The sequence below is a fragment of the Danio aesculapii genome, chromosome 3 (genome assembly GCF_903798145.1).
Source record: "Danio aesculapii chromosome 3, fDanAes4.1, whole genome shotgun sequence".
Classification (NCBI taxonomy): Eukaryota; Metazoa; Chordata; class Actinopteri; order Cypriniformes; family Danionidae; genus Danio; species Danio aesculapii.
The window spans coordinates 35,051,368-35,195,546 of NC_079437.1; the positions used below are offsets into that span (position 1 = coordinate 35,051,368).

At 35.4% G+C, this 144,179-nt stretch overlaps 4 protein-coding genes and 1 non-coding gene across 13 annotated transcripts in view; 2 read left to right on the top strand and 3 right to left on the bottom strand.

Moving 5' to 3' along the window:
- The window catches only part of caskin1 (CASK interacting protein 1), a 160,919-nt gene extending 150,261 nt beyond the window's left edge, over positions 1–10,658 (bottom strand). For all 7 annotated transcript variants that reach the window (XM_056453845.1, XM_056453840.1, XM_056453844.1 and 4 more), the window contains exon 1: positions 9,974–10,658. In XM_056453845.1, the coding sequence (XP_056309820.1) occupies positions 9,974–10,067 (94 nt within the window). In that variant the 5' untranslated portion in view covers positions 10,068–10,658. The remainder of the gene's footprint in view (positions 1–9,973) is intronic.
- A 10,153-nt stretch (positions 10,659–20,811) lies between these two features.
- Positions 20,812–60,954, top strand: crlf3 (cytokine receptor-like factor 3). The gene is made up of 9 exons (XM_056453848.1): positions 20,812–20,895; positions 26,433–26,561; positions 42,992–43,199; positions 44,811–44,898; positions 50,445–50,622; positions 50,703–50,925; positions 54,424–54,565; positions 54,789–54,901; positions 59,567–60,954. The coding sequence occupies exons 2-9, from the start codon at positions 26,445–26,447 to the stop codon at positions 59,830–59,832; spliced, it is 1,335 nt and encodes a 444-aa protein (XP_056309823.1). The 5' UTR covers positions 20,812–20,895; positions 26,433–26,444; the 3' UTR covers positions 59,833–60,954.
- Positions 60,955–62,568: 1,614 nt separating this feature from the next.
- Positions 62,569–77,214, bottom strand: suz12a (SUZ12 polycomb repressive complex 2 subunit a). Of its 2 annotated transcripts, none has more exons than XM_056453850.1 (16): positions 76,532–77,214; positions 75,882–75,928; positions 75,100–75,164; positions 74,823–74,891; positions 74,686–74,735; positions 74,517–74,602; positions 71,749–71,968; positions 71,534–71,636; positions 70,224–70,329; positions 69,954–70,134; positions 69,773–69,858; positions 69,403–69,546; positions 69,117–69,274; positions 67,622–67,820; positions 66,352–66,431; positions 62,569–64,150 (listed from the first exon to the last, which is right to left on the bottom strand). In XM_056453850.1, exons 1-16 carry the CDS (start codon positions 76,701–76,703, stop codon positions 63,946–63,948), a joined length of 1,971 nt encoding a protein of 656 aa, XP_056309825.1. In that variant the 5' UTR covers positions 76,704–77,214; the 3' UTR covers positions 62,569–63,945. The 2 variants fall into 2 exon arrangements, with proteins under 2 accessions (XP_056309825.1, XP_056309824.1); XM_056453849.1 differs by having other exon boundaries at positions 69,773–69,861; positions 76,532–77,213.
- Positions 77,215–79,900: 2,686 nt separating this feature from the next.
- Positions 79,901–79,972, top strand: trnat-cgu (transfer RNA threonine (anticodon CGU)). Its single transcript has one exon. It is a non-coding gene; the product is annotated as a tRNA-Thr (tRNA).
- Positions 79,973–142,041: 62,069 nt separating this feature from the next.
- Positions 142,042–144,179, bottom strand: part of rab11fip4a (RAB11 family interacting protein 4 (class II) a) — a 65,679-nt gene continuing 63,541 nt past the window's right edge. For both annotated transcript variants that reach the window (XM_056453851.1, XM_056453852.1), the window contains one exon: positions 142,042–142,310. In XM_056453851.1, the coding sequence (XP_056309826.1) occupies positions 142,194–142,310 (117 nt within the window). In that variant the 3' untranslated portion in view covers positions 142,042–142,193. The remainder of the gene's footprint in view (positions 142,311–144,179) is intronic.

Here is a 144,179-nt window from a genome sequence, read left to right on the forward strand (position 1 = left end):
CAGTACTGGAAAACATTCCCACACACACACACACACACAGACACACATACACTATGGCCAATTTTGTTTACCCACCTTACTTATAGCGCATATCTTTGGACTGTGGGGGAAACCGGAGCAACCAGAGGAAACCCACGCCAACACAGGGAAAATAGGCAAACTCCATACAGAAATGCCAACTGGCCAAGCTGGGACTGAAACCAGCAACCTTCTTGCTGTGAGGTGACAGTGCTAACCACTGAGCCACTGTGCTACCCCTAAAAATGTATTAAAAACTAAAAATGAATGTCGGTTCCATTCTGAGTTGTACCCAGCTGTCTGAGCTCATAAACTCCTCCAGAAACTGGATGATGGAAGATTTCAGCGGTGCTTCTGACTGAGCCAAGCCTAGTTGATTAACTGTTGTTTGGAGTAGGCAGGAGGATTTCCCTGGTTAACGCTGTGCGAATGTCCGCTGAAGTTCAAATTTTCCAACTCGAGCGATACGCGCGTTAAGCGCGTCAATCGAGCAAAGCGCTCAACTCAGGCCATTTCATTCAGGCGAAGCGTCATCACGCTGCTTTATTTGCGCGTATCGCGCCGCAGGATGTCTATTCGTGTCTTTGACTTAACATGCAAATCACTCGCCGTTGTCTGGTGTGAACGCAGCATAAGAAGTAAGTCACTTAAAAGTAAAATTCCACAAGCTTAAATAATTTAAGTAAATTGACACAAGAAACAAACTAAAAATTAAACTGATTGATCTTACAAGCATGACAGAAAACATCTTATTTCAATAAATAAATGTTTAGAAAAAAAAATTAAATAAAGATTGCACACAATTTCAAAGTGTCCATATACACTGTAAAAAAAACTTCTGCCTTAAATCCTTAGTTGTAACTTTTCTAGTCATCTCAACTTACGTCATCAATAAAACATTTATCTGATTAAGGTAAAAAACTAAAATATTTGTTGTCGTGACCTTTTTTACAGTGTACAGAGTTTATTGACTTTTTTTATTCTTATTAAAAAAAATCCAGTTTCAGTGATAAAAATTGAGATTTTTTAATCAATTAAATATTATAAAACTAATACAAATTCCACAAATTCTAATTATTCACTATAAAAAAAAGAACATTTATTGAATTTATCCATACTGAAAAAATAAGTATGAGTATGTGTTAGTTTTCCTACAATGATCTTTAGCACTGCAGCATATAAGAAATGACAAAACCCACAGTCCACTTTCCAGCCTCTCTTTCCCTCTCTCTGTCCACCCACAACCACCATTGTGTTGAGTTACATAACAGCTGTCAGCCTCGTCCTCTGTTTCTCTTCACACCTCTCATAATGATGGTCACAACAGCAAAAGGTTTTACAGACTTTTAAAACTGTACAAGGCCATTTTCAGCCCTTCAAACTATCAGCTTGCAGAGATTTGCTGTATGAATACTACAGGATTATCATCAAAATGGCAATTACGCACTTAGGCTATTATAATGAAACGTAAACAGATTTAATGTGCACCAAGCAGGAGAGTCTGATCAGAGTGATAGTGATAAGCACATTTATTGGTACCAGAGCCGTTGAGGATCTTGCTGAGAGAAATCAGCAGCATTTAATGTTCTTAAGGGTCCTGCGACCCCCCTCTACCTTCAGGATTATGTGGGTCAGGACTCCAGATTAAGGTCATGTGCTCTGAATGTAAATGCTCAGGGGGACAAAGACAAAAACACCAGAATGGCTGGTTGACATTTTAGTGAACATTTAAGTGATACCTGATTTATTTATGAATACTATCCTCAAATTCAAAATAATATTTTGTTTGTAAAAATAAAACAATGACACATTACAATAAATGTATATCGATGAAAATTGATATTGATAAATTTAATAGTTGATGCAACATTCATTACTTCATTTATTTTCCTTTGGCTTAATTAGTTATTTATCAGGGGTCGCTGCAGTGGAATGAACCACCAACTATTCCAGCATATGTTTTACACAGCGAATGCTCTTCTAGCTGCAACCCAGTACTAGTAAACACCCATACACTATCACATTCAAACACACACTCATATACTACGGCCAATTTAGTTTATCCAATTCACCTTTACACTGAAAAAAATTATTCAAAGATGATTCCTTGGATTTACCAAATTTTTTTACATTAAGTGGTTGTAAACAATTTATTTAGGTTGAATTTAAACAAACAAATTAAGTTGAATTTTCTTAAATTAAATTTGTTTATTTAAATTCAGCACAAATAAATTGTTTGCAACAGTTTTGCAGACAACATTTTTTTCAGTGTAGTGCATGTGTTTGGACTGTGGGAGAAACTGGAGCACCCAGAGGAAAGCCATGCGAACACGGGAAGCACATGCAAACTCAGAAATGCCAACTGGCCCGGCCGGGACTGGAACCAGCAACCTTTTTGTTGTAAAGCGACAGTGTTAACCAATGAGCCACTGCGCCACCCAGTTGATGCAACATGACACAATTAACAATACTTTTAAAGCTTTTATTAATCAGGATTGAGATCAATGTGAAGTCAAAAATTGTCATAAATCCTCCAGACATAATATTTTTGACCACACCCACCTCTCCGTTAGTTTGCTATGAAAATCATCTTTTGTAAGCTGTTTGGACAGAAGTGTGTGTGTAGGTAAAGTGTGTTTATATTGGGGTTATAAGTGTGTCATATTGGGGTGATATAAAGACAATAAGTCTTTTTAAAAATTTCCTGATGTTAAAATAGGATCCATATGCCTTCCATTTTGAGACCCACCACATCGTGACATAGGAGTGTGTTTTTCCCACCCACCGAATTGATTGACAAACGCGTATTAACATGTCTCTGTAGTAACGCGTATAATCATATCAACAAGACAGGATGTATCCAAAGCAACTGGGATCCGTTCAGCTCTCTATGATCATCCCCAATGCAATCAAGAATGAGTGTTACAAGTTTAAAATGTTTTTAAAACAGCGCACGTTTATTATAAATTACAGCGATTTTACCGTCTTTACTGACTCATCATTGCAGAAAGGCTTGAATTAACTCCACAACAAATACATCAATTGATCATTGGTAAAGTTCTTACGGTAGTATTTCTCACAAATGTTATGTGATATCTGCTTCCTTCATGTCTGTCACTGTGCTGTTTATCTGACGTAGCAGAGGGGGAGATTAAGGCACACTCTGACAGGCACGTGGGAACGGTGGGCGGGGAGAACTAGCATTAAAGGCACAGGCAACAAAAACAACTGCATTGCGTCCAGAGCAGAAAATCCCAATATTCTGAAAGGTATAATAAATAATATGACGGGTGTTTTGAGCTGAAACTTTACAGACACATTCTGGAGACACAAAAAACGTATAAAATAGGTGCTTTTTAAATTCAAAGCTTTTTACATTTCTATGTCCTTGAGATGACTTCAGAAAATTCCTTTATATCAGCTCAACATTCAGGACGCATAAACCACTTTCAGGACAACAATTTAGGAGTACTTTAACACATTTAGTTAAAATTTAGTATGGCAAATGTCTTTTTGTTTTCTGTTTTTAGTAAAATGCAAAAAAGCATCTAAACTATTCTACATACATACAGGAAACAATGTTTAGAGAATTAGAAAAAAAATAAACCTAAACACTTGTTCCAAAAGTCTTGCATTTACTCTAATGTTTTAATTTATTATATAAAAACCTCCTAGATGACGTTTGTTGAGCTTTTGACCACCAAACTAGATTATGTTACATAATCTATGGACTTTTTATAGATCATGTGATTTCAACATTCCTGTCCTGGATGGTCAAGCAGATACTGTAAACCTCCATTGAGACCTGCTGAAGAGGATTTCCAACCCTTCAACTAACCCATTTAACTCTGAGCTTATGATTACACAGATTTTGGATTTTTTAAATCCTGCAACCACATCCTATCAATTTCATCAGTGTCATTACTTTGGTGAGCTGAGAGTCATCCATCAATCTAGCACTTCGCCCCTACAGCGTTCATTCTCTCCCCAGATTTATTTCACTCCAAACCTCCGGAATCAAGCCAGCAGAGGAAAGCAGAATGAGTGAGGCCTACAACGATCTGAGTTTTTCCCCCCTTAGGGACCCCATATGTTTCGACTGCGAAAATAGCTCCTCTCTAATTGCTGCTGGGATATGTGAACAGGTTGTAGAGGTGGAGAATGGATAACCCGTCCCGTCATGTCTTCATCAGTATTTCGAGTCACGCTCTGCAATGTTCCACTCGCTTCGTGCTAATGAAACCAATCAGCAATTTACTGCAATAAGATATACTGTATTCCAGATGTTGCTTTCTGTAGGCTTCTGCTCGCGGAAAAGGTAGAGAATGTGCTGAATTCGTGGAAAAATGCTGAGCAGATATCGTCTGGAAACACTCTTTTCAATCCATCTCCCTCTGGACCCATATACACACTTACACCTCAAAACGCAGAGCTCACTTCTGCAGATAAATGAGCAGAAAAACAGGTTCACCTCATTGAGAAACAAAACCCTTCAATGTGAGACATCTGCACGAGCGTCGTGTTCATTACTAAAACCCCCCAAAGATGGCCAACTATACAGTGATTTGTGAACGTTTTACTGTGTCGGAGTAACTGATGTCTTTCCGCTATGTCTTATTGCGGCTTCTCTTCCCCTCACAGCTCTCTTACCTCTTCTCTTTCCCTCTTTCTTTCTGTGCGACCCACTCAAAGCCATCTGCACTGTAATTCAATCATCACACTAAGCAGTGGAAGTAATGATTACTTGGATTAGCTACAGGGCTCCAAGCCACTGTCTTAATATTGACTGGCAGTGAGAGCAAAATATGAGCTGGGCCCAGCAGCTTCGTTTCACTTTTTGGAGGATGTTTTATGATGTTTTCTAAACTCACTTTCTTATACTGCCCATAATTCTCAAAGATACATGTATGGTGTTTAAAACTCATAAATTGAGTGGCATAATGATGGCTAGCATTAGGGCTGCACAATATATCGTTTCAGCATCAATATTGCAATGTGCATATCTGCAATAGTCACATCGCAAGATATGCATTGTTAATAGGCAGGCCCGGATTAAGAATTCAGAGGGTCCTGGGCACAATGTCTTGTAGGCCCCCTACCTAGCATTTAAAGCACACTTTGAAAAAAATACTAATACAACTAGTGAAAATTTATGTATTTTAAAGTACTTGTTTAAGTTCACTGAATGTGTAATGTATATGATTTGGATATAACGCCTCTCCAATCCAGTTCTATGAATAAGAGTCTTCCATAATACACACACTCATTAATGATTCCTACTTGACTTTAATCCGGTTAATCCGGCCTTGTTAAGACTTAATTTTAGTTGACCAGTAGCTACAAAATTGTATTTAAGTACTGTATTTATACAGTATTTTTACGATTTATGAAAAAAAAATCTTATTTCGAAATTTTGTCTTGTTTCTAGAGCAAATATCTACACTTCAAAGCAAAAATAAGATTATTTTATTCCACTAGAGGATAATATGCATCTTTTAAGGAAAAACTCTTAATTTTGACTCATTTCTTCTGAAGGTGAAAACAAAACAATATTTTTTACTTGGTCTAATAACTTTTTGATATTTGGACTATAACCAAGACAAAGCAAAGAAGGAAAATATATTTTTTATTGTGATTATTCAATTTCTGTACCTGAATACTGTTAGAACGTCAAATAGAGCTATTCAAACAATCTTGTGAAATTGTTTTCATATCGCAACATAAATTGTTAAAAACAATAAAAAATATTATCGCTGAAAAATAAAACATCGCAATATCAGATTTTTCCAATATCGTGCAGCCAGATAGAATGATGGACAGAACAACAGAATAAGGAGGACAACAGATGAAATGATTTGTAGAACAACAGACAGACAGACAGACAGACAGATAGATAGACAGACAGACAGATCATGATAAGATAATAAACTCAATGGCTGATACTGAAGATCAGTCAATAAATGAAAAGATACATAGACGATTCAATAGATAGCAATACATAGAACAACAGAACACAACTGCAACTGAATGATGAATTAATCCCACAATGCATGCTTGGAAGATAAACATCAGCACAGGACATTACACTATAACAATTAATCTTTAAATTTGTCATAGAGAAATGTGAGATTACTGTAATGCAGACACAGATAATCACTGTAGGACTGTAATCCTACAACACAATGTTGCTGCGGCTATATCATATTCTACTTCTGTTCACTGTCAAGCCATTTAATTGTAAAGATATTAAGTGCTGCGCTAATAGTAAAGTACTAAAGTATCGCGAAACATTCTCTAAATCCATGTCTACAAAAGGAACAACTTTGCTGTCTTTGATCAAACAGAACAATTCTAAGAATTATTACAATCTCCATGCCAAAATATTCTCAAAGTGTTAAACCAAAAGGTCTTGCTTTTAGCCACTCAGCTGTTTAAATCTGTACTCAATAGTATCGTGAACTAATGAGGTATGATTTTATCATAATAGGACTTTTGCAGCACAAAACAAATGCATGTACTATATTTTAGTCAATTGACTAAAACTTTGTTACAGAAGCCAGACAGCATCCAGCCCAACCAATCACTGTCAAGCAGGAGTCTGCAGTTGCTGTGACTGGAACTAATTGGCTTCTGGGTAGCTTTGTGTTTCCAATACAGAGGTGGAGCTTTACATAAAAGCTAACCAACACATTCACAAAGGCGTATCACTCTCTGTTTGAAGACCCAGATTCATTGTTTGTGTGTGAAAGACTAACTTGTCTGCAAAGTGCGACTAGGTTACATGAACACGTGAACTCAACACACCTAATATGGGTCAACAAAATCAACCATGACCTGAAATAACCACCAACAAAAGACAAAATACTCTAAAATCAGAGCCAGTGTTTTTCCCGCACACATTTTTTTTTAGTGCCAAACGCTGTCATCGTTTACAACATACATCTACATGTTGCTTCTGTGGCACGAAGCCAAGTGATGAAGCTCACTGGCAGCTCGCTCTCCCTCTCCTATTGTGAAGGTGCAGTGATGTGGATGCACCTCATGCTCGTTCACCCCATCATTACAGAGGGCAGTATTTAGCCGGGCAGGAGAGTGTGTGTGTGTGTGTGTGTCACACAGGAGAACAGGCAGAGGGGAAAAGCAGACGAGTGCCGAGACATAGCCTGGTGCTCAGAAGAGCATTGTGACGGCTGTGGCTCTCTGCCTCCAACCCTCAGGGTTATTCTAATCCAAACACGCTCGGCGCAGACAGGCATGTAAGACAAAGAAATCTCAGTCGAGCTGTTGTGTGAGACGCTGCTGATAATGTCACAGATGTGGCGGAGGAGATTGAAAGCAGACTAGCACAATTCAGCCACCTCAGTTTGAGGTGTTCAAAGCGAAGCATCAACGAGAAGTTCAATTCAGGTGGGCATTTTAATGTTCACACTCGCTTTTCAGTCGATGATGTGAACCTGCTAAGCAAAGCTGGTTCTCAGCGGGCCGTCTGAAGTGGTGATTTTGTTTCCATTTCTCAGTTATATAAAGCATTTCATGGTCACCAAACAGCTCAGTCTTGATGTTTCTGCCTCTTGATAGACATTTTTTTCCAAAACAACCCAAATGAGATTTACATAACTCTTATTTTGTAAACAAATAACATTCGTTGAAGGAACAGTTCGGCCAAAAATCTGTGGTTCTTAATTTATAAATGCAAGAAAACTGTACCTGCTAAAAACCCATATGTTAAAAGGATAGTTCACACAAAACTGAAAATTCTGTCATCATTTACTCATCCGTCACAAACTGGTTCAAGCTTCTTTTTCTGTTCAACAAAGCTATTTTGAAAAAGGCTGGAAAATGTAACCATTAACTTGCATAAGATTTGTTTTACTACTATGAAAGTCAATGGTTGCAGGTCTCTTTTCTAAATATCTTCCGTGGTCAACAGAAAAAGGAAACTCATGAAGCTCATGAACCACCTGAGTGAGTAAAAAATGAGCAAATTTTGGGTGAACTGTCTCATTTCGGAGCATCTGATAAATTACGAAGAGACAGTCTGTGCAAGAAAGAAAAACAATTTACAGTAGGGCTGAACATTACTGTATATCGTTTGAGCATCAATATCGCAATGTGTCTATCTGCAATAGTCACATGACAGAATTAGATTATTTAATAAAGATTAAAAAAAATAAAGATATTGTTAAAATATATTTAAAAAAAATTATATATATATATATATATATATATATATATATATATATGCACTGTTTATTTATATATATATATATATATATATATATATATAGCACTGTTTATTTAAATGTCATATTTTTTATATCTTTTATGCAGATGCACTGCATTAAAAAAGACTTGATCATCCCAGTGGATCTAAATAAATGAAATCTTTTCAAACAGAGTTGTTCAAATCATCTGGTGAAATTAAATTCATATCGCAATATATATCGCAGCAAACAAAATATCGCAATTTCAGATTTTTCCAATATTGTGCAGCTCTAATTTACAGCAATATTACTTTTAATACACAAACTCTGCAAATGGTTCCAAGCTTGTTGATCACAGTCTGGAGTGCAAGCTTCTTGTTGCATATTGACATATATCATCGAATATCAATCAATCCTTCCAAAAGTTATTGAGATTATGCATGGAAAGTCATACAAGCACAACTACCATTTTAGTAAATATTACAACACACATCCTCCTTCACATCTGTAAACAAATAGCATCAGCTCATGTATGAGTTTGCATCCACACTAGGCATGGGATGATAACCGTTTTCAAAGTATACCGTGGTCTGGAAAAGTCAAGGTTTTAAAACCGTTAAAATTTTCTGCTATACTTTTTTTTTTGTTTTGTTTTGATAACAGTCTCTCCAGCAGAAAAGATCTCAAAAGATGCTGTTTTAAATCATCAAGAAATTAGTGTTTTTGAAACAAATGAAGACAGCAGAAGTTAGTGATTCATTTGAAGTATTTTGCCTGGCATGTTACCTGCTCCAAAATATTTTAAATGTTTCTCAAAATAAAATATATAGTCTTCAAAAGGGAAAAAGGTTTTTTTTTTTACCCAGACATTTAAAAAGAATATATTTTACAGCAGTGATCACAATACCGTAAAACCTTGGTTATCATACCGTCAGAATCTTATACCAGCCCATGCCTAATCCACACACACACGTCATTACCTGAAAGGAAGCACCAGACAGCCATGGAAAGACATGTTGAGGACCGTTAGTCTGTCAATTAATGTTAATAATGTAATATTATCTGCTTCTTGCACAGACCAATCATTTCATTTCCTATAGACCTCAATTGCAATGTCAAGAGCCACAGGTATAAATTTTTGTTTCCCTATACATGTCAAAGTGACAGTTTACTCGCATTTTATGAATCAACGAAAATCATGGTTTCAGCTTAAAAAATCTTGTTAAATGTCAAACTAAAAAGAATTTCACCTACATCTTGGATGGCACCAGGGTGGGTAGAATAACAGCACAGGATAACATGCAGATTGCAAATCAGTGCTTTCAATACCCACTGATAACTGACAAACAATCTTGTATTAAAGCTGATGTGTTGTTCATCAGTACCAGTAGATCTTGATTATCACATGACAGTCTGTAACATCAGTATGAGAACCATCTTGCCGGGGGAAAACAACAGCTCAGACCAGTAAAGCATTTCCTGACTGGTTTATGGTGGTCGAAGCTGGTGGACCACCAAAAACCAAAATGTTTACCAAGATGACTAGTAAAGCCAGATAAGAAGCTTAATTGGTGAGGAGGACGTCCAATATAACACACATGCTTGACTGAAAACATCTCTACCCACAATTAAAGGGTAGTGCGAGTGTTCTCAGCATAGAGTATGCAACTCCTCACGATCTCTCCTCCCTCTACTATCAGTCATGATAACATTGCAAGCAATAATCATTTTTCAAATCAAGCAAGACCTACTTGCTTTCCCGGGTTTGGGCCTCTGCAGGAGCTTCTGCACCGTCATCAGGTCCTCAGTCTTCACCGCTTGAAGTAATTCCTGATCTTTCCCCATGGTTAGTAATTTTTACATCCAAAGCATCCTCTGAATGCGTGAGCAGTGTTGCCCGGAGAGCTCCTCTGCGGATCCTCCCTCTTGCGATGGAGCTGCAGGGTGCGATGATGATGATGATGATGATGGTGGTGGTGGTGGTGATGATGCACACTCGCGGAAGGATGCTCGAATACTATAGAGCTGGTGCAGCTGCTTCTATCAACCACAGATGTTTTTATTCCGACGTCGAGAAGATAATATAGGCAAGAACAGCGACGGACGTTCAATTAACGCATCTGTGATGGATCAGATCTGATCTTCAGTCTGCGTAGTGATTGAACAGTCTGTTCTAGAAAGCCATCACAAGATAAATCGGCACTAATCACGTTTTCGTGGCGTGAGCGGAGTTGATGCGATGCATTCAAATGCAGCCAAGAAATCAATGTTGCTTTAAATTTCCTGGAGCGGCTTTTCCTGGGATCCGTGAGGCTGAGGACGCATCGGTCGGCGGTGCCATCGCTCCGTGGTTCGCGCACCGTTATTTTTCTGCGCTGCGACGGCTCTACACTAGGAGCGTGCGATGTGCGTATCCCCAGCCGTGGATTGGGCTGACATTGCTGTGGTAAATGGCTCCGCTTCATCCAGAGGGCGGACCCGAAGTGTAGGAACACCCCCCTATTCCAGTGCTGACAGCCACATGCTACCAGACTACATTCATGCACTGCTGTAAGACATGCTGTTCAAAACAAGCCTTGCCCTGTAGCTGGCACTGGAAACTGATTCTGCCAAAAAAGGTGAATTGCAGGAGGACGGATATATCTCACCTGTGCACTGTAGATGAAAACCAATTGTATTTTGTTTTATAAAACATTTCTTTATGCTGCTATAGTTATTTATAATTAGTAAATAATCATGCAGCCGTACAGATAGATTGATCTACACTGAAAAAAACATATTAATTGGATTTACTAAATGTTTGTAAGGTGGTTGCAAACAGTTTATATGGGCTGAATTTAAACAAACAAATAAAATTGATTATAATTATAAATTGTTTGCAACCACTTAAAAAAATTGCGAATCCAATTAATCATTTTTTTTCAGTGTAGAACTTAAAAGGACTCTTTACCCCTAAATAAAAATGTTCAGGTTTTACTTACTTCCACGCCTTTTTAAGTTTTCCTTTTTCTTCTGTTGATTGGAAAGCTGCAACCACTGATATTCATAGTAGGAAAAGCAAATACTATTGTAGTCAATGGCTACTTGTTTCCAACATTTTTCAAAGTAACTTATTTTGTGTTCAACTGAAAAATAAATCTCAAACAAGTGTCAGACAAGTTAATGGTGAGTAAATGATGATGACAGATTTTTGGGGGGTGAATTATCCCTTTAATACTTGATTTGCAGTTCCTTCCAACTAAAAACAAAACCCAAGTAATTAGCTAATAGGTAAATATGACATCAACATTGAGTAATTTTTCATTTTAAGGTTACTTTGCAATATTTCATTTTTAAATGTTTCACTCAAATTGTGCAGCGATAAGTTAAGTCATGCTTTAAAAGTCCATATACCTTACAAACATTAAAATAAAGTAAGAAACAGAATAGATTTCTTGCTAAAGGATTAAATAATTCCAATGCAGAGGTGCCTAACCAAACACATTGACTATACTTTGTATATAAAATAAACAATGACATTAATGATCATTGTTATTTCAACAGAAATGGGTCATTTTGAGTAGAAAAGGAACTCCATATGTCATAACAAAATCAATGTGCACGATGAAAAATTACTGATGGGTAGACCAGTGTCAGAAATTAAGTAGGTTTTATTAAAACAATTTATTTATGTATTCAAAGAATCACAGAATGAAAAAAAGTCTAAGAGGTACTAAACAATTACAAAAAGCTTAAAAATATACTTATAAGTTTAATTCAATACCTTGTAGATTATATATTTTAATGAGTAGCTAAAGATGAAAATATTCACACTAAAACTGATCTTAGTAACTGGATAAGTTGAAACATTTAATAATATGGTTAATGTTTTAAAATATAAACAAATATTATGAAAACACTTTTACATCTTTTACAATTTTTTTACTTTTACATTTTTAATGAAGCAGTTTTTAATTTTAGTTAATTTTCTATGTATTACTATTAATAAATGTAACATTGTATGTTCAAAATGCATGAGCATAGCAAATGAACAGCTCCGTTTTATGAAATAATGAAATAAAATACAATGCCTATAATTACTGTAGTTAATATTAAAGGCATAAACTAAGGCTAACTAATGGAACCTTATTTTAAAGTGTTTCCAAGTACTTGTAAACGAATAGATACTAGTTTAAAGGAATGCTGTCATTCTGCACTTATATTTGATGAAAATGAAAACACATACACATAAGGCATAAAATAACACTTGCAGTTTTGTTTTGCTTACCTCTCAGACCCAGCAAAGGCTGTCAGTTATTCAGTTTGAAGGAGCCTGAAGATTACAAAGTAGGGTACAAAAAGAGTTTGGCTGCATGAAGCCTGCAAAACAAAACTGTCCCCTGAATGCCCAGCCAGCTTTATTGTCTTTACTAGATGGGGAGCCTTAAGTCAAAGCACAATGACTCTCTTTCAGAGCAGGATCCAGTCATGATTGTCATGTTCTCTTCACAGATACTTAACACTTGATTTACCACCTTTAAAATTCTATGCGTGTTTTAAGTAGTTTGTTGGAAATTTCAAACATTTGAAATGAACTGTTCAGCATATGAGAAACATTTTACCCAAATAGTTTCGTCATTATATACTAAATAATAATAAAAATATACTAATTAATAATAAAAAAAAGAAATCAGCTATTAGTACCAAAGGAGGGGGTGGTAGATGGTGGGTGGCTGAGGCGGTGTTGGATTGGAATGACATGAGAGTAAATACTTACACAATTTTAATTGTTAACATTAAATTACTATTCTATAACTAAATAACTCTATAATTAAAATGCTTAGTAGTTCTGAAAATTTGATTTAATCATATCATATCAACCGTGTTCGATTGATTTAGCAGTAAACACTTTGCCTAAACATTAAAATGTTTATATATATATATATATATATATATATATATATATATATATATATATATATATATATATATATATATATATATATATATATATATATATATATATATATATATATAAATGCAAATGTAGGAATTGTGTCCAGGGGCAGATTTAACTAATAAATGAGGTATGCGGTCGCTTAGGGCCCCAGGAAATTTGGGGACCCCAAATAAATATCTAGAAGTATAAATTATCCCTATAAACTATATACTCTAAAACCAAACAGTGAACTTTATCAAATGAAATGAGTGTAGTGAACTTAAAATTTACTGAAAGTTTATTCTGCTCATTTGAAAAGAGTTTTGAACTCAGTGTTGAAGGTATTGTGTTAATTAAATACCTCATTCCTTCAACTTAAATTGAGTAAGTGCACAGTACTCATATAAATTAGTTTTTTTTTTAACTCAAATGGTTTATAGCAATCGGTTTCCTCAAACGGTTTGAGTTGCTTCAACTTATTGGGTTTTACAGTACTCAGTTAGTTTGAGTTCTCTTCATTTACTAGGTTTTACAGTACTCAGTTGGTTTGAGTTCTCTTCATTTATTGGGTTTTACAGTACTCAGTTGGTTTGAGTTCTCTTCATTTATTGGTTATACTGTGCTCATATGTTTACTCAAATGGATTAAGTTCACAGTACTTATTTGGATTAGTTTTTGAACTCCAATGGTTTGTTGCAATCCGTTTCCACAAAAAGTTTGAGTTACCTTAACTTTTTGGGTTTTACAATGTATATAATATAATATAACTATTAAAAATGTTATGTAATTAATTATTATTTAACAAATGAAAATATATAATTTTATAATAATTTAATGTTATGTAATAATAATAATATCATAAAATAAATTATTTTATTATTATTTAACTATTATTGTTATATTATATTTATTATTATTATTATTTATTTATTTATTTATTATTTTAAGTTGTAAATAAATTTTAAGAAAACTAATTATTTAAATAGTAGAGCATAGAAAAGATGTTTTATGTGATATAAAAACACATCTAAATGAATAAAAAATAATATAAAAGTAGAAAGGGTGCATTTTAGGACTGTTGGGCCCCAAATTGTCCCAAAACACCATTAAAATGGGCTGGGTTTTTTGTAAACTTTAAGACGTCTGTGATAGCCTAGATTATTTTGTTTTGTTTCAGCAAAGACATAAAATAGAATTAAGACATGTCTGTGAGATTATGCTTTGTTTTGTAGGGAAAATAACATTTATAATTAATTACATTAATTACATTGAGTTGCGTTGATTCATTTCGTAGCTCTAGTGGATTCTAGTTTCCTTCATATCGACTGACCTGTAAATAAAATTAAATAAAAGTGGAAAGGGTGCATTTTAGCACTGTTGGGCCCCATAGCTGGAATTGCTTAAGACCCCCAAAAAACACTAAATCCGCCCCTGCTAGTGTCTTTTTTCCGAGATGAAGTTTCACCTCAAACATATGATACTTCAGACACGTAGGCCAACTCCAGACATTTCAGTATTGGCTGACTGTGATTCAGCGCCATCCAGTGTAACAAAACAGAAAAATCAGCTCTACAATGCCATAATGACGCATCTCGCAGACCTCTCGTGTTCACTGCGCGCATTACAATGTCAAATATTAGTCCATAGAATTCAGTGAATACAGCGGCGCGTGACAGGCTGTATTCATCTCCTCCGAAACCAAAAATATTATATTTCAATTCATCTCACTTGTGCTAAACCTGTTTGAGGTTTTTATCTTCATTTAAACACAAAAGAAGATATTTTGTAGAAAGCTGAAACCTGTAACCATTGAGTTCTATAGCAGAAAAAACAAATATATGGAACTCAATAGTAACAGGTTTCCAGCTTTCTGTAAAATATCTTTTGTGGCTGTAATGGCATATTCTTCCTGTTCACAAGGAATATTTAAATGTGAAGACTGAAATTGAATAAAGTCAGACAAAGTTTGTCTTTTTATTTTCTGGAGAATGATCAGACACAGACAGCCTCTGTGAGCAAAAGGATCCCAAGTATGGGTTCACATGCATTTGTTTCAGATAAGAATTCTCTACAGCTTCTTAACTCCAAAACAAACTGTAGATTACACATAGTTGTAATATCACATTGATTATAATGTATTTGACCTTTACTTTAGCAAAACCTTAATCAATCAATCAGTCCATAATACCAAATATATAACTGTCAATCATCAAATATCATCAATATAAAACATTTCCATCACATGTTCAACAGAAAAAAAGAAAAAACTGAAACAGGTTTGGATGCAGTGAAGGGTAAGCAAACGAATACAGAATTTTACAGAACTATCTCTTTAAGAATAAGCATGATTTTGTTGTTACAGCACTTCAGAACTGATACGGTGATATTTGATTCCCTATAGGTAAAAAGGACTGATGAGAACTCAAGCTGTTCCCCTCTTATAAGACCAACAGATGAAGACAGCTCCTGTATATAGGGCAGAATATCTTCAACCAGTGAAAATGGAGCCAGCGAGGAGAAGACTGTTGCTGATGGACTTATTATACTGAAGACTGACGAATGGACAGCTTATATATGTACTAAAACTGAAGTGCTGTAGTTTGACATTGTTACATACCCAGAATTGAACGGTGACAAAATAACACTGCAGACCATTTTCATTGTCCACTAAAAGCGGCTACTGAAATCCATCAATGGTGAATGTCCCTAAGTGAGTCCAAAGCATGCATAATTATGAGGCCACTAGATATTCTGATATTTTTAAACATGTTTCCAAGTAAAGTAACCCTTAATTATTAAAGTAATAATTTTTAGGTAATGTGTAATTGATAACTGCAGTTGCTAAAGAAAGTGGCAAACTCTTTATTCAATTACAGAAATATTAGGCACATTTCTACTACAAATGGGCAAAAAAAATGGCTTAACTGACAGAAAACTCAGTTTCGCAGAGAATTTCCTAAAAAAAAAAGCTTTAACATGACTCAATAATAATCACAAAAATGTAGTATCAAGATTGGCCGGAAATAAGAAGATTTTCTTTACACATGATCTGGGAATGTTGCTTAGTTTACCCATTCTGGTGTAAGTATAATGGAGGAGTGGCTAGGCTGTGAGTTACCTGTAGAGCCACAGCTATCCCTTCTGGGTGACAAACTAGTGACACCTAATATAGGTAAAAATTCCTTTATTCTTCTTGGATGCATTACAGCTGCTAGGATGATCCTGCGTAACTGGAAGTGTCCCAGAATGCCAGAAATGAAAGAGTGGATTAATGGGATGATTGAAATTGCATCAAACGAGTGTATGCTGGGAAGATTAAATAATGAGTGAGAAGTATATAGAAAACGGGATAATCTCTGGCATTTAAAATTAGGATAAACGAGTATGTATTACAAAGGTACCACAACCTTAATTTCCATGCATGATTATATATGTTGTTTTTCTTAGTTGAATTATCTTGGTGTAACAGGTGGCTGAATATTTAACATATATCATATGTATGTATAGTGTGAAGTGTGTTCTTTGTTCTTGGCTGTTGAACAATAATAAAGAAAAAAGTTGCGTTGTAAAAAACAAAAAAGTTTGGGTGGACATATACACAAAATGCTGATTCTTCAAGAGTATTTGGACAGATGAGATATGAGTTAACTCTTGATGGCATGGCCCATGGTTGTCTCACTAATGGACACACAGAGAATTAGTTCAAGTTAGGTGAGAGCAAGGTGGGGGTGGCGTAATGGTATGGGCTGCAATTATTAATGATGATTTTTTCTAGGTAGCAGATGGACTGAAAATTAACTTCCTAACTACTAGTTTCTAGGAATCACATAGCAAACAGTGCATGCACATTTATACATGCAGCCAGATACGTCACTGTTTGACTTGCAAAAAAGGCTCAAAAGATACCATAAGAATTTAAAACAGAGATGCCTAAACTAGGCCCTGCGGGCCAAAGTTGGCCCATGGTAACCTTTGATTTGGCCCACTACCCCATCTGAGAAGAGAGGGAGAACAATGGGAATGGCTTAGGTATAGTCATTTCAAATTTAATGTAACCTTTTAATTGTTTGTGTTATTGTTAAGCTTCAAAAAAGCGAACTAAAATTAATTATTTCATTTTAAATGCTGTAGTTTAGTTTAAAATGCGCATACGGTCACCCGACGGATAGAGAACAATGCAAAGATTTTGGTGAGCAAATCAAGGCAAAGGCAGATTCTGCTTGACTAGTGTATTCAGCATTAAATTTCACTATGTTATAAATGTGATTGTTTATGTTTTTATTGCAATAAGTTATAACTAAAAAGTTATACTGCATTATTTAACACAATTCAATGCAATGCAATGTTTTCTACTTATTTTTAAATATGACAAAATAAATTAGGAAATTAACCATGGCAACTTTAATGTAAAATAGTTTGGTTTATTTACCTTCGGCCCATTGCTCTCAATGATATTTGGTTTTTGGCCCTTCATACAAAAAAGTTTGAGTATCCCTGATCTAAAAGAAGCCTTTACCTGAAGACACAAATGAAGGATAGAAGCAATCCATCATAAAGAAGAAAATACTCACAAGAAGTGGTAATAATACAATGCTTTTAGATATTGCTAGAAAGATACAACCTAGGGAGGTATTAAAATCAGTTTGCAGTTCAGTACAGAAGAGAGATTTCAGCTGTCTCTTGAATATTGTCAGAGGTCTGGCAGCAAGCAACAGTAAATAAAAAGGTTCTGAAGCAGGGGTCACCCTTAACCCTGTTCCTAGAGGGCTACCTTCCTGCAGAATTCAGCTTCAACCCTGATCAAACACACCTGAACCAATTAATTAGGACCTGAAGCAGCACTTGATAATTACAGACAGGTGTGTTTGGTCAGGGTTGCATAATCTACATAAATGGATGATCTAGTCAACATGGAATGTACTACATCTTGCAAAATGTGAACACCCTCCCTCTCCCCTTTTTGAGAATCCAGTTTGGCCTTCCACACCACCTCCTCCTGTCTTAATGAAACCTCCTCTGTCAGTGGATTGCCAACTTCATGACAGACAGTCAGCAGCTTTAGGGGACTGGAAAAATTCACATCCATCTCCCACATAATCAGCACTGGCGTACCAAGAGGATTTGTGCTCACCACCACTGCTTTTCTCCCTCTTCACAGCAAAAAGGCCCTCTGTCAATCTCCTGAAGTTTGCAGATGACACCACAGTCATCATCCTCATCCAGTATGATGATGAAACTGCATACAGTAAGGAAGCAGAGCAGAAGTTTGTCTGTTGCGGTCATAACAACCTGGAGCTGAGCAGGCTCAAAACAGTAAAGATGACTGTGGACAACATTGCCTGCCCTACTCACCCTCAGCAACAGCACCGGTGAAACAGTGGAGTCATTGATGGTTCTCTCAGGACCTGAAGCTGGAGTTCCACTTTGACCTATGAAAAAGGCACCTGTGTTTGACTGTAAAAAAGTCACTAAAAAAGAATTTCTTCACCGGATAGAGAAGTTTAACAAGAGCTGCTGACACAATTCTAATTGGACATTGTTAAGTCTACACGTCAATAACTGACTAGTACATCTCACTAATCAGACATCAGAAAATTACAATGGACAGTACAGACAGCTGAGAGGATTGTTTTTGTTTCGCTTCTCACTCTTCAGGACAAAAAGGTCAAATAAAATCATCAAAAACTCCACTCACCCTGGCCAAAAAATGGATGAACTGCTGCCATCTGGCTGGCGAATCAGAACACTGGGCAATAGAACATCTAGGCACAGGAACAGTCTCTTCTCCCAAGTATTGTCTCTAATGAACTGTGAACCGAGTCCAAATCTCCTCTTTGTGAAATACTCCACTGTGTACTACAGTGCTCACTTCTGTTTATTCCTTTTAATACACACAACACTGTAAATTGTATGCAGAGAATCTTCAAATAGATTTTAAACATTTACATTCCTCTATTTCTATTCATTCCTCACAGCAAGAAGGTTACTGCTTGAAGTCCCAGCTGAACCAGGAGGCCTTTCTGTGTGGAGTTTGCATGTTCTCTCAGTGTTTATGTGGGTTTTCTCCGGGTGCTCGGGCTTCAAGAGGGGTCTGGATGCAGACTTGGTGCAGTTGCAAGGTGAGCTGCATGCAATGATTTTTAATGCTCACACTTAACCAACAATAGAGAGAGAGAATTTTGAGTTTATTGCTATATTAGCCTCTATGGCCATGTCATGGCAAAAAAAAAGGATCAAGTTTACCACATTTTATAAATATCACTTTTCTATAGACCATTTCAATGTGGTCATGTCATTGGCCCATTCTCCTTCTCCTGAGTAAATCTTTATGTGCGAGTCTTGTGTGTCCCATCTTCTGTAAATAATCTCCTCATGTCTTGAGTTAAAAATTATTTTTTTCCTATTTTTCCTTATTTTTTGAGCACTGATTTCATTCTGCTTACCATTTGTTAAAAATGTAGCCTTACAATAGAAAGACATGTGGTATAGGTAAATTGGACAAGCTAATTTGGCTGTAGAGTGGAAATTTGAGTGTGGTTGAAGCAGGAAGGGCAACCTCTGTGTAAAACAATTGCCAGAGAAGTTGGTGTTCATTCAGCTGTGGTAACCTCTGATAAAGCAGGGAATAAGCTGAAGGTGAGTGAGTGAGTGAGTGAGTGAGTGAGTGAGTGAGTGAGTGAGTGAGTGAGTTGTATTTACATGTGTTCACCAAAAGCATCATCATTGCTATGAAAAATCCCTTGTGTGTGCAAGGACACTTGGCATTAAAATTAATTACACACAAAATACCCCACATCCCCACCCATTGTCTTCTCAGGTTGGCAACCTAATTTATCACAGGCTTCCGAATCTTATTTACTATTTACGTAAAACATTCCTACATGGTTATATATACACACCATTAATTAGGGATACGTTAGTACATTAGGCTACCAACTGATTGTACTATAATTATGGGTTTGTTTGTTTTTTATATAAAAATCTGAAGAAAAACAGAAAAAATAATAATAGGGAATATATATATATATATATATATATATATATATATATATATATATATATATATATATATATATATATATATATATATATATATATATATATATATATATAATTTTAAAAAGCTATTTAAGGTCAGCATTATTTATTACAAATTAACAGTTATTTTGCCACACTAGATATATGGTTTTGTAGTAAAACTGGTTAAATAAATGGTCATCAATCTGCTAAAAAGCATGGTACTACATTATTACCATTTAAAAAATAAACATGGTTTATTTTCGTAGTCAAAAAAAAATTAGCCAACTAAACAATTCTGCTTTCATACTTTCTAATTTCACAGAAGTTTTGTATTCCGCATATAGATAAAGTTGTCTGTAAATATCTCTGTTGAAGTGTTGGACTTTGGTACTTCTCCATAACTTTTAAATATGCACAAAGCAATCGCTCTTATTTTGTGATTTACACAAAGTTACCTTTACTTGCTTTTGACGCCAGGGAGCTCTGCATTTTATTGACGCCTTCGTGTGCTTTGGGTTTTTAACAAAAGATGAGGCGGGGTCAGAAAAAATTAAATCATCTGATTGGCTAAAACTGACAGTAGACATGAGGAAAACACAGCGATGCGGCCTCTGATTGGATGAGGGGTTTGTATCAAAGTGAAAATATGCGCCTCGAGCCCTTTACTGTTGCCAGGGCGTCAATGGCGGAACTCCGCGGCAGAAGTTAATATGACACAAGACAGGATCGCTTAAGGTACTGTTGAAAATAACCGCTTATGTTTTTGCTACACTTTATTATTCATTGCTTAAATATTCGGTCTCTACATAATCATGTGTATGGGTGGAGTTTAAAGAGCTTACTGTAAAACTCTGAAGAGCAAATGTGATGAGTGTTAGTGTGGCGATCCTCGCTGAAGAGCCTCATGAACTGCTGCTGCTGCTTTAGGAGTTTCAAAATAACTATTTATCTATTTATTTTGTGAGTTTTTAAAAGCTTATTTTTATATTTAATTTAAGATATATTTAGTAATCTCATCTCCCTCTTTATTTTCGTTAGTTTTGGACTTGTTTATTCCTCCTGAGTGTTCACGATGCATCAATATGGTCCATAGAGAATTACTGCACGTTTACATAACTGTCCTCTAATACTCTAATGTTTTTATGTAAGAGCATAACTGTAAAGCTGATGGATGAGCAATAGTTCTGGGAGTTTATAAATATTTGTTTCTTTCTTTAAATGTGTGTTATTATCTTAATCTCTTTAAGAAGAGGGCCCTTTAAACAGTGGCCCTTATCAGTGAACTGTCACAGATTGTGAAGTAGGACACATGATCAAAGACATCTCAATCTGGAATTCACAACATTGTCTTTTGGCAGCAGTTTTTTTTCTATTGAATCTAGGTCATCCACGTCCCTCTGAAAGTTAGCCAGTCCTTTGCCGTTCTCCCTGATGGATTCACTTGTGGGAAACCATTCTGGAGGAGCAATATGTAATCGCTCGTCTTAATGCGCTTTGCCTCGATTGCTAACCTCAGTCTGGATGAGAGCCCTGCTGCTAAATCGGAGGATTAGACTATGATTTTGAAGACACCCCTCCCTTTCCCTTGATCATCAAATGGCGAAATCTCCCAAATATACTGCAGTTGCAGCTCATGACATTTTTATGCATCTATCATGAGTGTTGAAATTCACAGGCTTGTTGGTGCAGGTCACAGATTTGTTTTTAGGTATGTCATTCACACGTGTATAAATGAAAGGGTGTTTTTGAGAGCTTCATTCTCTGCTCGGTGCATTGAGGTCATCATCTTTGTGTTAAATGAGGTTAAACTGAATGGCTTGCAGGACAGAGCTGCGGATCCACCTGTCTTGTTTTTGTGTTCGCATACATGAATAAACACATAGACAACTGTTCTTTCCCTGCACAGTGACACTAGTGTTACACAGGCTCTATTGTGCTGAAGTTAAAGGGATAGTTCACACAATAATTAAATTTTACTCACTCTTTATTTGTAACAAACCTGTTTGACTTTCTTCTGTTGAACACAAAAGGAAATATTGTAAAGAAAGCTGAAAGGCTGTATACATTCACTTTTATAGTAGGAGAAAGAAATGTTATGGAAGTCAATTTCCTCAAAATATCTAATTTCGTGTTCAACAGAAGAAAGAAAGTCAAACATGTTTGGAACATGTGAAGAGAGAGTAAATGCTGATGACTTAGAACTTTCAGTTTTGCCTGAACTACCCCTTTAAGGTGTAGCTTTAGTTCGCGGGTAGTGTGTACGTTTCTTCTGAATTCAAACCAAAGAAACTACAGTTACTTTCACTTCATCTTTTACGGAAGTGGATTCAGCGTAGCATGCTAGTCTTAGAACAGAACAGTTGTACAATGAAAGCGTTTCACTGGCATATTTGCATCTATTTCTTTATCTTATTTTCTTAAACCAGTAACTCTACTGGTTTTGCTTTAAGTTATGGCCCAACAAAGCAAACATTTTTATTATTATTAATGGGTCAGGGAAAATGTTTTTAAAGCATAAAGTAGGATAATGAAATTATTACTTTTATTATTAAGTATTTTCGTTTCACCCATATTCAGACATTAATATTTACTTTGATGCTGACACAAAAATAGGTGTTGTCTTTGATGATAAAATTACTATCTGAATCATTCATTCATTTTCCTTCGACTCTTAGTCTCTTTATTCATCAGGGGTGGCCATACCCGAATTAACCCCCTAACTTATCCTGCATATGTTTTACACAGAGGATGCCCCTCCAGCTGCAACCCAGTACTGGGAAACAGCCACACACACTCAATGGCCAATTTAGTTTATTCAATTCACCTATACTGCATGTCTTTGATTGAGGTAAAGTTGGTTTTATATTCGCACATTCACTCACTCAACAGTGACATTGACATGCTCTCTACACTCAAAAAAATGGTATTTGCTCAAACTACTTATTTTTAAGCACAATTTTTAGGACAACTTTATTGTTTTGTGTTCAATCAACTTCAATTTGTACAAACTAATAAGTTAACTTAATTTCTTCATGTTGTACAGTGTGTATTGTTTACCATGGTACTATGAATATTCACTCTGAAATCACATGCAAGTTTAACTCCAAATCTGCATTAGCACTATTTATTTGACTGTGAACAATGTTGTACTTTGATAGTCATTGGCTGCTAATTTGATTTCACTATTTAACATTAGCAAGGAATACTTTTCTGAAATTATATTAAGGACAAATGCCAAATTTTTGAATATAAATCCAATTTTGCCTCAACATGTCTTTGGACTGTGGGAGAAACCGGAGCACCCAGAGGAAACCCACTCAAAGATGGGGAGAGCATGCAAACTCCACACAGAAATGCCAACTGACCCAGCCGAGGCTCAAACCAGCGACCTTCTTGCTGTGAAGTGACAGTGCTAACCACTGAGCCGCCATGCTGCCCCTATTATCTGAATTATAAACATTAAATATGAAATATTTATCATTTATCAGAGCTCATTTATCAGCTTAAAACTGATATTATTGTTATAACTCTAGCCCTCTGGGTAAAACACACCAAAAAAAAAAAAAAAGTTTATTGGCTTCACTAAAACCAATCATATCCTATTGTATTAAACAAAGCTAATCAACTCAACATGTAACAGATTGCAAAAAAAAAAAAAAAAAAGTTATATATACATACATACATACATACATATACATATATATATACATACATATATATATATATATATATATATATATATATATATATATATATATATATATATATATATATATAAACACACACACACACACACACACACACACACACACATTAACAACCACAAAAAGAAATCCACACTACAAACACAAAAGCAGTAGAAATATAAGGAAAAGCAGCAGTCTTATCTGTTGATGATGAAAGATGCTATTCAATGTCCAGTCTCCAGAGCAGATGCAGGGTAAATGCCTCTGAAATACTAGATTTGTGCTCTAAATCCCAAAGTCCTTTCTCCTTAGGGCAAAAAAACAAGAAATAAAATAATCCAAAACAAACAAACAACCAGTTCATTGATAAGTGTTTGCAGTGAAGTCTATTCATCTTTGGAGGTTGAAGCAATAGTTTATTCTCTTAGTTGAGAACAAACATTATACATTATATAAACATTATATGTAAAGTTTTTTGTGACAACATACCAAAAAAATGTAATGAGAAGCCATGCCCCTTCCTCCATTACAGAACTTCTTCTTCTTCTTCTTATAGGGATTACAGAATTTCTACCACCCTCACCTGTTTATATCAGTGGGAGTAGCTCATCGGTGCCCCTTCAGGCAGGGGGTGGAAACGAAAAAATGAACTTGACAGGTTTAAAATCACTTTATCGTCCTTGTTGTGATTGCCATTAATGGAAAAGTTCACTCAGAAATGGGAATACTTTATCATTTACTCACCCTCCACTTGCAACACTAGGAGTTTCTCTCCTAAAGTTATTATGAAGAATAAACAATTCCATAGTATTATTTCCCGCCTTGCTTTGGAAGTCTGTGACTATGTTTCATGGGCATTAATAATCAAATTATGTCAGCGTCAATAGCCTAGTGGTTAAGTGCGCTAACATATAGCAGCATGATGCTTATGGTGACCTGCGTTCGATTCCTGGCTTGAGGTCCTTTGCCGACCCTTCCCCTCTCTCTGCTCCCAGTGCTTTTCTGCCTGTAACCTTCACTGTCCTATCCAAATTAAAGGTGAAAAACCTGAAAAAAAAATAAATATAAAAAAAAAATCGAATTATTTGCCCTAATTTGAATAAGCCAATAGTATGATTAAGGCGTTTACATGAGCTATTTAAATGTTCCTTTCATGATCCCATTTTACATGTAATTCCGGGTGATTCATTTTTAATTTGTCGACTTAATCTGCAGTTTGGCACTTTCACTTTCATTTAGGAACATTTCATGCATGCCCCCCGTGACAAACAAAACAGTGGATGTGAGTATGAACTGCTGGAAGACTGTTGTTTTAATGGAATATGATACTGCATGCCGTATGGGCAAAAAACCCTCCACATTTCATGATGCAGGTGTCTGTTGTCCTTCACTGACTCAGTACATGCAGAGAATAGTGTCAAACAGTCGTGTGTGTGTGTGTAGACTATCCTGTCGCAAAATGTAGCGAAAATCCTACACAACGGTAATAGTTTGATTAAGTGTTACATGTACTGCACTCCAATAATGCGACTAAAATCGGCATACTTCACATGTCATAATTCGGTTTCTGATTAGTTCGATTATGACTTCAGTCAAATTAAGATAATCAACAAATCGCTGTTTACATGGTAGACTCTTAATCAGAGTATTGTCCTCATCGTATTACGATTGGATTACAGGTATCCATGTAAACATACTCAGTTATTAACGTTAATTACTTGGTGACCAACATTCTTCAGAATTTCTTCTTCTGTGTTGTAGAGAATTTATGGGGAACGATTTCTCCCTTTTAAAATTTGCGAGTATATAGTTAGTTAGTTAGCTATTGTTTTTAAAGTGTGCATTTGGCACTGGTTGTGTACTCTGCAGATTCATCTGTGAATCATTTTTGGGTCGAGAAGTGTTGAGTTTTTATACCTAATCCTGAAGTATAGCACAGACAGAGCAATGTGCTGAGTGTCACACAGATTAATGTCATCCTATCAAAAACTGTGGCTCGCACTGTTGTGCTGCTGTTTGAGTCACTGCCTCTATTTATCAGCATGAGTTTACAGCACACACACACTTTTCATGAGGTGTTTTTTGGATGCATGTAGCCTTCAGGCCAGTGATTCATTTTCATGACTATGGTGATATTTGCACTGATATAACATTTGACATGGATGTGGTTTGTCAAGGTTATAGCGTCTCAGGCTTTTAGTCATAACTAGACTCCACTGGTTCATCTGTTTTAGCAGAACTTCAACAGATAAGGCTGCGAACGTTGTTATGATTCAAAGCACGCTTCCTTTACGTTGCATGGTCTATCATGATGTAGAAATGATGGCCGGATTTTTGTTTTATAATGTCATTGTTAATTTTTTATGAGCACTGACCATTAGAAACAGGCTTGTGTGGAATTTCATACTCCTGTTTTTTATTATTTTAGCTTTGTTACTGTGACATTTTCCGAAATGGGTGTGTTTTGACTTCAGCCTTTTTGTCTAATGTTTTCCATAGTGAAACATCCAGTCACACAAAAACATTCTCTCTATCAGTGGAAATGTTTTCTTGCACTTTACCTTGGTATTTGTGATACTTTTTCAGAGGTCAACAAGGATGTCAATAGAGGCAGAGGCGTTGCTGCAGGAGGCAAAGGAGAGCATAGAAGCGGCCCAAAACTACAGAAGTGAACTACAGCAGAGACTGCATGGACTCAGTCAGGCGCGCAAACAGGTACGAGTCTCTGCACTGCCACTGAAAGAATCAATCAGTGTCAGCAAAAGCAGTTGGTGTTAGGCTGGATATAAGTGTTTTGGCGAGATTTGCTGATTGCATTTGTGTAAGAGTTGAAAATGGAGACGTGAAGTCGGCCTGCTCATGTAATGTTTGCATACCTTTGTCACAGATGATGTTGATTAGATGCAGTATTTGTCAAATGCACAGAGTTTCAGATATTTTCATGCAGCTACAATAACACTTTGCATTCAGTACTTTATGCATGCCTTTAAGGGACTTGTGTAGAAGTCAAAAACACGTGGTGGCTTTTAAGTGAACTGTATACAGCAACTTATTGCTCATGCTTGCACTCGTGCACTTGTACTGTATAGAGTCTGATTTATACTTCTGCATCGAGTGATCACCGTACCCCATGGCTCATACCTTGCACATGGTAGTAGGCAGTAGGGTTTCCATGTTCCACTGTGTCGAGTTTGTTTGCTAGTGTTTGGGTTTTATGCTGCAAATGTCTGAGATGCCATTTTAGAAGTAGTTCAAACTCTCGGTGCATTTCAAATGGCACTTCGGAGTGCATACAAACATGGCCGCCATATTGAAGTATTACTCCAATCTAAAGTGCTCAAAAAAAAGTGGAAATTTTTCAGGGCCATTTGAGATGAAAGATTATGAAGGATACAACTTGTAATATTTCCTTTTGCTTACTTTATTTATACTGTCGTTTTAGTCATTAAAAAGTCAAAAAACCTTACAAAGACCTATTATTAAACCACTGTTCACAGACACTCAAGTTGTCTTCACTCAAAATATACACCATAAATCATGTTTAAGAAATCGAATCATGAATCAAACATATATTCATACACATATCATTTCTTAAATTTGGTCAATTTGAATCGACAAAAACAAACCAGTTAAGCAACAAACTTTCCATTAATTTTTGTCATCACACACAAAAAATAGGCCATGATCCTATAAGCAGGGAAGATGTTGGTGTCACACACTGTGTTTAATTCAGAAGGGCTCATCCCTACGCTCTTATCCCTTTAGAGGGACCTCCGAGGGATTAGGCCGTAGGGATGAGCCCTTAGAATGGATCCCACACTCACACTCATTCAGGGAAAAAAGAGGCGGGAAATGGTGAATGTTCAACAAGTTTGATCATAAAATAAACTCAAAACAAAAGTGTCAATCTTGAGTTCCTCTGTGGCACTTGACACTTGTACAGCCCACCGAGCCTACCTAATCACAGATCTTGTTCTACACGTCGTCTGGACATGTAGTTGCATTTTTTTGGAGAGATGCTTGTCAGGGTGCTGTGAAGGCTACTCATCTGTGTGGTGGCTACACTGGACCTACCATGTGGAATAGACACAGATTTAGAAATTGGAAATCGAAAGTTAACATTTATTTTGAAAACGCACATCACTCTGTGCAAGTTAATCCACAGGAAAAAAACAATGTTTGTTTTGGTAATCTTCAATCAAAGCCTGACCATTTGTTTCCACGTGTACAGTGGCAGTCTCTGCTGATGTCAAAGTATTCTTAATCACTCGTACCATCTTACCGTTAGTTTGCTACGAGGAGACGATGCGCAAAAAGAAAGCCCTGCCCCTACTCAATATTCCATTTGGAGTGTACATCAGCATACTGAAATATAAGTCTCAGCAATTTTCATTTCACTCACACTTTAATAACTGAGTGTTATTCAATGTACCGTGGAGTGTTTTTCATTCTTTGATTATAAATTAAATTAAGTTTGGAATACCTTTGCGGTGCCATATTGATATCAAACATTCAGATCTCGTCTACACTACTGAGAGCGACGTTTTAATGAATATGTAAATATGTGCTGCACTCCTTCCTCTCAATAACATTGTAAACACACAAATAAAAGGAAAACCGTAAGAAAACAGCAGCAAATAAATCATTTAATCAAAGCATTATGGATAAGTTCACACAGGCTCTGAAATTCACCGGCATCATCTGAGGTGATTAAAAGTCTACATTATATCTGAGACTAGATCCTGCTATGTAAGACTATAGTATGAGAATTGATCCATTTGCTTTGCATGATGCACTCACGTTACAGTACAGAGTAGCCCATTCAGCATTATACATTAAAAGCATATTTTATATGTGTCATAGTGTGGAAAAGAGTTTTATCCTTTTGATCTTTCCAGCAAAAAAAAAAAAAAACTAATTCTTCACATAATTATAAAAAAAAAATCAGTCAGCAGACTTTCATGGATAACCTAGGAAGACAAGGAACATTTTGTTTTGTTGCATGCTGTACATAAATTGGCAGACAACAAAAATTATTTCTCTTTTAAAACAGCGCCTGTATTTAAAAGAATTTGTGAGATTTGTGAGCATCAGCTGAGCCAAAAGGGACAGAATAAACACAAAGCACACGTCATCATTGCAGATCTATTGTGAAACGGCTGTGTCATCACCAGAGCTTGTGCAGCTGCTCTGGAGAATCTGCGCAGAATGGGCCAACTGCTATCGAATCCCACTTTGGTAGCATCCTTCAGTGAGAATATTTCTAACTAGCATGCTCTGCTTTAAATTAGGTGTGATTGGTCTGCACAGTGGGCCTCACGGTGGCGCAGTGGGTAGCACAATCACCTCACAGCAAGAAGGTCGCTGGTTCTAGCCTCGGCTGGGTCAGTTGGCATTTCTGTGTGGAGTTTGCATGTTCTCCCTGTGTAGGCTTGGGTTTCCGCCGGGTGCTCCGGTTTCCACCACAAGTCCAAAAACGTGCGGTATATAGGTGAATTGCGTACGCCAAAATTGTGCGTAGTGTATGTGTGTAAATGGATGTTTCCCAGTGATAGATTGCAGCTGGAAGGGCATCCGCTGGGTAAAACATATGCTGGATAAGTTGGGGGTTCATTCCACTGTGGCGACCCTAGATTAATAAAGGGACTAAGCTGAAAAGAAAATGAATGAATGAATAGAAGAAATAATTTAACTAAAATTACGAAGTGTGGTCAAAAAACAGCTGAGTTTAGTCCAAACACATGTCCTATTCTTATGCTTCAAAAAGGATACATACATCTCTAAAACCCAACAGGTGGACAAATTTAAACATAATATGCATAGAATATGCTTGATTATGATAAAAAATGCTTATAATAAATAATACGGCATTATACAAATGCAAATTGTGATGAATAAACTGAAAATAGCCCCCTGACATGAAGAAAACATGGAGGTAGTGGTTTTTTTATATGTAGAAAGTAACTTTTTTTGTAACTTTTTAATCCTTTATTTTTTTTTTGATGTAAAGATATTTGTATATATTATGTACATTTTGTGTGTGTTAAGCAATGTGAATGCTTTTGGACCTGCATGGACTTATTACTAGCTCGCTTTACGCTAGACATTAGACCAGCTTTCAGTTGATCAGTGGGGCAGTCTATTTCAGTTTCTCAAAATAGCAACGCACCAGCAATGCGCATAACACACCTCCTTTTTAGACCGGAACACCCATGAGTCAACAAAGTGGTGCAAATGGAGTTACTATTTAAACAACGCGGCGCAAAATGTGAAAATTAGGGTTGTGCTGGTCTGAAAATAGCAACAAATCGCACCAAACATGTCTTGCACTTTATTGCAACGGGTGTATGATAGGGCCCTTAGTGCTATTTTAAGTTCTTTTTTTATTGTATTTTATCAATACATTTTAGTATTTATTAATATTTGATTGATTGGATTTATATATTCAAATATGTTCGTTTGATAGTAGTCATTTTTTAAATTTCCAGCTTTAATTTAAAAAAAATTCTGTTATCTGTTGAGATGAAAACAGATTTACTCACCATGTCTGCTTAGAACGCAGAGCTACAGTCATGCCAAACCCATAGAGCCAATAATGAAATTACTATTGATTTCTCCCAGCGTGCACTATTGCCTAAAATAACACAACTACCTCATCAAACACCCTGTTAAAAATGCCAGAAGCCATTCCGCCTCACAAAAGGTAGTGGTTCCCTACACGGTTACCAAATAATGTACCATATGTGGGTGTTTTTGAGAGAGCCGAGGGTAAGCGATACTCCCGCTGTCTTTGACCCTCTGCGCCAGGAAGCCTGTTGGTCAGCAGCACAGAAGGGCTGATTCATGCTGCGCGTCTCTCAGGGTGGCTGTAGGAGGTAAAGCCGGCCTGCTGCTCGCTGTTATCTACAGACTTTTGCTTCTGGCATCTTACCCAACTTCCTCCTTTCCCCCACCTCCCAGAATGCCTCATTCAGAGCATAAACAAAGCTGTAATTTCCTGCGCTTCATACAAGACAGTAAACTCAGAGAATGTTCAACCTCATGTATCCTCAGCAAGAGAAAGCTTTAAAGATAATTTTGAGGACTGGCGAGTGCATGACGGTCCATTGGGCTGTGATTTAACCTCACAGCAAGTGCAGCTGTCTGAGCGAAATCCCATATGCGCATCCCATCTGATATGACCGTATCGCATACTCCATTATTCACAGGATGTAATTAGTAAATTACAGTAAGAGATACTTGTTTTGTTAAATTTTTATTTCCATATGCTCTGATGTTAAGATGTAGAAAATGTTTGTAATTGATAGTAAATTTGGCAGCTAATTACACTGTAAAAATGCATAATTCATTCATGTTGACCCAACACAAATCAATTGAGTTAACTTAACACTTTTAACAAATTTATGTGGATTGAACATAAAAAAATTAAGTTGTCCCAATGAAATATCAAGAATTGTGTTGTTTTAGCTCATTTTAGCTCAAAGAGTTTGAACAAGCAAAACATTTTTTTTTTGAGTGTACAAAGACGGCAGCAAACTGATTTTCTAGAAACTGAATTGTAAATAATGACATTTAATATATGGGTTTTATTTAACTAAATAGTTTTATATAAATGTATTCACTTAAAATTAAATGTTTTAGGTTTGCTTTCTTCGGTGATAAAATTTAGCTTTTCAGTAATCAAAGAACAGCATTATATTGGGCATTGATATGTAGCTGAAATTTGCTTTCTCACATTTAAGGGATAGTTCACCCAAAATGAAAATGTTCACGTGTTTCTAAACCTTCTTCCTTCTGTTGGGCACAAAATAAGATATTTTGAAGAATGTTGGTTACTGGTAGCCATTGACTTGCATGTGTGAAAAACCCAACACAATTTTACGGCAATTCGTAACTTTTTAATTTAGATTTGCTTCTCACAGGTTTGAAATATACTTGCGGTTCTAACCGGATTGAAACGCACCTTTTACCCACAGCACATATTTAGTTAACTATATGCCATAAACAAAACATAATTAGATTTTTAACACTGTTTTTATTATTATCTGTTTTAAACTTTTTGTTTTTAATGGGTTAACGAAAAAAAGACTGTTGAAATAGATAAAAAGATGCATTATTTCTCTTTTATGCTATTTCTCTTATAAATGCTATTAAAGCATTTTAGATGTATAAAATATGTATATTGACATCATCAAATTAATAAAATATACAGCAAATGAGAAATAAATGACTTAAAGGAATAAAACTGACAATATCTCAAAAAATTATAATAATTACAACAATAAAACGTGTAGATTATTTAAATAAGACAAATGAGTTGATTTGCCATTTCTAATGGTGTATAAATATTCTGCAACCAATTTAGATGTAATTTAATCTTCGCCGAGTTTAGATTAAAGAATTAATTATTTAATATCTCTCCCACAGCTGTGTGCATAAATATAACGACAGCTTAGAAAATGAAAGCAAAACTAAATCTTGGACATTTTAGTAGATTTAGAAACCCCAGCTGGACACAAAAAGGTGAGGGTCTCTGTGGGTCTGCAGAGCAGTATAAAACGGAGGAGAGATTTTCCACTACTTAATAGCTCGTGGATGTTTGTTTATATTGTGCGCATACAAAAAAGTGTAAAGGGTTTATGATAATAGTAAAAAATAAAAGTGTCACTAAATATAATTTGGCGGCCGTTAATATACCTGGGCAGCCCACCCAAGTAGTCTATGTGTGGGAAGCATTGTGGTTAATTCGTATGAATTCATACAATCTCATTTGTACAGTTTAGTACGATTTGCTTATCCCCCAATGAGGGTTGGGTTTAGGGGTGGGGTTGGGTACCACACCTCCTTTTTAAAATCATAAATTTTTCATACGACTGAATTCGTACACTCAAAAAAAAATAACTCATTGGATGAACTCAATTTAATTGAGGGCAGGACTTTAATCCAAAAGAATTGTTTAGCACCAACAAGAAAACAATATTTACACAATTAAATGCAATTGAGTTGGTCCAACATGATTTTATCAAATAAAAGTTTACATACATTTGTATTGTTATTTAACTTTAACTTATGTGTCGTACATTTTGAAGTCTCTTAGTTTTATTTACAGTTATCCTAAATGATCTAAAAGAGCCATTTTTAAACATATTTCATGAGTTACTTATACATTTGATTGAGACTCAGATTGATCTCAGAACTAATTTTAGGACATTATTGCTTACTGAGCGAAGTAACAAACTGCATTTTTGCTAATTAAGCTGCCAACACTCAAAGCATAGGTGCTTCTACAAGGTGGTAACCTTGGAACCTTTTAAAATCTTCAAATTAAAGTGAAGATTAAACTCTAACAAGTCTTTCTATTTACTTTAAAAGTAATATTATTTGTTTAATGTCATCATTTCCCTCTCTTAAATCAATCCCACGCAATTCAATCCCACGCAAAGCATGCTGGGAACTACAAATCCCCTAACCAGGTAGTTGGACCAACACAATTCCTTCATGTTGTCCCAAAACAAAACGCTTAAGTTAACTTAATGGTTTACGAATTTCAGTGGACTGAACATAAAACAAATAAATTGGCCAAAAAAATTACAAGAATTGTTTTATTTCAGCTCCTTTTAAACAGGTAGTTTGAACAAGCAGCAATATTCTTTTTTTTTTTTTTGAGTGTACGAATTAGCCACTAATCTGACAAAACGTAAAATAGTTTCCTCGTGAGATCAGGCTTAAAAAAACGCTAAGTCAATTTCCAACATTCCTCAGAATATCTTCTTTTGTGTTCAACAGAAGAAATGAGTAAATAAATGACAGAACGTTCCGTTTTGGGTGAACTGTGCCTTTAATGTCTTTGAATTTGGCCAATATCCACACTCAGAACAAGCCAATCTGAATTTACAAATTTGCAGACATGCACAAAAAAAGAATTCCAAGCATTTTCTAGTATGTGCAGCTGTCTGAGTGCCATCTTGTATGTGCATCCCATCTGACCATATCACACGCTCTGCTATTCACAGCGGTGGCACAACATTTATCTTGCTTGAGCAGATCTACATTCAGGCTCAAAACTCGTGGTATATTAAAATAAGCTTCCCGGTCAGTGTCTGAACTTTATGTTGCATCTTTAACATGAGCTGTTTTGAATCTACTTCCCCTTTAATTTGTTACACTTGGTCTCAGCCACTGTGGCTTCCTTAAAAACCTAAAAGTGGCCTCTGTTTCCCACAGCCGGTCATCTATGAGCCAGACTGCAGACAGCAGGAGACTAATATAAGGTTATAGGAAACACGTAATCAAATGCTGTGTTTGATGCACAATAGTGATGAATTTGAGATTTTACTTCATAGTGCTCAAATTTAGTGACTCAAAATGATAGAGCTGTGCATAAACTTGCTTGTCTGTATTATTTTTCTGAGAAACCTTGCAGCTCGAAGAACATTTTTAGTTACGCTTGTTTATGCTTTGGTGTATCACATATATTATATTATATTATATTATATTATATTATATTATATTATATTATATTATATTATATTATATTATATTATATTATATCATATTATACTATTATATTATATTATATCAGATTATATTATATTATACTATTATATTATACTATACAATACTATTATATTATATACTATTATATTATATTATATCATATTATATTATATTATTATATTATATTATTATATTATATTATATTATACTATTATTATATTATACTATACTATTATATTATATTATATTATATTATACTATTATTATATTATACTATTATTATATTATACTATACTATTATATTATATTATATTATATTATATTATATTATATTATATTATATTATATTATATTATATTATATTATATTATTATTATATTATACTATACTATTATATTATATTATATTATATTATACTATTATATTATATTATATTATATTATATTATATTATATTATATTATATTATATCAGATTATATTATATTATACTATTATATTATACTATACTATTATATTATATTATATTATATTATATTATATTATATTATATCATATTATATTATATTATATTATATTATATTATATTATATTATATTATATTATATTATATTATATTATATTATATCATATTATATTATATTATACTATTATATTATATTATATTATATTATATTATATTATACTATTATATTATACTATACTATACTATTATATTATATACTATTATATTATATTATATTATATCATATTATATTATTATATTATATTATACTAGACTATTATATTATATTATATTATATTATATTATATTATATTATATTATATTATATTATATTATATTATTATATTATATTATATTATATTTTATTATATTATATTATAATATACTATTATTATATTATACTATACTATACTATACTATTATATTATATTATATTATATTATATTATATTATATTATATTATATTATATTATATTATATTATATTATATTATATCATATCATATTATATTATTCTATTATATTATATTATATTATATTATATTATATTATATTATACTATTATATTATATTATATTATATTATATTATACTATACTATACTATTATATTATATTATATCATATTATATTATACTATTATATTATACTATACTATTATATTATATTATACTATACTATTATATTATATTATATTATATTATATTATATTATATTATATTATATTATATTATACTATACTATACTATACTATACTATTATATTATATTATATTATATTATATTTTATTATATTATATTATAATATACTATTATTATATTATACTATACTATACTATTATATTATATTATATTATATTATATTATATTATATTATATTATATTATATTATATTATATTATATTATATTATATCATATCATATTATATTATTCTATTCTATTATATTATATTATATTATATTATACTATTATATTATATTATATTATATTATATTATACTATACTATACTATTATATTATATTATATCATATTATATTATACTATTATATTATACTATACTATTATATTATATTATACTATACTATTATATTATATTATATTATATTATATTATATTATATTATATTATATTATATTATATTATATTATACTATACTATACTATACTATACTATTATATTATATTATATTATATTATATTTTATTATATTATATTATAATATACTATTATTATATTATACTATACTATACTATTATATTATATTATATTATATTATATTATATTATATTATATTATATTATATTATATTATATTATATTATATTATATTATATCATATCATATCATATCATATCATATTATATTATTCTATTCTATTCTATTCTATTCTATTCTATTATATTATATTATATTATATTATATTATATTATATTATATTATACTATTATATTATATTATATTATATTATATTATATTATACTATACTATACTATTATATTATATTATATCATATTATATTATACTATTATATTATACTATACTATTATATTATATTATACTATACTATTATATTATATTATATTATATTATATTATATTATATTATATTATATTATATTATATTATACTATACTATACTATACTATTATATTATATTATATTATATCATATCATATTATATTATACTATTATGTTATATTATATTATATTATATTATACTATTATATTATATTATATTATATTATATTATATTATATTATATTATATTATATTATATTATATTATATTATATTATATTATATTATATCATATTATATTATATTATACTATTATATTATATTATATTATACTATTATATTATATTATAGTATATTATATCATATTATATTATATTATATCATATTATATTATATTATACTATTATATTATATTATATTATATCATATCATATTATTATATTATATTATATTATATTATATTATATTATATTATATTATATTATATTATATTATATTATATTATACTATTATATTATATTATATTATATTATACTATTATATTATATTATAGTATATTATATCATATTATATTATATTATATCATATTATATTATATTATACTATTATATTATATTATATTATATCATATTATATTATTATATTATATTATATTATATTATATTATATTATATTATATTATATTATATTATATTATATTATATTATATTATATTATATTATATTATATTATATACAAATGATTGAAATTAACATTTGTCTGTTTGTCTCATGACATGTTAAGTGTAAAGGTTTTTACACACTTAAGTCCAAAAATTTCGTATGCGTTTTTTCATAATCATATCTGAAAGATTCGTCAAGTACACAAACGTTGCACACTGACTCCAATGAGTATTAATTAATCCATTCAGAAATAAAACGCAAAACATTTCGGAGTCAATTCAAGCAGTGTTGCTTTGTTCTCCTCTCTCTTCTCCCAACTCAAAAAATAAAGAGGAATATGCTACACATTGTATTCATCCAATACTGCATAGAGAGAATGAGAGTTCTCCTCCTTATCAAAGTGCTGGGATGGATTATCGCGAAATGCAAAGTTTATTTCAGGAAATCAGTTGGACTTTTGATCCATTGCTTGTAATACTTCGCATATTACGTATGTTAACAAATCCTGAATAGCGACTGGCAGTACCATAGACATTATAGACAGCCGCGTTGACATATCAGTGCAACGAAACGAAATGCCTTTCAAAGCAAAAAATAAAATGGAAAAAAATATATTTGAACTTTTTCATGACGGGCGAAAGTTTCGGAGGCAGTGTGTCAATACGACTGACAACAACGTAAGGTCGAATTTATTTTTTAACATGTGAAAATTACAGACGAAAATTTCTGATTCAGTGTGCAATGACCTTAAGCCTAATATTTTAACATGAAAACAAAATTCAATTGGCCCATATGTTGTTCTTTAATGATTAGACTAATAATAATAATAATAATAATAATAATAATAATAATAATAATAGTAATAATAATGAAGTATGTGTGTGTGAATAAGTGTGTGTGTTTCCCAGTGATGGGTTGCAGCTGAAAGGGCATCCGCTGCATAAAACAAATGCTGGATAAGTTGGTGGTTCATTCTGCTGTGGCGACCCCAGATTAATAAAGGGACTAAGAATAAAAAGAAAAATGAATGAATGAATGAATGAATGTATTGTTGGAGATTGACTATATGTTGGCCCCATTTGAGTACCTTTACTTGGACAAAACAAAATTAAGACCTGGTGAAAATTATTTAATACCTACAACACACGATTTCAGTGAATTTAAGACATTTTAAGGCCTAAAATACAGTTTTTCAAATGTAAAACATTTTAAGACTTTAAAACCCAGCGGACACCCTGGAAATACATATAATTAAATAATTGCCTAGAAACAATTTTCACTTGAAAATTGCTAGAAAGAAACAATAATACACTGAATTTAGAGACTTTGAAATGCTATTGTTTTTCCCAATTATAAAAAACAAATCCAGTTATTTGCATTTGAAAATATATTTTAAACCACATCAATATATTATTTTACTTTTTTTTTCTTTTGAGAATTTTTGCAATGCGTTAAACAAAGAACAACAATTTTGCACAATTGCTGATTCACAATCATTTATTTGAATTTGGCCAATATCCAAACTCAGAATGAGCTATAACTATAATTGTACATTTTTACACTTAACAAAGGATTTTCTACTCTTAATAGTCTTGTGTATAGTATCCATGTGTGTCAGTGAGCATCTGATGTGAAATATTTGATCATATTAAGCACAAAACTACATTTCTGTAAAAAGTTGCTGAGTCTAAACCTCCTGTGATGCAGAGTCTGTGCTCCATCAACCCAAAACAACAACAGAGCCCCTAGACCCTTCCTCCACTGCCAAACAAACCTCAAAGTGCATTGTCACGAATGACAATATTTAGGCAGAGGATTCTGTCCTGGCTAAAAATGTTGAGATCCATCCTGATAAGACTCGACCACATGAGGAATAATGCACGTCTCTGAACAAAAGCATTTCCTGCATCGACCGCAAACAAAGCCAAGCCTGGAATTTTCCACTAACGTTGATTAATAACGTCGCTTTTTTGGGTTTCATCCATTTATCCTGCACCACTTTATCTGTGTTATTTTAGACTCTCTTCCCACATCCTGGACGGCTGGGTGTTATCTGTACCTCCACACACTGTGACGGCAGTCTGTCGAGTTACACAGAGCAAGTCCTCAACACGTTTACACTGTGGTCTGCTGTGCGTGATTCTGTTTTAGCCCAGGGCTGCGTTGCATCACTTTTCCTCGTTCCACGCATATGACTCAAGGAATTCTTAAAATTGTATAGTGTGCTCGGCTTTAATATCTACTTTTATGTCAGTGTGAGGAATGCTGGTTTTGTGAAAGGTTAGTAGAGTTTAAGCTATAGGCCTAGTTTCACAAACAGGGTTTAGTTTAATCTAGGACAGGCAAGTTTATTTATATAGCACATTTAATACACAGTGGCAATTCAAAGTGCTTTACATAAACGGGAATAAAAGAGACAAGTATAAATAAAATAAAAACAAATTAAATATTTTTAAAAAGATGAAAACAGAACAAAGACAGTTTTTCCATATTCCAAAACCGGTGTATCATATTTTCTCATTTTACTCTGGAACATTCCCATTCTGGTGATCATCCCCTCTCTTTGGACTTTTTTGGTACCTATTAATCTATTAGACAGATTTGATTTTTCACCTAACTGAAAAAGTCATTTGAACTACGTCTTGAACAGCACTGTGGCTGCAGTAGGGTCATTCAGGTTCCTGGGCACCACCATCTCTCGGGATCTGAAGTGGGACATTCACATAGACTGTATTGTGAAGAAAGCCCAGCAGAGACTGTACTTCCTTCGTCAGCTGAGGAAGTTCAACCTGGCACAGGAGCTGCTCGTACAGTTCTACTCAGCTGTCATCCAATCCATCCTCTGCACTTCAATCACCGTCTGGTTCGGCTCAGCTGCCAAAACCGACCTCCGTAGACTACAGCGAATAGTCCGGACCGCTGAACGAATCACTGGCACAACCCTTCCTACACTTCAAGAACTGTACTCTTCCAGAGTGAGTAAAAGGGCTCACAAAATCACTCTGGACGCCTCACACCCAGCACACTACCTGTTCGAACTGTTACCGTCTGGTCGGCGCTTCAGAGCACCAAGCACAAAAAGAGCCAGACACAGGAAAAGTTTCTTTCCTCAGGCTGTCTACCTCATGAACAGTTAAATATTCCCCTACTGTGCAATAAATATGTGCAATACTTTCTAATACGCACTTGTACACAGCACCTTATATCAATATACAATGCAATACCTTCTACATTCGCACTTGTACACAGCACCTTATAACCTGTATATTTATAACAATCTGTACATACAACTCAACATCCAGGTTTCTTGACTAACCGCATCTGTTTAATGTTATCATTTTTATTTTTTCTCATATTTATTTTGTGTTGTCACTTGTCACTTTATGTACACTGGAAGCTTCTGTAGCCAAAACAAATTCCTTGTGTGTGTGAAGCACACTTGGCAATAAAACTGATTCTGATTCTGATTCTGATTCTGAGTCTTGACGGAAGTAATTTATTATATAAAAAAAGGCTCATGGTCACTTTTCCTAACGCAGCAAATTCAGTTTTCTTTTTGATATTTGTTGGCAGTTTATCAGCAAGTGACAATTTTGTTCTCTTTGACTTGTTGGATGGAAATTGTGCTTTATTTGCTAATGTTTTATGCGATATTACAGTTTTGGATATATATTAAATTTGCATCTTTGGATGGAAACATACTGTAGCTAATGACTTTGATGTATTTTAAGATATGTTACTGCATTTGTTTTCAGTGAATACAGCTCAAATGTGCAGTTTAATGTAGGACTAGCCTTAAGCTAACTGAAACTGCAGGATAAAGCGCTGTCACTGTTGTATCTGTGCTAGTCAGATATTCATTGATACATGGCATTCAAGAGCCCTGGCTGACCCTCTTTTGCAAGTGTGAGTTTCATGCTTGTAAGACAAGAGGAACTGTTTTTTTTTAAACATTGAAAACCACCAGGCTTCCTGTCACTCTGGGCTCCATTTTGCTGAAGGTGAAGCAGTTCGTTTGAAAGATGCATCAAGAAAATGGAAATGTGCCATTCATTGCTCACCACTTCCGCTTTCAGACCTACACTTAGTGTAGAAAACAAGACTCTGGTACATTTAAGTGACTTACACTGATGGTACCAGCAGTTCCTGATCTCTGATTTGTTACAATTCTCACTACAAATATGAGTGAATGCACACTTTTACAATTCCTGAAATAATTGGGTCATATAGTGTTTCAATTTCAATAATTTTTTTATATAAAAATATTATATATTAAATGATATAAACAAATTAAATATATGTTATTAAATAAATAGATAAATAATTTCCTTGCTCTGTTAAACATTATTTGGGAATTTTTTTTACAAAAAAAAAAAAAAATTCAAAGGGGGGCTAATAATTCTGACTTCAACTGTGTGTGTATATATATATATATAATGTTCCACCTATGCACATTTGACGGACTGGGCCCTGAGCTACGATTCACGCACACGCACGAAAATTGGCACACACGTCAAACATGCCAATTCCTAAAAAAAGTCTCCTGGAGCGAAATCTCAAACCCAACAGGAAGTCGGATATTTTTAACTTCCTGCCCTGAAAAACGTTTTTGCAATTGACAGGTGTTGTATTTTAACGAATTTGTCCTAGGGATTTTATCCGATCAACACCGAAATTGGGTTTTGTCATCTAAAGGCCTTGGCGATGTTAAATTGCAAAGATCTACAGTTTACATCGAAGGGTGTGTCTGTGGCGGCCTCACAAACTTTGATGTTTTGTCACAAAACAGGAAGTTGTTATAACTCAGGCATGCATTGACCGATCTGCCTTAAAATCCACATGTTTGATAAGAGTCCTAACCTGAATACATCTACATGCCAATATTACAGTTATAGCGCCACCTGCTGGCAACAGGAAATTATTTATAACTTAGTCAAACAATGTCCGATCTGCCTGAAAATGCACAGGTTCAATGAGATTCCTCTCCTGAAGACATCTACATACCAATATTGAGTCACAGTCATAGCGCCACCTGCTGACAGGAGGAAGTTTGTCGTAAATCTGTGATTTTTATTATTTTTTTTCCAAGTTTATATTTATCAGCTTAAATTATTATTGTCCACTGTTTTCTGTCATCCAGAGGCCACCGGGCGACGGTGAGCCCGGGTGCGAGGTCCCTTTCATCGCTGCTTGAAGCTTAAATTTTGTTTTATGATTGTTGCGCAGCGGTGTGTTTTTCACAATCTTTCATTCATTCATTTTCTTTTCAGCTTACTCCCTTCATTAATCTGGGGTCGCCACAACAGAATGAACCGCCAACTTATCCAGCATATGTTTTACGCAGTGGGTGCCCTTTCAGCTGCAACCCATCACTGGAAAAGAATTATACACACTCATTCACACTATAGACAATTGAGCTTTCCCAATCCACCTATACCTATACTTTTTTTATTTTGGACTTGTGGGGGAAACCGGAGTACCCGGATGAAACCCACGTGAACACGGAGAGAACATGCAAACTCCACACTCACTGACCCAGCTGCAAACTGACCCAGCTGGATTTTTCACAATCTTTCTTCTAATTTACCAGAGCTAAACAAAATCCACCTTCATGGATTTCATCAACATCTGGACAAAAATAGCAGTTATGAAATGAATTGTCAATAATTATAATTCATCCCTGTCAGAGTAGTGAATACTGCACTAGACTCTACTTTAAAATATGTCAAAACACCTTTTCAGACATAAGCAATTTCCAGAACATCATTGTAGTTTTGGTTGTCAAGTATTTCGACATGCCTATAGACTGAACATGTAATACACATGTGCATAAAACATTAAACATTCAAATTAAATGTCAGCATTTTCAGGCCTCCAAAACGTGTGTATATATAAACAACCAAGCTGCATAAAAAGTTGTCAGTCTTTAGTGAAATTCATGTAGCTGACTTTTGTCTGTGTGTGTTTCCAGGTGCGTGGCAGTGCCAGCCAGACGCGCGAGGCTCTGCAGAGACACTTTCAGGAGCTGCAGACGGCAGTGAGTCGACTGCTGATCGACAGGCTGAACGGTCTGCTGCAGGAGGTGGACAACATTGAGCTGGACAGTGTCAGTCCTTTAGATGACTGTCAGAAGCTCATTGAGCATGGAGTCAGCACTGCGGATGAGCTGCTCCGAGAGGGTGAGCAGTTCTCCAACTACACTACTACTATTCTGATTTCATGCCATTTAAAGTAGGATTTAGTCATGTTCCAGACAAGGATACCTCATTTGAGCAGGCAGTTTCTTAGAGATGTCTTATGCCAGTCTTTTATCTCATAGTTTTGACTTTTTTCTGTTCAATTCTTAGTTGATATCTCACAATTATTATCTGTTCTCATTCTCAGTTTGTTCAAATTCTCTAATTAAAAATAGTCACATTAAGCTTTCACTGGAAGTTTATCATTGGCTTTAAAACTCTAGCTGTGCTGAGCCCATTACAAGAAATAAACTTGAGATATTACAAGAAATAAACATGATATATTTTATGTGTTTGAGTAAAGTCATTTTGTTTTGTTCTGTAAACGTATGACTTTTCTTCTAGATTTGAAATAAAATAAAAATGCTGTTAATTAGCGCATAAAATAACAATTGGTCAAATTAATAAAAAACTTTGCTGTTTCTATCACTTTTAGACAACACAATATTAATATTTTCCTACAGAATAGTTAAGAAAGCAGTGTTTGGTGACCAATTGTCACTTTCAGACAAAATAAACTCAAAGACCTTTTTTTTGTTTTATTTTTATAGATTAAAATATATAGTAAAATTATATTATATTACTGTATATTATATTACTGTATATATACTGTATATACAAAATCTTGGCTTCCAGGTCCAAGTGCTCTATCAAATTGTATGGGGTAACTGAACAAATGGTAATAATAAATGTTTACAAAGCAATGTAATACTTTCGAAAGTCACAATCGCATTACATATATATATATATATATATATATATATATATATATATCCATGCCTAATATCCGATTACCAGAAAGTGATTAATTTTTTATAAGTTGTTAAAAGATTGGTGCTGGTGATGCAGAAAATCCAGAAACTGTTTTCTATAAACTTCACTTTAATGTGTGATATGACTAAAAAGTAGTCAAACCAATATTTTCTCAATTTAAATGAGTAGCGGCTTGGACCCGGAAACAGTATTCCATACGACACCACTTAACAAACGGATAGCTTACTTAAAAGTATACCGTAATAAAGTCAAATATTAATCTAAACCTACTGGCTCATATGGACCAGGTGTTTTTTTCAACATCTCTCATCGTTGAGCCCTGCCATTTTGATAATTTCCTGGCATTAACTTATTAGCTGATTATTCATTTAAAAGTTTACAATTTTAAAACAAACGACTTAACAATTTTTGTAAATGACACAGTATTTAACTGTAATTTGAACTGTATTTTACTGTAGGGCAGTCATGCGGTATTTTATTGTATTTTAAAGTTTCATTGTGAAAATTTCTATAAATTTTACAGTAAAGATATATAATACTGTAAATGTATATAGAGTAAGATAAATGGTGCAGCAAATGTAAATACAGTATTTTTCCTGTGAGTTAAAGTAAGTCACTGGCGAACTACTGCCAGTAAGTTATTGTAGATTCTACAGTAGATTGTTAACAGTGTGCTAACACCAATCAACATCCTGACTGCTGTAATTTCTTCAAAGCTCAATTGATTTTTATTTTGCAGTCTGATTTTACCGCTCCTTAATAATGCGACTGTTGTTTCAGGGGAGGCTGCAATTCGCTGCAGTTTAAACGAGACGGAGGACAAGCTAGGCAGCTTCACGAAAAAAGCCCTGCAGATCCAGTTGGACAGGTGAGAAACACACACATTTATTCACTTAACAAACCTCAACTTTTCCAGTGAATGGCTTCAGCATCACACACTCTCTGAACTGTAGAGAGGAATTGTGTGGGGCAGACGGCTCTTAAGGCGGTTTTTCTACAGTGGTTGTAGGGTTGCCAAATGGCTAATTAAAGATGGTGTAAACCTGTACCTTTCTAGTCTAACAGTCAGAATAGCATAAAATATGGGAGAGCTTTGCTATTGTGCAAGCAGTTCAATGTTAATGGCGAATCAAAAGTTGTTCACAGATAATAAGTCATTGAAATGTGTTTTTGTTGTGGTTACACTTAAATCGGTTACTAAATAGATATATGAAATGATTAAAAATATAATTGTGTGCAGCTTAAAGTTAGATAAAACAGAAGTTTTTCCTTTGAGTTGTGAATACATAAAACTTTTTAAAGGGCACCTGAGGAAAATCAACTTTTGTAAGCTGTTTGGACAGAACTGTGTATATATAGTGTGTCCACTGTCATATTGGAGTGTTGTAAACCCAACATGTCTCTTTTTTCAATTTCCTGATGTTAAAATATGACCAAAATCCCAGTGATTTTGTGGCCCACCGCAACATGACTTGAAAGTATGGTATTCCTCGGCCACCAAATTGATTCAGCACCATGTTTCTATAATAACATGTACACACATTTTTTTGCAAATAAACTGGGATAAAAATATTTGTTACAACTCTCTATCTTGATTTTTAGAAGTTTAATAAGTTAAAATGTTTTTAAAACAGAGCATGTTTATAATAAGGACAGTATACCGCTATAATCACCACGGCCGCATGGAGTCAGTAAATGCTAATGTGTGTGTGTGTGTGTGTGTGTGGTGCAAACGACATTTGTGTGAGACTCATCATTTCAGAAAGGCTTGAAATATCTCCACCACAAATACATCAAATAAACTTACTTGGTATTTTTGACTAATGAACTGTATTTTAGCTTCATCTGAGTCTGTCTCTGTCACTGACGGCTGTTAATCTGACGTAACGCATCAGAAGCAGACACACACGTAGGAACGGTGGGCAGGGAGAAGCAGCTCATTTGGATTTAAAGCCACAGGCTACAAAAACAGCTACAATGTATTCAGACAACAAACTGGGTAAAACAGGTGCCCTTTAAAACATTTTTTAAAAATCCATGTTACACACATCTATTAAAATGGGCAAAAAACGCTGTGTTAGAAATGCTAGGCCGGTATTTTGTGCACAGTCACTTTTTTAGTAAACAGTACCTATAGGGAAGTGGTGATGTGCCATTGACAGCTCGCCACTGGTGTGTATTTAGAATTTGTCATGTATATAAAATTGGTGAAGTAAATTCACACTTTACTGAAGAAGCATTCGCAAACTCTTAGCATGTACTCCACTATTGTTGTCCATGTTTGATCACACTTGCCTTATGTACTGCATATATCTACATACTACGTATGCACATGATGCATACGTATGCTCATGATGTCACTGTTTTCCGATTTTGGGGGTTACAACCACGTTGCTGGAGGACCACCAGCTCTGCACCAGCTCTCCACCAGCTCTGCACATATTCCATGTCTCCTTAACCAAACACACCTGATTAAGACCTGCCAACATTTGTTTCTGAAAATCCGGGAGACTGGGGGGAGGGGGTGTTCGGGGGTGAGGTCTCTGAACAGCACTGTTGAGAAGCGGGATAGGATGCAGCGGGTTTTGGGCGGCCGCTGCGATCGGGTACTGTACCAAAGTTGGTGACCTGAAGGTGTTTACATACTGTACCAAAAAGGGGGAGGAGGGGTGAAATTACGGGAGTTTTCCGGGAGAAATAACAAAACGGGATGGTTGTGGGACATTGGTCTGAAATACGGGAGACTCCCAGGAAAAACGGGAGTGTTGGCAGGTATGGATTAAGATCTAGCAGAGACTGAAACACCTGTAATGTGTGTGACAGACAAGCAGACATCCAAAACATGCAGTGCTGGTGGTTCTCCAGGAACGTGGTTGAGAAACACTGGGTAAGAGCATTCCCAAGGTATGAAAACTTGCGGATCCACGATGTACTCACATCTCGGCCTGCAGACCTGATCTTTATCAACACTTCAGGAATTTGAATTGGCCTTTTTGATGAGAAAAGACATACGGTAGTTCGAAATAATAAAAAAGCCTTACAAGAGAACCTAAGACAATATTCCTATGATTACATTACCGCAGCACTTTATTAAGAATAAATTATGGCTAAATGACTACGGCCTTGTTTTATGACTCATCTTTTTTTGTTACGCTTCTGCTGAAAGTTTAATGGAGGTGTGCTGAATCACCCTGCTTGACTGCATAAAACCATGTTAGCTTATCTATGATTCATTTAAAATGACAAAATCAACCCCAGAATTTATCCGGTTTCAACAAGCCTAGAGTCGATTAAAGTAATAATCATCACGGATGACATTTAACATGACAGCACGTATTCCTGTGTTTTTAGGCTAAATACTTTTGAATGCCTTTAATCTGAAAGCGTTTAGACTTTAAAAGATCCTGCCAATCTATACTAATTATTGTGCCATTTAAGCTTCATTATATTCCAACAAATACCACAGGAAATGATGTTGACTCATCTCTTGGTTTGTGAATAAGATTGGGATGTAATGTGAAAAGGCAATATACAAAATACATGAAAGGACTGCCTCTTTGCTAAACCTCACCTTAAAATGTTACTCACCAGACTAGTTAGTGGTTTTATACCATCCACCCTTTGTTGGAACACATTTTTATTGTGTAGAAGTATGATAAAACATTGTTGCTTTGACATTGTAAAATGTTGTTTGTAAAAACAAAATATTCAATATTAAAATACCCATTTATTCACCATAAAATGAAAACGTCTTCATTGTGATGTGACTTATCACTTTAGAGAACGGGTTTATTAAATGAGAAAAAAAGATTGGTATTTTATTTTGTATGGCTTTCAAATAAACAGATGAGTGTGTACACATTAAATAAATAAATACATAATAAATGACATGCACATAGCAATCATTTATAATAAACACTTCCTTGTAAATATTTCATTAAAAAATTGTTTTATTTTCAAATATTTTTATTATGTATTAACCAACTTTGTCTATGAAATCTAATTCATTTTCTTTTCGGCTTAGTCCCTTAATGAACCTCCAACTATGAATTTCCAACTAAAAATCTAATTAAATGTAATAATTTTAACCATTATGCTGTAAACTTGTTAATTAACTGCACTAAATTCCATGTTTATCCACCGTACGTGAATTAAAGTCAGCTCATCTTTAAAAATGTATTATTATAATTACAAAATTATTATTATTTTTTTTTTTTTACAGAACGTGCAAATATATCAGACCTATTTGTTACAATTCTGCAATATTATTACCCCAAATAGCTAAATCCCAATTTTTTTACATATAATCAGGGTTCCCACGCTTCTTGAAAGTACTTGAATTTTAGACATATAGATTCAAGGCCTGGAAACTACCTAAAAACTAATATAGGTCCTTAAAAGTGCTTGAATTCAATTTGAAATAAATTAGTTTATGGTGTTATTTCAACAATTTTACTGTCAAAAACAGTACCAAAACGGAGAAATTCTTAATTAAAAAATCTTACATTTAAATCGATTTAATAAATTTAGTTGAATTCAATACTTGAAATGCGGTTTCTGAATTCGTAAGTGTTATTGTACAATACTTAAATTTAAGATTTGTACCGTATAAACTTGTCAAATTTTGAAAATAACAAAAATATTAAGTGTAAGTCAAATGTTAAGTACAGTAAGGACATTTATGGTGCAAAATATGCCGTCGGTGTGAATTATAAAGGTGCTTGATTTAAAAATAATGGTACATTTAAATAGTCCTTGAATCTGCTATTCATGAAACTGTGGGAACCCTATATAATATGAATAATCTTTTTATTGAGATGTAATAAAATATGACAATATAACCTCACAATCATATTTACATCTTTGTTTTCGATTCAGAGAAAAAACAATTAAAAAAAAAAAACGGGGTATATGACTTTTAAATTCAGTCAGCCAGCCCCAGGGTTTCCGGTTAATTGTTATCCCATACAAAATCGACGCGTTTAAGATCTGATTTCTTTAAAAAACAGTGATCTTCACTGCCTGGCTGAGATACGATATAAAGTGGGTATCAGACCAAACAAGTAGCACTGCATTCAATTATATTTTTCCATGCCATGTCTTTAAAATATGGAAATTAATTTTACCCCAGAATTTTCAATAGAATTTTTGTTCTCGCCTATGACTAATGACGGCACATGCGTTTAAATGGTCTTTCGTCTCATTTTACGCTTTAACAACCAAATGGATGCTTATATCTATTTAACTGAATGTATTGTAATTAAATTACAACATCGATGCTGTAGAAGGAACCTTATAAAAGTGAAAATAGTCACATAAAGCTTTCACCAGAAGTTCATCATTGGTTGAAAAACACTAGCTGTGCATACAGCCCATTGTTGACAAATACAAATCATCTACAGAAGGCATGCACCAGTTCATCAATATGACAATGGTTTGTTTAAATAAATCTTTGGAAATAAGGGCAATATGCAGATGGGTCAAGTCAATGTCTGTTTATTTCATCTTTTCCGGTTTCATTTAATAAATTGCTGACACAAAGCATGTGTAACGTTTCGAGCCTTCATCACACACAGCTCTTCATCAGACAGTGTTCATCACACTCAGGTGCTCCTTTTTGTACACTTCCGGATCACATAATATGCTCTCGCATATACACATACATACATACACACTCATTCATAGATTCTACAACTTAGATATTTCAAGTGAAAATACATTATTATAATATGAATACATATTTTCACTTGAAATATCTAAGTTGTAATATCTATGAATGAGTGTGTATGTATGTATGCATGTATGTATGTATGTATGTATGTGGATATGCGAGAGGATAACATGTGATCCAGAAGTGTACAAAAAGGAGCACCTGAATGTGATAAACACTGTCTGATGAAGAGCTGTGTGGCTCAAAACATTACACACGCTTTGTGTCAGCCTTTTTAATTTAATAAATTTGTATTTTTGAAGCTTTGGTGTTGACGCCTTTGATGAATATTTAATTTGCACCTTTGCGTTTTTTGGCTGAGCACCCAATTAAGAGGGATGTGCGTGCTTTTGTACAATTTTTCATTTAATAAATTGCTAAAATTTGAATTTGAAATAACAAAAAACAGCAAGTTTGCTGCAGTAAGTATAAAATCATTTCCATAGCTAAACAGAAGGACATATTATTTATCCACGGTGCAATAGATGGCCGAACCCTACATAACAACCCCAAAAATAAAATGGTTTTAGACCAAAATAATGTATATTATGATTGAATTTACGATAACAATTATTGAAAAACATTTGCTCCGCTTAGTAAAAAGACAAACTCTACAGCTTCATATCAAATCATAAATAAATCCTATCAAACACACAACACCCTGATCGATTGCTTTCTTAACTGGCTGTTTTGTGTGTCCTCAGTCTGCCCGAGGTACCTTCACTGGTGGACGTGCCATGTCTGTCTGCGCAGCTGGATGATTCTCTGCTGCATATGTTTCGTGCCCATGTGGCTCGGCACGGCAACGTAGCATCTCATCCACCCGTCCAGATTGAGGAGCTGGTGGAGAGACCAGGTGGTGTGCTGGTGCGCTGGTGTAAGGTGAGTCTGGAGACCCATTCATGTCCATCAGACATTTTCTTCCCCGTGTGACTCTTTTAGAAACCTGAGCTTTCCAATAGGTGGACGATGACTTCAGCCCTCAGGATTACCGGTTGCAGTTCCGTCGCAGTAACTCTTCTCAGTATGAGGATGCATATATTGGGAAGGAAACGGAGTTCCTGGTGCTCCACCTCGACCCACACGTTGACCACCTGTTCCGCGTGTGTGCCAGAGGAGAAGGGCGGACGGAATGGAGCCCGTGGAGCATCCCGCAGACCGGCTACACCACACTTGCACCCCACGGTACAAACTCAACAAAACCTACCACTGCAAACCTTTACCAACATTATATTAAGTGTCTTATGAGTTTGCTAAATGTTCCAGAAGATTATTTCCATTCATTTATACCATAGAGATTTTGATAAGTTAATAATTTTTGCCAAAATATTACGTTAGATATAAGTTTTAAAGTCTTTGTAAAAGATTATAGGCATTTGTCTTAACAACAAATGCTAAACAACCACTTTATGGTCCTCTAGTGCATTAAACATTAGCCTTTATCAATAGTGTTTCCATACAGACAAACATGAAGGATGCACAATAGCAACTATTTAAGTAAATGTCGTTGAAACTAGGGCGCAGTGGCTCACTGGGTAGCGCTGTCGCCTCACAGCTAGGTCACTGGTTCGAGTCCCGGCTGTGTCAGTTGGCATTTCTGTGTGGAGTTTACATGTTCTCCCCATGTTCGCGTAGGTTTCCTATGGGTGCCCCAAAGACATGCACTGTAGGTGAATTGAGTAAACTAAATTGGCCGTAGTGTATGAGTGTGATTGTGAGAGTGTATTAAGAGTTGTTTACTAGGTTGCAGCTGGAAGGGCATCCGATGCATTAAAACTATGCTGTAATTGTTGGCAGTTCATTCCACTGTGGCGACCACTGAAATAGAGACTAAACCCAAGAAGAATATATGAATGAACGATGCTGAAATTGAGACAAAATGTCAATGTAATTGAATAAATAATGCTTGACAGCGATGATGATGACCAGGTTTCCTATGGGTCATGGCATTTTTGAAATGTCTTGGAAATTTAAAATGTTTATTCCAGACACTGGAAACACACAATTTTTATTTTTTTTAAAGAATAATTTTTTAGGGGTTTTCACCTTTATTGATAGGAGAGTGAAGATGTACAGACAGGAATGTGTGGGGAGCAGAGATAGGGGAAGGATCGGCAAAGGACCTCAAGCCAGGAATCGAACTCGGATCGCCGCAAGCACCTCGGTGCTATGTGTCAACGTACTAAGCTATTGGTGCTGACAAGACACACATTTTTTGTCCCAGCCATGGATTATCAGATATTGATTAACTTGATATTTGGCTTAGAGTGGGAACCCTGTATACCATCGATAAACAACCTTTAAACACATAATTGGTCTTTCTTTAAATGATACGACAACTCTAAACTGAGTGTGCCTCACACATGTTAGTGGGCTTACTAAACCACCTGTAGAAAACATACACTTTCATCTCTCTGACACTGTAACTGACACTTGCACCAGTTTTTGCACCAGACACATTCTTACAAAAAAAGAATTTGCATTTATAAAGTGTGCTTCACACAGGTCAGTGGGCATGGCAAATCACCTTTAAAAAAACACTCTTTTTCTCTCTAAAAAAAAAGCTCCCTATTAAGGCTGATGGTAACACTTTATTTTGATGGTCCATTTTAGTATTACTAGACTGTCTGCTTAATATCTGTTGATACTGCTCCTTCAACAGACATATAAGAAACTGTGCAAGGACATGTCAACTTATACTAACTGTAACCCTAACCTAACAGTCTACTTATAATCTAATGAAAATAAGTTGGCATGTAGATGCAATGTAACTTAAATTCAACAAACGGACCATCAAATTAAAGTGTGACCAGGCTGATTTATACTTCTCCGTCGAGTGGACGCGTATGGTCTGGCGCAGCCTTCGTGCGGTTGCATAGCCCTCGCGGTGAATGATGTTACTTCGCACCTCTCTAAAGATGTAACTACACGTCACAACGACGCATAGCGCATGCTCTGTGATTGGTCAGCTTGGTAGTTGTGACGAGTGTTGGCGGTGCTGAGAGCCACAAGCCCGATGAAGCGATTGTTTACAAGTGTCGATTCCTGTGAAGGAGCTCCAGATGGAAACTTTTGTGTTTACCTTATGATTAGAGTTGTTGGATGTCTGCCAGTACCTGCCTCTGAATGAGCGAGTTTGAGCTACTTGTTCATTAAAGGTGCAGTAGGTGATCTGCCACAATACTAGCCTGTTAGCATAAATCTCTGAAACACAGTCCCTCCCCTGCCGTCCAAAGCCAAACCTCCTGAAAACACGATCATGCACGCCTTAAAGATGACAGCAGAACCCTCTTTCATGTGTTGAGCTAAAGCTTGGCCGGCGGTGTGTAGGAATTACACTCATTACTAAGCCATACTTGCATGCTATTTCTGACCGAGTATTCAGAGTAGCATGGTAAACAATATAGGGAGCGCATCACAGGTCATCATTGTTTGAAAATGGCCTAATGTGAATATAAAACCAACTTTAGCTCAGTAAAGCAGGCTAGGTGGAATAGCGCTATTTACTGAAGTTTTATTGTTAAACTAAATAAAAATTTACATTACCAATGCTGTAAATGGTCCCTTATGAAGCTGAAAATAGTCACATCAATCTTTCGCAGGAAAATTTCAGTGGCTGAACAACACTTCTGTGCATATAACCCATTCATAACAACTCAATCTACATAAGCTTTGCGTGACTAAAATAGTTTTAAAACAAAACATTAGCTGTCTTACAGAAATACTTCAGCCATGGTGTCGTCCTTCCTCCAGCATGCAAAAGTAACTCCAGTATTGATTCAGGATTTTAAAAAAGTTTTGATTTAGCATGTTTTTACCGCTTGCTTTCGCACTCTCTCTCTCTCATGAAGGCGCAGCACGTGTATGCACAAACGGCGGAGCTGTATACAAACAGGTGCACGCTAGTTCAAATCTGCATTTGCTGACAGACAGTTTGAGCTACTTATCGGAATTAAGGGATATGTCAGCCCGACAATATTTAATTGGATAAACTTTTTTTTTGGTTTATGCCTTACCCAGAATATAAAAATACATTTAGATCATTTACGTTAATCAGTACTATTGGAATGTGAAGAGATTTTGAACCAGCACAACAAAAAAAAGTTTCTGAAGACAATCGCCTACTGCACTTTTAAAGTAGTGTTCAGAAAAAACAAAACAACCGTGAAGAAACTCGACACAGAGGAACATAAAAACCTACTGCCAGCTTGTGTTATTGCAGAGCAACACAAACAGAACGCAGAAGTATAAAAGCACGGCTACGTGCAAGGCATGTGCCGTGGGTCACAGCGCTCACTCGACACAGAAGTATAAATCAGCCTTTACTCTAGCACCTAACTCTTTAAGCACTAACAGCTCCTTTGTATAATTAGCATGTCCTGTGTTTACTGCCTCTTCTTGCTGAATGTTTCCTCAATTGTAAGTCTCTTTGGACAAAAGCATCTGCTTAGCGACTAAATGTAAATGTTTACAATTATCATTAAAGCTCAGTGTCCTAAGAAGAAAATAAATTTTTTAAAGTTCTAACTTCTGGAACCCATCTGAGTACCTTCCAGTGGAGCATCTTATTTGGCTATTTTCAAATCGCGCAAATCAAGCCGACTGAATTTCTCTCTAAATTGTTCATCATACCATTAAGTTAAAATACACAGATATTAACATTGGCTTATTGTGCTTTTACAGAATGGTGTCCAGGCGTGGATGGCTACATATTGAGCAGTAGGAAGAACATCGCCATGCGCAGTGACTCCTCAACGCCTGGCCATGGTGGAGTCCTGTACTCCAACTCCCCCACCTACTTCTGTGGCCAAACCCTCACCTTCAAGTACATCAGCAGTTCATTACTCGTACTCTCACTGCTAATAAACTGTGGGCTGCATGACTTTATAAATAGCTGAATATCATATCATGTTACTTGAATAGCAATGAATTATTCAAAATGATGAAAGATGCAGAATCATTGTAAATAGGATTTTTACTGAAACATAGCAGAATATGGAGTGTCTTGCTCACAGTGCATTTGCTTTTGGATGTGTGTTTGTTTGCAGAATCACTGCTGCTGGACAGACAGATAAGCGTGACAGTTTGGGTGTGTGTGCCGACAGCAGAACTGACACAGACTCACTGCAGAGAGATCAGGCTGTCTGCATCTCCACTAATGGTATGAGCTGAAGAATACTATTCTGTTATCAGCTAAATCCACCTTTTGGAGATTATTAGTACGGTACATGAATTTGTACTGAAAACGTTGGCACAGTGAAGTATTTTGGTGCCATATGTATGTGTTCAGAAAAAAATAGTCTTGTTTTAACCAGTAATGTGCTGAACTTAATTGTTTTTTTAATGAATAAGTGTCATTTTACAGAATCCATATTGATTCTTAAATCCAAGATCCATCTTTTAGCCTATGCTGTTTTAGCTGAGGCATGAACTATTATATTATATACCGCACATGGCAGCCAGTAATCATAAGGAGCTTTGTGATATTATTCTTGATTAGAAACTAAGTCTCATCATTCAAAAATCTGTCAGTTCTACCAGGTAATTCAAATTATTAATACTGTTTTGATGCTCTTTGATGTGATTCCTTCCATTTCCTCTTTACTACTAGTTACAGCACCAATTAAAACTTAATGAACATCTTGTGTCCCATGCAATAGCTCAGACTTCTACTGCGGCAAGTCGTTTAATGTACAGCTAACTCAAGAAAGAAATTGATTCAACAGCATTTCTCTAAATATTTGCTCTATATTAACATATTCTAAACCTATCAGCGATATCTTGTTTAATGTATGTTTGAATATATCACAAGTACAGGTTATGAACTCCACTTTAAAATCCCCACAAACCGGAAGCTGCAACTGCAAGCTGATTGGATGTAGTAAAGTAGATATTTCATTCAGAAATATCAGTAAATATGTTTTAGAAGAGTTTTTACAACCTAACACACTCCTCCTTCTCACCATTTCTGTTTGTTGTCAAGGCTGACATTTAGAGCAGCTTGATTAAATATGTTAGCCACGTCCAATACCTAACACATAGGCAATCTGACCATGAATTTTCAGATTTCAGTTAAAGATTAGAAGGGCAAAACATTTTTTTTTCTTATTGACATGAACAGATGAATTGTTCACCACAAAACTAGCAATGTGAGCTAACAAAATCATATAGTTAGTTTTGATTTCATGGGGACTGTAAAACACATATGCTGTGTAAAATTGCATTTTGTTTTAGGATTCTTTGATGAATTGAAAGCTTTAAAATAATACATGTAAACAATGCATTCATATATGTCTTTGCCATCGCATTTGAGCAGTTTAATGCATTGTTGCTGAATAAATGTATCCAGAAAATTACCAGAATGACTTTACTGATAAAGTCAAAAAAGCACTGTTCACACAGGCAAGAATGTTCCGGAATTTTTCCAGAAATGACCATTCACACATCCATTCCAAAATACCGGTAAATTCTGACATCATTAACCAGAAATGAGCTCAAAACAGCTGCGCTTGTATTTGTAAACGTAATACGGATTCGGCTTGATGGTTTCACTTTTATTTAAAGAGCCCCTATTTTGCATTAAAAAAGTTTATAGTTTGGTTTTAGGGGTTTCTAACAACTGATATGCATGCAAGGTCAAAAAACACTTTCATTGTCTTATAATGTGCATGTATTTTTACCTATTTATCCCAGCGACTCTCATATGAATCGTTCAGCGATTCATTTGTTCCCAAACCCTGCCCTAGCGCGAAGCTAATCTGCGCTGATTGGACCGATGGCCCAGTCTGTTGCGATTGGTCAACTGGGTTCAGTACGAGACGGACAGAACTGCCCATTACGGCTACAGTATGAAGTAGCACAAAGTATGTGAGAGCCCAATGCAGGAATGCAATAAAGCAATGCAGTTAAACACCAGCATATACTCTACTCTTAAACCAATCCCCAAGTAATAACAATGACACGTATTCAGTATTAATCCACGCAGTGGCAAAAGCTGAACTATTTTGAATATTGACTGCGTCAATATTCGTGTGTAGGAACAGCTGATGGTGGCCATAGCAAAGACAAACAGCAGAAGATCACCAGTTCAGAATCGCATTTAAATCGGTAAAGGAAGAAGCACACGCGACGTTTTTAAAGTAATTTTGGATGCGATATGTGAACAGCCCCATACAGATTTAACCTGAGAGATACAGTACAAGCACTGATCTATAATCAATACGTGATTACAAGCCGCGCGGGGTGATTACAATTTATAACACACATTTTGCAAACTACACAAAACGTTTAAATGACACTTACATGTTATGATCCGGAGGAAGAAGAAACTGGTCCATATGAACTGTAAAGGTTACTGACAAAGTCCCATAGTCTCTGATGCTCCTTCAATAGCAAACAGCTGGTGAATCCCATGTTGCAGTGTAGGTTATTGTATCAAAAATCAGGGAAATGATAGGAAGAAAAACAGCACTAGGTTGGCTATACTGTGGTATTGTTGTGAAAATGAACTTTAACACTTTATTCCCCGTGCCTCTGCTAGTGGTTGAAGTGAAAGCGTGTGCACATTTTACTGGAACTGGAAGTACATATTTGTTCATGTACCGTATGGACGTCGATACGATCAAACAAAAGATCCAAACCCAACACGATTCATTTATCTGACTCTGAGTCAACTATTTCGCTGAAGAATCAATAGCTTCAACAAGGTGCACTTTTAGATTTAAACCTCAGCTGGATATTTTCATTCACTTAGAGCTGTGTTACACACTGCATTGAAGGTCATTTTCAAAAACCCATAATAGGGGCTCTTTAAAGCTTTAGCATTCATGCAGCTTATCCCAGAGACATCCAAAGGCAGAAGCACTAACTAAATGCTAAATGTTTACACATTTGACTACATTACAAATTCTGGGGATGGATAAGTATTGTGAACAATTTCCATAAAAAAACATATGGAGGAACACTTTTGCATGTCAAGATGTACATAATATGTGTGTGTGTGTGGCGCTCACTGGCTGCTTCACGTGCACACGGGTCAAGCAACTGAAGAAAGCAGAGCTTGAAGGTAAAAAAACAGCGGTTTATCATAAGCATTGTATCTATAATTTTTTCCACAGTTGGCATTAAGAAGAACATAGAAACGTTATTTGATTAACATCTAGCAGCTAAATGTGTCTGGGAAATTATCCAAAGGCTTTTATTTTCATAAACAGTTTGGATGTGAATGCGTCTGAATGTTCTGATTGGCTGGACGTCTCACGTCAGTGCATTTTAAGCATGAACGAGCTCTTTCTGCCAATCTTCCTTCTGCATTCACACAGCGTAGCATTCCGGCAAATTACCGGTGATGTTACAACTTCTCTTTCCGGAAAATTGCCGGAACTAAGTTACTGGTATTTTCAAAAAAGGGTCTGTTCACACATACAGGCCTTTCCAGAAAATTGCCGGTTATTTTCCAGAAAGGTCTGTATGTGTGAAAGGGGCTGGCCCATAAATTTCTGTCCCTCAAAAATATAAATGTTTCTAACTTTTTAGCGAAATTTGTCTCTTTTTTTTTTTTTGTAACCAAAGAATTAAATATTGTAACATAATAATCAAGATAAAGTTTTTAGTAATGCTATGCTTGCATGACACTTTCCTTCGTGTTTTTAAAACGTTTCACATATACAGACATGACAAAAGATGTCTGAACTATTAACAAATGTGAATCACTAACTGCACTAAATTCCATGTGCATCCATCGTAATTCTATAGCACATCATTAAAAATGTATTCGTTTATGTTTTTACAGAAAACATGTATAACACCAAGGTAAAGTTAGATTGACCATTGACATTCATTAGACATTCGGTTTCAAACCAATTAAATTCTTTGCTCCTGTTATAGTTGGAGCTAAAAATATGTCAGATAGACATAATAATGTACCCTTTATGTTGCACAAGGCTTAATTTCTCGATTAAAAAACTGAAAAACCATACAAATGAACTAAAAAAATTCAACCACATGAAATCACAATAAGACCAGTACCAGAATGTTCCGAAAAATATGCTGTTTATTGCACAAGACTCTGTTTTTGGAATTAGCACTTTATTTATTTTATAATATTGATTTTATAATAAAATTAATTTTAATGGAAAAAGTCAATTAAACTATGACATCATTTGATATAAAATATTCAAATCAACGCTAAAATTGTCTGAATTCTCTATGATGCACAAGCTTTGCTTTTTACAGTTGTGTCTTTGTTAATTTTATATACAGTAATGAATCCGTATTTTTAAGTATATCAGATACACTGTAAATCAGGGGTGTCCAAACTCGGTCCTGGAGGGCCGGTGTCCAGCATATTTTAGCTCCAACTTGCCTCAACACACCTGCAATGATGTTTCTAGAAAACATAGAAGTACTTGATCAGCTAGCCCAGGTGTGTCTGAATGGGGTTGGAACTAAACTTTGCGCTACACCGGCCCTCTAGGACCAAGTTTGGACACCCCTGCTGTAAACACTAATATGGATTAAAATCTAACACCATTAGAGATAAAATATTCAAATCAACTCTAAGATTCAATATACAGACCTATCTGCCACACTTCTGCCATATTATTACCCCAAATAGCTAAAACGCAATTTTTCGCATACAATAAACCCCAAAATAAAATGGTATTGTCCACAATATGAATAACATTTCTGGCATTATAGCTGACAGTGTCATTTCGCACGCCTGCAGAAAACAATAACAAAAACGTTACCTCAGGACAGTGTTCACTCGCTAATGCTGGCTTCCTGGGGAGTTCCGCGTTGTTACCGTGTGCTTTCCCTCTTCCAGGTGCAGTGTTTGTGAATGGCAAAGAAATGACCAACCAGCTGCCAGCCATCACCGTTGGCTCGTCCGTGACCTTCGACATGGAGGTGGTGAGCCTGTTTCCCGTAAACAACAACAACCCCAACGACGGGGGAAACTTCAAGCTGAGGGTGACGATCGGCTCTGGGAACAGAGAGGTGGTGTTTGATTGGCTGCTGGATCAGGTGCTCGACAGCCTTTTCTTCGGCTGCTCCTTCACACACCCTGGATGGAAAGTGCTGGTGTTCTGATTGGTTACAGTCTGCTGGAATTCAAGACCTCAAATCTTTTTAATATTATCAAACTCTCCAAGTGCTTACAGTGTTCTGAATACCCCTCCCCCTTATTCCTAATATCAGTTACGCAGGATAACATTAACGTTTCTGAGGTGCGCCTCTGACCAAAACCACTACTCTTTGACCTCAGTACATACAGGTGAACGATTTTTTTTTCCATTATCGTGCATATTTGCAAAAAAAGAGAGACTGTTACATGTCAGAGGAGTTTAATAAAGTCTTTACCTGCAGGTGTTACATTGCAAAGCATGCTGGGTTTGGTTAACCACAGAAACTATATGTACTGTGTAGCATTCAGAGATCAAAGGCACTCAACTTGTTTTTTTTTTTAACAAACTGCTTCCCAACGAACGACGAAGACGATTCTAGTTTGAGTTAAGACGTGGAGAATGTATCGTCTGTAGTTTGTTTGAAATGGCTGGATGTTATTTTATTATGAGCGATAATGTTAAGCGATGGCGTGCCTAACAACTAGTATTGTACTCTTGATCGCCTGGTACTCGTGTTTTTGTCTAGAAAGTACTGTTTTCGTTTCTTTTTCTATCACATTGTGAAGAAAGCCTTAACCAGTGTCAATCACCGCTCAACTATGATCAGTAGACATCCATGTGTTCACAGAAATGTGAGAATTCGCACTAAGCTTAAGTGTTGTGCCAATTTATGTTCACCTTTTAATATTTACCTGTTCCGTTTCGTTAGATGGCTCGTAGTACGGTTTATATTGTATTTGATGAGGATTTTCACATTTCACAACACAATATGAGAGGCCACGCATTCAGTTTTTACATGTTCCTGAGATCACTGAATATAAATTATGAGGTACTAAGTTGAGACCGTGCTTTAAAACCAGCAAACACATACCCACAAGATATCGGAAAACCATATTTATAAAACTGTGACCGTTTCATGTATACTTACCTCATTTTTGTTTGTGCCTTCTCAGTAAAGATGCGGAAATACAATTGAACATTTGCCACTTAAATTGTTTGGAAAATTTCTTGATTTTTGCAAATGTATATGGGTCAAACATGAATGTTTTTAGGTATTCAAGCAATAAAAGAGTACTTCACATTTAAATGTTTTCACCCATATTTTAATGTGTTCTGTTTAACTTTTAAAAGAGTGGTCCAGGGTGTATTTTTAAGGCTTGGTTGTGTTTATAAGATGTAAAGCAATGTGTGCTCATGCTTCACTTGTAGAAAATCACATTATTTTTTTCATATTTCTTACTTGATTATATACAGCTACTCAGCTAACATGAAAACAACCATCATATTTCCTAGTTCCTCCGAAAAGGCCCACCCTCAAGAGGCTCTGATTGGTCAGCTAACATAATGTGCTGTGATTCATGGATCGGCATTGTCAGGAAGAGTGTCACGCCTCTACAAGCACACGCTTTTGCACTGTCAGTCAGAGTAGCTGTTAGCCTATCAGTTTGTGCCTGAATCAGACAAAACGAAAAGCACACAGCTGAACCTCACGCCTGCTCTCTAAAATAATCTGACAAGTGTCTTTCACATATATTCGAGTTATAAGCATGTGTAAGTAATATGAAACATTAACATATATTTTGTGAGTTCATTATCTGAGATGTCGTTTGACTGATAAATATGAATTTGTAGCTAAATTGTTAACGCTGCCAAACAGCATTTCCCATTGTTTACATTTCCCATACCGTTACCGCTAGACACTATGCATGTAATAGATCAATTTTAACAAATAAAAATACTTACAGGTTGTGGCTCACAATTCACAGCTACGTCTATTATGGTTAGAGGAGTTTTTAGCCGAATACAGCACTGAACTGGGAGAGATTCTAAAAGAGATGCTGTCCTTTGTCAAATGCTAGAGCTATATTTATTTTTATAGTTCTCTGGAACATAATTAAAATTAAACTGTAAGCACTTCTCTCTTTGTGGCGTGTCCTTTGGAAGCCCAAACACAGAAACAGAAGAAGCTCTGTGGAAATTGCAGCGTTTAGACGCCATTTTAGCTTTCTCTGCTATAACACTACAGCAACTCTGGCCACGACCCTTTCCTGTGCGGGGTGTATGTGTGTGGTGAATGCGCATAACCTGAAAAGCGTTTGTGATCTCACTAGCCCAGTGTATTTTTTTGTAGTCCCCAACTGTTAGCTGTAGGCTTTGCTAAGCTAACGTTGTAAAAGCCTATGTCTCCCTTTGCATTGAACTTTGAGTGCATTACATATAGATGTTGTTTATTTTCACACAGCTACATTACACATCAACTAAAGTTTCAAATTCGATACCGTAATGGTCCACCCCTTTCAAATAATGGTCATCATAGATTTTTACAATGACCTACACAAAATGGTTTAGTGGCTGTGTTTTTGTAAGTATATATACTAAAAAACCTGTCCGGTATACCGAGGACAAGAATCTTCTGATGACGTGTTACAACATCCTCCAATTGTCAAAGTATTTTTAAAAACCTTTTTAGAGACAACGTCATATGCCCTCTTCTGTTTTCATACATACATGACAATAAGTATGCAGTTTAATTCTCCCTTTAATATGTTACACTGAATGACAATGTAAAGTCATTTCAAATATACTTGCATGTATTCCTCATCCAAACAAAACCTGTTTTGTAAATGTACTTTGACTCCAACATGACAAAGGGACCTCTTAGCACCACAGAAGGTCTAAACAAACGTTCGAACATGAGGTATCAATGGCAAAACAAAACGACAATATCTTTATTTTAAATAAAGAGCAACCTCAAGCACTTGCTGCAGCATAATTCCGAAACACAAGCATGTTTCATAATGTTCCTATCATATTGATGATATAAATATCTTTTGACATTCATTCTTAATCAGCAATCCACATCTTGTGTAACAGATGCTGTATTAGGAGAGTTACACAACTGCAGTTACACAACTGCTTCAGCCAGTTAAGTAATTGATCTCCAATAATGAGCAGAAACATTATTTTAAAACCAGTGCACAAAATAAAGCAGATCCCTTTGTTTTAAAACCGACGCAAACAACAAAAACAAGTATGCAAACTTTGAAGAAACTAGACAAATGTCACTTTGGTCTAAAATAATCTTCCTTCTGGAATGCAGATCGCCATCAAACTTTTATATACACACACATTATACAACAGCTTTCCTCAGAAACACCTGGGCACCATGAAAACCAGTAGAGCACTGTGATCAAACTAAAAGATTTACCTCCACAATGTGTTGTGTGCAGTAAATCGTCATTGAAATTATTCAAACAAGCAAATGAAACCGCTTCACAATGATTTACACCAAAGTTCAAACCCTGCTTAAAGTCCATGTTTCCATGGGTAAGGCAAGTGTAAACAATTCCGCAAGGCTTTAGTACCCTGTACGTCTCTGTGTTACAAAATCAGTGGAATTAAGGCTCTGAAGAACTTGATAAGCACTGCAGTGTAGATGTAGACGGCTTCAATCTGAGAATCCAATGAAAAACGTTTCATTTGAAGTATGGATTTACTTCAAGCACCAGATCAGAGCAAACTATTTTGGGTCCAGAGAAGTTCCGAGAAAAAAAAAAAAAAAAAAAAATGTAGTTTAACATTGACAAACCACCTACACACAAAGAAAAACAACCCTATACACTGGCAAAACTAAAATGTTCAAGTTTTCCGAAAGAGTTTGTGAGCCCCTGTGAAAAAAAAAGCAATAAAACCAAGCGTGTAGGAGCTATTTGAGTCCATCGGTATTCAAAATATATTAAAAAACAATCTTCTTAGTTCTTTTAAAAATGGGCACCTAAAACAAGTGCTAAAAACCTGCAAGAGCTGCAGGGCTGTGTGAATGTGGAGAAAAAAAATATATACAAATCAGACCTGCTTGTACAGTCCACCATAAAGACGAACGGCATCTTCAAGTAAATTGACATCGAAACTGAGTCTTCTGATGACTTCATGACCATGTATAACCACACAACTGCTGCCAACTCAACATCTTTAACTGGGAGAGAGCGCAGAGCGTGTTCATATCCAGGGAGGCGTCTGACAGAGTGTTTCAGTGACTCTGGGTCTTCAGTAAATTCGGAATGCTGATTCACCACTGTCAGTCTTGCGCTATGGATTGCTGTGTGAGATCTCTCAGGTGAGTCATGGCCTTGTCGATGGTTGCTGTGGTTATCAAGCCGAAGTCGTGCATATTGATTAGATGGAGCAGGGCGTTTCGGCACAGATTCTTCTCCACCATGATGGTGCCATGCTGCTCCACGAACAACATACAGGCCTGATTCATTTGGTTGTCAGCTATGAATCTGCATGAAATAAAACAAGCAAATTACTGGCAGAAACGTGATCAACCTCTCAGAGATGATGAGCTCATATAACACGCAAGCTGATACAGGCAATGTATTTTCGATTTTACGAAAAACATGTCACGCCTGATTATAGGTCATGCCGGGTCAAAGTTGCATTGTTGCATGAATATTGAAGTTGAAAACAAGTCACACTTTAACTAAAATTCAGAAATGCTGTAAAATAAGTTACCAGCAGATCTAAATAATGTGCAGTTATAAAAATATGAATTTTAGTTCCCTTTTAAAGCATTTACATTTAAAAAAACTATTCTCGTAGCCGCAAAAACTTAGTGGTTAGCGTGCAGACATATGGTGCAGTAGAACGTCAAGGCGTCCTGAGTTTGAATCTCGACTCAAGGACATTTCCCAACCATACCCCCCTCTCTCTCTCCCACTTTGCTTCCTGTCTTATTACTGTCCTAATAAAGGTTAAAAGGGCAAAAATAAATCTTTAAAAATAAATAAATAAAATCAAATTCTTCCGAAAATAAATTGTGTTTTGATCTGCTTACGGCCCACTTGTTCTAAACCGTTTGAGAGTGGTTTTGTTTTTAGCACAAATTTTGAAGAATGTCAGAAACCAGCACTGACTTTCACAGTATTTTTTCTACCGACTATAGAAGTCAATGGCTACCGCTTTCAAACATTCTTCAAAAAGTAAGAAAGGAGTGATGGAAATTACAAAGTTCTGATAAAAATCCCTTAATTTGCAAAAGTTTTTATGCTTAAAAGAAAGTTAATCTGAATAATGGGAGATGGAAACAAATAAGTAGCCATGGGCTGGTGTTCTGTTGATTTATCCTACCTTGTCAGACTGTCCTACCTCCAATTCAAAAAGTAGGTAGCATATATTGATGACAGAATATGCCCCCCATTAGATTTAGCTAGCAGTGTAAATTTTAATGTGGAGTAGTGTGATATGAAGCTGTATTATCGCCATAACCTACCTAATCCATAACCCCAACCTCAGAACCATTCAAATACAGTGTTGGGAGCATAATCTGATGGGTAGGATAAAAAGTCAGGACAAGGGTATAAGACTCTGATGGCATGACAACCTTCAAAAAAAAAATATCTCTGTTTCACAGTTTTAGTAATCACTGCTCTAAATATATATTTTATTTTTTAATGTCTGGGTAAAAACAACAACTTTTTTCCCCATTGAACAATATATTTTATATTATGAAACATTTAAAATATTTTGGAGCAGTAGCTTTTGATGTGGAGAGTCCTTTTCTACTGGAGATACTGTTGCCCTAAAAAACTAAATAAAATGGCTGTAAAAAAAAACACAGTAAAATAAAGTTACATATGCCATAGGAACGGTATAACAGAATATTTTGGCGGTTTTGACTTTTCCAAACCGCAGTACACCTTGATAACGGTTATCCTCCCATGCCTAAAACAGTGAACAGCAGTGAACATTACACCCAATGACGAATCAGCAGTTTCCATTATGTTTGCCTTATTTACCGTTGGTTGCCAATACTACAGTCAGTCACTTTCAACTTGATAGAAGTGCACCTAATGTACATTTGTGATTAGTGCAACACATACAGTACACCGCATTTTGAAGATGAATATTTTTCTCCATTTCTCAGTGAATATAGGCAATGTATTTGTGTATTTAAACAAAACAGATTTATTAAACAAATAGATTTATTAAAATAATATTTTAGTCACCAAAATATTTTGAAATAGAAAGATAATACATTCAAAATCATGCAAAATATTGGAAAATAGCAAAATAGCATTGGAAAATTTGTAAATTTTGTCTTTAATATTTTTCTATAATATATAAATTTGGGTGTACTAGTTTTGGACTGTTACAATAAGTTATTTTGTTAGATAAGCTCCAGATTTGGCGTCAGTAATCTAATGTGCATGCATGAATACATTATTGTAAAGCTTCCTTTAGAAAATATTAATTTAAATGAGATTTGTGAGGGTGTACTCATATATGCGGAGCACTGTATATATGATGTTTTGCAAACTGAAAAGATTTTAATGTTAGGATGGAATCCCAGCTTCTGAGATGATTATAAAATTAAAGTATAAAGTAGAATTATTGATGAAAAAAATGGACACAAATGGCTGTAACATCTCTTGTGATTAAAAAAAACAAAAAAACAATGTGGACAATAAATAAAAATACATACCCATGTTTCATCACGAGCAGGTTCCACAGTTTCATGACCTCTTTCTCTCCCTCGTTGACGTCTGTGAACTCCTCAATTTGCTGATGGGCAGGAAAAAAAAAATCAATTAAGTGAAGGGACAAAAAAACTGAAGTATATATTTCATATTTAGGATGCGCTACAAATTAGCGTTGTCATGAGAATGAAATCTTCAATATGATAACCTGAAGTGCATCAATATTCATTACCATGAAGGAAAATGCCACTATTAGGAGCCAAAAATGTTTTGTATATTTAAAAAAAAGGTTAACTACATATCAATCTAGGGCACTTTTTGCAGTGTGTTTGTTTACATGAAGTTCACATTGATTTTGGCAGTCAAAACAAGAGTGACAAGTGAACTATGGGTAATGAAAGTTACAAGTAACAGAACAAATGAATCCAATAAAGCTGAAGAAATATGAAAAGTATCAGGAGGTACAGTATATTACATTGCTGTTACTTTAAAAACCAATGCACAGCTCCAGTATACTGATGCACGTCATCTTGGACATGTGTGATGAGATGATGTGTAGGAAGTCAATTGAGTGTTTACATAACGGTTGAGACATTTTTGCATGCTCTTTCACTTTATTTGACAATTTTAGCTCAGATTGACAACTATTCGCAGAAAGGGAATAGTAAGCTAATTTCCATATGCTACATTCTCAAGCTGACATTATACCGATCATTATCGCTACTGTAAAAAACAAATCAAACAGTTTAAAATATTTCAGTATCAGTATGCGTCATAAAACCAATATTTTACGCCCTCCTCAGAAGTGATATGCTTTCAGTGACGCCAAGGCCCAATCCCAATTCTATTTTTGTACCTCTACCCCTTCCCCTTGAAATAGAGTGTGAAGTGGAAAAGCTTCAAAACATACCCTTAAGAAATGGGACAGCCCTACAACCACTAGCACACGTCATTGCGATCTTGTACTACATACGAGATCGATAATCGTGACTTGCAGTTATTCCAGTTTTTTTTTTTTTTTTCAATATTTATCTTCAGGAAATAAAAGACGACAACGATATATTGTCATAACGATATAATGTGACAATAAGATCGGTACTGTACTGTGTATTTACACCGTGGCCATGTAAACACACAAAAACAACATTAACGTTATACCAGACACTGCTAAGGGGTAGAATCAGGATTGGGCCCAAGTCTCCCACACACACACAAACAGTCTCAGCACACCATCTGCCATCTAAAGTGGTAAGGATCTTAGGACTGCTTCCTCACCATAGCAGTCTTCTCCCTGAGCCAATCTGGGTCCCTCTCGTCCTCACTGTCCACTTCCATTTCCTGTGGTCGAAGTGGCGTGCAGCTGTCACTGTGGAAGTACAGGCGGTTGTGGCCACTGATGTACGTCCGCTGCTGCTCCTGCTCTCCATCCTCTGGCTCCAGGAACTCCGAGAGGCTGGGCTTTGAGCGCTTAGGCCTGAGGAAACCACAATACTCCATTTAATCACACTCATTATTAATAAAATAACAACAACATTTGGAGTAAACAAAATTAACATTTATAAAATGTAACAAAAGACTTTGACTTTTATTTATAGAACCCACAATACAAAATTATGAGAGAGAACAACTGTATTACAATTATTTATGAAGGATCAGACTACAGCAACAGTTGCTCAAACTTCAGCCTGAGCAGGAATAAAATAACAACTGAAAAATAAATAGACATTTTTAAAAACCAACAACAGAAAGAGAACTTATGTTCCTTTTTACAGGATGCGATATAAGTCACAAAGGAATTTGTTTGCAAAGTTTTTGGCTCAAAATATCATTTATGATGTACAAGATCAGTGCTGATGTGGCGTACAGAGTGTGCATACCACAGCTATGTTTCCATCCAAAAAGGCAAATTTACTATGTGCAAAACTGGAATAATCGCATAAAAGATGTGCGAATAAAGCAGTGTTCCATTCAAGGACTCAATAGGAACAAAATTGTCACTTCCTGATTAACTGGCGTCTAATATCAAAAGTAAAAGCAGAATTTGCTGCAGTAGGAGAAGCTGCGTGAATCTTTTCCTTACTTAATAAATGACTAGCGCCTCAAAAGACTGACACATATGCTGACATGCAATGAATGCGTAGCGGCGTTTGAAGGCATGAGACATGGAGCACAGACAGTTCTGGAGGTAATAAATAATATAATAACACTAATACTGAAATGGTTATGGCGTTTTAGGATGACTAAAACAACAATTCAGATGTTTTACAATGTTCTCGGCCTGCTGGTTTGTTCATTCACAGACATATTTATCATCACATGATCTCTTAACGCGCATACTGAAATTTGTTTGGTAAAAATGTTTCCATCGTAGTTCATGCGCATCTTTTCTTATCGAATAAAACATGGATAAAAAAACAAGACAGAATTATCGTAGAATGCAGCTCATCCTGTCATTTTCATAATGCATTCTTATATTGTAATCATAATTATTATATAATATAAAGCAGCAGTTTAGCACTGATGCAGTATTCATTTTCTATGAACTCTTTGAGTTGCATACATATAAAACAACTAACTAGGTAATGTGGAGATGATTTAATTCTGTGAACGACCTTTTCTGATCAACTATGATGTGAAATAAATAAAAATAAACATGCACGCCATAAACAACAGAAATGAACATGCAACATCTAACAATGAAAACCATGCAGCAGTTTTTTCTCTTAACTTCTACATACTTTCAGTCTTTCCATTTTCAAACCATACACACCTGCAGACAAGAATCTGTGTAACTGGAGTCCTCTTCACTGGACCATTACGGCTGAAGGCAAAGCCAGGCTGGCAGAGGATGTCCTGAGGGTTGCCCACGTAAGACCCGTCATAGCATTCATTGATTGACACATCTATCCTGGCTCCTTTAGAATGAGGCTGGGTGAGATGACAAATACTAGGCATGTCATTCAACCCAGACCAAATACAAACTGTTCATAGAATGATTTCTAAACAAGGTGTAGACACTGCAATGATTAGGACTGATCTGGTGACACTTCTCTCACCGAATAGCTGAAGATGAAGCGGCTGTGCGAGAGCTTGAGGTGCTTGAGGAGGCTGTAGAGCTTACGGCAGTTCAGCGTGCACCAGGGACAGTGCAGGTCATCTCTGGCCTCTGTCTGCTGCCGTGTGTTATTGTTATACAGGAACTGATACGCAAAAAAGAAAAAGACACAACAGACAGTAAACACTCAGCAGACGCCAATATAAAACCAACGACAGATCAGGAGTTATGGACTGCTGCAGAAAAACAACAAGAATCTCCACAGCCTTTCGTTAGTCAATTTAAAGACCTGGGTGTCAGATAAGATATGTATTGTGTACACGGTCTCGATTAAAATGGTAATGGTAAATTTATAGATGCTCACTACTCACCTGATAATAAACACGTAGTTTCTGACAAGGTTCAATGTGAGTTTGTTCTCTTCTTACTGGTAGATCAGTGCCAACAGAGTCATTAACTGCTGCAACAAATTGTCAGAAATTCTCTTCAGTCAAGTATTGCACATAAATATCCTCAAATGTTTTATATCTGAATGCTTTAAAATGATCTTACCTACAGCCTGTGGTGGCTTTACATTACTAGTTTTACTGCTGTCTACTGTGCTGGCCTCAGAATTGCGTGTGGCCAGCGGTTTAGCCACCGGTGCTGTCGCTTTGTCCGCTGTGTCATTAGTCCATCGCAAAGTGAACTGCAGTGTTGGTCCCTGAGAAAAGGTCTCAAAGGGGGGAACCCACTGAAACACAAAAAAAATACAAGCATTTTCTCATGACGTCTCTCCAACACCCACGCATATATTACTGAATCACTCTGCCTGCACCTCACCTTCTCATCTAATATTGTTTCCCAAGTTGCCCTTTTCTTGCCTACAGGGCTCTCCTCTATCTCCTGCATGGAGACTTCATATTCACCATCCAAAAGCTGGAGGCGTCTGGAATGCAAAACAAAGGCTTTAAGGGATGAAAATGCTGTTATTTACTCATCCTCTACTTGTTCCAAACCTGTTTGATCCTCGTTCTTCTGTTAAACACAAATGAAGACATTTTGAAGAAAGCTGAAATGCTGTAGTATTTGTTTTTCCTACTATGGAAGTCAGGATTTCAGCTTCCTCAAAAACATCTTCGGTGTTCAACAGAAGTCACTCAAGAGGTTGTCGGACAATTTGATATCGGTTTAGTAATAGATCATTACCAGCTATTACGTACTGACGTCATTTATCTCCTATGCATGATGTTGCAGGCTAGAGAGAGTAAATAAAACCCTCCTACTACTTAAAAGGTAGATAATTATGCACAGTTAAACTGCTTGTGAGTTTGGAAAGTATTTCATTGACACTGAAGAAGGTACAGCACAAGCGGCTGTTTCACTACAAGGGAGAAATGCTGTAAAAATCCATCTCTGCCTCTCTCTCTCACTTTGGACATTTGTCCAGCTGGTGTGTTCTCCTCTCCTCTTGGCTGTTTAAGCGATCCTTGTGGATCCTGACACGAGCATGCCTGAGGTGCGTGTTTTCTCCACTGTGTCTATTATGGAATACCTGTGATAACCGCGTATTATGCGCATATAGACTGTAACCACGGATGTTCTTCCACCGTCACTCATTGATAAACAGCGCTTTCATTTCTAAAGCCAAGCGCAGCCCTTTCTGTTGAGCGGATGAACACAATGATCAATCATAGGGGTGCAAGACCTCGCTTGACAGCGCTCAAAAAGCAAGCGGGATAGTATTTACATTCGTTTATTTGCTATAAATGCTCATGCTGTTTTCTGTACATGTATTAGAGTTTTGTTTGATACATTCAAAAGAGTGTTTTCTTTGAGCAGGTCAAATTAAAGGTACAGTTCATATTTATTACTGCTTGTATTAAAGGACACAATTGTTTTACAAATATTAATATATTTATATATTTTAATAAAAAAATTATTGTGTTGTGAAGAAAAAATCTAACTATGTATGAAAAGCATCATCAATGCACCGAGATATCGAACTGAACCGAATCAATGGCATAATAATCGTAACCGAACTGTGAGACCAGTGTAGGTTCACACCCCTAAAACTTTCCCATTATAACAAACACGGACAGCAAATAAGCAAAACAAAGCAATGTTTTTTTGGTTGTTGTAAGAATGATTACCTATTTTTATCAAAAACAGTCATTTGTGCCACAAATGTAGTTTCTCCATCATCCTGATGAGAGCAGTATCTCTTCTTCCTGTTAGACAGCTCTTCGATAACATCTGAGAGAAAAACAGTTGTTGTTTTTGTAAAAAGGCTTTAGTAAAACGTGAATCTCATTTTGAGGTAGAAGATTATCAGAAGCTTGAAAGTCAGAAAAGCTGAAGCTCATACTGGTATCTCTGGTGGTCATGCCATTGTGCTCTCTTCCCCATGGACGAGACGCTCTGAACAGAAGGGAGTAGGACTTCACCGTGTTGCTGTTAACAGGCTCAAACTCGTGGCTAGGCACTATCAGAGTGGGAAAACCTCCCAGCTTGGTTGGACTGATGTCTGGGTTCAGAGGAACCTGCTTTTTACCCGTTGGCACTTGCTTCACTGGACAAGTAACATCCTATAACAGAATGAAAAAACAGCACATTTTTAGTGGCTTTTAGAATACGAGATTGTAGTTACAAAAAGCTAATTCAATGTTTACATAATTCAAATGTTTCTGTCTTTGTGACCTTATTTAAACCTGATATTAAGAGATTTAGATACAATTGAATGAGTGTTTGAGAAAACAGGCTTTTGTTCCAATTTGACATCAAGCGCCCTGTGAAAGGGACTTGGGCAAAAGTATACGTTTCAATCAAACCGCATTTGTGTGCAATATGTGAATTGAAATTATATTTATTTACAGATGTATAGTATTTCACAGTTCTCCAGCGAGCTATCATGAACGTTCTGAGACTTCCTGTGCAACGTGAGCAACAAACAGGGCCCTGTCAATCGAGCTTGTTATCATAGTTGGATATTAAATAATAAAAATATGCAAAATTTCAATTAACTTACTTCTGCCCATTTTAATGACATTTCATTGCGTGGCTAGCAGAATAAAGGACCTAATGCAGAGATTCTCAACCGGTGGGCTGTGACCCACTAGCGATCGTGCAGGTGGTTCGCAAAATAGCTCAAAATTACTTTCATTTTATTCTATAATGGTTTGATTTCATTATTCATATATTATATTAGAATTATCAAAGTATGGGTTTTCGTTTTCTGTGAATGATTACTTGCAAAAGTAAAAAACTTGAAGGTGGCTTAAAACTCCTGTCCGCTGCACGCCAACTAGGGCTGCATTCTCAATTGTATAAAGCAAACAGTCACGCTAATGTAAAGGTTAAGATGATTAGAGAGGGTAATAATAATCAGCTTGTGCATTCCTCACGTCTGTGACTTGTACAGTACCACACAGGTAAGTCTGTTGATTCACAAACTAGGCGTGCCCTCTGTGTATTTTTGTGTGAACACTTTAACATATCACCATAGTTGTCTAAATTATCATCCTATGGGTGTTTTATAATGGATGCGCACCCATACAGGAGAATCTAGTGAGGCTCAGTGGCATTTCTGTGGTATACAGCTGTTCATGGTTCCTGTCAGCGTACTCCAATAACACCCAGCTGCAAACCTAACCTACTTCAGATCAATGTTGTTCAATAGATTTAGAGCAGGGGTTTGAAGGGCCAAAAACCAAACTAGACTGAGGATAGTGGGCCGAAGGTAAATATAGCTGCCATGGGTACTTTCTAATTTATTTAACAATATTTTTAAATAACTAGAAAACATTGCTTTGAATTGACTAATAAACTAATTATTTTTATGATGAACTTGTTACAGTAAAAACATTTATAACTATATAAATATAAAATCTCATTTATAACAAAATTTAGTTACGCTAGTCAAGCTGCACCTGATTTTGCCTCGATTTGCTCGCAGATGTCTTCTGCAGTGTCCTCTATCTGTCGAGTGGCAGTATTTACATTTTTACACAGTATTTATTTACGCATTTACACTTAACATTTAAATGAAACACTTAATTTGTCTTTTTTGTAGCTCAGCAATAAAACAAACAAAAAAAGATTATTTTAAACTAGAAACCCTGCCCATCATTTGTACACCTTTCTCAGATGGGATGGTGGGCCAAATCGAAGGTTACAACGGGACAAGTCTGATTTAGAGTGTTTTAACATTTCTTAATGGATATGAATAGTAGATATTCAATCAGTCCAGATTCTGCCTGTAGTACTGTCAGGTTCACTTATTTAAGAACAAGCAATGAAATTGTAAAGAATGACTTCAGGAATCAGGAATTCAGGACGTTTAAATCTGTGCATGTTAAAAAATATATAGAGATTATAATAATAGAATTTTTTGTTTTTGTAATGGAGCTTATAGACTAGAGAATATTAGTAGAAGGTAAAACAAATGTTTTTATGCTAACAAAGAAAGGTCAAAAATAAGCATTTTCTCCAGACAAACAGTGACAGATGGGCCTTCAAAAGTTGATTGGAGAAGAAGCTGGGCCCCCGAATTGAAAATGTCTGAGAACCCCTGACCTTATAAACATGTGGATATACAGTATTTTCTTTCAGATCAAGAAAACGCTTACTCTATTTGTTTATTTTTACATTTTTCTTCTTTTTTGACTCTTTCAATTTGACATTTTTGTCAAAGGCTTGTTTACATTTGTACTTTTGTCATGGTGCACTACTAAATGTGAAAACTGATAGTTAAAATGAAATACAGTAACATAATTTTTATACTGAAAATCAGTTAAGTATTAATCAATATAAATATAGGTCATAAGTGACAACCCAATGCACACTTTTTCCTTCAGAAAAAAAAAATTCCCCAAAATTTCCTGATGACTCATGCTGCACTATGCTGATTTTTGCTAATGCTCCAAACACACAGACTTGTAAATACAAGCAGAACCATGTCTTCATTAACGTGTAAGCTAGCAATCGGATTAAAAATTAACTTTCATTAGAGCAGATAGTCACAGATACAGCTTCAAGAGACGGATAAGAGTTTTTTTCCAGGTTGGCAAAGCTTGTTTTTGTTAGTGCACAGGGTCAATGTAGCAGTTATTTTAATGCTGCATTATAAAGTATTACCTTTCTTTTCTTGTGGCAGAGCTTGACGAGTAGCACTTCTACAGACACAGAGTTTTCTTCATTCTCTGAGTTCTGCAATTGCTTCTCTGATAAAGTGAACAACAAATCACAATCAATGCATGGACAGGAATACTATGTTTGTGCACTCAGAAACTTAATTTGAGCTCACCAGTTTTATGGAAGAATCCAGTGAAAGTGAGTTGCAGGTTTGATGCCACACTGCACAGCAAAAAGACTGCAGTTAAAACTTTTGTATGCATTGAGAAAGTAAGCAAACAAAATAAATCTGAACCAAAAACAGCTTACCTGTGAGATTCTGGATCCACTTTTGACTTCTCCACTTTAAACAGCAGATCATTCAAACTGAAGCTCTTTCTAAAACAGCAGATGCCAGCAAACATTCGGTTATTTTGTTTCGTTCTTTGATATGCAACTTATCTTACAGCAACTGAAGAACATCAAACAGCTGCAGTGCATTTGTCAACATGCAAATTGTCACACATTTGTCAGGCCTGCATAAGGAAATGGAAGGTGTGGCCTTTTGACAAACAAAGAGATTAAGATTCGCATGCAATCATTTTACCTTTTTGAATTTGTTCTCGAGTTTCTGTGGGACATATATGTAAGAGATCGGTGCAGGAAAATTGGCTGATGGGACAGAAAAAAATGAAACAAACAACCAGTTATTGTGGCAGGAAAGTCCAAGTTTTTCACCTTATTGAGTCAATGAGCAATTCCAGCGTTATGGATGTGACATTTGCAGTAAAACTAAACGCATAAATTCACAGAGAAAGTATATGTTAACATTGTATTGAAATATCTGTTTATATATACAAAACAACTAAGCACAGAGTTATGGGATCAAAAAAATATCAATCTGTAAACATTTTTTATATTTTAAATTAGGAAAATAAACCTGGGTTATGGATGTGACCAAAAAAGTTGCGAGTTTACAGTACAACATACTTTGTAGAAATTCTGTGAATTAAACTGCACAACCCAAAAGACATAATGCTAATGAAAAAAGAAAAAGAGTCAGTTCACTATAGAACAAACATGATTGATTTTATTTTACTTGACATTTTTGCATTGATAAGGAACAAGCTTCGTAATGGATGTGACGTCTCTCTGTTTTGGATGTGACAGATGTGAAATTGCCACTTGTGTGACTTAGGTAAAATCAAATATAATAGTTTGAAAACACTGCCAGAAACATTTTTGAGTATTTTTACAGTACTGTAAAGATCAAGCCTACACAAGAAAAAACCTAGCAAGGGTTTTTCATGGCAAGGTTGACATTTGTATGGAATTGCTCCATTATAAACAATGAAAATGACATATTATCTTTGATTATAGCCTACTTACAGTTATGAGATTCCTTGTGCGAAGAAATCTGTATATTTGAGTTGGTTCTGTAAACAGAAGAGAAGAAGAATCACAATGACGTTGACAGATGCAGATTCATAGAAAGTATGTTTATGTCAAAATATATATATCAATTTATATGAACAAAATTAGCATTAATGTTATATAACCTTTGCAAATCAATTATTGGCCACAGTTTAGCAAGACAACATGTCTTAGCCAGTGTAAAAAATAAAAAGTACAGCATAGTTTTTCAAAGGTTTTGGGTTATTGATGCTTGTTGATATGCTTTTTTTGTGTAACAACACCTCCTCCAATGACATTTTAAAATAATTAAACGCATAAAAGCACGTGCCATCTCTTGCACGTGTCTAATTTTCATAAAGGATGTGGCCTACACAACCATCCAAAAAATTATATCCCTCAATTTTGACTAAATCCATAACCTGACAGTTAAAACTGTCGTCAAAAGTAACATTTAAGCATTTAACAAACTACTAAACGCAATTTGCCGGTTAGTATTGTTATTGTTAAGCGAGGAGTGTGTGTATTCATACAACTGTATACGCTTAAGTGTGCTAGAAAAACAGCATTTTTTATGTTTTCGAAGCGAACAGGGGGTAAAAAGTTAAAAATCCCGAGCTACTTACTCTCGAACGCCTCCAGGAAGAGTTGGTGGTCGGCTTGGATCTGCTCCATCTTGAGTCGCTTGACTGAAGTCATCACAACACCGGACGATGCGTGCGCTCCTCCATTAGCGGCTTTACTCGCGCTGTTGCCATAAAAACCATTCCCACCCGATCCGTGCTTTTGTGGAGCCATCCTAAAATAGCGTTCGCGGGGTCGAACGAGACGTTTGAAACGGAAGCCCAGCGGATTCAGCCGAGTCCTGAGCCCAAACAAAGGGAGAGCAGCCGAGACCGGTTCGCCCCCTCAACAAAGTAACAGTTAACATCCACGAGCAGTTCAGGCTGCTTTGCAGACCGGATGGAATTGGCGACACCACAAATACACGTAGACAAGTAGGAAAAACAGCGTAACAACGTCCCAGAAACGATCGCCTAGTGAACTCTTATCGGATCGTGTGTAATTTGGATTCCACGCGACGGACTACAAAACAACCCCGGCAGAAAGTACGCTTCAGTATATGCGATTCACTACTGTTTCGCTACCAGAAAACTGCCGCTCTATGCTGTATATAAGATAAAATGTTACAAGTAAACCCAGAAGCCCCTAAGGGAAACAGCCTGAAGTCGAAAGTGCTGTGAATATTACCCGCCCTCCTTCTTGAATGCATTGCACACAGCTGATAAAAGCTCGAGTTTGAACATTACAGTCAAGTTTGGTAGAGAGTGTGCTCTGTGCTCGCCGCTGCCTTCCGTTTCGCTTATTATGTTTTCGCGGGAAATTCGTTTTTTTTCAGAGCAGGAAATTTGCTGATGATGATGTCAAGATATTCAGTAATTTCTGAAATTCAGTACATTTTACCACTCATGATATTGTTGTCGTGGGCACTTCAAAGTACAGTGAATAGTTATTTATTATTTTAACTATTATAAAGATAATTTCATAATGGTGATTTTCATTGGCCCATGAACATTTCTTTGTTGTCAAACTATTTCATATCTGTAACAAGCAGTGGTGTAAAGTAACAAATTACAAATACTCAAACTACTGTAATTAAGTAGTTATTCTCAGAAATTCTACTTTACTAAGTTAGTTAATAAAATGTGTACTTTTATTTTCCCTTGAGTACATTTTTACTGCATCAATCCTTTTACTCCACTACTTTCCTTCAACCTGCAGTCACAATTTTTTCCTATCTATGGGGATTAGAAAAATCAGTCCTGTGATTTCTGTCCAATCAAATCGCACATAGAAGTAAAGAGGCAAATCGCATCATATTGAACTACCTCAAGACATGGGCGATTTATAAAGGCAGCAAACTGTTTAGAAGCAATAAAAGTGTCCAAGAAGATGTCCAAAATCTTTCACACATTGACCCAGAGAATGTTTAGATGCATGTCACTGATGAGAAGATGACGAATGATTGCTGTATGATGACCAAAATGGCATTAAACACTCAGCAGGCACAAGATGTCAACTTGATGTCAGATTGACGTTTGTACGCAGCGTTGTGGGGACGTTGCATTTTCTTTTGAAAAGACAATCAGGTTAACATCAGAACCCAACATCAGGCCCATGTCAATGTCCAACCTAAAACCAACCAAATATCAACGTCTAATGATGTTACAGCTTGACGTTATATGGATGTTACCATGGTGACGTCTATCAGACATTGGATTTTGGTTGCCATATCTGACGAATAGGCGGTTCATTCCGCTGTGGCAACCCCAGATTAATAAAGGGACTAAGCCGAAAAGAAAGAAAGAAGAAATATCTGACGAATAAATGTCAATATTTGACATTACTCTGATATTGCTTTAAGATGTGGCTCGACGTTGGATTTTGGTCACTTTCCAACACAACCCAAAATCAACCAATTGTCCTTAGTCACCGGCTAGACATTGAATTTTGGCCACCTGACATCACAACCTAAATCTAACCTAATATTAACGTCTTATGAAATTGTGTGCCTCCTGGGCAATAACTAAATGCACTACAGAATGTTCTGTTTTCACACATCCACAAATTACATTTAAATGCATCAGCTTTTCACCGTGTAATACTCACTACTCACTACTCTTGAGTACTTTTGAAAGGTCTACTTTTTACTCATACTTTGAGTAATATTTACAAAAGATACCCAGTACTCTACATTTTTAGGCAAGTAAAGGTACTTTTACATGAGTATGATTTTTCAGTACTCTTTCCACCAATCATAACTTGATGTTATAACAGCTATCATAACATTATTATATAACAATATGTGGAACTTTTTGGGCTCTCAGAAGCTATGTAAATTTAAAATGTAAAACAGGAAATACGTCAGGACCATTGTTATTGTTTACATCCCTCAAAATGGTCTATAGAGTGCAGTTGTGTTGACAGACTGTAAAAAAGGGTTGTTCATCACTGCTCATTGTTCTTGTGGAAAAAGGTCAGACAAACATCTGTATTGTTTCTTTCATTTATTTCAAATGTTTAGATTCATAGGCCACGTTATGTGTAAGAATTTATGTGAAATTATGTGAAATTGTTAATTGGTGTTTAATAAGTCAGTAAAATAAATAGTCGTAACTAATAACAAAAAGAAATGCTATTTTATAACATTTGTAACAACTTCTGTAACGAATGTATCTATTTCTCATTGTTAATGCATTAACCTACTATGGGATCTCATTGTAAACAGATACTATACTGTATTTTATCATCTTTGTTTTGTGGGTGATGCGGTGGCGCTGTAGGTAATCCTGTCGCCTCAAAGCAAGAAGGTCGCTGGTTTGAGCCTGGACTTAGTTGTCATTTCTGTGTGAAGTTTGCATGTTTTCCCTGTGTTGGCGTGGGTTTCCTCCGCCTGTGCTCCAGTTTCCCCCACAGTCCACAGACATGCAGTAAAAAGACTCCAAAAACAAAACAAAAAAACTCTTTGGGTCATTTTAAATCTTTTAGTTGAGTAATTTAGCAAGAGGTTTTACTCATTTTAAAACATAATAAAGTATTGTATGATCCTTTATTATCTTATATAAATTGTCACATTTCTAGCCTATGTAAATTTCAACTACCAATGACACCTTTTTTAGCTCTAACATTTGAACTTTTAATCAAATAAAGAGTGAGTCCGCTCTCTCTTTTTAAGTGGACAATATGAACGATAACGTTATATTTTTTGTAAAGCAATTTCACATCCGGAAACTCGCGGGTCTGACGTACCGGATGTGTCTAATTTTGTAGAAAACAGAATAGGACCAGGATTATAATATTGCTTCTATGATATGCATGAAGTGCAGCCGTGAACGCAAACGGGGATAGAATTGCCAAAACAATTATTAAGAAATCATTTGTTAGTATGGCTTACGTTACGGTAAATAACGTTATTTCCGCCCTGGTGGCCAATAGGCGCGGTGGCCAAGTGGTAAGGCGTCGGTCTCGTAAACCGAAGATCGCGGGTTCGAACCCCGTCCGTGCCTTGATCTGGAATACAATGGTAATTTTGCACGTAACTTGTATGAAACACAAACATGTCACATACATTTCTATTTTCAATATATTACGCTGTCGTTTCAGCACAAGTAGGACTCAGAAAGGTTTAAACCATGAACCATGAGTAAAACAAATGACACCAAATCTATGGTTTTTATTTTATTAAATATCTGTGGTATTAGATGGATCTTGGTACTGTAGAAACGTAAAAAGATCTGGACTGAATACATTATGTATCCTTTTGTGCGATAATTTATCCATATAAAACTACAAACACTAATTCAAAAGTGTATTGCTTATGAAGCCAGTATGTCTGATGCTTTTTAATAATAACAAAGACTAAGGTAAAAAATAGGGTTTTAGTTTTGTTTCTGAAAAGAGCTAAATTCCTTCATTGTAGTTTAATTTGGAAAAATGCAAGAAGAATAATGTAAGAATGTAAATTGGTGTCTGAGTATCTGTGTAGCCTAATGCATGTATTATTATGCATTTATCCACAAGATGACGCTAGCTCTCCAACTAAATGGCCATGCAATATCCCTATGGCAAGCTGATTTAGACTTCACTCACCTTAACCCTCAGACTTTAGGGCTGTTTGCACCAATTATCATAGGTATAATAATGATTACCATATAGTTTTAAAAATGAAATGTCTGCATATGACTCAAGTTATAAGTCAAGTCTTTTCGATTGATCTAATACAATCTAAGGAACAGTGGAGTCCAAATATACAACAGAGAAACTTTCAGAATATTTTTTTATTATTGTTATTGCCAGCAGATGAATGATAAAATATCAGAATTCATTCATTTTCCTTTGGCTTAGTCCCTTTATTCATAAGGGGTCGCCACAGCGGAATGAACCACCAACTTATCCAGCATATGTTTTACATGAAGCGGATGCCCTTCCAGCTGCAATCCAGTACTGAGAAACATCCATACATTCTCGCATTCACACACAAACACTACGGCCAATTTAGTTTATTCAATTCACCTATAGCGCATGTCTTTGGACTGTGGAAACCGGAGCACCTGGAGGAAACCCACGGGAACACAGGGAGAACATTCAAACTCCACACAGAAACACCATCTGACCCACCCGGGGCTCGAACCAGCAATCTACTTGCTCATCGTGTTGCCTAATATCAGATTTCTTCTGAGTTTAAACAGCCTGAGCATATAAAGCAGCAGATGACATTTATGTGAATAGAAAAAACAAAACCGGACATTATTATGCATTGGGTGGTCATTAATCAGTCATGTATCAATCTTTAGTTGTTGAGCTTTACCCATCATAATTACAGTTATTACAGTTTTATGTGGGCTATTAGAAAATATCACAGAGGTCTATTAAAACCTGAATAATAGAGATATTGAAATGAAATTGTTGAAAAGTTAAAAAATAATAATTTGAGAGCTCCATGTACAGTAGTAACTGAATGAGACCACTATAACAATTGAAGAGTTCAGATACAAAAACCTTTAAGTACCATCTAGAATTTTCTTCTACAATGAGCATTTTTCTCTGCCTCTGATGTTTATGGTCAGTTATTTCATGTTAAAACTGATGAAAATAACATATTCTTTGTGATAAAAGTGAAATTGCTGAATCAAGACATAAAAGCCTGAAAAAAAAAACAAATTTTAGAAGAAAATTTCAGATGGCACTTAAGAGGTTTTTGTGTCTTTGATTCTTTTTAGATAAATTAAGTTGTAGAGCTCTGTCATTTAAAATAAATGGAGGACAATGTAAACATACAAGTAATAAAAACTAAGTTAGAAATTAATAAAAGTTTTCCAAGTTTTTTCCAACTATTTCTACTGACAATTGATGTCTATAGTTCAGTTTACCTATTAGTAAAAATGCATTTATGACAATTAACACTCTGTGTGTTAAAGCTAATATGGCTTGCCATATGCAATAGTGCGCAGCTAGCCAATAATATAGAAAATTATGAAACAGTCGAAGTTAAAAAAAAATCATAGACCACACTGCTCTTTTTTCCTGTTCTCAGTGCATGTCTGCCATAAATAAATCCATCTACTGACACCACGCGGATATTTCGCATTTATGACACATCAAGATGGCCAAGCAATGATAAACTTTCTAGCTGTTGTGCGCCAAACCAAGTGCTACGAGACAGTAGGTAAGTGTGACACATTCATAAATGCACGTGCTACCTAGAATACCATTTTGGGGAGGTCCTGGGAACAGCACGAGACGCGGCCGCGCGCGAGATCTCCGCTCGCTGCTGCTGCCGTCGCGCACGATGGCACGCGAGAGCGCGGACTTCAGGTAAATCCTTTAAGAAGGCGGCAGTGACACTCACAACTACTCGGCCGACGAGTAAAGTTAAAAGGATATTGAGAACATTTGCCTCACCCAAGAGAAGAAGAAAAAAGAGAAACACGCACATCTTCTCCAGAAGAAACTTGAAGGCTTTGGCGAAGACTACTATCTTTATTTCATTCCTGTGACAGCAGTCGGAACCAGAATTGGACCGTACGATCGACAAACTTTTCTACAACTGCTTTTACAACGACTATGGACATAAATCAAACTACAGACTGGGCTGACAGCAACAGAGGAAATTCAGATGAGGTAAATAATCTATTGTAGTTAAAAGACTATGTGCTTCTTTTATCCCTGATAAATGATAGTTACATTTAGATGTATTTTATGGTATAGCCTACTTTTGATTTATATATATCTATACAAGACAATGTAATATGAATTATAGACTTATTTAAGAAACTGGCAAGATGTCATGTTGTTTAATAGTTTGTATAGGCTATAAGGATAATATAATAAATAATTCTGAAAGTGTAATAATAAATTGAGTGTATTTGGGGTTAAAGACATTAATGTGTTAGAGGTTGGGTCTTTGCGGGCAAGGTGAGTAGTTAAATTTACTCTCAACTGGCCTACAAAGTCCCAGTTTCTGGCTCATGTTATCATCCTCACTTATTTCTGGCTGAATAAGTACATTGGTATGCCCACATAAATAATTATGAAAAAATATAATTCATCTGTTTGAGGGATACAAGGAAAGCTTCTATATCATACCAATGCTTTAAACACCAAAAATGCTGAGCTGTTTCAACCCAATTTTGGGTCAAATGTGGACAAACCCAACCACTGGGTTAAATCTATAAATTATTTTATTTCAAAATGTTTTTAAACCAGCTCTTGTCTGTTTTTGGATTGTAACAGCCCAGCATTTTCAGGGTGTAATCTATTGAACACCAATAAGAATAATTATTTTCCAGTAGGCTACGTCATTTAGCAAAATAATTGTCCAAAATAGTTTGCTCATGATCATGCATGCATTGTTGCACTGATCGAATGTTATAATCTATTAAACACTTTCATATATTTAGCCAAAGATCTCTTTTTGGTATTTATTAAAATGCACGTGGCTCATTTTTGCCTGAGCACATTGTTATGATCTATTTTAGGATGATTTGTTTCTCCAACTATAAAACTAAGTGGGAATTAAAGCCCAAGACACAACTTTACAAATATTTCTGTTGCTTATGATTGTAATACTGAAAGAAGGGCCCTCATTCTGTCTAATGGGCATGTTTGTAGTGCATGTATAAACACAGAAATACCAATCCGAATAGGAAAGAATCCCGCTCCGAAATGAACTGAACTCATTCACCTCTCTCAGCTACCCACTTAAATCCCAAAGCAAACCCCTTTTTTTTATAAGGGCAATTTATAAACCCCTGGCATGCACGCTTGGGGGGAGGAGGGAGGCTACAATTCCCCTCACTCTCTTCTTAATTTAAACTTTTCACTTGTTGGACGGCTGACAAACAAGGTCTCGTTCGCTTCCAGCCGTCAGGAGCAAGAAGCGATACAGCAGCCCCATGTCTGCACTTCCCAGGGGACAGGGAAAGGGTGTCCAGCTCTCAGCAACACCCAGCCGCCCACCGGACTGTTGAAATGTGAGTCTAGGAAGAGGACCCAAAAGGCAGCAAGAAAAATGAGGGACTTTTAGGGGCAGCTGTGTTTTATTAACCCAGTCATAATGCCCCTAAAAATCCTTATTGCTCTTGCAATTTTCAGCGTCCCTGCGTGGACTGACATGACTGAGCAAGGCTTGGAGCACATGCCTGCTCTAATATAACAGAGAATAAGAAAGCCTTCTTGTGAAATGCCTCCTGTTTCAAAAGCCAGCAGCAATGGAGCTATATTTAAAGTCTTGGTTTTTGCAACACAGTCAAACAATTGTCAAAATATGTTGTGTAACTCAATGCAAGACACACTATATGTGGTTTATGTTAATAAGCGGTTCAGTAAATACACCCTTTCCTCTCATTAATGCAAAGCAGTGTTTCTTTTCTCTTTCAAAGCATCACTTTTTAAAGACATGACTTCATTCTGCTCCCAATCTGACTGCTTTTTGTCAAGACCACCAGTCAATGTGAGCCTTGTGAACACCGAATGAAGTTCCCCTGCTTGGGGTTATGGCTTGAGTTTGTCAGCAGACTTCTGTTTTCAGAAATTGGTTTGAGCGCATTTATTCTTACACAAAAAAAAATGCTCCAGTAAATCATCCAGTTCTTCTGGTCATGATTGCATTACGCTGTGGGCGTCCTTAAGTTGAGCTTGGCCAGTCAGAGCAAAACCTGAGCCTGCTTCACGATCACAGCAGATTCCTCCTTATTATAATGTCACATGGAAATCACGCTGACAAACTCAATAAACGGCTTGTGTCGTCGCATTCACTCTCAACATTTTGGTGAGGGGCAGGTAATAGCCTGCGCCGAGGCTGAGAGAAAAAGTGAGTCAGCTCGGAGAGGATGCATGCGCTCGGAGAGTTAAAGCCTGTGGAATCTCGAGCTGCGCTTTGAGATTGCCTGCTGTCCCACACGTCTCATTTGCACTTCGCTATTATCGCAGCAGGCTGGAAACGCTGCATTTCCCTCTGCTGAGAGCAGGAGATGATTTGGGCCAGGACGTCCCTGTGCAAAAAATAAGCCTAACAGCAAAGGCATGCTCTTAAAAAGGGACTTTACATACTGGGCTCAGTAGGTTCTTTGAAGAGGAGAAATTAATATGCAGCAAGGATGACAAAAAATATGTCTTTACTTTTTGATTATATTACTTTAATTCATCCTTGCTGCATGTTAAAAAAAGATTTCTTTCTTTTCAAATTATTGATATTAGAATTGACTTTAAATAAAAAAAATTCTGAAGCTAAAACCATTTTATATATATAAATAAATTAATTAATTAATAATAAAAAATATATATATATATATAAATATACACAGTTAAAATTCATATTTTAAATAGGAAGCTATACAATATTATATTTGTGTATATATATGTTAGTTTAGTCAGCACTGAAGCAAAATCTGGAGCTAATCTAACTAAATAACTCACGATAACGGTCCAAAAAGTAGTACACCTAAATGTATATGTTATAGAAAAATATTAAATACAAATTTAAAAAAGAGGAAAAATTAAGAGAAGCAAAAAAAGATTTTTTTTGCAATATTTAGCATGAATTTAATCGTATTATCTTTTAATTTCTAAATATGTTTGGTGACTAAAATATTACTTTAATAAATATATCTGTTTAATAAATCTGTTTTGTTTAAATGCACCAGAATACATTGCCTATATTTACTAAGAAATGGATGAAAAATATTAATCTTCAAAATGGGGTGTACTCAATTAGGCTGAGCACTGTATATATATATATATATATATATATATATATATATATATATATATATATATATATATATATATATATATATATATATATATATATATATATTCATACACAATTATGGGAAAAATTAAAAGACCACTTGGAATTTTTCTGTTTTTTAATTCCAATGTTAATGTCTAATGTCCAATATTTGGTAGATTATTTGGGTTTAGTTTTTTTTTTTTGTTGTTGTTTTTTTGCGCAGTTGTCATAATTTTTTCCTGAAAAATACTAAGAAATGTTTTTATTGGAAATTTGGACCTTTAAAGAAAAAAAAGCATACAGTTGAAGTCAGAATTATTAGCCTATTTTTTTTTTCTTTTTTAAATATTTCCCAAATTATGTTTAACAGAGCTAGGCATGGGCTGGTATAAGTTTCTGACGGTATGATAACCTTGGATAAAAATACCACGGTATCACGGTATTGTGATTGCTGCTCTAAATATATATTCCTTTTAAATGTCTGAGTAAAAAAACAGTTTTTTTCCATTAAACACAATACATTTTATTTTAGTAAACATTTACATTTTGGAACAGTAAACATGTCAGGCTAAATAATTCAAACAAATCATTGACTTCTGTTGTTTTCATTGGTTTCAAAAATGCAGATTTATTTACAACACATAAAAAAACATAAAAAAAACCTTACATATACCTTAGTAATGGTATAACCGAAATTTTTAGAGGTTTTAAAAACTTGACTTTTCCAAACCGCGATAAACCTTGAAACCGGTTATTGTCTCATGCCTAAACAGAGCAAGGAAGTTTTCACAGTACATCTGATAATATTTTTTCTTCTGGAGAAAGTCTTATTTGTTTTATTTTGGCTAGAATAAAAGCAGTTTTTAATTTTTAAAAGCCATTTTAAGGTCAAAATTATTAGCCTCTTAAACCTATATATTTTTTCTGAAGATCATAATACAACAACTTGCCTAATTACCCTAACCTGCCTAATTACCCTAGTTAAATCTTTAAATGTCACTTTAAGCTGAATTCTAGAGTCTTGAAAAATATCTAGTAAAGTATTATTTGCTGTCATCATGGCTAAGATAAAATAAATCTTTATTATAAAATTTTTAAATTATAAAAATTTATTCATTAGAAATTAGTTATTAGAAATTAGTTATTGAAACTATTATGTTTAGAAATGTGTTGAAAAAATCTTCTCTCCGTTAAACAGAAATTGTGGAAAAAATAAACAGGGGCTAATAATTCAGGGGGGGGGGGGGGGGGTAATAATTCTGACTTCAAATATATATAAAACACTTTTCTTTTGTATTGTAATAATATTTCACATTTTTACAGCTGAGTAATCATCTTATTCTTTGCGTATGAGCAGGCGCAGCCATTTGAATATTTTTGGCTTGAGACTTACGGTCTCATTCACTTCACTCTCAACCATTCATTTTTAGACGTTAAAAACAGCTCCTTGCTTGACATTGCAAACTGATATTTTCTTATTATATTATTTTGCTTTATCTGTATAGTCATGAATACTTGTTTGTAGAGCAAGTATTTTGACCGTTTTCTGCCGTTTTCTCCCATAGGCAGCTGAATCTGAAGTTCTAAAACAATTGCAAAACCTAGCACACTTCTCCATTGAAGAATAAGGTCAATAAGAGACTCAGAATTCCTCAGGGACATAAAATATAGATCCTTAAAAATAGAACTATTTTATTCAAATCTTTTTGTGGAATTTTTTTTTGGTTTTAAAGTGAGTTAAAAACTTTAAAGTTAAGCACATGATGTACTAACAAATATTTGAATATTTAAAATTCGCTGAGAAAAAACTAATTAATTCTAAAATTAAAGCATGGAATGGCTTTAAAGTATATAAGTAAGCATATTATTTAAAGTATATAAGTAAGCATATTGTTTCTTTAAACATTTATTTGTGATTATTTTCTCAAACTTTAACTAAACATTTTGTACAATCAAGGTTGTAATTTTTCCCCCCATTTTTAAACCTTGCCACCGAAATGAATTAGCAAACAAATAAAATTAAAATACAATTACAACAGGTAAATTTATAGTCGTCTTTTACATAAGTATGAAACCAAACCATATTGGTGATCACAATTAAACCTGTTTGTACAGATTTCTTTATATAAATCAGATAGAGAGAGTCTTCCTTTTTTCAAAATATGTGATCATAGGTTGCCATGTCTCATAACATTTTTGGACAGATCCCTTCATTAAATATTTAGTTTTCTCTAATTTCAAATATAAATTCAGATCACACATGCACATTGAAGCTTTAGGTGAAGCTGCTGATTTCCACTCAAGTAGTATTCTTCTCCTTGCTAACAAAGAAGCGAAGGCGATAAAATTGTTTTCCTTGTTGGTCAACGATATCTTGTGTTCTGGTACACCAAAAATAGCTCACTCAAAACCAGGTTTTATCTCTAAATTAAAGGCATTATTTAATGTCTTAAATATTTGTGCCCACTCAACTTTTGACAAGCCCAGAACATATGGAAAAAGTCTGCCTTGTCACTTTTACATCAATCACACACCTCATCAATAGAAGGATATATTTTTGAGAGTCTTCATTTTGTGTAGTAGGCTCGATGAATAATTTTAAATTGTGTGATATTACACAATGAAGTGGATTGATTGACTCTACTCAGAGCTTCTTCCCAGATTTCATCAGGTATTTCATTTCCAATGTCCTTTACCCAATCTCCTCTAATTCGGTCAATTAAAGCATCATTTGGAGACATAATAATCATGTATAATGCTGTAAATTGACTTTTACGAGCAGTAGGAGATTGTAGAATGTTATCCAGCATTGAAGCAGGTGGTAGGTCAGGATAAGTTGAGCTCTGGGCTTGAACAATGTGTCAGACCTGGAAATAACGAAATAGATTGGAATGTGCCAATTGAAATTTTTTGGAGAGGTCACTAAAATTAGCAAAGGTGTTGTCTATGTAGAAGTCCCAACATCTGGCCAAGCCTGCCTTCTGCCATTGAACATATGTGAAATTTAGTTTACCAGGAGGAAACAAGTGGTTATAACATGAAGGGTTTAGCATAGAAAAATCGGCCAGTTTAGGCTTCTGTCCAAATTGGGACCATATCTTGAGTGTAGAGCATACAACAGGGCTTGAAGAATAATTAGATGGAGAAAAAGGTAACTTCATTGTTATTAATGAAGAAATTGATGTAGAAATACAGGTATTTGCTTCAGCTTTACACCAATCAACCTCTGGGGTATTATACCAAGTAACAAAGTATATTGTTTAAAGTTTATAAGTAAGAATATTGTTTTTCTGTATCATTTTACAGCAATATATAATGTAATGTAATCAATCACACCAATCCATTGGTTTAAATGTTTGCTTTTGTACAGATGTCCTTGGTTATTTTTTAACATCTTGCTTTTTGAACAAAAGAAACAGACAGAAAAAAAACCAAATACAAAAATAAATGGATATGCAACAAAAACAGCAGGATAAGAAATCAAAGGTGTCCAACATTTGAACAAAAGTGTGCATATAAATGAGTTTTTGACTACTTGAAATTTTGACATGGGACAGCGATGCTTAAATTACTCTGGTAGATAATTGCAGCATTATGATCTGCAATTTAGGAAAAATAAACCGCTTAAACAGTTTAATGAGTGGAGTGAAAGAGTTGGCAGGGTGTTACAGTAATCAATATGGCGTGAGATCATAAACATATGTATAACAATTTTGACAGCTGTAAAGAAAATTAAAGGACGAAATAAGGGTTAGGAATTACAGATGAGAATTCTTGATGAGATGCTAACTACAAACTGAATTATGAGTAAAAAAAAACACACACCCAGGATACACAAGAACCTCCCAGATATCCAAGCAGAGGTCTGAATGTGATGAAAGATATTTGGGGTCAATTATCAGGGTTTCGGTTGTGTCATTGTTTAATTTGAGAACAATGGAAGCCACCCATACCTTCAGGTCACAGATGCTTGATATGAAAATGAACACAAATTAAAATCAACTTCTGCGTCTCTAGTGTGTGATATGGATCAAGAGTATCTTGACAGAAATACTGACATGCACTTTTACGATGCAGTTCACACACACATATGAATCATCCTCTCGCTTTTTACAAACAAACATGCATATTAGCGACGAGTGAAAACATGTTGAACGATCCTAAACGATCTCCTGATTTCTGTGTGTGTGATTGAAGAGTGAAGAGGCAGTGGTCTGTGACTGGGTGGAGAAGAATATGGAAGGAGAGGTGACACAGATGTGGTGACTCAGCACACACACACACACACACGCACGCACACACTGACTCACAATCACAACCAGGAATCTGTTTATCGGCAAACCGCTTTGGATATTAATTCATCACCACTCCTTCATATTCTTCTGCCTTTCAATTATTTAGTTCATTTAGTTATTTGCTTATTACTCAATATTTTTGTACAGATGTGGTGGTATATATAAATAAAGCTATATGGAACAAATTAAGAGGCCACTTAAAAGTTTTGTGTTTCACTAGATTTACGATTTAAAGTTTATATTGTAGTTTTATTCTGTAAGTTACTGATGATATTTTTTTTGCAAATGTACTTTAAAATGTTGTCATTTAGACAAAAAAGTGTCATGTTTTCAGACATGTTTATATTTATGTTATGGACAACACAATACCAATATTTTAACTTTAAAAGAGTTTAGAAATATTTTTTTTTGTGGTAACCTTGATTTTCAGTCACATAAAATGAAAACATTTTATTTTCCTCCGGGTGCTCCCGTTTCCCCCACAAGTCCAAAAAACATGTGGTATTGGTGAATTTGGTATGCTAAATTGCCCGTATTGTGTGTGTGAACGAGAGTGTATGGATGTTTCCCAGTGATGGGTTGCAGCTGGATAAGTTGGCGGTTCATTCCCCTGTGGAGACCCCAGATTAATTAAGGGACTAAGCCGAAAAGAAAATGAATGAATGAATATGGGTACATTACACTGCAAAAAATATAAGGCAGTAAGTGTAAGTTCAACAAAAAAAAACATAATTCTTATTTCCGTTCGCTTTTTCTTGTTCACTCAACTTTTGAAAACATTTAGTTGGGTTAACATAAGATTATTAGTTTTCTGGAGAGGTGAACTACTCTATAACAAAACTTTTTAAGTTGTGCCAACTGAACATTTTTTGTCTGCAGAACTGGAATGCCTGAAGTTGAGAGAACATAAAAAACCATAATCCTTATTTACTTTCATTTTTTCTCATGTACCCAACTTTTGAAAACATCAGTTGCACTGACCTAAAATGTTTGAAGTTAAGTGAACAAAAAACTCTTTTGGAAATTGATTCTAAGAAATAATAAATTATCAGAACAAACAAACATAGTTCAATTGAGAAAAAAACTAAAACAGAGACAAATATTAACAAAACATTTATTAGACACATTAGAAGCAGGACAGGAGGTAAAACAACAACAACGGTAAACAAGACAAGGATTAAAACATGGCAGGACAAACAGGGAAAAATGCTTTGTAATGTGAAGTGAAGTATGCCTTCCTGTTTTTTTTTTTTCAATTGAACTATGTTGTTTGTTCTGATAATGTATTATTTCTTAGTACCAATTTCCACACAAGGTTCTTTGTTCACGCAACTTCAGAGATTTAAGGTTAGTACAACTGATGTTTTAAAATATTGAGTACATGACGATGCCAGTGGTGTTGTGGTTAGTGCGTTGACATATGGCACTCCGGTGTTCATGGTGACCTGAGTTCAATTCTTGCCTCAAGGTCCTATGCCCATCCTTCCCCTCTCTCCTGTCCCCACACTTTCCTTTCTATACTCTCTACTGTCCTATCAATTAAAGGTGGAAAAAAATCTCAAGTACATGAGAAAAACGAAAGGAAATAAGGATTATTGTTTTTTGTTCTTCTTCAGACATTCCAGTTCTACAGACAAAAAAATTTTAGTTGGCACAACTTAAAAAGTTTTGTTACAGAGTAGTTCACCTCTCCAGTAAACTAATAATCTGTTAACCCAACAGTTTTTTTGTGTATTTGCTTTTTGTATGACTGACAAATAATTTGAGTTGAGTGAACAAGAAAAAGCAAAAGGAAATAAGGATTATGTTTTGTTTTTTTGTACTAATTAAAAGTTTTTACGGTGTAGGCTTTTACAGATGTAATGTGGTGTGTAAAAAGTTTTGGGTATATAAAGGGTCTGCAAAGCTGCAGAGGTCAGTGTGCACACAAAAATGTAGCTCTGAAGTGTAGTTAAAAAAAGGGATTTAGAATTGAAATTCAGGTATGGCGATGGTTGTTTGTTTTCCAAACGAAGAAGTAGACCGATTACAACAGACTGGACCATCTGACCAGTCAGAACAGAGCAAACTCTAGTTTAGCGGAGTTTTGAAACACCATATTCTTGAATGAACCTTTTTAGACACTAAGAAAGGATAAGAACATGTTTATTTTGACATGTGAAATGTGTTTTTTTTTTCTATTAAAATGAATGTAAATCTATTATAAGATACCAACAAAACATAACTCTGAAATAATTGTATAATGGGGGACTAAAAAGTTACTTCAAATTAAACAAATGTTAAAACAAATTTTATTAACAATAACAAAAAAACTAAATGACAAAAATGCAACAAAATATTTAAAATTATAACTAAAATAAAGGGAAATCTAATCTAAAGTTCTTACTGATCACTGACTGTCAAATTCAGCTAAAATGTTACTTTTTTTCAAGGTTTTGTATAATGCCATAAATTTTAAACATTTAAACCACAAAATTCAATACTATTATATTACACAAAAGTTGTTTAAAAAGTGGTGAGTTTGTTTTTTGTGTGATTTTTGGTCATGTCTTATCTCGCCTAGAGCACCGAGTGAGCGAGGGCTGCAAAAATAGGTGCATGACGATTCTAACTGAAACCCAAGCCAGTGTTTTAACAGAACCCAGCACTTCAGCCTCTCAGTCGTTCAGTGTGGTGTTGTTTCTACAGACGCACAGTGTTGTTTTCTTCTCCGCAGCAGGAAGAGGCCTCAGGCCTGCTAGGAACCATCCAGCTCCAACTGAGTAAACTACATAAAAGCCCTAACCACAATCAAAGTACTTCTTTTCAAGTGTTCGTTTACGTACTGCAGTAGTTTCATCAGGGTGCAACTGGCAACATATATTTACATAGTGTGCATCAGTGTGCTCAAAATGTGCCGGTATTCCTAGAAGCAATATTAAGGCTAAGCGAGCGTAACTGTAAGATACACAGTTTCTACCAAAGCTTCAACTGGATGGAACAAGGAGAGGGAATGCCAGAATAAATCATCCACCTCGTGATTAAAATGATTCGCAAACATGCCCTGTGGTCTATCCAGCTCTGCCAGAACTGTATGCGAACAGTGAAAGATCTGCCAGGAGAAACGAAAGATCTTATCAAATCTAAAAAACATGATGAGTTGATGAAGAAATACGCTTTTGTTCAAGTGGAAAAACAGCAGTGGCAAGATAAGAGTTAAGCAAAAGAAAGAAGCGGTAGAAGGAAATCAGAGAAAATGAAGCAGGAACAGATATCACATACATGATAGATATATATTTAGACAACACGAGTCCTATAGCGAACATGATACAAATGAGACGTTCAGCCGTATCCAGCCAGCGGTCTTCAGCCTTGTGGTGCGCTCTATACCACATCATTTATTTTTAGTTTGAGGCAAACAATTTTCTCCGTATTCCCTCCTAGCTTGTCTGTCAAAGCATAAAAAATAGACACAGACAAAACATCTTTTATTCTAATTGCATATGCTTCATGTGCACTTACACAATCTGTCATCTGTGGCACGAATGTGTCCTATATGATACCTGCACTTGGAAGCTATTTTCCAGATAAAGAAGGAAGCTTTCTGAAGTCAATCAAACATGAAGACGTCATAAAAATGTCAAGATGAAGTCAGATCAGTTTAGGAAGTTGGAAAATGATTGTGGCATCGAGTGCGGTTGAATTTATGGACGTCTTGTTTATAAAAGGGACGAATTTGTTTGAAAACGGTATTTATCGTATAGTCAAAGTCAAACCTATAATTCCAACGCCATGATTTGCTGTGGGTACCGGGCTTTTAGCAGTGACTTAAATGATCAAAAATGGACAAAACAACTTCCTGAGATCTGGGCTTTCAATCCCCTAATGTGGTAAAGACTTGCGCCTGTAACAATCCGAATGATATGCAATATGAGGAGTCATAAACACACTGGAGAGTAAGAACTGACTGTGTGGTAAATTCTGTTGCCAATCTGACTATAGGCAGCCAAAAGCACTTTCATATCCCAGACAGGAGTGGCTAAATAGAAATTCCTTTAGTCAACTTGTATGAGAGATACAGAAATTTTCTTTTCTTGAAAGATCGTTTTGCTCATTATGAACACCAGAGTTCAAATGCATCTCATGTAATTATTATAATTGTGTAATAACATTTTAATAAATGTGTATACAAGGTCACGGTGTGCAATATGTACGAATTATCTTGCATTAATATGCTTTTAATTGACGTAAGCTTTTTAAATGACATCCTGCAACTTCTCTGCGCAAATTTTTAAGCATTTATTTCACGCCAGCCAGGCTCATTCTGAAAACATACCTCTATTTACATTACTGGAGAGTGTGAAATACGTCACAGGAGCTACGTTTTTTGCAGTTTTTGTTTTCGTGAATCCACCAGAGGCCTCTATGTATGCGTTTTGAGATCTCAAATGTCTCTTGCGAGTGCCATTCATGTCTGCTCTTCTCTCGTAAATCCACCAGCGCCCGCTGTCAACTGAAAGCTTGACTGACTGACTGACCGATCGACTGACCCACCCTCCTCCTTCCCTAAACCCAACCAAAAGTGTTTTCAAAAGCACCAATTGACCAGCGCCCACCCACTTCCCTAAACCCAATCGACAAATTTAAAAAGAAAAGCCCTTGTCTGATTTTTACTACGTTTTCAGATTTTACCATATTCTCACCCTGTTATTTACTTGCTTATTTTATTTTTTGGCTTCTGTTTGTGTCTTACCTGCTTTCTGGAACAGTTTTTCACTGGACTTGAGCGCCATCATCGTGGTCAACTCCTCTCTGCATCTCAAGTCCACCAAAGTACACGGTGAGTTACTGGACAAACTGGTAACAGCCGAAAAAGCTGTCCATGCGGAGGTAAGCGGTCAGCTGGTTAGCGTGAAAAGGAACAGCGTCATACCGCCCCGTAGAGTTCGTTTTAAAGACGAAATGCAGCCATACGTACTTCTGGCTACATAATTCACAATCTCCAGAAATGTATATAGGGCTATGTTTTCAGAATGAGCCTGTGTTTATTTCATGTGTCAGAACATAAGAGATACTCTGCAGATTGTGCATAAACATCACTTTAACTCATTGGGAGAAACAATGAGCTAAATGAGTAAACAAGATGACAAGGTGTGGAGACAATCAACAACTGGGGCAAATAATAAGGAAACAAACAAGGCAGTAGCACAGGGAGCACACAGGGCAACATTGATGGCACAAAAAATGCAACATACAGGAACACAAGAACTGTAACACTTGTGTGTTAAAAATGAGCAGTACGTTGCTGGCTGTTAATACCATATGGGGAAAAACTGGTTTGAATATAAAGTGTTAAAACGTTTTTCGTAAATAAAAAAAACTGTTGGAATTAAAAACAACTTGATTAGCAAAAACAAAAAAATGTGAATATATCTTAATTTTAACTTTTGCTTGACAAAAATGCCAAATAGGTCTCTAAAAACATTTGTAACGCTTAAGCAAATACGGGCCCACCTAAAGAGCCTGCTTAAAAAAATAAAGTGGTAACGCTTGACAAAATCAGTTGATCAGTTCACTTAAAAAATAAAATGAACAACTGAAAAGTTCACTTATAAAACTTTTAAAAAGTTTTTTAAAAAACAAGTTGGCTTGGAAAAAAATTGGAAAGTTTAATTGACAAAAACGTTAAATAGTTCTCTAAATAACTGTTGGAGGACTCACTTAAAACAAAATACAGTGCCTTATGATAAAAAAAACAGTCCTTTAGTTCACTTAAAAAAATAAATTGAAAAATTACTTGAAATTCGTTCATTCATTCACTTTCCTTTGGCTTAGTCCCCTTATTCATTTGGGGTCGCCACGGCGGAATGAACCGCTAACTTATCAGGCATATGTTTTACAGAGCGGATGCCCTTTCCAGCTGCAACCCAGTACTGAGAAACACACTCATTCACACTCATACACTACGGCCAATTTAGTTAATTCAATTCACCTATAGCACATGTCTTTGGACTGTAGGGGAAACTGAAGCACTCGGAGGAAACCCACGCAAGCACGGGGAGAACATGCAAACTCCACACAGAAATGCCAACAGCTGGGACTCGAACCAGCGACCTTCTTGCTGTGAGGCGATAGTATTGACCACTGAGACACCGTGTCAGCAAATTACTTGACTAAAAAACAAAACGTTTGTTAGACAAAATAACAGTTGGGAAGATTGCTTGACATTTATTCTGTTTTGCCATACACACAAAGCTACCTCTACACTGTAAAACCCAACAGTCAACTTTAACAAATAAAATGAGTGTAGTTAACTTAAAATTTACTGAAAGTTAATTCTACTCATTTGAAAAGAGTTTTGAACTCAGTGTTGAAGGTAATGAGTTAATCAAATACCTTATTACTTCAGCTTAGATGGAGTAAGTTCACAGTACTCATATAGATTAGTTTTTTAACTCAAATGGTTTGTAGAAATCCTCAAACTGTTGAGTTTCCATAACTTATTAGGTGTTACAGTACTCAGTTGGTTTGAGTTCTCTTCATTTATTGGCTTTCACTGTGCTCAAATTGCTTCATTTACTCAAATGGATTAAGTTCACAGTACTCATTAGATTAGTTTTGAACTAAAATGGTTTGTTGCAATCGATTTCCTTGTATGGTTTAAGTTACCTTAACTTATTGGGTTTTACAGTGTAGCTACTTCTACTTCTAAAGTAGCTACAGAGCACTTTACAATCATATTCATATGAAGGGGGGGTCTAAGTTTTAAGATGTGCCTTTAAGTAAAGTATGTTGGACATCTGATGACCGCACAGTTATAAGTCAAGGTAAATGCATTTTTCAGTGTCATTTTAGTTAGATTAAGTTATATTTTAGTATATATTTAAGTATATTAAGTTACATTTACATTGAACTTTCCTTTTTATTATTCCATTAATGAATCATTATAGACTCCACAATGTCATTTTTAAAGTCCTCACAGCACACAAAAATGTTTGCTGATATCTTTTGGATTTGCTGAGACAGTTGCATGCACAAATATTTACTTGAGAATCAGCAGAACTTAACAGGCAGGTGCGTAACATTCATTTAATCTGATGCAGATGTTTTATTATTGAACCCTGTGCAAGTCTAGGAATGTACTTCTATCGTCTAATTTGTCTTTGTTTTTTATTTGTGTTTTTTATTAAATACACACATATACATATATGTGTATGTATGTATGTATATTGTATGTATATATATATATATATATATATATATATATATATATATATATATATATATATATATACATATACATACATACATACATACATACATTCATACATACATATATATATATATATATATATATATATATATATATATATATATATATATATATATACATATATATATTATATATAAATCTTTTTATTGTCTTTAAGTAAAAAAAAGTCATGGTTTATTCTTATAAATGAATGCTTTTTCGAAATGCCAAACAATGCGCCTTTTCACAGCTTGAATTGGTGCCAGAAAGGTTTGACTTGCTAAGAGTTTTTTTATTTTTAATACAAAGATCACTATGTTCATCATGTCCACGATGCTTGAACCAAGTATAAATTGAGGTTTCTTGCCAAAACTATGCTCTTCCACATTTGGCAGAGAATTACTGGTTCACTCGGCATACACGACGGACAGCTCTAAAATAAGAGGGGCAAAATAAAGGGGCCGTTTACGCTTCCTCCAACATCATGTTTAATGAGTCCAGCCTAGATGTACTGCAAACAGTGACATTCTCAAAATAAAAATATGAAACACCTCTGCAGCATGCGCAGCAGTTGACTTGAGCTTAATACAAAGTCCATTTTTGTGTGTGTCTACGAACGACAAGAAAATACTATTCACGTATGTTGACACTGTTATTATGAGCATAATAAGTTCGACTGTTTTAAAAGCCATTTTGGTTCACAGAAAACATTCATTCTGCAATCGCTGTGTATATTAGCATGTCACAAACGCGTTTTATTTACACATTTGTCGTAAATAGCATACTTTTGGCCTGATGATAATGTTTCAGCAAAGACTTCACTCTTTCACGCCAAACAAAATAACGCCAAGCCTTCCCTAATCAATAATAAACATTTTTAAAGAACAATTAATGTCATTTATGCCATTTAACAAAACAACGTGAGTCTTATTTAACAAATCAGTATAACTGGAGCTACATGTTTGCTCCACCAGAGCTGTCTAGTGAAAGTGTTGATTAATTTTTGGCAAATGTGGTTGTAGACTGTAACCAATTACCAAACTGAAAGGCAGTATTCGACCTTAAATAACCCTAAAAAACAAAACGCACTTTTTTCCCCAAGCAGGCTGCATGAGTGAATTAACCACTGCCTTGACCCACTTGTCCTGAATGCTCGTTGAATGAGTACATCAGGGGAGTTGACATCTTTGTGGCGAGAAGATAAAGAGGGGCATCAGAGCCCAAATTTAGCCCATTGTGGGCCAGGCCAGCCAGACTGGTGGAAATTGATGATGCTAAATGGACTAAATGAGAGCTCCGGCCTGCATGGCACATCTACTGCACACAGAAGCAGAGGAAGGACAAGCAGGTTTACTAATGTTGGATAAACTACACTGAAATAAAATTATTCAAAGAGGATTCCTTGGATTTACTACATTTTTAAGTTACGTGGTTAAACAATTTATTTGGCCTAAATTTAAAAAACAAATGAAGTTGAACATTACTAAATTTAATTTGTGTAAATTCAACACATAAATTGTTTGCAACAATTTTGCAGACATCATTTTTTTCTATCTATCTATCTATCTATCTATCTATCTATCTATCTATCTATCTATCTATCTATCTATCTATCTATCTATCTATCTATCTATCTATCTATCTATCTGTATGTATGTATGTATGTATGTATGTATGTATATATATATATATATATATATATATATATATATATATATATATATATATATATATATATATATATATATATATATATATATATATATATATATATCTGTGTAACACAAAAGTCAGTGAAAGGACAAAAACACAGATAACAAAGGAATTAAAAAATTAGTTAATAGGGAATATAAAATATACAAACTGTCAAATGTATGTACATGTACAATTATATATACACAGTATTTTATGTATATCCAATTTTAAATGTAAACCGAGTATGTTGTTAAATAAATAAGTTTACAAATGTCTATAAATAGTGTATGTATATATCCTGGACAGTTCATCTTGCTGGTCCCAGGTTGGACCCCTTGTTATCCTTCAGAACTGCCTGAACTCTGTAAGTTTCTAAAAACATCTATCTGAGATTTTACTCTGTACTGACATGATAGCATCACGCATTTGCTACAGATTTGTCAGCTGCACATCCATGAACTAAATCTCCTGTTCCTCCACATTCCAGAGGTGCTCTACTGGATTGAGATCTGCTGACTGAGTGGAGGCCAACTGAGTTTCAAGAGTTCACACTTAGCTGATGATTGAATATAAAGCTTATTTGGTATGCTGTCCCGGGAGAGAGCCCTGAGCTCGGGGCTACCTCCCGTTGCAAGGCGAGAGGGGCGTTTGAGCTGAGGAAGATCTCGAGAACTCTCGAGCTAATGAACAGATAGTGATTGCTTTTTAGAGATAACTACTTACTAAGTGCATGTCTATGGTGCCGATTTGGATTAGTCAATTAACAGTGAGAACGTGCAGACTCTGCACAGAAACGTCGGCTGGTTTGGAGATGACCATAACCAAAGACGTACTTGCTAACCACTGAGCCACCATGCCACCCGTCTAGGAAAGGTGTAGGAGTGGAAGGGGGATTCTTCAAAACGAGGATGACTTTGGTACGAAACCTAGTGCCTTTATAGTGGCTTAGGAGTTGTCTGGTTGGTGAATAATAAATTGCTTAATGCGGGGCCAGCTGCAAGCAATCATCAGCACGTGATCCTCTCGAATTAGTTTGTAAATAAACTTCACTTAGTGAACCCACTGTTATGTTCATGATTTGAGCATGGTGATATGGGGAGTAATTCTGCTAGAAGACAAGATGTGTTCACTGTGGTCATGAAGTGATGGTGAGCAACAATACTAATCAAAAGGCTATAATGATTAAACATTGTTGAATTGGTACTAAGTGCAAAGAATACATAAGCAGCTTGAAGCAATGCCGAACAGACAACAAGACCAGACACCCGTCTTCTGTTGTCCAGTTTTTGCGAGCACATGTGAACTGTATCTGATAGAAGTGGCACAAAGAAGTGCAAAATTCCAGTAGACCATCAGTTTCTAAAATACTCAGAGCAGCTCAATCTGCTAAGGTACCACATGTATATATAAACAAGTAGCACCAGCACCACCAGCTTTCTACCACTACTCTTGCTTCCTGTTTGATGTGCTAAATATGCCCCCCAAAAACAGAAATATTGTTATGGATGACTGTTTTTGTATTGTTCCTCCATGTAAAGTCCCTTATGACACAATCTACATTGTACAAAGCAATATAGAAATAAAGATGACATGACTATATACACACTTTTCATTTCAGTTTTAAAATAAGTTTTAATCCATTTTATTCCTGTGATGTCTTCAGTGTCTCATCATGATTCTGTATTAAACAATATATATTTTTCAAGATTCTTTGATTAATATAAAGTTCAAGAGCAGCAGCAGAATTGTACAAAGCTTTGTTTTGACATTTGAATGTAATTACAATTTGAATGTGTCTTTGATTAAAAAAATAAATAAATTCTTCAAAATAAAATCGTAGTGATCCCATGTCTTTGAATGGTAGTGTTTTATCTGTATTTTAGCTTTCTTGTATGTTATTGATTGATTGACTAAATGTTGTACACATTAGTCTTTAAATGTTCTTTAAATATTCTTATTCTTTCCACATTTCTGAATCTCCTTTGTGGCTCCCAAAAATTACAGGTGGAGAAGACATATTAAAATATATTACATACAATTTCATATGTTCATATTTTAACTACATTAATGCAGGTCTAACTAATTACACATTACTTTAGTAAAATTAGTTAAAGAGCACCTATGATGAAAATCATCTTTTGGAAGCTGTTTGGTCTGAACTGTATGTAGGTATAATTTGTCCACAGTCATATTGGAGTGATATAAAGACAATAAGTCTCTTTTTTTAAACTTCCTAACGTAGGATCCAAATCCCTCCCATTCTGAGGCCCACCGCAATGTGACGTAGGAGTGTGGTTTCCCTACCCACCTAACTGATCAACAGCTGCATATTAACATGTCTCCGTAGTATCGTGTATAATCATATCAACAAGACAGGACGTGCGCAAAGCAACTGGGATTAAAAGATCTGTTCAGCTTGCTGTGATCATCAATCATCATCAAATGTGATCAAGAATGAGTTTTACAAGTTTAAAACATTTATAAAACAGCGCAGGTTAGTAATGAATTACAGCGATTTTACCGTCTCCATCACCACAGCTGCATGTCAGTCCAGTTATAAAAGATGCTTCAATCCTGGTTTGTGGACGTTAAATCAAGTTTATTTTAAAGATTAACATAGCGGATGTCCATACAGCAGTGGATATTAACGTGTATCCTGTCACATTTGCCGTGCAAAAGCTGCACTTTGTAAAGACATTGTGTGTGAATTGGGCTTGAGGTTTGAGGCTTGAATTAACTCCACAACAAATACATCAAATAATCATTGGGAAAGTTCTTACTGTAGTATTTCTCACAAACGTTACGTGAGATCTGCTTCCTTCATGTCTGTCACTGTGCTGTTTATCTGATACAGCTGAGGGTGAGATTGAGCCACACTCTGGGAACGGTGGACGGGGAGAACTAGCATTAAAGGCATTTGAAACAAAAACAGCTACAAGATGCTCAGAGCTGAAAACTGTACAGATACATTCTGGAGACACTAAAGACTTATCTTAAATCTTGAAAAAGGTGCCCTTCAAGTAATAATCTTAATAAAAGCCCTATCCAAAAAATGCTCTACTGAGCATAAAGGGACAGCTTATGAGCATGAATAAATGATAACAGAATTTAAAAAGAAAATTCAAGACCCTTTCTAGAGACAGAGGATGTTTTCGATGAAGACGATGGCTTAATATAGGCAGGTATTCTCAGCATCTCTCACCCCTCTCCAACAGCACAGCGATTTGACCCATGGGATTATCAAGTCAGTGTTTATGACAGAGGCCACCTACGAGACCCACACACACACATTATCCTGAGCCCGTTGCTTGAGTGAAACCCAAACCCATGACTCTCCTAATGGAAGTTAACATCAGCATTCTAAGTGGACATGTGCTGTCAGACGCCAAAATTGTGGTGACCTTAATTAGCAGTAAGTTAATCAGCAATTTAAGAGCGGTCAGGTTTTGTAATAGATGCGGAATTAAGCCTAATGCAAACATCAGCTGTTATGCAGTCAGTTTACGTCTATTTAAAGTTCCTTCCCAGAGTAATTTTCTAAATATGTGACGGACGCTCTGCTAAGGTGTGAGTTTCCCCCGACGCTAATATAAGACACAGATGAGCAGCTACTTCTGCCAGGACAAAACAACATGTAGAAATGCACAACTGGTTTGATAGAAGGCTGGGTAAATTCATATGACAAACCCTCCCAGCAAGCATTTTTGGTTTTTAAAAGATGTCTAATAGATGTCTAATAGACGTCTAAACATAATCGTCTTGGCTAAAACAAGGCTAAATTTGGGCTATCAGTAAAAATCTAATAGACGTTTAAATAGACTAGTAATCAAATACACAGAAATGAATGACTACACATATAAAGTCTGTCTAATAAGTCTATTTGACCACTTATCTAGTTTTGGGCTATTCTTAGATGTCTATTAGATTTTCACTGACAGCTCAAGTTTAGCCCTGTTTTAGCCAAGCTGTAAACGTTTAGATGTCTAATAGATGTCTATGAAACTAAATTGTTTGCTGGGTTGTACCTAAAAGCACTGTTGTTTTCTGACAATCCATCACTAACATGCGAGCCAAGGGCTAAATGAAAAACCAAATATGCCGTACCTGCAGAAAGCTGAGCCAGCTAACATATGGGTGTCAGTTTGCTCATGTCGTGTAGGAGCATTTTACGAGGTGATGTTAATGGGATACAGAAACGAGGTGCTTCTTCATCTCGCTGTATGTCATCCCTCAGGCCTCCTGAACCTGCGCTGAGGTCAGAAACGGGAGAACTGGATAGATTATCCAGACCAGATACAAGATGTTCGCACACTTTAAAGGTCACATGTCCTGGGAGTTTGTGTAGTGGTTGACGAGATTAAAGCTCATACCACATGATCACTTCGACTGGATCGTCGATTGTGTTAGTAATGTTAAAGATAATAATAGAAGCATTTCTGGTATTCGGTTTTTAACTCCAGCCCTCACACCCACACGAGAACAACAAGTCACATGCTTGCCAATTTCCACCAGAAGCAACAAGTCAGGAGATCGGCTTCCAAAGTAAATTTACAATGCATTGGAATTAAAGTCATAAATGTCAATAACAATGAATCTTTTGAAGTCTTATGATTCATCTTTTTTTTTACTTACAGAACTGCTTCAGTGAATCATCAACATGACCTTTTGTTTTTTATTTCATGCTTATTTTATATCATGGTGAATTTGCAACATGATTTGAATGCACAGAAATATATTTCAGATGTGAGGCCGGCCTGAAACACGTGGATTATTCTATATACGTGGATTATTACTATATATCAAAGACCCCCAATGATGCTATTGTAAGAGACACTTATAGTGCTTAGTAGGGCTGGAAAATTGGAAAAATCTGATATTGCAATGTTTTATTTTTTCCCGATAAATATTACGATATGATTACAGTTTCACCAGATGGTTGGAATTCACTACTCGATTTTTTCTAGGGAGTCTAACAAGTATTTAGGTACAGAAATTAAGTAATCACGATGTAAATTACTTAGGCTTGCCTTGTCTCTAGTCCAAATATCTAAACAATATAGATTTTTTTCACTTTCAGAATAATAAGTCAAAATAAAGTCAGATTTTCCTTAAAACAAGTTAAATAATCTGCCAGTGGGGTAAGCAAAATAATCTTGTTTTAGGTTTGAAATGCAGATACTTGGACATGAAACAATGCAAAAAAAATCTAGCAAACGCATTTTTGGTAAATGTAAATTAGCACTATATCATCTTCATTATATAAAAAATTAATTGCAATTAAATCTTGAAATGCTCTGTCACAGGCCTTAAAAATGCATGCAAATGATAAACCTTCACTTTATTATGGATAATCTTAGCAATGTTTTGTTTGCTACTGGTCAACTATAATCCAGACTCTACATTGTAAATCCTGCGATGTGATTATTGCTGACGCGCACATTGCGATATGCTGACACAATATATGTGCAGCCCCAGTGCTTAGCATAAATAACTTCACCCCATTTTGAAATTCATTCTTCTGTGAATAAAGATAATAAATTTTGATGCCTTTGAATGAAACAGTTTTATTAAACAATTATATTAATTAAAATAATAGTTTGATCACCAAACATCTTTAGAAATAGGAAGGGAATACATTTAAATTCAAGAGAAAACAATTGCAAACTTAAATATTTCAACTATTTATATTTTGTTTCTGTTTTAAAATTTTTCATTCAATATTTTTCCTTAACATATAAACTGGGTGTACTAAATTTTGGACCGTATTCTAGGATATTTGTTAGATTAGCTCCAGATTTGGTTTCAGTACTGACTAATCTAATGTATATGTATAAATATAATATTGTAAGCATCCTATAGAACATATTAATTTAAAAGAGGGATTTGTGAGGGGTGTACTTATATATGCTGAGCAATGTAGATATTAAGCAACTTGTTCTAAATAAATTGATGCTTTTATTTAGCAAGGATGCATTCATTTGATAAAAAAATTATAGTAATTACTTTTTTTTTATCTTTTTTTTCATAAAAAGTATTATCATAGTAATTACTATTTTCATAATGCTACAAAAAAAGCTTCAATGAATGCAGCTTTTTACTTTCTTGTCTTTAAAAAATATTGAAAAAATGTATTACAGTTTCCACAAAATGATGAATCTTCAATTATGATAAGATAATGTTTCTTAAGCATAAAATAAGAATATTACATTAATCTGAAGGTTCATGTTACACTGAGGAATGAGGTAATAATGTTGAAAATTCAGTTTTAAAAGATAAAAACATGAATATTGTTTTTAATAAAAATATTTCAGTATTAAAGCTTTTGTTGTATTTAAATTAAACACAATAAATGCATTCTTGATGAGAAGGTGACATTAAAAATTCTTATTAAGTGTAACTTTAATCTTCTGAACAGTCTAGAGTAGGCAGACACGTATACAGACCTAGTAGCATGGTGTAAAATCACTGCAGCTACTAAAAATAAAATAGTCTATTTTCCTAATGTTTAGCTGTTTGTTTAAAATAATGCAAAATGCTAGTGTTGTCAATAGTATAATCACAATGTCATTTGCAAATAAATGTGTAAAATAACATTTTTTTATTTGTATTACTTTCTATATGAACTCCAGCATGCTTATGGGAATCCTAGATTGTTATCTTGGAAACTTAAAACCAATAAGGTCATGAAACAATTAGTTTTGTTTACTTGTTTCCATGTAAATAAAAACATTACTTGAGCCTTCTTATTTGATTGGAAAGCTTGTAAATTACAGTGGAAGTTTAGCAAATAGAATCTTAGATAACTAGCTAAGCGTAAAGGATATCTCAGGATATCCAAATAGTGACTTTTGTTTTGGGATCGTTTGTTATAAATAAAATACAAGTCAATGGCTACCAGTACTTTAAAAGGCTAAAAACATATACAGGCATAATAAGAACGCTAAGATCTTATGAAGTCAAATTGTTAAACAACTTAGGACCTCTATGCAAATCATCAGTAGCCATAGGTGTTAATTTAATTTTTATTTGTATATATTTTCTTAAATCTCGTTATTCCAGTGACTTGGCTTTTATTTGCATTCACATGCATTCATTTAGCAGAAAGTGAGGATAAAAGTACCACATCAAATCATCTGCGCAGCAATATATAAATGTTGTGACACGTTTAAGTTCGTTTAGACTTTTTTTTCTCATTCGTGCATATAAGTCTATTCACCCACATGAAGCACACAAAGAATTTAATGATGTTTTACAGAAACATAATGGAGTGTTTATAAGAAAGTGTCTGGTGCATACGGAGTGAAAAAAGAGTGTGTCCTATTTGTCAAGCCTACGCATCTCGCTAAGGGTCACAAGCTCAAAAACCTCTCGTTCTACACTGAAGGAAAAAAGTCTACATCTTAGAAGACCTTATAATAACTTAACGGCAAAAGTTACATTTTTGGGTGAACTATCACTTTAACAAATCTTGTGAAACATATCGATTCACAGGAATTTTAGATATCACAAAAGCCTGCATATTTCTGCTGCTGATAAATCACTAATTATGTAATTCATGCTATTTCTAATGATGGAATGGTAACAAACAGCTATAAGCATGGTGTTGTATGAAGCCGTTTGGTGAACAGTAGACTGGAGTCACTAAGCCGCAGGGAGACGAGGGGAAAGCGCAGGGGCGGCGGGTCGACACACCCTGGATCAGCCCCGCATTACTCACGGGAACACACTCGCAACCTCTGCTCTCCAATCAGAAGGGGAAAATGGGCCAACAGCTGACAAACACACACACACAGATGCACAATAACACACAGATGCGGCGAGATCTACTGCTTAACACAAACACAAACCCAAATGCCGACCTGCCATAACACCACTGATACCAGCACACACTGGGAAAAAAGACAAATATTCAGTTTCACAGGACTAAAACACATTTTTGTCAAACTTTATGGTTGACAATGATAATAAAAATGTTATCCCTTTGTTAAAGTTATACACTCAGAATATATTTACTGCTTGTTCACTTATTTAAAATGAGCAGAATCAACATAATTCCTGAGGGTTTTTTGGTGACAACTCAATTGTTATATGTTCAATCCACTTAAATTTGTAAAAACAATCAAGTTAACTTAATGGATTTGTGTTGGGACAAAGGAATTGTGTGGAACCCTGCATTTTTTACAGTGTAGTTCACCCAAAAATGAAAATGTACACACCATCAACATTTAACCCTCTACCACACGCATTATGATAAATCTACAAATATATATATTTGACTGTTTTTTTGAAAATGGCTTAACATGAAGTGCTGTAAAAAAATTGGAAAAAGGTACTTTATGAAATGTTGCCATATGGCAACAACGTCCAACAGTGGATCTAACTTAACTTAAACTTCAAATTTAAAACTTTCCTTATAATTAATCATTTTGTTAGTTGAAATGATTTAATTGGTGTTGCAGTATTATATGCTTTAACACAGCTTTAACTTATAAATGACATCTTATACACACTTTCCAACAACTGATATTTCAACAGTTTTCATTTATTCCATTATTTTTTACTGAATATTATTAAACACAAATGCAGCGGCGCAGTAGGTAGTGCTGTCGCCTCACAATAAGAAGGTCGCTGGTTCGAGCCTCGGCCGGGTCAGTTGGCGTTTCTGTGTGGAGTTTGCATGTTCTCCCTGCGTTTGCGTGGGTTTCCTCTGGGTGCTCCGGTTTCCCACACAGTCCAAAGACATGCGGGACAGGTGAATTGGGTAGGCTAAATTGTCCGTATAGTGTATGTGTGTGTGAATAAGTGTGTATGTGTTTCCCAGTGATGGGAACAAAATGCTGGATGAGTTGGCGGTTCATTCTGCTGTGGCAACCCCAGATTAATAAAGGGACTAAGCTGAAAAGAAAATGAATGAATGAATGAATATTATAACAAATAAATAACAAGTATAATATATCCAGATGCATCAGAATAATGTAGCTACTAGCAAACAATATTTATATATTTTACTATATACTGAACTGTCTCTATTAAATGTCCAGTCTGCATCCTTCTCATGGTCACTAAAACCCATCTCACCCTTACTTTCATCTGCAGGAAGTGCCAGTTCTGACCTTTTCTTCTTTCACTTACCATAGAACATGGTGGTGCTCGCTAATACACTGTTCCCTGTATTCATATCTATTCAAAAGTAGTATTGTCATTAAAACTAGATTTTATCCATAATGCAAAATGCCATTAGCATACAACTAATCAACATTATATTACATTATATTACTAGCTTTCATGTTTCAGTTAAAATAATATGACAAAAAGTCATGACAACAAATGTTTTTATGTCACTTTAACTTATATATACATGCATATATATATATATATATATATATATATATATATATATATATATATATATATATATATATATATATATATATATATATGTATATATATATATATATATATATATGTTCATACAGTGACGAGACGGCCCTCAACAGATCGCCTCTGACCCCATACTCCCCGAGCAGCCTCCACAGAATGCCACGAGGGACACGATCAAATGCCTTCTCCAAGTCCACAAAACACATGTGAACTGGTTGGGCAAACTCCCATGAACCCTAGAGCACCCTGGTGATGGTATAGAGCTGGTCCAGTGTACCACGGCCTGGACGAAAACCGCATTGTTCCTCCTGGATCCTAGGTTCAACCGCTGACCGGATCCTCCTCTCCAGTATCCTGGCATAGACTTTCCCCGGGAGGCTGAGGAGTGTGATCTCCCTATAGTTGGAGCACACCCTCCGGTCCCCCTTCTTAAAAAATGGGAACTACCACCCCAGTTGCCCAGTCCAGAGGTACTGTCCCCGACCTCCATGCGATGTGGTAAAGATGTGTCAGCCACGACAGCCCCACAACATCCAGAGACCTTAGATACACAGGGTGAATCTCATCTCTGCTCTGCTCAATCTCTGCTTTGCCACTGTGGAGCTTGCAAACTACCTCAGTGACCTCAGCTTGGGTGATGAGTGAGTCCACCTCTGCATCCCCAATCTCTGCTTTCTCAATGAAAGACATGTCGGTGGGGTTAAGGAGATCCTCAAAGTATTCCTTCCACCACCCGACCACATCCCCAGTCGAGGTCAACAGCTCCCCACTTCCGCTTTAAACAGCGCCGATGTGGAGCTGTTTACCCTCCTGAGGCGCCGAAGAGTTTGCCAGAATCTCTTTGGGGCCGACCGATCTTCTTCCATGGTCCATGGCTGGAGGGGGTCTGGTTCGGGGACCACAAGATTTCATCTCTGTTATTCGCAGATGATGTTGTTCTTTTGGCTTCATCGAACATGGACCTTCAGCATGCAGTGGGGCAGTTTGCTGCCGAGTGTGACGCGGCTGGGATGAGAATCAGCACCTCCAAGTCCGAGGCCATGGTGCTCCACTGGAAAAAGGTGGTTTGCCATCTCCAGGTTGGAGGAAAGTCTTTACCCCAGGTGGAGGAGTTCAAGTATCTTGGGGTTTTGTTCACGAGTGAGGGAAGGATGGAACGTGAGATTGACAGGCAGATTGGTGCAGCAGCGCCAGTAATGCGGTCGATTTACCGGTCAATCTATGTTCCTACTCTCACCTATGGTCATGAGCTTTGGGTCATGACCGAAAGGACAAGATCTCGGATACAAGAGGCCGAAATGAGTTTCCTTCGAAGGGTGGCAGGGTGCACTCTTATGGATAGGGTGAGGAGCTCTGACACCCGGAAGGAGCTCGGAGAAGAGCCGCTGCTCCTCCACATCGAGAGAAGTCAGCTGAGGTAGCTCGGGCATCTGTTTCAGATGCCTCTTGGACGCCTACCAAGGGAGGTGTTCCAGGCATATCCCTCCGGGAGGAGGCCTCGGGGAAGACCCAGGATACGCTGGAGGGACTATGTGTCTCTACAGTTGAATTTAGAATTATTTGCCCCCCTGAATTATTAACCCCCTTGTTCATTTTTCCCCCCCAATTTCTGTTTAATGGAGAGATTTTTACAACATATTTCTAAACATAATAGTTTAATAACTCATTTCTAATAACTGATTTATTTTATCTTAGATATGATGACAGTACATAATATTTTACTAGACATTTTTCAAGACACTTCTATACAGCTTAAAGTGACATTTAAAGGCTTAACTAGCTTAATTAGGTTAACTAGGCAGGTTTGGGTAATTAGGCAAGTTATTGTATATTGATGGTTTGTTCTGTAGACTATTGAAAAAAATATAGCATGAAGGGGCTAATAATTTTGTCCTTAAAATGGTTTAAAAAAATTAAAAACTGCTTTTATTCTAGCCAAAATAAAACAAATAAGACTTTCTCCAGAAGACAAAATATTATCAGACAAACTGTAAAATTTCCTTGCTCTGTTAAACATAATTTGGGAAATATTTAAAAAAGAAAAAAATATTCAAAGGGGGGCTAATATTTCTGACTTCAACTGTTTGTGTGTGTGTGTGTGTGTGTGTGTTTGTATATATATATATATATTTTTTTTTTTTAGTTAAGTTAAGAGTTATTTTTACTAATTATTTTTTTACTCACTATTACTCTCCCTCAAGTGGTTCCAAACCTTTGGAACACAATATATAAATAAATAACCAAATAAATAAATAAATAAATAACCAAATGAATAAATATTTAACCAAATAAATAACCAAATATATAAATAACAAAATAACCAAGTAAATAAATATAAATAAATAAATAAAAATAAATAAATAAATAAATAACCAAATAAAAAAATAAATAACCAAATAGCACCTGGAGGAAACATGCAAACCCCACACAGAAATGCCAACTGACTCAGCCGAGGCTCGAACCAGCGACCTTCTTGCTGTGAGGCGATCGTGCTACCCACTGTGCCACCGTGTCACCATATATATATATATATATATATACAAAGTTCAACTTTTTAGTCAGTTTGATTGATGCAAGTTGAGACAACTAGAAAAGTTATTTTGATTCAACTAAAGAAAATGTAGGCAGATTTTTTTACAGTGCTCTTTTTAATTAAAGACTAAACACAAGCAATATTACTAAATGACTGGAATGAAAGAAAAGCACAAGCAGTTGTGTTAAATGGATAGTTTGAAAAGAACTTTATTAACCATTCAATATTTTTAACACCAAGATATTTGATACTACCTGATTTGCACAGTAGAAAAAAATAATGTGAGAGTTTCCAACATTTTTCACAATATCTTCCTTTGTGTTCACCAGAAGAAAGAAACTTAGCTTTGGGGAAAAGTAGAGAGTGAGTAAATGATGACTGAGTTTGCATTTTTTGGGTGAACTATCCCTTTAAGACTTCCGAAACTGAGAAAGAACAAACTTCTATACATTATGAGCAATATACATCCACATTTCATGATTGTCATTAGACCCGCGAGGAGCATTTCTACAAGCCACCATGTGTTAATGAAGCCGTCCTGGCCTCGCTTTAAAGAGAGACCATTAATACTCCGTTAAGATTACATTCCTGGGATGATTTAAGGAGGAGCGGGAGACTGTGCAGCCTTACTGCGCTCTGGAGGAAAGGTTTTCACGGATGGAGGAGTCATATAGGAAGAGGGCCAGGTCTCTCCAAAAATATTTCAAACAGAGAGGCGTCTGGGCGAACAGAACAAAGGCCACGAGGAGTAGAATGACGCCAGTGGAGCGCCTGAAAACCCACTTCTCTTCAAGGTGAATGTGAAACATGACTCCAAAACCAGGTTCAAAAGTCTGGTCTTTATTGAAGATGTATAATTACAAAAGATATTAACTGCAGAGGAGTTTGAGTTAAAGAAAAGTTGGGAAATCAACACTAATTTAACTTCTAAAGGGTTTTGTTTGTCCTAATTTGCTTTAAATGTAAGATTAAACAAAACATTGTTGTTTTTAGATTTAACTAAACTCAATTTCAGATTTGAGCTTGAAATTGATTCTAAAAAAGAGGTGCAGGTTTCAATTAAGATAAATGAAGAATAAGATTTTGTCTCAAGGAGCTGATTTTATTTGCCCTGTAAGGCAAGGCAAGGCAGGTTTATTTATATAGCACATTTCATACACAGTGGCAATTCAAAGTGCTTTACATAAACAGGAATAAAAGAGACAAGAAAAAAATAAAGACAAATAGTATAAAACAGGGGTGTCCAAACTCGGTCCTGGAGGGCCGGTGTCCTGCAGATTTTAGCTCCAACTTGCCTCAACACACCTGCACGGATGTTTCTAGAAAGCCTAGTAAGTGCTTGATTAGCTAGCCCAGGTGTGTCTGGTTGGGGTTGGAACTAAACTTTGCAGGACACCGGCCCTCCAGGACCGAGCTTGGACATGCCTGGTATAAAACAATAAAATGTGTTAAAACAAAGAATGAAAAAGAATGTATACTGCTCCCTGCTGAAAAATCCAGCTTAAACCAGCCTAGGCTGGTTGGCAGGTTTTAGCTGGTTGACCAGCCTGGTTTTAGAGTGGTTTTGGCCATTTCCAGCTTGGTTTCCAACCATTTCCAGCCTGGTCTTAGCTGGTCAGGCTGGAAAATGACCAGCTAAATCCAGCTAAAACCAGCTTGACCAGCCTGGTTTAAGCTGGACATAGCTGGTTTTGGCTGGGCTCCCAGCCAGCAAGGCTGGTCAAGCTAGTTTTAGCTGGTCATTTTCCAGCCTGACCAGCTAAGACCAGGCAGGAAATGGCTGGAAACCAGCCTGGAAATGGCCAAAACCCCTCTAAATCCAGCCAACCAGCCTAGGCTGGTTTAAGCTGTTTTTTTCATTAGGGCTCAGAGGCCGTCTAACTGACATGTTAAAAAACCAATCATTGCTTTGTTCAACATCGTAGTAAGAAGCATGAAACTGTAATGTTGATGTATCTACAATACAAAAAAGTTCGTTGTGATAGACAACATTAAATATTAATATAACATATAATTGTGATAATGCAGAGTTTAGTTGATCTTGATTGTCAGTTGTAAACACAAATCCTACAGAAAATGTTTAACTGGCAGGTCAAGTTATGAGATTTGGATTAAAAAACACATGGTCAATAAATTAATAAATAAGATTTAAGGCATTTAGAAAATAAATAAGTTGTGTTTTAAATTCATGCCAACTTTAAAGACAGCAGCATTTAAATCTGTGTAAAGGTGCTCCTTCAGGTGCTTCGGTTTTACCCCAGTCTATAGACATGCAGTGTAGGTGAATTGGATTAACTAAATTGGCCATTGTGTGTGTGTGTGTGTGTGTGTGTGTGTGTGTGTGTGTGTGAAATGTGAAAGTGTATGGATGTTTCCCACTACTATGTTGCAGCTGGAAGAGCATCTGCTGTGTAAAACATATGCTTAATAAGTTGGCAGTTCATTCCGCTGTGGGACTCAGGGACTAAGTCGAAGGAAAATAAATGATTATATTATATTATATTATATTATATTATATTATATTATATTATATTATATTATATTATATTATATTATATTATATTATATTATATTATATTATATTATATTATATTATAAATTAAGTGCTTCATGCACAATATAAAAGGTTACTTGGTTCAAAAATAGTGGCACCAGTGTGCTCATATAAGAATAAGTCTGGAGCCCTGAGCTAAAGCTACAACAGGGGCACTGTCTGATTTAATAGAAAAATATATTCAGCCTTATGCTTATGCTTGTGGCTATATTTGACAATAAGTGTGTTTTTGTTCACAGCTAGTTTGTTTAATGCTAAGAGTTGTACACATTTTTACAAATAAACGAAGAGCCCATTGAAATTAGCAACATTTCCCATCTTGATGTATCAGAATTTCACAGATTTCATTCAATAAAATAACATGTCTAGGATCAAGCTGCCTTGTTCGTTTAGTTTCTTGATAAAATGACCTTGAGAATTAGTGTTAAAAATACTGTAAATGGTAGATTATTGTCCCGATTTGTGTGTGTGTGTGTGTTTGTGTCTAGATGTTGTCATTGTGTATTTGTTGAGTCATGTGATTCCTCATGTGTTTGTTCTATGAGTTTCTGTTTATGTCATGTGATTCTTTTGTTCAGTTTTTCCCCCATTCATTAGTTTCATCAGTTCCACCTGTGTCGCAGCCCTGTATGTATTCAGTTTAATCATGTCTAGTGTATTTATACCCCTAGTTGTCTGGTATTGAATTGTCACACTCCCTGTCCTGTCTGCATTTGATGTTTTAGTAGTAACTGATATAAAACGTGTAAATCCTAAGATCTTTGCATTTGTGAGTGAGTGACCCGTGACAGTTATAAGACTATATACAATTAAAGTCAGAATTATTAGCCCCCCTTTGATTTTTTTTTTTTTTGTTTCTTTATATTTCTCAAATGATGTTTAACAGAGCAAGGAGATTTTCACAGTATGTCTGATAATATTTTTATTTTGGAGAAAGTCTTATTTGTTTTATTTCAACTGGAATAAAAAACATTTTCAGGTCAAAATTATTAGCCCTTTTAACTTTTTTCGATAGTCTACAGAACAAACCATCATTATACATTGACTTGCCTAATTACCCTAACCTGCCTAGTTAACCTAACTAGCTTATGGTCAAAATGGAGCGGGATGAAGCACGTTGAAATGTGTCTTGATTAAAGAATTGTTTTCTGTATGATTTTTCAGTTCGAAATAAATAAATAAAATCAAGTGATATTTAATGGATTAAATAAATTTTTACAGTATTTTCTATAATATTTTTTCTTCTGGAGAAAGACTTATTTGTTTTATTTCGGCTAGAATAAAAGCTGTTTTCATTTATTTTTCAATATTTTTCAATATTTTTAACCCCTTTAACCCCCTTTTTTTGGATTGGCTCCAGAACAAAACATTAGTTAAGCCTTTAAATTGTACTTTAAGCTGAGTACTAGTATCTTGAAAAATACCCACACAGTAAAAGATTATATGATCAATTAATCATGCCAGCATATGTTTTTAGTTCATTGTAACTTATTACCTAAGTTAATCATGCTCTAACTTAATTGTATACATTACACAAGCTGTTTTAAGTCAGGTTAACATAATAAAAGTTCAATTGACTGATAAGGTTAATTTGATTCAGCTTAAAAATGTAAGGCAACCAGGTTTTTTTTTACAGTGTAGTAAAATATGTAATGTCATCATGGCAAAGATTAAAGAAATCAGTTATTAGAAAATGATTATTAAAACTATTATGTTTAGAAAACCTTCTCTCCGTTAAGCAGAAATTGGGGAAATGAAAAAATCTAAAAGTATTTAACAGAAGGGCTAATAATTCTGACTTTATCTGCATGTATATACCAAAATGAACATTTAAATTTAAAACTAGCATCTCTTTTGGTCTACTACGAACTGCGCTGACGCCTGATGCTTTCCTGCTGGTTAGACATGCACAAGCATGAGGAAGAACGCAAACATATACACACCCTCACACTCAGTTTCACCCTTTTAGGGGGATTAGGATGTATATTCTAATTATTTACATCCTCAACGAGTGTACATTACAGAGAAGCAGAGCTGATTTAAAGACACATGATGCTTTAGGAGGTCAGGCCTGAGGCACGGATCTCCGGCATAAATCAGAAGGCATATCAGCAACAAAAGACTAAAACTAATCATGCCTCCATATGTGCTGGAGATACATCACAACGCTGACATTTCGTGTTAAACCTACAGGAAGCTCTTCTGAAGTCAAGCGAGGCTGTTGAATTCCAGAAGGTTCATCCCCGGACCTCTCGCATGTAAAACTATATGTGTGATATGGGATCTTGCTAAATGAATACATACATGTATATTTAGACAGAGCAATACAGATAGTTCATTAAACTGGCTATAGAGATCACACAGATGGATTATTTTCAAAATCAAATATATTAAAAAATCATTGATTAGCTTTCATTTTCTTTTTTTATTTGCTTTTACATTTTCAAAGTGCAAAAATAATGAAGCAAAGAAGAGAGAAGCAAAGAAGAGATATATTATTTCTGGACAGAGAGTAAATTAAATGATTCTTATATTCACAACATTAAAACAAGTTGTATTTGTGTGCAGAGTACAATTGTTGTACAAAAAGCAGTAGAAAACAGAAGGTTTTCACCGAGGTTTAACAGATGTGACTGGTGTTCTTACAGTTTGTTTAGTTATATAGCTGTAAAAAGAGTGTACACGAATATGTTGAAAGAATCATTGAGTTAATTTGATGATATTGTTATGGATTATTATTTTTTGTAATGGATTGTTACTTATAAAATAACGCAGAGCAAAGGATTAAAGAAGCAAATGTATAATACTATTCCTATTAAAAGGAAGTTTAAATTGTTTTGTATTGCGTTTTCATTCATTCGTTTTTCTTCGGCTTAGTTCCTTATTTATCAGGGGCTGCCACAGCGGAATGAACCGCCTACTATTGCAGAATATGTTTTACACAGCAGCAACCCACTGAGAAACACTCTCACATTCACACAAACAGTCATACACTACGGTCAATTTACTTTATTTAATTTACCTATAGTGCTTGTTTTTGGGCTGTGGGTGAAACCAAAGCATCCACACATACACAGGCAGAACACGCAAACTCCACACAGAAATACCAACTGACCCAGCTGGGATGTGAACCAGCGACCTTTGCTGTGAGGCAACAGAATAACAAAATAACCACAAAACAAAGTCTAAAAGACACAATCTCATTACATCTCACTGTCATGTGTCTTGTGTTTATGAACAGTTATAAATTGTGCCTTTTTCCACTTTGTCTGTTATTGATGTGCCTATGTACACAGATCCAAACATAAACTTGGGAGAGACGTTTTCTCACAACACACAGTAGTACTGTTACTGAATGAATTGGTTTACTCAATGATTTGGGTTTAGTAGCAAAACCTCCATACATACCATGTGCGCACATGGACCGACTAGATTTCAGTGCCTTATATCGATATACCACTTTTAAAGGTCTTAATTCACTCAAAAAAGAAAATTCTGTAATATTTTACTCATCCTTTACTTCTTCAAAACCTATTTGTGAATCTTTGTTCTTCAAAAGAAGATGCTGGTAGCTGTTGTGCATTGACTTCCATAGTCATTTTTTATTCCTACTAACAGAGTCGATTGGTAACATCAACTGTAAAAAAGTCCTGGTTGCCCTAAATGTTTAAACTGAATCAGATTAACCTTATGAGTCAATTGAACTTATATTATGTTGAACTGACTTAAAACAGCTTGCATAACTTATCAAATTAAGTTAGAATATGATTAACTTAAGAAGTTACAATGACCTAAAAACTTATGCTGTCAGTACTAAGGGATAGTTCATAGAATCATTCATTTTCTTTTCGGCTTAGTCCTTTTATTAATCTGGGGTTGCCACAGCGTAATGAACCGCAGAATGCAGGGAGAACATGCAAACTCCACACAGTAACGGCAACTGACCCAGCCGAGGCTCGAACCAGCGACCTTCTTGCTGTGAGGCAACAGCACTACCTACTGCGCCACCGCGTCACCTTCAAAGAATCATGCTTCTTTATAAAAAATCTGTAAATTACATTTTAAGTCAGTAAACTATGAATAACATGATGGTGATTTGTAATTATTGGTAAACCAGTATCAATGCAACTTGATTGTTCAATGTACGTATGAGCAGCTTGCACATGTGCTTTAAATTGTGGAACACCACCACAGGAAGTGCCATTTTTAAATACACAGCCAAGAGATGACTCTGTAATACAATGATGGCATGCAGCTCTCAAGTTCAAACTTAGCTTGTCGTCTTGTGAACAGTCACATCCCATGAAGAATGTACAGGACCTGCGGTATGTTCTCCATTGCTGTTAATGGTGCCAATCACGATGAGGTGACAGGAGGCCCATCTGGTAGCAGAAGCAGTAGAATTAATCCAGTTGTTCAACTACTGAAATAATTTGAGACATTGTTTTAGAAAGGGTTGTGTCCTTGTAAAACATTATTTTTAACATTAAAGGTGTAGTATGTAAGATTGACACTATAAGGATGGCTATATCTCTCCATAATAGCAAACCCTGAGATCTGTTATGGAACTCCACATGAGAAAAGACCACGAGAATGGTCCGGCACTAAAACAACTCTCTAATCTGAGAAGAAGATCAGCTAGGAAACCAGTTGTTCAGGTTATCTCGATCATGCATCCTGAGCCCCTCTCTTTGCCCTGGACTTTACCTTCTCCACCAGAGCAGCTCCACACAGAATGTCAAAGTTTTTAATATGGTGTATCTTGTGGTGTATCTTATTGTAAATGTATCTGTGTGATTGATAAAGTGGTCCTAATTTCACTGTAATATTTTACAATCTCCCTTATATCAGTTCATTTGGGTTTTGACTTTGATAAGATCTTTGCCAGATGCTCCACTCCAGGGAAAATGGTCTTCACATCAACTCATGACCAGGCAAGAGGCTTGGTAAAGTCTTGAATTTCTGGTGATTTGAGTATTTAGGCGAAAGGTGCAGAAGCGTCTGGGGGATTCTGTAGCCATGATACCGCGTTGCAGTGTATAAGTCTCTGAACTCTGCATCAGTACTTATTTGCGCAATGTATTTCTACACAGTCAGGTATTAATCTCTTAAATGTATCTTTGAGTAATTGATGTTGTACAATCTAAATTGGCTTATTTTGTTTAATTATATGAATTGGAATGGAAAATCTTTGCCTGACAAATAAATGTAAAATTCTTGTTTAACTCTAATATCTCCTGAAATCTTTTAAATCTAGTAGATTGTTTAGGCTGATGTTTCCTCAGCCTACGACCAGGATTGATCATACATTCTGGCTCAATGGATGGAGCATGGGCACAGCATTAGAGACCTGTTGATTTCTGACAATCACTGACTTAGTATGATATAATCTAATGGCTAAATCAAACTGTAAGTATGAGAAAGCATGGGGCAGCCTATTATTACTTAAAGGAAATTAGCTTACAGTTGTATCCTCTAGCTAAGCTAAATCAAACTTTCTTTAAGTATGAGCAATTAGTAATTAGCTTATCCTCTATCTAAGAACCAGAACTGGCGAGGATGTATCCGTGAGCAGATGTAACCGGCCAGCATACTGACTCTAAGCAACTTCAGGTAGATGATGAACCATTAACTGAAAATAAGGATTTATTAGGTTAATCAATCTAAATTAGACCTAATCACAACCTAGCTTGAATTAGATGAATCTAAATTTAACTTATTGTAAATTAGAATAAGATTAAAATTGTGAGTTGGAAACAAATCAAAATAAATTTTAACAAATAAAGATATTTTTTACATGTGCTAAAAAGGCTTACATGCACTTATCCTTCACCCATGCTGTTAGTTCCATCATAGGACTAATAGATGGACCCTTACAACACCAAGTGTTTTAAACTAGGTACCGTACTCCTAGTTCAAAACACTTTTTCACTTGACCCGTCCTCCATGACTTCACGCAAGCGTAGGTTGCCAGATCGATGACACCAACAGGAGCACGTCTGACTATCAATCCTACACCATCTCCTAAATGCAACAACATGTGATAGAATAAATATTTTCTATGTTAAAAAGGAGTTTGTCTTGACAATCACCTGAAATTTCTATTTTAGAAACAGCTTCTCTTTCTCACAGCTGAAAAACAGAAAACCTGAAAAACATGAAAACTATGACCACAATCCCCTCAGGTACACCTCATGTGTTTTATTCAGTGTTAAATGCTAATAATGTGAGTTTGAATGCCATTTTACATGCCATTTATTGCCAGAATAGCAGCAGCAGATAGTTTACCTCATATATTGAAAATAAAATAAACATAGTTTGAAATTGAACTTTAAAACTATGACTCAGCATGCAGATTTAATAATATTAAAGTGGTTTAATGGGTGCTAATTAGACTGAACCTTACCATTTCGTTTGAGTGCAGTAAGTGCACTATTCTGTGCTTCTGAATGGCTGCATTTCAATGTTTCTGTAATACAATTTTTGCCATGTTCTGTGTTGTTAAGACAATGTAACAATGTAACCTCGTCGCATTTACAGTCAGGGGCATATACTTTGAGATCCTTCATGACTGAAATGAAATGCAGAGTGTTTTCTACCAAGGCAAACCAGGATGCTGAAATATAATTGGGTAAACTGGTATTGGGTGGTTTAAGCAGAATAACTGACTTTAGCATTGTTTTCAGATAAACATTCACCTAGCATGTTTCTTAAATATCTGCAGCCACAATATTCTTAACCATGCCTTCACAAAGGGGGAATACTGTATTTTACAAACTACAACTATTAGGAGCAATGAGTTTTTATTTCACATGACTTTTCAGAACTCAATATTAAGGATGTACCTAATTTTTCTATGGTCACACCAAAAATAATTAAATAAACAACTACTTATTTTAGCTACAAATTTTACCTAATAATTTTTTTTACAAAACAAGCTAAATATAGCTGTATACATGCATGTTTTATTCAACGAAACCTTTCTTTAAAAAAAAAAATTGAAAATAACTATTGTAATGTATCTAAAAGTAGGCACAGTAGTCTGTCTGGACTAAAGTTCCTAGACCACCAGTTAACTATATATAAATGAGAACAATATATAACAATGTTATTGTATAGCATGATAATTAAACCATATAAAAAAAAACAAAAGAAAGCAGGTGTAAAACATACCGTGTGCAATAATGAAAGTATGATCACGTGCACACAGTTAATGTTAGGCACAATAATAATCTGTTCAAAAGTAAACTCTCGTGCGCATCACACCATGCGCGCGATTCTAAAGCCTTCGTAAATGAGTGAAAAAAGCCTGCATCTCACCATGCACATGATCATCCTCGCATTCGGTATTCACCTGCTTTCTTTTGCTCGTGTGAGCAGTTATTTTAACAGTTAGTTGTGCTGCTTCTTGATGAACTACAATTTAAAATTATTTTCAACCAGCCAAAGTGGTAAGTGGGAGGTTCTCTAACCAGGCGAATTTTGCATGTTTGCGGCAAATGCATCTCGTAATTTGTGTCGTTTGCATCATGGTACGGTAGTCCGTATCTGTTCTAACAAAAAAATTTTATTACCGTTATAAAAGCATAAAAAAAGTGTCATTATTGCCCTTAACATGTTTTGCAGTGTGTTTGGTGTTTTCTTGTTGATGGAGATTTTTTTTTAAACAAAAGCAGGGAAAACTTTGTTTATAAACATACCCACATGCGTGTGGACATGGCCTCAGACTTCTCCCAGGTTTCAATGTTTTTCTGGGACCTGGTTGTAATTCATTCATTTTCTTTTTCACCACAGCTAAAATCCACCCGCATTTGGCAGGTGTTAATGTCAATCCCTGAAGTAAACAGTTCAACTTTCAAAGTTTGTTTCATGTAATTTATGATTTATTTAATAATAACTCATTTATGAGTCAAAAAATTCAAAAATCACATGGAGAATATATAAAAAATAAATAAAATATGCTTGGCCAATAAGACCTGACAATAAATCACTGCTTTTCTGTAGAACAACAACACTGCTCAATGTTTGTGTGAGCGACTGTTAAAATAGTCTATTTATAGCTACATCAAACACTTTCATGATTATAAATGCATTGAAATCAAATTGGAAGCAAGAGAAGAAACTGTGCATATTACACTGGAAATGGTGTGGTAAATCTGTAGCCTAGCCAGTAACAGACAATGGCCTTAAATTATGATGAAACACTCAGGCAATGCGAAACTCAGAGCCAATGTTAACAAAGGATTTATGTAGTTAAGCTACAGTGTCTGCACGTTTCACTGTCATACAAATAGCCATATTTCCCAGACACAAACGCTCATCTGCAGCATATTTTAAGATGGCATACATTTCGCCTGTGTCTCAAATAGCCTCATTAGCACACAGTGGACATGTGGTTTAGCAATTCATGCTTGAATATCTAAAGTATGATTAAGATGGATGCTTCACACCTTCTCAACAATCAGCTCTTTACTTTATTATATGGTCAACGCTGGAGACAATGAGGACAAGATGTTTTCACGATGATGTCCTGGAAAACATCTGTTCTCTACTGACCTGAAGAGACAACATGAGCTCTTGAACCCAGACAGGAGGATAGGCTGGGTGTGGGGGTGGACCAATAAGACAAGAACATCGGGTCTGACTCATTTCGCCATATTCATGAGGAATACCAATAGCACCACTAAGTGAAATGTCCCATTGCGAGCTGTCAATAAGAAGGGGAAAAGCCACGATGGTTTCACAGAGCCACAGCTTTCCCAACAGGATACAGTTTCAAGACTAGCCTGCATCATGTCTCAATCTCATTCCAGCTCTCTCTGCTATATTTCATGTCTAATAAAAAGGCAGCATGAGGGTGCTTTCTATATATACAGTAGTTAACATTTCAAAACCTTTCATCAAACCACTCATAAACACCCAATCTTGTCTTAGGACAATTTTGAAAAACTTTTTTAATCAACTTTAAATGTTGACTAGTGTGTGTGTGTGTGTGTGTGTGTTAGGGCTACACAATATATCAAAGAAGTAGTTATGGCGATATTAGTATATGCCATATCCATATCAAAGTGTAATAAAATAAAATACTTTTATGTGGCATCATTTGTGTGCTGCATACATAGGCTCTTAATCCAAATCTGACCAATCACATGAGGCCTTTACTATCTTTATCCCCACCCCTCCAGTAGGTGCTGTTAGGTCAACCTATAGAGCTGAAAGTAAATACTAACAAGAGAGGAAGGCAAGAGAGGAAAATGAAAAGAATCAGAATATCCATTAAGGTTTTCAGTCAGTCGTTGTGTTTTAAAGTCAAAGTTTTGTTTGTATATATTCATTCATTAATTTTCCTTCAACTTAGTCCCTTTATTCATCAGGGTTTGCCACAGCAGACTATCCACAGACTTATCTAGCAAATGTTTTATGCAGCAGATGCCCTTCTAGCTCCAACCCAGTATTGGGGAAACACCCATACACAGTCAGATTCTCACACACACACATGGAGGAAACCTAAGTGAACATGCAAACTCCACACAGAAACGCCAACTGAGCTAGCCGGGACCCGATCCAGCAACGTTCCTGCTGTGAGGCAACAGTGATAACCATGAGCCACCATGACACCCTGTTTTAATTAGCTCAGAAAAGTATCAATTGTAGACATGTGAACCTACACTGGTCTCACGGTTCGGTTACAATTATCATGCCATCGATTTGGTTAAATTCGATATCTCTGTGCATCACAATAATTGACTATTTATTTTCATATGACTGACTATTACATAAATAAAAGCATATTTAAAAGTTCGTTTTATCTTAATAAATATTGTGTCAAAACACTCAACAACGATATTGCATATTGATGTCTACTTTTTTTTTCTATGCAGTTTTGCTGTTTGTCCACATGAAGGTGAAATTCTAGCCAGGGTGAAGATTTTCTGAACACAACATGCCACCAAAACATGGGGTTATGCCTCATGTCAGCATGCACACTGTTTTTTCCTTTCTGATTGGCCAACACACCTCCACACATCCATGACCTTCTTGCTGTGAGACGATAGCCACTGCGCCACTATGCTACCACCTGGTTGTAATTTCATATTTTATCTGACAAACCTAATAACCGGCAGCCAAACCTTTTCCAGTTTTCACCCACATTTTAAGAAGGTGTGCTGCTATGTAGTGATTAAATCTGTCTGACAGCAGTTTGTCTGGATGAAGACCAAAGGAGAAATGTTCGGCCATAAAGCAAGAGAAGCAAACTTCTAATCTACAACATTGAATCTTTACAATTTCACAAACTCTTCAAGTCTAATAAAAAAGCTGGTCAACAAATGCAGAAGAGCACAAGAATGAAGATAATGTGGGATTGCACCGCAGCTGTATTTGGTTGCCAGATCATCACTGAACAGAGTAAAGGTCTGTCTGGCTTACTGTCTCAAAGTTCACGTGGAATAAAAGCCCCTTCCACAGAGCCATAAGACTTGACCAACCTTTGCTGAGGAGCATGTTGTGTAGACGAAGAACTGATCCAAAGTTCGCTATGGTGATGAAAGCTTGATTTCATTTATTTCCCACGGGAAACATTATATTTGTCTTCAAAATGGGGAAAGACTGAACCCAAACTGTGTAAAGAAGTGAGTGAAAGGTGGAGGAGGAAGTCTCATGATTTGGGGGATGTTTTTTCCTTTCACTGTTGGAAGTGGATATGAGAGGCTCCTTCAGCAATTCTTCATTACAATATTTTGGAAAAAAATGTGTTCATAATATTATTTTCGGGTGACACGGTGGCTCAGTGGTTAGCACTGTCAACTCAAAGCAAGAAGGGGGCTGGTTCGAGTACCGGCTGGCTCAGTTGGCATTTCTGTGTGGAGTTTGCATGTTCTCCTCGTGTTCACGTGGGTTTCCTCTGCATGCTCCCGTTTCCCCCAGAGTCCAAAGACATGCGCTATAGGTGAATTGATTAAACTAAAGTGGCCATAGGGTATGTGTGTGTGTGCATTTGAGATTATGGGTGTTTCCCAGTACTGGGTTGCAGCTGGAAGGGCATCCGCTTTGTAAAACATAAGTTGGCGGTTCATTCCACTGTGGCGACCTCTGATGAATAAAAGGACTAAGTTGAAGGAAAATGAATGAATAAATGGAAATTACTCCTATTTTTGACAACCGTATGGAATTTCTATTTGAATAAGTCAAAGTAAACTTAATTAAGACTTTAATAATATAAGTGGTTTATATTTTTAATTCATGTCTATTCCATTAAGTAATAATTTGAACAAACTGTATAAATTACACACTGTAAACAATTTGAGCTTTCCTCGACTAAAGGCAGTAATAAAATTCTCGTCTTTAAAACAACATTTAAGGAAAAAATAGATATATTTGTGTAGTTTGAAGACTTTCACTGTTTTTTACTGAATTGTACTGTGAAAATGTCTGGCGGCACGGTGGCGCAGTAGGTAGTACTCTCGCCTCACAGCAAGAAGGTCGCTGGTACAAGCTCTGGCCGAGTCAGTTGGCGTTTCTGTGTGGAGTTTGCATGTTCTTCCCATTTTCTTGGGCTTCCTCCAGGTGCTCTGGTTTCCCCACAAGTCCAAAGACATGCACTAGAGGGGAATTGGGTTTAATTGGGTTTAAAGCTTAATTGTCCATAGTGTATGTGTATGTCCTGGTTCTCCGGGGTTGAGCGTTGAGCCAACGACCCACCTTGTAAAAATTAGTCACATAACACTAAGATTTATATCAACTTCGATAAAAACGGCCCTGGGAGTAAGTATTAGAGCGTTTTGTCTTCATTGCTGGACACGTGTCTTCATATAGAACTATTTATTTCATATGTAATTATAAATTATATCTCTTTTTCTCCATGACTAGTTAGACTTATTGGACATTTACTATAAATAGGTGAAACTGTGGTTTTCTTTTTAATTTATAACGGTTGTAAGTTATTGAACTGTGCTTGAGAGTCAGTCACATAGAACAGTTTTGAGATTTGGCTAAAAATGTAAAAACACATTAGTTTTTATAACAAGAATTCATCCATGGAAGACAAATCAATGTTTTCTTACGGCATTTTAAATGCTGAATTAATTGTAGATGAATGAATTATAGTAATTTTTGTCATGTGTGACAGTGAAAATGCAGCATCACATCAACAACCAATAATATATAATATGTATGCGTGTGTGTTCCTGATATTCATCACATTGCAGAACCAATATTTTCCTGGATTTCAAGAAGCAGCTCAAATCTAGAGTCAACAGTCTATTCACACAGACATTATTCCACTTTTCAACACTACAAACCACAGCAGCTTCTCAGCACTTCCAAACATTTGCTCTTCTCTTACCAAACTCATACCTGAAATTCACATGTCATGAGTGTTTCCTGTGGTTACAAACATGTGAGCCCTGTTACCAAGCCAGTTCGAATTACCGACATCTTCAAATGTGGTATTTTAAGTACGACACCGAGTGTGGTCTGTAAAAAAATACTTTCCGATTATTTTTCCCCCAGAGTCTGATGGTCCAGTTTGTCACAGTTAATAGATTCAGAAGCATGGCAGTTCCAGTATTCAGAGAAACTATATGCTACTTAAGCTAACGGATAACTCTCTCTCTCTCTCCGGTTTCCACCTGCACCCACATAAGGTTGCTCCAGGCACACTGTCTAGTATGCACGACTGAATCTACCACGCATATTAATCTGATTCAATGTGTCAGATTGAATAGACAGCTTTCAGCTCATTTAGGGTCATTACATGTGTCAGAAGATATTCAAGAGTCACTTAGATGTGAAGACAAGCTGGTGTGTCACCAGCCTGAGCATCAGTGCCATCTCAGGAGACGTCCAGAACGTTTCTGGTCACGATGGCAGTAGATGAGCTAGATGAACAGGAATGCCAGGCCTAAATACGACCCACATGGCTCCACACACTGCTCTCTCTGAGCTTGGCACCCTCTCCAGGCAGAACCAGCACAGTTGCCCGGCAACAAGTTTTAAGTCTGCTCCCCATTGGCGGCTTTGGCGAAGCCAGAACATTGAAAATTTCTCAACACTGCAATCTGTTTTTCCATCAGTTACAGAGAACCTGAAATGCCAAGCTGGAATCTGTTTCTGCTCTAGGTTTAGACTGACAAACAGATTATTGCCAAATGTCATTCCAGTGCGATATGCCAAAAAACACTGCAGCGGGACTGTTTGAGGCTCTCATTGGCTTGTGCTTGTTAGCACGAGCTTTCCATAAGCCATTGTCTCACATTAGCCCCCAATGCGCTGGGCAGGCAGATAGACCAGGGCAGAAATCCCCTACTTTAAACAGCACGTTTCTATGAGTCATTATATGGGAAAGAGAGAGTGCTGGAGGCATGCCTGGACAGATCGGAGTTCCCCTTTATAGCACACACACACACACACACACTCTGAGTCACACACTCCATGCTCTCCAGAAAGTTTAGCTTTTTTTTTTACTAAAGTGTCATTTGGGATTCAACGTCCCACTGAATTTGTCTTTATCTCTTCTGTAGCTCATTTCCATTCAAAATACAGTTCTCAACGCAGACCTCAACCGAGTAATGTTGTAATTAACACCATATGGTCGTAAAGCTTCCTTATGTTCGATTTAAAAGAGACTACCGTACATGAAGTCCCTTGATGCTGTGTCATTCATACTGCACTGCAGGAAAGCCAAACTACTTAAAAAGATGATTCACCCAAAAAAATAAAAACCCAGTCATCATTTATTAACCATCATGTCGGATTACTTTCTGACAGAACATGAAAGAAGACATTTTAGAAGTCACAATAAAATTAATATTTCTTATTTTTATGGAATATTACAATATTCAGCATAGATTATTTGTCATTTTGAATCAAAATAGCTACACTTCCCTCTTCAACAACATCTCTATTAATAATAATATCTGAAGGTCACACAGCCTGTCACTTACATATGATCAACTAACTGCAAACCACAACGGTTTTACAGAGACTACATTCAATTTACTGTCATAATAACGTCAAATATTAAATAAAACTTTAGTTTTTTTAAATAGTTTACTAGTCAAAAGTTCGGGGTCAGTATGATTTTTAAATGTTTTAAAATAAGCTTCCGCTCACCAAGGCTGCATTTATTTCACCAAAAATACAGTACAAATTGTAAAATTGTGAAATTGTTATTGCACTGTAAAATAACTGTTCAAAAGTAGTTTATCGTTTAATTTAATCATTTATTCCAGTGATTTTAAAGATGACTTCATTACTCCAGTCTTCAGTCACATGATCCTTCAGAAATCACTCTCATACTTATTATTATTATTATTATTATTATTATTATTATTATTATTATTATTATTATTATTATTATTATTATTCATAGTATAGTAATAAAAGCAATAATGACTGGAGTAATCATTTAATTTGAAACTGCATACAATAAGAAAGCAGCTATTTAAAATTTGAATGAAAATTTAACAATTCTTTTCCATTTAATAAATGCCGCCTTGATGAACAGAATCATTTTCTTAAAAAAACATGAACAAAAACTGACCCCAAACTTTTGACTGGTAGTGTATATTAAAGCAAAAGCAACATTTTATCTCAGCTTGGTTTTCAAGTCCAATCTGAACCTATATTGCTGACGTTTGGTGTAGTGTCTCAAACTGGCATTTAACAATTAAGCTTTGCTTTTAGGCTGTTAGATATTGGTAATCAGGGATATATATTCAAATTTGTATATTTATTTCAGTTATCTTATATATGTTTTATATATGTGCTCGCGGCGATCCAAGTTCGAATTCCTGCCTCGCGGTCCTGTGCTGATCCTTCCCCTCTCTCTGCTCCCCATGTTTTCCTGTCAATACTCTCTGCTGTTCTGACCATTAAAGGTGACAACCCCCCCCCCACTTTATTTCACTTTATTTTGATGGTCCCTTTAACGCAGTTTTATGAATTTAATCTACATTGGATCTACATGTAAACCAATTCTCATTAGATTATAAGTAGACTGTTAGGTTGGAGTTAGCGTTAGTGTAAGTTCACATGTACTTGCAAAGTTTCTTATGGTCAGTTAAATGTCTGTTGAAGGAGCAGTATCAGCAGATATTAATCAGACAGCCTACTAATACTCAAATGAGAAGTCAATTTTGTGTAGTTGCAATGCAACTTTTAGTCAACAAAATGTGCAAGAGGGACCATCAAAATAAAGGCTTACCAAAATATTTTATTAATATGTGTTTGACAATACAATTAGTAATATAATCTTTTCTATTTTTAGTGAATGAATTGAGACAGACCTATTATAACATTGTTTACTAAACAAGTGGTTGTACTTGGAATTGTAAACCTGCACTGTGAAAATGAAATGTCAAGTTATATTTTGTATTTTATTTGTTAGGATCCTATACTGACAAAATCTGCAGACTTTTTAAAAATTTTGCACAGATATGACAAAAAGCCTTCAGATCTGTCTCTATAAATTGACTAATTTCTGATTAAATGTTGGTGAAAACAGTCAGAGTTGCTCATTTTCACTCTGTATTTCACAATGGAGAAATAAAAATCAATTTCCTTTAATCATTTTTATGTTCCTCAACAATACAAGGTTTGACGTAGTAAATGCTGACCATGTTGGCATGGTGTTTAACAATGTTTAACACAGAGAACTGAATGAAAGCTGCATGAAAAATTTGTGGTCAATCCTTACCTATCTTACAGCCTTTTTAAAACAGCATGACCTGTGATTATTTTCTGCTTCTTATAGAGCTCCTTTGTACTCCTGATACCAGTTTACAGACACAGGAGGCCTTTAAATCAATTTTTCCCTTAAGAAAAACAGAACAAACCCAGAAGAAGATTTTCCTCAAAAGACCCGTGTGAACATAGACGACCTGCTGGACACATGGGAGAACACTGATCTTTTTATGGCCAGAGGGCAGACGTCACGTAGAGAACAGCAATTAACACGCAGGCCATCGATTTGTGGGGAGGTTTTCAGTTCCTTTAATAGTGCTCAGTGAGAAAAGCACTCAGTATGGACAACTTGACTATATATATATATATATATATATATATATATATATATATATATATATATATATATATATATATATATATATATATATATATATATATAAATAATATATTTTATATTTAATATGTATAGATATGATATATATAATGTATACATAATATTTTACTAGATATTTTTTATACAGTTTATCTTTATCTTTATATTTATACACTTTAAAATGACATTTAAAGACTTAACTAGGTTAATTAGGCTTGGGTTAGGGTAATTAGGCAAGTTATTGTATAACGATGGTTTGTTCTGTAGACTATTGAAAAAATATACAGCTTAAAGGGGCTAATAATTTTGACCTTAAAATGGTGTTTTAAAAATTTTAAATTGCTTTTATCCTAGCCGAAATAAAACAAATAAGACTTTCTCCAGAAGAAAAAATATTATCAGACATACTGTGAAAAATGTACTTGCTCTGGTAAACGTCATTTGGGAAATATTTAAAAAAGAAAAAAATTCAAAGGGGGGCTAATAATTCTGACTTCAATATATATGTATATATAAACTCGTAAAGGCTTCTAAATGCTGCATTTCAGTTGCACAGAACGAAACTGCTGCAACTAAACAAAGTTATGCCACCTGTGCGCTTGTTTAAAGTTCAGAGCTTATACACCAAGGCTTACACGCACACTGGATAACCTATAGCAGCAGGCCATTCACATATTGCATCTTTCCCGCGTGCAATTCGTTATTTCCAATGCAAGAATAAATGCCAATATGTGTGTACAAGCAGAGCGATGCGCTTGCGCCTACCAGGCACACTCAGTAGAAAACACCTCACGCTGTAGCGGTAAGAGTTGTGCGTAGCTTTCAGAGCAATGTAAACAAAAAATATGTTAGACGAACTATGACAAATTATTAAAATGATTATGTATGTATGAACACATTTATATACTTAATATAAACTTTAAATTTACATTAGACATGATAATCGTGAAACCATGATTATTCTTCAGACTATATAATCATACAACCAAAATCTATAATTGTTGCATCCCTAATTGTTATGCATTTCAAAACATAACATATGAATGTGTCTGAATGTAGAAGAAGCCTACCTAAGCAATGCACTGCTTTTGTTCTGCTTTGAAATACATTTGTACAATCCCCTGATATTATGTAGTTTCAACATTTTAATGTAGAAAAATCCAATGTGGGCGTCTTAAGGAGCAAAAATACAACATATGGGCTCTTATATGCTGTTGAGTCATCACTCGTATTGCAAGTCATATCGCTCTGGTCCCTCATTTGGCATGCTTTTCATGAACTGGCCCCCATGACAAACTCATTGAATAGCCCTGTTCTAGTGATTGGACCAGAGAGACACCCTTTTTAAGGGGAGGAGAAGGAGCAGCCGGGAGAGGAGAGAGAATGCCCACACACAGCTACACGTGTTGTGTTTGATACAAATTAAAAATAAAACTACTACTTATCTTACATCGCCGTCCCTCTCTTCTTCCCACAACAATACGAACCTTGCTACAATCGCATTGTCAGATTTTTCCAATATCGTGCAGCCCACCAACCCAGACACCAACTCATCAATTCAGACAACGTATCACTTTAAACTATAAACAATGTTAATAACTTTTCATGGTTAAAAGTAGTTGCCAGAAAGAGTGAGGTCCTATGATGCAATTCAAAAGCATAAATAAATGAGGGAAAATAAAAACATGAATCACAAAAAATAAACAACTGCTAATTTGTGGATTTTTTTATAGTGTATTACCATTACCATTACAATATCGGTAAGAACCAGGATATTATTTAAAAACTCTTCTTGTGTGAAAGTCTGAAAGAAGAAAGGTAAATCCACCTGGCTCAATGGTAAATACATTATGGCATGTCTTTCATTTTTGGGTGAACCAATCTAAAAGTACACATCAAAAAATAGCTTGTTCCTAACAAATCCGACTTTTAATCAGAGTTACTGAGCACAAACAGATCTGATTGGATCTTATGGATCTGATTAACGTTCCATGCTAACATGCTTTATGAGTGTTGGATCTGGTCAACACTGCTTATCTACCCCAGCCGACTATGAAGTAACTCTCAGCTGTGATTCGAAGTCTCCGCCCGGTCCAAGACCGCCCATCCTAAAAGGAGATCCGAGAGGAGCGTGAAAGTGGGACAGACCCCTGTTCTCTGGGCTCCTCACTTGCGTCCTGCCTGCTCTTGTGAGAAGGAGGTCATTCACACCTTGCAGTGCTCAATCATGAGGAGCAGTCGTGCCTGGCCCAAATAAAGCGCTACATTCCCCTAGCAGAGAGGTAATGTAGCACACGCCATGACAGGCGAGCACGGGCTCTGGTGTGCGAGAGAAACAGCTGTGGGCTACAGCAACACTGACAGGTCATCTGAAACATATGGGGCCAGTACCTGAAAGTCAACTTCAAAATTGACTCTATTTACTACCTTAAAGGACTCTCCTGCTGTCATTGTGAGCATGTTCACGTTTTGGATAAAAAAAGTCTTTCAGAATGTTCGATGAACTATTTATATTGACTTCACATGGCCAACAAGTAGGGTGACCAGATGTCCCTGACATTTCCCAGTTTTTATTGTCCTGTCCTCTACTGGAGTTGTGCCCGGAAATGTCCCCATTTGAAAGCATGTTCAAAACAGCTGCAAACTGTCTGAAAAATCCTGACCAAGAGAACAGGTTGGTTACAAGGGTGATTGTGTAGTCGTTATTTTCACAGACAGAAGCTAATTACCTGAAACATGAACCTTGAGGTGAGCTACTGTAATATAATCACTTATCAAAAAGGGATTTGCTGTATTCAAAATCACCCTCATTCACTATACCCTAATTAGTAGGGCTGGGAGATTAATCAGAAAGTAATCGAAATTGACATTCAGAATCTATGATTGATTAAATTTTTCCAGGTAAATTTTTTTAATTACTTTTCCCTACCATGTGTGGAGTCATGTGACCACACACTGTTACGGCTGACGCTGATTTAGGCCCCGTTTAAACTGCTGCGGCCACTTTGCAGGCACATCTGTTCTCTGGTCAAGTAGGACGATGGACCCATTCTTGAGCCCTCCCTGAGTCATACAAAAGTTTGGTTAAAAAGGAACGAATCATTCAAGAACGACCCATCACTGACGTGACATCGAGGAACATGCAGTGCCGGTGTTGTATCGAAATCTGACCCTTCCGACGAATCTGACTCCCCCTCACGTGCACGGGCGTCAAACAGTGCCTGCAGCTGTCACAGCGGGTTATTAGAAACCTTTTATCGATCATTTCTTCTGCAATTGACAGCAAGAACGAATGTAGAAGTGTTTAAAAGAATTAAAAATGTTAAAATGGGATGAATTTATACTGCATTTTGAAAAAGTGAAACCACCTCATATTCACTGATTAGATCAGTATTTATTACAGTCTCTTCTTTAAATTTACGTTATAACACATTTAGCTCTGCGTTTTGGTCTGTTTTTGCATATTAACTTTAATTTCGATAACATTCTAATGATTGTATTTATTTGTTTATTTATTTATTCTGTTTAATTGATTTATTTATTTTAGCCCCTTAACTGGAAGACGTGGCTTGATTTGTGTGTGTGCCTAGTGTACAAACGGTTGGTGGTTTAAACAATTATTAAAACTTTTTTAAAAAGTAAAAAAAAACATGCATTTTTCTACCAAACATTTCTTTTTGTATTTTAATATCTCGCTGTTAGCTACTCTTCCAACAAATAACAATATAAGAATGATAAATATAATGATGATAATAACAGGGAGGGAAACCCCTGTGTTTGAATTATATTTTGCTTCATTAAAACTGTTTAATAAAGTTTTGATAAAGGCTTTGACTCCCAATAACCATTTATGGGAAAATACCGGATATATATTGTATACCATCATTCCTCCTAAAAATACCAGGATATGATTTTTTGTCCATATCGCCCAGCCCTACAGTGCATTATGGGTATTCTCTAGCCATTGAGTGTACATTGGTTGAACACTCTTTATTGCAGTGCATTATGGCAGTGGATCCCAAACATTTCAGCTCACGACCCCCAAAATAACAATTCCAGTGATTCGTGACCCCCACTATCCTTGGAGGTGGATATAAAAATACAAACACTGCACACAACAGTTCACACACCAATAGGAACAACATAAGCTTATTAACAATACAAGAAAAGTGCAACAGTCTAACAACTACATATATTTTTTATAGTCATTATTTATATTTATATTAACCTCACTTAATGAGAATAATGAGCACAATGTTATCAGCACAAGACTATTCTTGGTTTAATTTTGGTGGCCACCACTTGGAGATCGTCATGTTCAGTCATGGTCTTTATTTTTAATGTACGTGAGTGTCGTAAAGGTGTCAAAGTTTAACTTTGTGTCATATAATCAATTTGCCACAACTAACACTACTGCTGTGTCATTAATCTAGCGTAATAACCCCAGGAGTCGCAATCCAATGGAAAAAGATTTGAAAGGCTGATGGAGTTTTATTTGTATGTTGTTATTTTATGCAACTATTAAATAATAATACTATTTTTTATCTTCTGTATGTTATAGATAAAATATGGTAATTCTAATAGTTTAATAACATAATATTTTTGGAGATCACCTTGCGACCCCTACTTTGGGAACCACTGCATTATGGGAATGATTGAGTGAACTGTAGAGCCTCCACTATGGTTTGGGACACCACTTCAAATGACTGATCCCTCAAATAGCACAGTATTAAAAATATAGGAGGTGACTTTGGTTATTGGTATAGGAGGTGATATAAGTTATTGTTATTGGTTTCATAGTAGTCTGACAGGTTAAGGGGCCAAAAAAAATTTCATTTGCCGTTCATTTATTCAGTAAAGATGTAGGTGATTTTTTTTTGTTAGAACATTAAATATTCTTTGGTTTTTGGTAATTCGAAAAATTCCAGTCAGTACTGACACTAAAACATCCAGGCAAAACCAAATAAATACACCATGATACATTGAGGTCTTAAAATTTGACACGATCGGTCTGTGCATGAAAGATTAATCTGTAATCTGTAGCCTCAGGCAAGTGGGGAAATCCAGTTCTTTTTTTATAAAAAGGGGTATTACAGACAGTTTGTGGTTCGAAAAAAGCTGCCTCACCAGTTACTTTGCATAGCATTAGCCTACAAAATTACATAACATATACACAATTATATTAAAGTACCTTTAACACTTTAAAAACAATACAAATACAATGTGTTGGTGAAACAAGTAGTCCAGACTTATGTGTTGACCAATCTTACTTCATAAAACCAGATTGTATTGTCAAAAGCCACGGGTATTAATTTGGTTTAGCCTGTGTCTGTGTGTTTTGTAAACTTTAATGGTAACCATTAACTCACCAAGGACCACGGTTTAATCTGAAATTTATCTTTTACGTTCTGCTGCAGTAAATTAGTCTACCTACTATACAGACAGATGAACAGACAAAAAAATATCTGCCTTTTACCTTCAATGGTCATAATATATCTTCTTCCAGCTATGCAGCCATTTCTGTCCTTCTTTCTAAATATATCCCTTTAAAAACGCAAAAGCTGAGACAAATATGCATTTAGTGGATTTTGGAGAGTGTCGGGGAGACTTTGTGTTTGGACAGCTGTGATAAAACACATGTAAGTCATTCTTGAAGAGAGCATTCCTGTTAGATGTGTCTAATGAGAATTGTGCGGGAGGCGACTGGCTTATCAGAGCTTCAGCAATGCAAAGAATGAGGATATTGCTCGAATACAAACACTTTATGACTGGAATGCACAGTGAAGTGGGGTTATTATGAGACTTGGACACATGTACATGCGTAATTGTCATGTGACTATTATCTGTTCCAATTAAAGGCCCCTGGGAGCTTTGTGAGGGTCTTTGAGGCATGGAAACACACACATCTGGGCTGCTGGAAGACAGTTTGCCCTTCAACTAAGTAAATACACACACAAAATGAAATAATTCTTAAATAACATTTGCTTGCTGGTGGTGTCGTTGGCTGTGAATATCCCTGTTCCAGTCAGAGAAATAAAAAAGGTATCTCAGTTCATTCAACAATAGGTTAAAACGTTTACAAAAGTCCACAGCACCCCCTGCTGGACTGTTCTTTGAAGACGTGTTGACTAAATTGGCTCAAATCTGACCCCAAATACTATTATATATTGGTAACTTTTCATGAAACCTCCTGTAAAAACAAACAAACACATGAATTCAACTTTTCAGATGTGCTGACGAAAGCAGAGACTTTTATTTCATGCTCAAATTTCCAGACCAGTGTGTAACTTTCCCGTCCAAACTGAAGTATATATTGACATAGAAACATATATTTAATATGTTATATGCTGACTGATATTGACGCTGTGATAGGATGACAAAGTATTCATGTATAAGAGGTCACCTTAAATCGATAATTACCTTGACGTCATTCGAACAAGGAGATTTCTGTCCCCCTGTTAAATGTATTCACCGCTTCAAAAGCGTTCATACTTAAGAACATTTGAAGAAACATAACTAGGTCTCAGGGTGATTATTTTTCTCACAAGAGAACCAATGAGGTTCATTCTTGAGTGTCACGCAGCACCTTTGAACCTCTGCAAGACCCAATGAGGATTGTCCCTGAGATAGCAGGTATGGCTGCGTCTCTTTTTCATATTTAATACATCTTAATCGCTAGCTTTTTCTATAAACAAACAGTCTGCCACTTCCGTGAAGTTAAAAGAGTTAAAAGTTGGTCAGTGAATATTCGAGAGTAAGCTGACTGTGTGTCTGCAACAGTACCTATACTCATACATATTTCTACAGTTTAATGTATATATGTTAAATAAATAACATTTGGCTTTTTCTAACAACCATTTTACATTCACAAATTGTGGTACCTTTATTTCTGCTCCCACCTTTGTTGTTTTAACTCAACTCACATTAGCTATTTAATTTTATTGATATTTTTAATAATAGTGATCGATAGACGGACGGACGGACGGACAGACGGTGGGGATGGACGGATGGATAGATGGATGGATGGATGATTTGATTGGATTGGATGGATGGATGGATGGATGGATGGATGGATGATTGGATTGGGTTGGATTGGATTGGATGGATGGATGGATGGATGGAGGGATGGAGGGACGGATAGATGATTGGATTGGATTGGATGGATAGATGGATGGATGATTGGATTGGATGGATGGATGGATGGATGATTGGATTGGATGGATGGATGGATGGATGGATGATTAGATTGAATGGATGGATGGATGGATGGATTTATCATACATTGAAGAAAAAAATATTTACATCTAATCTTTTGGCAGACACACTAGCAATCAAAGTAATCAAAACAATAAAATGGCACACAAAAGGTGAAGTTTTACTAGACAGAGTAAAAACATTCAATTTTAGAGCAGCTCTTCAGTTGTAATCAGTGAGTGTGAGGTAATATGCAAGTTAATAACTACCAACAGTAACTTTCTATTGAGCAAACTAGTTGACATTTTTATCAAAGGTTTTATTCATTAATCCTATTCACCATTCACCATATATATATTTGAGAATGGTGAATAGGAGTAATGAATATATATATATATATATATATATATATATATATATATATATATATATATATATATATATATATATATATATATATATATAGTGAAAATTACTGTATATTTTACAGTAAAGATATAATACTGAAAATACTTATATGGCAAGATAAATGGTGCTGTAAATGGTGAATGTAAAAACAGTATTTTTGCTGTGAATGATTAACAGTAAGTTACTGTAGATTTGACAGAAATTTGTTAAGAATGTGTTATTTTCTCATATTTACCCTAAATGAAAATAGTTCAGCTCAATCTGGAATGTTGTCACCATTTGCTATTTATTTATTTGTTTTGAAGGGCTCACTGTGATTACCTGCGATAGCAGAGATGCCCAAACTAGGTAGTTTGTTTTGTAAATGAATCTGATTTTTTTTGCTAATGTGAATACTGTCACTTGACGAATAGCAGGTAATGCACAAGAAATCGGCGAGTAAATCAAGGCAAAGGCCGGTGCAGCTTAGTGTACTCAGCATTGAACTCCATTGTGTTAATAATGTTAATAATGGGGTTGTTTATGTTTTCAATATAATAAGTTCATTATAATTTTTTTTAAAAAATAAACCCAATTAGGTAATATAATTTAAAGCAATGTTTTTTTTAAATATTAGGAAATAGATTAGAAAATGACTCATGCACATTTAATGTAATACAGTTCGTTTTGAAAGGGGTGGTTCTTTTTTCTCAAAAACTGGAACATTTTGCAGTTATTCTCCTCAATTTGATTAAATTATGAGACATTTTAAGCACTAATCTTTGCTGCATTAGCTTGTCAGATTCTGATCATACCCACACTTTTTGATGCAACAAAAATATTTCCTACAATTTTGTCAAAGTGCTCACCATACTATTTTACCACAAAGTGTTTATTAAGAAATGTGCATTTAAACTGTAAGTTATTACAGTTTTATAAATAATGTTAGAAATCTGTTAAAAGTGATTAAAAACCAACTACAAAACACAATAATTAAATTTAAATTAAATTTGTTTTAAAGTTTTCTTCTATCGGTTATTTTCACAATTTATGATGCATACTGTCAAAAATGGGACAAATGAGCTCATATAGGGGCCAAATTCTGGACCACCCGAACCCCCCTGGCTATGGGCCTGCATCATAAGAAAAAGTTTGCGCATCCTTGTGCAATAGGTTTCCGACTTTGTCCACTAGATGTAGACAAAGTGACATTTTTTGCGAGCTGAAGTAAACGAGTAAAGTTTCCAGATTGATACCAATTTCTTGATGAAAAAAAAACAAAACAAAAAACAGTAGACTCGTCATTTCAAATCATGCCAAACAAGTCATTTATTGTACATTTCAAATTTGTCATAACTTTGAGGCAATTGTTTAATTTTCTGAAAGCTTTTTTATTTTAATTTGTCCTTTCCTACTTGTGTAAATATAAACGAGTATAATAGTGATCTAGTTATATACCCACACACTGGACAAAAGAAAGGTCTATGCTTTTCTATAACAACCAAATAAAAGGTGTAAAAAATGAAATTAAATAAAAAAGGTTGCGTAAACCATGACCCACAAACTGTGTAATGTCTAACCTGTAGCAGTGGACACAGACACAGCACGACTCTTTAAAATGTGCAAAAAAAAACAACACCGGGTCAGGGTTTGGTCATCCAAGTGTTAAACAGAAATCATATGAAACATTAAAGTTTTAATATGAGCTTGAAATCCAATTGTCTTTCTTTAAATTGATAATGAAGAGCGAGTTTTGTCTGTGACAGTTACAAATGATTTATACATTACTTGGTCGCACATCTAACTTACCGTTTTCTCATAAAACTATAAAAGACAGCCTTTCCTTTATTCATTAAAGTTGATGAGTGGCACATCGATACAAATATTAACTAGTCTCTGTACAACATTTACAATGAGCGAAAAACAAAATGCTACAACACAAGTCCAACAGAAAGATATAAAAGCTCCTCTATAAATGATTAATAGTTTTTGAAACAACCCAAAAAACAGTCATTGTTACATTCCAAATAAAGGAAACACAAACAGAAGGAGATTAAGACCATGCAAAGAAACAGATTCAGTACAATTTGTGCAACAAAGCAAAACTAGTTTGTGACAATCGAGCGTGTAGCAGTTTTGGCTCCTTTCCATAAACTACACAACAATCGAAGATACTGTGATGATCACATCGCTTGACTGGCTAAATCTAGAAGATGGGAATCGGGGAATACAGAATACTGTGAGTGTGGAGTGGTGATACATTCATGGGATGTACAGTTCAAGCACTTGCTTATGACAGTTAAATGTGCAGCTTCCTTTACCCATGGTACTGATGTACAATATCAACATATTAACAGTTTAAGAATTGATTAAAAGTCTCAGCTTGTCTGGATTCATTTGATTTAGATCGTAACATCTGTTTTCATTTATTAAGGTATAATGATATTCATTCATTTTCCTTTGGTCCCTTATTTGTCAGGGGTCGCCACAGCGGAATGAACCGCCAACTATTCCAGCATATTTTTTTATGCAGCGGATGCCCTTCCAGTCACAACCAAGTAGTGGGAATGGTATGATGACATGTCGTTCACAACTTCAAATGTTGTCGTTTAAAGCCTTTTTGATTATTTATTTACAGAAAATTATAAATAGGTCGAAATTTCAAATGATTTAATTTGCTGTAATTAAAAGTCAGGGTTATACCACAAACTCTTCTGAAGTTAAAACATTGTTATTGTGTCTAAATTTAATATAATCATGTGAGAAAACATGACAATTATACATTTATCAAAATTTAGATCACATAACGATAAATTGTAAATCCAGAGAGACTGAGAACTTTTTTTATTATTATTATTTCATATATATATATATATATATATTTATATATATATATACCGTTGGAAAGTTTTGGGATCAGTAAGATTTTAACTTGAAGCAAAACAGCATTATCATTCCAGTCTTCAGAGTCAGAAATCACGATACTTCAGAAATATCTGCTGACTTTACACTAAAATATTTTGCTAAAAACAGATTTGCAGGATTGTTTGATGAATAGAAAGTTTAAAAGGACAGCATGTATTTGAAGTTCTTACATTTGAAATAATGTCTAACTACCACTTGTTGATCAATTTAATGCATCCTTGCTTTACAGATTTATTTTCTATTAAAATATACATCTTAATGATCCCAAACGTTTAAAGCTAGTGTCTGATTTTGCATATATTTGATATTTAAGACCATACATTGTTCTAATAGAGACACGGACCATCTTTATGTTTTAATCACACTGTATTATGATCATAATTTAGTGGGGTTCCTACGGTTGCCGAGAGAGCTTAATGTGCTGCAATTTAAGAAAACACATGCTATTACAAAAACCTGTTTGACAGTGCTTATGCTGCGAGTCCTCACAATGCAAACACATTGTTAAAAAACGTGCTGCATTTTCACACAACGCAAACAATTTACAAAAACAGTTGCGAATTCTCAAAACACTTTCAAACAGCACGGAACACAACAGAAATGTTTTAAGGGGACCCTAAGACCTGACAGACTTGGCTATTTTGTTTATGAACTACATCCGAAAGTGCATACTTCCATACTATATAGTAGGCTAAACATAGTATGCAATTCGAGTAGTATGTCCGAATTCATAGAATTCGAAAAACAGTTAGCAAGATGTACCCAGATGACCTACTACTTCCAGCGAGATTCTGAAGTGTGAATCCGATGCACGATACGCTATCCCATGATGCCCCATGAATGGGAGTGAAGCAACGCAACTGACGTGGGTAGGTCACGTGATTATGATGAAATTGGCCAATGTAGTACATCCAAGTTCCATTCATACTACTCACATTCATACTGTAAAGAACATACTTTTCTAACGGCCTAGTAGTACATTTAAATTTAAATGCAGTACCTACTGAGTAGCAGGCGATTTCATACGCAGCCATGATTATTTAGGCTAATAAATTACAAAAGACAAGGGGGATGCTAAAATAAAGATCCTTTCAAAGATCACCTACAACTTCACTGAGCAATAGTCATGGCACAGCGGTGTTCGACACGTTTTTGGATCCACTTGAAACATTTCCATTGTTCTTTTTGCACGTGTTGTGAGAAAATGCAGTGCGTTTTATTATTTTGTTTGTGTTGTGAGAAAATGCAGCACATATTCAGTCAAATGGATGAAGATCTTATCTCAATTTGCTGGCGTTTTTCTAAATGCAATGTGTTTTCTTAAATTACAGCACGTTAAGCTCTCTTGGCCACCGTAGGTTTCTGGTAAACCAAGAAAATATTATGATATAATAATCATTTACCTCTCACTCATTACATCCTTTACCAAACCATTTCATCCAAACTTAGACTTCTAAGAAAAATAAACCTTTCTTATTTCACATAATCTATATTTTCTCTCTATATGTATACGCTATTGTACAAATTGCATCGTCTGTACTCACACGGCTCGCTTGTGCTTCTTTACTGGTAACATCACGTACAGACCTGTCAGAAGCTGTAGGATTATTTAACGACTGAACGCATCAGTCAAACAGCAGTGTGTTTTATTTTATGATGGACTGACTTGATTTAATTCACAGAGAGCATTAACACATGTTCCCTCATCTGCTTGTTTAGTTATTATGCAGTCCTGTCTTTCTATTGCTCCGTTTGTTGATTCAGCACTGGATTGTTAAGACTTCATAGGCCTGAGGGCTGATTAAAATGTTCAAATAATACTAATAATATTAAGAATAAACCCCACATGCCATGTTTAGCTCTTTTTATGGTGTGATATTTCAAATAATTCTACTTGTTTTGCTCGTGTGTAGAATACAACACTGAGTTGTACATACTCAGAGGTAGTGTGTATTTATATATATATAACTTTGAGTGAAAAGTACATTACTACTCTAGATTCCAGTTTCATCAAATTTTCTTGTCATTTCTACAGAGCATGATGACATAAGCGGTCATGGAAACTGTAACCTGTGTGTGTGTGAGAGAGAGAGAGACATAGACACCATAATTTGACAGTACTGTAACTTGCCCGGTAAATACATGATGGACTGGTGTAAGGGGGCAAAGAAGAGACATTTCTCAATCCCGGCCTGAAGAGGGAGCTCTCTGCAAATGGTGAGTCCTCTCAGCTTTGCAGTCTAATGCTTGATCTCTAAAATGGAGGGGTTGTGGTCGAGGATGGCAAGGATGATTTTGTCCATGTACTGCCGCAATCGGAAGTTGATCTCCTCTTGTTCTTTCAAAGCGTCAACCAGCTGGACGGATAAAGATATTGACCAAATGAATGATTCACTCACTCGGTAAGCCAAACAAAACTTTTGTGTAAAACATTTTCCAGCCTCCTTTCGATGTTAATGTTCTTAATATAACTGTAAAATGACAAATTCATAAAAACAAACTACATATTAAGGCACAGGGGTGCAGGAAAAACATCCATAGTTGGAATATTATGAGATAGTTGGAATATAAAAGAAGCTAACTTTTGCATACAAGTATTTGTTTTTTACTATAAAAACTTTTAGGAATAATTTTGATTAGAAATATATGCAAATATGAAAAAAAAAAAGTTGCAATTTCAGACCTTTACAGGAATCCCATGTTTTTGCAATTAAATTAAAATGTGTTATATCAATTGCACAATCCTTTTTAATTGATTTAAGTAAAACTTTAAGATCTGCTAAATAACACTCTCTGATTGATGGAAAGTCTTCTCAGAAACTTCTTTGTAAGCAAATTCTTTTTAATGGCACACTTTTAATTAATAAGTGGCTATTGACAATTACAGTTTTAGCATATTAAAAGTACTCTAAATGAACTTAAGTATTTCAGTTAACATCAAAACGTGTCCTTAATTTAGGACAGAAGTTACTTGGATAAATAAAACCTTTTGTTTCACACTAATATAAAGTATACTTTTTAAAAGTACATTGCTTGTTTTAAGTCATTAAAGTGTAAAAATAAAATGTCATATAAGTGTCATTTTGTATAATTGATATTACATTATCTGCAATTTTAAAAATATATTTAGGTTTTGAAGTATAATAAATCCACATTCAGTTCAATTAAGCACACTTCTGCTACTGTTTTGGAAAAAAAGGAACCCCCTACATGTTAACTGTGGCTTGGAGAAATTACCTCTGATTTGGCGCAAATTAGATACTATTTGAAAAGAAAACTTGAACAATTTGACAAAATTTGGAATCCTTTTATCTGTTACCATGAAAAAAACCTTGTGGAATAATGCATCATTTCTGTAATGATGTAATATGCTTTGTCATCATACATCATACTCTGTTGTTCAAACAGGTCTTTGTAAACAAGTTGGCTTGTTATGTGGGTGGGGTTTTTTTTTATTATCATGATTTTCCTATTGTTTTCTCTTTTTCTTTTTTTCTTTGCTTTGCCAATGTTATATGTGGAAAAAATATGTAAAACAGAGAACCCTTTCTGAATCTGTGTATTCAATAGGTTGTTTTCAATCCCATGGGTTTGGTGACGTGCGAAATTCAGATGGAGGGCAGGATGTAAAAAACTGAAAGGGAGACATTTAGAAAAGTCCGTATTTTTGCAATTTATAGCATATATTAAAAGAGATATAAACAGAAAATAAGCGCATATGTTGGGCATATATCATGAAGAGGGCCGAGTACTGAACTAACATCGATGCGGTGTATAATTACATTACATGAAAAAACTATAGTAAATACTACAATGTCTGGAAGCTTACTAAAGAGAATTACTTAAATTAAACTGTCGTAGTAATTATATTGTTGCTGAGGTCCAACACAACTGTAGTAATAAACTTATTCAGTAGGCTTCAGTTTTCTACACTATAATTATACACCATCACAATGCACCACAGTTTACGCTAACTTTACTGAATTTATTACAGTTTATTAGTTTACTGTGCTACAGTATTCTGTCGTATTCATTAACAAAGAGTTGTACACATTATACACTTTACTGTGTGGTTCAAAAACATGTTTATTATAAACTATTATAAATTGCTGTAGTTTATCTTCCAGACAACACGAAATAACAGATGAAAGCATACAAAAGCTTGGACGCATAATCTACATTGTTAATTATTTTTGTAAGAGCAAAAAAAGTGCTCCACAATAATA

What these genes read in the sequence shown, in the direction of transcription:
- crlf3 (XM_056453848.1), top strand. Translation starts at nt 26,445, where the DNA reads ATGTCAATAGAGGCAGAGGCGTTGCTGCAGGAGGCAAAGGAGAGCATA. An exon ending in GGCCAAACCCTCACCTTCAA is followed by an intron (nt 54,566 to 54,788) that starts GTACATCAGCAG and finishes GTTTGTTTGCAG; the next exon opens with AATCACTGCTGCTGGACAGA. An exon ending in TGTCTGCATCTCCACTAATG is followed by an intron (nt 54,902 to 59,566) that starts GTATGAGCTGAA and finishes TCCCTCTTCCAG; the next exon opens with GTGCAGTGTTTGTGAATGGC.
- suz12a (XM_056453849.1), bottom strand. Translation starts at nt 76,703, where the DNA reads ATGGCTCCACAAAAGCACGGATCGGGTGGGAATGGTTTTTATGGCAAC. An exon ending in GTGGATCCAGAATCTCACAG is followed by an intron (nt 74,736 to 74,822) that starts GTAAGCTGTTTT and finishes TTTGCTGTGCAG; the next exon opens with TGTGGCATCAAACCTGCAAC. An exon ending in TCTGCCACAAGAAAAGAAAG is followed by an intron (nt 71,969 to 74,516) that starts GTAATACTTTAT and finishes ATTCTGTTATAG; the next exon opens with GATGTTACTTGTCCAGTGAA.